The 144,179-nt window shown below is 38.2% G+C and overlaps 1 protein-coding gene and 1 pseudogene across 3 annotated transcripts; both read left to right on the plus strand.

The window, feature by feature from the left end:
* Positions 1-40,177: 40,177 nt before the first annotated feature.
* On the plus strand, positions 40,178-112,033 carry LYPD6B (LY6/PLAUR domain containing 6B). Of its 3 annotated transcripts, none has more exons than XM_039855347.1 (7): positions 40,178-40,248; positions 58,628-58,705; positions 99,221-99,325; positions 100,724-100,875; positions 103,782-103,880; positions 109,145-109,275; positions 110,791-111,590. In XM_039855347.1, exons 4-7 carry the CDS (start codon positions 100,728-100,730, stop codon positions 110,953-110,955), a joined length of 543 nt encoding a protein of 180 aa, XP_039711281.1. In that variant the 5' UTR covers positions 40,178-40,248; positions 58,628-58,705; positions 99,221-99,325; positions 100,724-100,727; the 3' UTR covers positions 110,956-111,590. The 3 variants fall into 3 exon arrangements, with proteins under 3 accessions (XP_039711281.1, XP_039711280.1, XP_039711279.1); XM_039855346.1 differs by lacking the exon at positions 40,178-40,248 and adding an exon at positions 48,572-48,586 and having other exon boundaries at positions 109,145-109,290; positions 110,791-112,033; XM_039855345.1 differs by lacking the exon at positions 40,178-40,248 and having other exon boundaries at positions 58,071-58,705; positions 109,145-109,290; positions 110,791-112,033.
* LOC120597274 (uncharacterized) lies at positions 83,050-83,168 on the plus strand (annotated as a pseudogene).
* Positions 112,034-144,179: the final 32,146 nt, after the last annotated feature.

Genomic DNA, 144,179 nt, shown 5'->3' on the forward strand with positions numbered 1-144,179 from the left:
GTAGAGCCTGGGCTAGTTGTCTTGGAAAATGTCCCATGTTATGAGTTTCTTGATGATTTTCTCATGAGTCATTTACTTATTCCCCTTCATGTGCGTTTCCTGTAAACCGGGAGTTAGGTTTAGAAGTGTGAGTGGTTTCAGGTTGAACATTATCTTGGTCCGTTCAGGCTGCTATGACAAAGTACCATAGACTAAGTGGCTTATAAACAACAGAAATTTATTTCTCACAATTCTGGAGGCTGGAAGTCAGAGATCAGGGTGCAAGCATGGTTGGGTGAGCACCCTCTTCTGGGCTGCAGACTTCTCCTTGTAGCCTCAAATACAGAAGGGGCTAGGGAGCCCTGTGGAGTCTCTTATAAAGGCACTGGTCCCCTTCATGAGGGCTCCACTCTCATGACCTACTCACCACTCGAAGGCCTCACCTCCTAATACCTGATTCCTAATACCTTGGGGGTTAGGATTTCAATATATGAATTTTGGGGGGACACAAACATTCAAACCATAGCAAACATTTTTGTTCAAATTACTTCATAGGTGATGCTGTGAATTTCATATTGCATAGTATCCTGCTGTCTCAGTATTACTGATGCAGAGCTGATGACTGTCAGATCTTCCCATTGTAAAAGTACAGTTTTCCTTTACAGTTACTAAGAATTTGTGGGGTGATTTTTGGCAAAGTACACATATCCTCTTTCCTGACAACTATTCAACCAGATTTTTGGCTTCTTTCATCCTTGCCTAAATCAGGTATTATATTGGAGTTGCAAAATGGAGATTTTAAAATTCTTTCTGATGCATGGATGCGCCTTACGTGAAGTGTTTTGACCAGAGTGGAAGGTAGCCCATTTTTTCCTCTTCCAAAATGAAATGTTTGCAGACTACACTCCCTACCCCCATATGGATAAACACTTCTCCAAAGTAAAATAGCCTACCCATATTTGCATATATTTAATAATAATAAAAAACCAAAAGAGGCTACATCTAGAAAATATTAAGGGGCCATCCGTTCTCTCCTTGATAAGAAAGGCAGGGAGAAAGCCAGTCGGTTTTGGGCTTGTGAATATTGGACTTCTTCCTCTGCAGCCCTCACATCCCCAGTCTCCACTCAACTCCTGGACCCAGGAGGGGAAAGGGAGCCACAGAATGGAGCGGTAGTGGTTCCATGAGCTTCACGGGATCACAAGGTGATAAGCTTAAAATCTGGTGCTTTGTTCTCCCCGTTGTTTTTCTCAGTCTTAGTCCAGAATGTCAGCTCGGAATAAGGCTGACCTTTCAGAACTAGGACAAGGCACGCTGTCTTAGGAAGGTATTGGATGAAATAGGATTGCTTTGCTTTTTATATGAGGACGTGCATTAGTTTGTCAAGGCCATTATAACAAAGTACCACAGACTGGGTGGATTAAACAATAGAAATTTATTTTCTCACCGTTTTGGAAGCTAGAAGTCTATGATCAAGGTGATATCAGGGTTGTTTATTCCTGAGACCTTTGTTCTTGGCTGATGGAGGCCACCTTCTCCCTGTCTTCACATCATCTTTCCTATGTCCAGATTTCCTCTTCTTATAAGAACACCAGTCATACTGGATTAAGGCTTACCATAATGACTTCATTTTAACTTCATTACCTCTTTAGAGACCCTATTTCCAAATACAGTCACATTCTGAGGTATTGGGGATTTGGACTTCACACAAATATGTATATGAATTTTATATCCTATATAAACAGGACATGTAGAAACATATCCTAGTATTTGATTTTAATATTAAAAATCATTAATATATTTGTAACTTAGTCTCTTAAAAGCAAGCTTCCTGAATGCTGCTCCAGTGTGTGATTTACCCTTCTCTCATCTCCTGACAAAAAAATACCAGAAATAAGGACAAGAGCACATTAAGGCATCATCTATAATAATTGAGTTTAGTCAGAAAAAAATTCTTAAGTAATGCTTTCCTTTTTTTTTATATTTGATTTTTGGGTGTATAAAGAAAGGAGAAATCTGTTATGATTTGGTAGTTATATTTCTCTGACAAACAGATCATGGATTTGTTGTGTAAGCCCTTCATACCCGCAGAGAGCCTTGCCAGGATCTTGCTCATCCACTCAGAGATACTCACAGTTTCTTGGTGGCAGTTGTCAGAATTGGGATGTAACGCCCAAAGGAATTCTGTAGCCTCTCAATCTAGTACCACCTGTATCAGAATCACATATGGTGATTTTTAAAATGCTTACCTATGAACATTACACCATATCTACTGGATCAGCATCTTTGGAAATAGGACTCAAGAATGTTAATTTTAAACATGTGCATTAGGAGGTTCTCAGGCAAGTAGAATTTGGGAACTACTGAACTATGTCGGGACTAGCAATTCTGCACCACCATGAGGTGGTGACAGTCATCTCACTTCTTATAAATCACTGTTTGTAGGTAATTAACTTAATGCTTTGATTTCTGGTCCCTCTGACATCCCCTCCACATTTGGCCTTCATTAGAACAGGGTTGCTATCATCTTGCTGTCACATTTCTCACACTTTGTCTTTGGAACTGTTGTATTTTTGTGAGTGTCCAGTGTCTCCTGGGTTCATGCTTCTCTGGAATGGTTGGTAGCTTCTAGAACCTTCTAAGGCACCTAGGAAACAGACTAATCGTATATCTTTCAGAGGTTTTCTTTGAGACACATAGGACCAAGCTTATTTGGGACATTTTTCTAATTACTTGTGGTCTATGTTCAGTGTAAGCTACATGATAACATACAAGAGTATGGTTATCTTGGCAAGGGGAGTAAAATATGAACTAATAAATGTTCTTTTGTCTAAAGTTGATCTTTTAGTTTCAAAATTTAATTATGCGAGCTTGTTGTCTTTTTGTTTTGGTAGTTTCTTTTTTGGACCATTAATTACTTGGAAATTTTGGATATCGAGGAGCAAATCTGAGATTCCTAGTCTTCCCTCCTATGTCTCAGTGGTAGTCTGCATCCCACTGTTAACAGCCTAAGAATATGATGCTGTGTACAGCTCTACCACATTGACGTCCCTCTTAAAAGTTTATCTGCTGGGTGGAGGAATTCTTAGCAGTATTCCAATTGGGGTAGTACACACAATAATATTAATAAGATTTAAAGGGAACATTCAACATCTAGCATTAGGACCATGTGCCATGGAGTCAAGAGTTTGGGGGATTTCCACTTTGTTAGAGCCAAGAGACTAGGACAAAGAGTGTGAAATTCTCCGTTAAACTTAAGTAGTTGTATCAAATAGACAATTTGAATCTTCGAGAAGAAAAGGGGATATAATACAGCATGGTGGCTAAGAGCACAGTTTTAGGAATGAGAACTGAACAGAGACCTGTCACTTACTTTCTGGTTATCTTTAGAGAAGCTGTTTAACCTCCCAAAGGCTCGGTTTCCTCTCCTTATAGTGGGTGATAATAGTACCTAACATAGTGAGGATCAAAAGATATGTGTAAAGCATGTAGGATAGTGCCTGGCATGTTATAAGTGCATTTGTGTGCATGTTCAAGATTCTATGAATGTTATTTTTTTTAATATTGAGATAATTATTTGTCATGTAGCATAAGGAACGTGGATAGAGAGCATTCTAGGTAATTAGTTCACCCTCAGTTGTATATAAATCCACTATGAATTGACCTCGGACTTGGTTAATACATTTTATTTCAGATTGAAAGAGGCTGATTGTCAAGCTGGGTTGGGGTGGTGAGGCTATGTCTGGATACCATGAGAACTGCTAGGATTAAATGTATCTCTATAGGTTCTAGACGGAATATTAGTGATGAGAATGCCACGCATTTGCCAGTCCTTTAGTCTAACTCATAGCTAAACTCTTTGATCCTGTAATGTTGTCTTCTATTTTTTATACCTTGGTTTAAACAAATGATTCTATAAAATAGTTAAAATACTTAAATCTGATGTTAATGTTTTTCCTTGATGATCATCCATACTGTATGTATTTGTAGTTTAGGTATATTATGCTTCAATGAATATGCTAGAAAATTTAAGGAAAGCATCATTTTGAATAGATAGAGGAAATAATTACTGACTCTTGCTGTCTGTTAACAACTCCTGTTTTGTTTTTGTTTTAATTGTTAATGTGCAGTCTTGCCCATCCTGTAGCTTGTGAGACTTTTAAAATATGTATTTCAAGATATTTAAGTGTTTCAGTAAAAAAGCAATAAAAGAATAAATCCATTTTAAAATTCAAAATTGCTTCATTGTGCAGAGGCTGGATATGTGAGTGTTTAGAACACTGTTGCTGCAATCAACCAACCATGTTTATTTTTCATAGCTGTGGTAAAAAATCCTGGCCCTTCATGCTCATATCCTACCTCATTTCTTCCTGTATTATGTGCACCTAATAGTGTGTGATGGGAATGGAGACAACCTATTTTGGGAACCCCAAATCTGTGACTTTGTATTGATTGTGTATTAGAGGGATCAGGGAATTTGGTGTTTCTCTCTGCATGCATTCCCATTGTTCCAGTGTGATGAGGATGTTGTGTCATCACAAGATGTTAAATTAATGATAACAGGTGGTATCCTGAAAAAAGACAGAGATATATGAATTCACCTATCAAAGGGCATAAATCCAGCCTAAGGCATTAACATAACACAGACTCACATGTAATTATATAGACTTTTTAGGAAATGAACTTATTTTCCTAGAATGGTTCAGATATAATTTTCAATTGACTAGTGAGTGGATCAGAATGACTTACATAGAAAAATGAAATCAACATGCACTTAAGTAATACTGATAAATCAGTCTTTCTGGATGATTCCTTTCAATTTTAGACTTGTTTTCTTTTGGCTCAAGCCAGAGATCAGAGGCATTCACAGAAAGTTAGATGTGGAAGTGATCTTTATTGATATTGTCAGTACTCCTAGCTTCTTCAATTAGGATTGTTCTTATTAAACCAGACTTTAACAAAATTCTACATATAAGACATAAATGGACATACTACAAAAACCTTTTAGTTATTTTGAGAGAATACCCTATTTGCTAAAAAACTAATCTCAAACCATTAGAGGAGATAACACAGATAGAGGACCTAATGACATTGGTTACATAAAGCAAATGAAGGGCTCTCGAATCTATAAAACTTGATACAAAAGCATTAAGAATTTGTCTTTATTCATTTAATTATTTAACTGATTTTTGCTAAGTGCTTATTAGATAACAGCATTGATTATTTTGAAATACTGTAGGCTGTAATACTATAGCATTGGGCAACATCAGTGTGCTAAGCCTGGGAACAGATACATGATACTAAGATGCAGACCTTTCCCATGAGTTTTGTGAGGTTACTTTTCTTTGAATTTGTTCTGGTTGGTGCAGATTAATCTGAAAATATCTGGGTGCCTTGCATTAACACAAAGCTTGAAGTGAGATTACACACCATAAATTGGGACTCAGTTCTTGATGCCTTATGTCTATAAGGTAGAATGAAGTAGCATTAGCTTTGGCAAAGCTTTTTATTCAAACTGAGCTATGGAATAGACTAAAGCCTTGTATATATATTTATTTTTACAATTTTGTCTATTCTATTATTATCTCTGCATCTGTGAAGTTGGGGTTTTGGATCTAAATAAAGGACCTAAATGAAATGAAGGGCTTACATTTGTCCTTATTTAAACAAACAGATATAGAACGTGTGTGTGTGTGTGTGTATAATAAATAGATTGATTTGACCCATCATTCTTAGCCTGTTGAGAGCTTTTGGATCTTGTTTCTGGCATACTACATTCATTTTACTCTTTTGGTTTCAAGTCTTTAGTGTTTTTAATAATCATGCCAACTATGTCCTCATTGACATTGAGCAGAACAAGTTCAAGGATACAGTTTTGAGCTGTGCCTTTCATGAACTTCCCTTGGGCTTATATTCATCATAATTGGCATTCTTTGTTTCTTTAAGTAGCTGCAGATCTACAAATCTACCTGTTTACTGCAGTCCAGTATATACTTTTATTGTCATCAAGTCATTTATCTGTCCATCATTCTACCCATAAACCAATTACCATTTACTTCGTCACCCCTGTGGATCACATACTGTGCCACTTCTGCAATTAAAATATAGAGAAGACAGGCCGTGATCTAGTAGAGGAGAAAATGGTATAAAAGGACAATTTTAAGCCAATTTTGACTATCACTGCTTTAGAAACAATTGGTTTAGTATAGAGGTTTGCTGGGAAGGTAGGCTTATAGTTTATATGAGCAACTGTGGTGTCCAGATTGGTTAAGGGAGAGAAGGGAAGTATGATTCGGAGGGAAGAAGGTGGTGAGGGAGAGAGAGAAAGAGAGAGATTGATTGAGAGAGCTAGAGAAAGCCTGACAGACTGGGGAAAATGCAGCTCTCAGGGGACTCGCAGTCTTAATGTGTGACAAAGTAGAAAAATAAGAAAGCTGGAAGGATTGGAAGTTGGAGTTGATGTGGGGGTTGAACTTTTAGATGTCAAAGATGACCACAAGATCTAATATGTGGATAAGAGAGGGTCTAGTAGAGCTGGAGAGAAGGTAAAAGTGTTGGCATTGAGGAAGTCGAATAATTATGATAGTAGGGTGCTGAGTAAGCTATCTGCATGTACATAAAAGTTATCTTACATGACAGTAGAACTTGAGATGTCATGAATGCTGTGAGGCAGGTGTCATTGAGAATGTGGAAGTGGCTAGGCAATCTCTATAAACCAGGACAGGCATACAGTTCTGGAAGTGACCCTGGAATCAAAGATTCATATCTGAAGTAGAGATTGTGAGTTGACCCCCCATATTTGTTCTTCCTTGACAATGTGATCAAGATTTTTATCTAAACTCGTGGACATGGGGTGTAAGACTACATTTCCCAGCCTGCCTTGCAGTGAGGTGTAGCCATGTGACCAAAGTCTGCCCAATAGAGTATAAGTGGAAGTGTTGCTTAAAACTGACATAAAACTTCCTTAGGAAAAAGGCTTCTCTCCTCTGTCTTACTGCAGTATGCATGTGCTCTCTAGTGAAATGACAGCCTTCTTATACTATGAGGCAAAAGATACTGCTGAGGGCGATGGCACAGTAAGATAAGAAATAACCTTGATTTTTCCTGACTTTGTAAAGCTCACCTCTAGGTATTTCTTATGTGTGAGGGAATACAATGTCTTATCTTCTAAAGCCATTGCTTTCTTGTGGTTCTGTCACTCATAGCCAAGTGAATCCTCCTTATAGTCCAGGATTGGTAAGAGAGAGAAGTTGTCAGGGGAAGAAGCACTATCTCTTAGAGCCTCATTTCAATTTAAGTCAGAAGGTGGAAATAGTATTGAGAAGAGCTGAAAGAAACAAAGTTGCCAGAAGGTACAGTGGAAAGCTTTGATGGTCAGGAAGCAGAGGGATATGGCTGACAAGGAGAGAGCAAGGATGTGGAAGAGAATTTGAGAATGCCTAGATAGGAATTTACATTTTAGTGGAGATCAAAGAAGTCAGAGATATGAGGCATAGTCATAGAAGTTGACCTCTAAGATTCCAGCAGATGTTTGTGTCATCGGTATTGGTCCACATATAACAGGTTGGTCCAGATGCAACCAACCCAAACAGGTAGGAGGCCTGATGAACATAACAATGTGGTGTAAGGTCTGTTGATGCTGAGGCCTGGGTCACTAATCTAATGGGATCTCAGCATAGACTGTCATGATGCCCTATCAACATTTCCATCAATAAGACTGAGAACAGTATTTGAAAGGAAGTAAGAGTAGTCTATTGCCTGTTATTCTGGGACAGTCCCTGGTGGTTCCTGATGATGTCAACTCTTTAAGTGCTCATGAGTCTTTAAAGATCAAGTTCAGATATTTTCCCCTTGGATTTGATATTTTGAGGTGTACATGGTTTACTGTTCATTATCTAGACAGGACTGGATGTCTTTATTCTCTCTTTCCACATGTATGTTCTAATATCACATTTTCTTTATTACCTATGACTTTTACAATTTGTAATCTTCTCTTTCCCCAATTATTTTCTTTAACATTTCTTGCATATAATAGGAATTATGCTTTTTTTTTTGTTTTACTTCTTCAGCTCTTGGCAGTGAATAATTTGGTTTTTCATGATTTATGTTAGTCACTTTATTTCCTCACACTTCCAGCTCTACTAATTTGGTAATGTCTTTTCTCTTTCATCTGTGATTCTTCTCAATCACTTTGAGGCTCTTCTATATCACCTTTGTCTTTCTAATAATATTGGAACAAATGTTTTCTTGACTTTTTTGTTTCTGATATATTGTAATGGAATATTACTTTGGTGTTGTGGAGTTGATATAAATGGTGGAGCAATAAATGGGTAAAATAAACATGTATAATGAATGAGAAAATTTCTTCCTGCAAATAAGAAAATAATTATCTACTTAATTTTTGGTACTGATTTAATTATTTTTGGTTCCTGTGTGTGAATGAATAGACATAATAAATAGTACAGAGAGTAAAAATCTTTTTTCCCCCCTTTTTAAATGTTCAAGCAAAGATTTGAATATCAGTATGCAATTTCACTAAATAAATGTGAATTAACTTTTGACGTAGGAATGATTGGACTTTGACTCCCATAAAGAAAATTGAATAAAGCCTGTAACTTTACTTCCAGAATTTCAGGGACATGATATAATCTTGGGGACATATTTTGCACGTGAAGATCATAATTAGATTTGCTGAACCAAACATTCAAAGGATTGTCTGGAAAATGCTACTGAACCCTGTAGGTGAAAACGAATAGTTAGGAGATTGTTACCCTGAGGTTAACCACTTGGGGATTAAGTTTTGGATATGGTGCCTTATTGGGGAAAAGAGTAATTATGCATTTCCCATAAGGCTGGAATTCTTGAGAATCTTCATTCTTAGATGGATTCTTTTTTTGTGAAGAAGAATGAGAAAATTAGATTTTACTTTAAACTGAAATTATTTAAAACAAAACAACATAGACAATAAGAATATAAGCATAATTTGCAATCCCTATTTTTATGTTTGATTGTTATCAATAGATAACAGCTAACTTGTTAGTCATGATGAGGGGCTTCAAACCACCATATTGCTGCTTGGTTTGCTCGGTATTGCTTAGGCTCTTGTCAAAGGATTTTTAAGGAGGATGGGCATGTATCAAGTAGTAACTCCAAAAATAGCTATCAAAACAATAAAAAATTATTAACATCTTATGTCAGTCACTATTCTGGCTTATATGACTTTTAATGTTTAAGAATTTTTATTTTAAAAGATTATAGCATGGACACCATAGTTGATGTACTAAGACAAAGACAAAAGTTGAAAGGGCATTTCTCTTTTTAAAAGGCTGGTACGCTGTCCCTTGTGATACATGCTCCCAGTTGAAGACATTTCATTCTCATAGTGAAAATTAACGCGCCCCTCCCCCTCCGCACACACATACAATGGGAGTTTGGTTAAGCATAGTAGTGCTTAGTGATTTGTATGCACTCGGGTTGAACAATAAAAATTTTTACTTTTAGCTAATCTGGTTAATTATTGCTCGTTGATGTCAAGAAAGTGAAAGGGAGAGAGGGCCAGTGCGACAGTGAGAGGGTGACAAAGTGATCAATAGAGAGTGCCAGAAGGACAGAGATCAGAGAGAGACAGACAGGTGGAGAGAGAAGAAGAGGGAAGGGAGGAAGGAAGAGGGAGAGAGAATATGCAAAAATACACACAAGCAGAGGAGGGAGGACAGGGAGAGAAAAATGGAAGGCAGAGAGTCAGTAGTCTGCAGAAGGCTTGTGTTTGTTGTAGCCCCTTGGTAACTGGCTGAATTCCCTCTTGGTGAGTTATCATGGAGCAAATGTAAGTTTATTGTATGCTGGTTAATGAGTGGAAAATCATTTGAGAGACAAGTAGCAAATTTACCCCTATAAGTTAAATTTCTTTATTTCCGCTTAGTCCATGCTTTCAGATCCTGAACTTGGGTCCTGAGCTGTGTTAATCATTACTTAATATTAATATGGAAATGAGTTTACCCTGTTGCAAGTCCCAGTTTCAATCAGTGAGTAATTATGAAAATTAGTCTTAAAGATGCTGTGAAAGAGTGTTGCTTTCCAGGCAATAATTAAACCTCTCAGCCATCTCTGAGTGGTTGATTTTTTTCTTCTTAAGTTGTTTATTTTCCTAAAGTTACTTTCTGCAGGTGAGAAAAGATGGCAAGTTACAGCTAGCTGAGGGATTCATTAGTTGGGGTGCGTAAGAATGCGTAAGGTTCCAATGAGAGAAGAGGGAGTGAATGGAATGTTTAGAACTGAAGACAAAAAGATGAGTTGTTTTTTTCTGGTCCAAAGCAAAGAATTATTGTGTTTCTAAGTGTGAGTAGAAACTTTAAAACTCCAATTATTTTCACAGGGGTATTTTTGAGCCAGACCTCAAACTGTAGAGCTAAATCTTCATCCTCAATGGGAGCCAGCCAAACATACTTGCCAATTTCAGTTTCTGGCAATTAGTAAACAGGTGCTCAAAAATAGCAACACATAATAATAATAATTATTATTATCCTCATCTATAAAGTGCCATGGAAGCTATGCATTACTAAGGAAGTAGAGCCTGAAAGGCTTGTAGGCATGCTGCTCTGGTGGCACCATGCACCATTATCCTTCTGCTCCCCCTGCCTCCCTCCCAAAAGAGAGCCTCTCCTACTAGAAGAGCAAGGCAAAGCCACTTTGGAAGTCCTTAAAATATGAAGCCTTCAAGGACATGGTGTAGATGTAAGCACTGTTCTTCAACTTTATATCTGCAAAAATTGCAGTCCCAACAGGACGTTAGAAAAAAAAAGTCTCCTTTTGTGTACACCATCCACAGGAACTCACTGTGGAGGGAGGTAGGGTTGCCAGATGAAATACAGGACACCCAGTCACACTTGCATTTCAGCTAAATGACGAATAAAACATTATTTGTCCTTTATCTGAAATTCAGATTGAACTGAGCATCCTGTGTTTGTATTTGCTAAACTGGCAACCCAGTTTGCATCACTCACCCGTTGGGGAGTGCCAGACCCTAACAATCTCAGCTGGGCAGTGATTGAACCTGTCATTCCCAGAGCTGTGATGTGTCCATCTGTTCTGGGTTCCTTGTACCTTCTTCCAGAAGATAGTGTCGATGTAACTGAGAATAATTGTAAAAAGGAAGAAGGCAGAGTTTTTAGATTTGCTATCATCAGAGATTTATGCAAGTTAAAGTAGGCAATAAAACATGCCTCTTAAATAAATTAGGTTGTTTTACTGACTTTGGAAAAAGTCAGTGGCTGTTGATCCATCAGTGAGAAATACAAATGTGCTTGAATCTAAACATCAGCAGTTTTCTTAGGCTATTTGGTCATTCCATCATGTACCCTACATGACTTTTAATTCACAGACACAAGTTTATATAATGAGGAAATAGAAGGGAGTATAATTTTTAAAAGTCATTGAGTCAAATACTGCATTTTTTATTACTTTGAGGCAGTATCTTTTAAAGTTCTTGCAAATAAAAATTATAAATAATTGCTTCCTTGCTGTAACATCACCTTTCGTTTGCTTATTGGAGTTGGCATAGAGTAGTAGAAAATCCTAGGAGTTCAGAGACCCAGCCCCAGAGCTCTCTCCAAATTATTTCCTTTGTGAATGGGTACCAAAGTGGGTGCATCATGAATTTCATTGTGAAGTCCTGAGACTTAAGTTTTCTGGGGCTACTTTAACTTCTGTGTGCTCAAACTGATTTGGATCCATGTGGTGAAAATCTGTTCTCCCTGTGTGGGTTGTAGAGGACAGGACCAAGGAGACTTAAAAATGAGTTTGATTTCTTGCATTGCTTAAGTTAAGCTTATCTACTATAGCTTAACTTGAGTACATTGGAATTTCGAGATTCTCTCTCTCTCTCTCTCTCATATATATATGTTTATCATACTGCTTTAACCGTGGAAATTTTAAGACAAATGCGAGATGATAGGACTTTGAGGCACTGCCATATCCTGCACTTTTACATGGCTCCCGAATACCTTTCCCATGTATTGAACTGTCACAGCAATGATCAGTGGTTCAGAATGCCTCCTGAATTTCTGACCAGCTGCCAAAACAATTGCTTAAGTAAATGTTTCCTGATGTCCAATAACTATTAATGTCCCGCATATATAACTGGTTACAAGCTCAAATTTTGAAGGCGTACTGCCTATACTTTAGGGACATCTGTAAAAAAAAAAAAGCTATGCTATTATGGTCCACTGGACTAGGGAGGGCAGGTAAAGCCCTTCAGAGGGACAGAAGCACTTTTCTTCTTACATCTGTTTCTTCAGAGAGCAGAGTGGGTCTCTGAGCTGCCTGATGACTCTCTCATGGAGGGATCACATGAATGCCAGCAGGAGGCAATCCATGTTCCAAGATCCTCCTCAGCCCCCAACCTTGGAACTGAGTAGAACTTGAAGAGTGTTGAATTCCATAGCTCTGAACAATGAAGCGATTCCTGGTAACCAGGATGTAGCTAGGCCCGTCCCAGGCTTCCCAGAGTTCTCCAAAGCTGTGTGTGTGGCAGGGGTGATGCCTAGTCCAGGATTGAGTGCTTCCTTTTATGGCGGCTGATCTTCAGGAATGCAAGTCTTAAACCCAGGAACTTTCAAAACCTTATTTCCCTAAAGGCTGAAAGGAGAGCTAGTCCTTGAGATGAGACCACCCCTGATTGCCCAGCCTTAGGGTCAGACCACTTCAAGTCTGTTGGGACAACAGCATGATATTTAATAAATAGGTGGCCATGGGCTTTAGTCAGAACTTACTTCCTAAATTCATGCAGGCTGCATAGGCCTGTTCTCAGCAGGAGTGGTTTCTCCCTTGCTTCAGTTTGTCCTCATTATGGTCAGTTTCTCTAGAACTGTTCTAAAGATACCCGTTTATACCAACTTATTTCCTGTTAGGAAAAGACTGATGATTGATGTCTGCCAGGGCTTGCTGGGGAGGAAGGGAGTGTGGCAGAGTATGTAATAGTTTAAACAGTATTGTACTATATTTTAAAGCCATCATAAAGTTATAGTCCCTTTTCCTTTTGGCCCAAGTGTGACCCCAGAATGCTTCCCAGCTCAGCGTTCCAAGCAATCATTGCTAATCAGTTGGCCAACTTGCCACTTCTAGTTTGGATGGATTCTTTTCTGTGCTTCTTTCTTGAGAAGTTTGTATTCAAAAGCAGCTCTGTGGGTCTTCCTCTGGGTCCCCCTGCCCTGTCACGGATGGGCAGTGGGTACTTGGACTGTACTAGAGGACCTTGTAGAGGCTTGCTTACCTTCAAAGAGAGCTAACTGGCCAAGATATCTTCTTCTTGGACAAGTTTAGTTCCTCCTCACTACTCTCTCCCACAGCTTTATGAACCAAATCTGTCTTATTTCTGTTGATTTTTAAAATGATGGCTTTGTGTAGAATGAATTTATATTTGAACTTACTAACATTTTAGAATCCTCCTTTCAAAATTACCATGCAGGCTGTGAGTTACTTGGAATTTGGAGTACCAAAAGCAAAATAAATAAAAATCTGTGTCCTGTCTGTGCTAATACTAACCGAGTCCCCTGCTGCCGCCTAGCTGTTTGTGGCATTTTTCATTGACACACTCGTTGCTTGAACCAACCCTTGTCAGAGTTCTACTCGTGCAGGACAGAGCCGTGTCTTCAGACAGAACTCAGTTACTTAAACCATAGGTCCTCTTGCTGTCAGTTCTGCTGCTTTCAGCGGGTTACCTTGACTTGCTGTTCATCAGTGTATGCATTTGGCAAAAGAGACGTACCTCCAAACCTGGCTTATTACTCAGCTATTCAGTATCAGCAAGACTGACAGGAAACTAGCCATCTCCGCAAAGGGCTGCTTCTCTGCCAGATCCTGCCTCTAATGTAGCAGTGACAGCGACAGGGCTAGCAGTGATGAACCAAAACCAGAGGAAATCTGGAACCTTCAAAGGAACTGCTAGTGCTTCCCTTTTCTCTAGTATATATCCCCATGGAAGCACTTGTGAGCCACTGCACATCCCAAAGGCTACAAGTTAAAAGGAACTGGAATTGGGTGGAGAGACACCGCAGATAGCCCTAGAAAGTCAGCCATTGAATTATGAATTTAGTAGTAACTGGTGGGTGTGCTGAGGCTTGGGTAATGCTTGGCAAACCATCAAGTATGGTTGTGTCTATTGCTTGTTGCACAAGGGCATCAAGCCAAGGGGTTGAGTGGGGCCAAAATCCAAACTGTGCTCTGTCTGGCAGAAGGCTACATTGGCCTGGAGAAAGGTAGGCCTTTTTCAAATGCTCACACAGACATCCTCCTCTCACCAAGCCACGCACTTACATAGCACTGCTAATTTGCCCATGGGGGCGCCTTTTTCTGATTTTCACAAAGGTAAATTTGTGGGCTAGTAGGGGTCCTAAGGCTTCTCCCAGGTCCCCAGAGTAAGTAAGTCTTTTATGTGGACTTAGAATCTATCTTAGCCTGATGGCTGAGGAGACAGGCTCACAGAGACCCCGGAGGGCAGGGACTCCCATGGCACGAGGTGATTTCTGGGCACCTATAACAACACATGCAAGAAGTTATTCCCTTTCAACTCTCTTCTTTCTGTCCTACTCGTTAGTCAAGAAGAAAGTATCAGCTTGTTAAAAAGAGATATCAGCAAGTGCTAGAGATGCCTTTTAGCCATACAAGCCCCAAAGAAAGCCAAACTTAGACCAGAGGCTTCTGCAGGAAATGCTTGTAGGCATTTACTGACATATTTAATGTTCAGTATATTTACATTTAGAATTATCTTCTGTCTTTGCCAAGGGATACTGGTTTTCTATTCAAAGACGTGAATTAACATTTAAAATATAACGAAATATATAAAATAGGTGAATTCATTTCTTCATCGTTTTAGTCAAATCCAACGTGTCACTTGGACTGCATTCCAGAAACACTGATTTAGTATAAAAGGACCAAATGTGAGATGGAATTATGGAATTATTTGAGGAGGAGATGCCTTTACAGTAATACAGGTCTTTGGTAACTTCTGCTAAGAAGAGAACAAAAGGAAACAGTTGCACTATTGTTGGAGGGATTTGGGTTCAAATGTGCAAGTATGCACGCGTGTCTCTATGTTTGTGTGTACTTGTTCCATAAACGAAAGCTGAGAAATTATGTACTCTATGAATTCTTGAGGGTGGGACTAGAAAATGTAAGAGAGATTGGAGCTATTTAGAAGTCAAGCAATTGACCCCACATTTTTCTGTAGGTGAGAAATGTCTGGATTAATGCCAGAAAGTTCCAGAAGGGGAACACATCTGTTAATATATACTTGATTCAAGGTTTCCCTTCATGTCTCTCTGCGTCTCCTTCATTCTTTATCTTTTACTCTTTCTTACACACGAGCACACACACACACACGTCTCCCAATTCACCAATGATTCAAATCTGCTGTCTTCTTTGTAGGAGAATTCCCTGTAGAAGCCGCCATCTAAAGTAACCAGCCTGGTACAGAGAACTAAGGGCATTGTTCTCAGATCTCTTCAGGTGAAATCACACATTTAGCTGTTGTTATGAACGGCATTGAGATTACTGCAGTACAAGTATTGTTTGGTACCCAGTGGCAACATTAGTTTATGTTTACAAAAAGAAAAAAGTGCCCTTCGATATAATCTCAGAAATTGCTGCCACAGACTTTTGAAACAATTAAGACTATTTCACAGAGCATTAAGCTTAACAATGTCAGTCTGTTCCTAAATGTTCCTTCAAGAAAATTTTTGCAATGAGGCCAAAATTTAGGTTGGCAAAGGGCAACCTCAAATAGGCAAGCTCATCTTATTATTTTTAAACAGCTTTTTTGAGATATAATTGACCTAAAATAAACCACATATTTAAAGTGTATAATTTGTTAAGTTTGATGTGTTATATATCTGTGAAACTATCACCATAATCGAGATAATGAACATATTCATCACCCCTGGGTAATCCCTACCTCCCACCCCTCTCTGTGAACCAGGCAGGCAAATGCCTTCTGTCACTGTAGATTGCTTTGCACTTTCTAGAGTTTTATGTTAAGAGTACAGTACATACTCATTTTGTCTGGATTTTTTTTCATTCAGCATAATTATTTTGAGATTGTTTACTATTGTGTGTACCATTAGTTCATTTCCATTTTACTGCTGAATAACATTCCACTATATGTTTATGCCACAATCTGTGTTTTCATTCACCTGTTGATGGACATTTGGGTTATTTGCGGTTCTGGGCTATTACAAATAAAGCTACATTTGTATACTAGTCTTTGTATGGTATGGATGTATATTTTCTCTTCTCTTGGTTAAACACCTAGGAGTGCAATGGCTGGATCATATGGTAGTTGGTTGTTTAATAAACCATCACACTGTTTTCCAAAAAGTTGTTCCATTTCACGTCCCCACGAGCAGTGTATGGGAATTTCATTTCCTCCACATCCTTACCAATACTTGGTATGTAAGCCATTTAATCTCATTGTGGTTTAAATTAGCATTTCCTGAGTAATAATGTTGAACATCTTTTATATACTATTTACTATCTGTATATCTTCTTTGATGAGTCTCATTTAAAAAATCAGACTGTTTTGTCATTCATTTTTGAGCATTCTTATATATTCTGGATGCAGGTCCTTTATCATACATATACTTTGCAAATATTTTCTCCTAGTCTGTGGTTTGATTTTTTATTCTAACAGTGTCTTTCAAAGAACTGAAGTTTTAATCTTAATGAGATAAACTTTATTAATTTTTTTCTTTTATAATAATGAAAGGGAGGGAGCAGGGAGAATGAAATTAAGAAGGTTTTGTTTTTGTGTTAGTTTCTGCTCCCTCCCCCAACAACAAGAAAAATAGTTTCTATTTACTGGGATGGAGAAGTCTGGAGGAGGAGAATCAAGAGTTTAGTTTTGACCTGTCGAGTTAGAGTCCCTAGAAGCTGCCAAGGAGGCAGTTGGACATATGAGGCAGTTGGGCCAAGAGTCATCAACGTATAGAAGCATTTAAAGCTAGGCCTGGATTAGATCACCCAAGGGAGTAAGTATAGATTGAGAATGAAAGAAAGAAGAGGTTTGAGATTGCCCAACATTTAGAGGTCAGGCAGATGGGGAAGAGCCATCAAAGGAGACCAAGAAATGGCCAAAGAGGAAGGATGATGTTCAGAGAGTGACATCCTAGGAGCCAAGAGAAGAAAGCGTTTCAGGAAAGAAGATGCAATATACAATTTGAGTTGCTCTTTAAAGCTGAGGAAAATGAGGTCTTGGAATTGACTTTGGGATTTAGCAATGTGGAGGACATTGGTGACCTTGACAAGTGCAGTCTTGCTGAAGTGGTAGGAAAGAAAGTCTGATCGGAGTGAGCTTAAGATAGAATGTAGGAGAAGAAGTGGTGACAGTGAGCATGGATGGTTTTGGAATTGTGTTGTAAAGGCGAACACAGGAAAAGAGTGTAAGCAGATACGTACACCTGACATGCTTAGATGTCGTCAAGGAGACACAAAGAAAGGGCTACCTCTGAGAGAGATTAGGTGGACTTGGATATAGAGGAGATTGAGGAAGATTTATTTTTCCCATTGAGTTTGCATTGCTCGTGATGAGAAGTAATCCTTACAAGGTTTATGTGAATATGTGAAAACACATATAAAGATAGAATATGATATACATTATATGATTAGGTTAAACAAAACTATGCAGAGAAAAGATAAGAAAATGAATAAAGTATTAAAAATAATATTGTGTGGTATAAATTGAATGAACTTTGGAATCTGTAAGTACTTGGGCCTGAAATATGGCTCCCATACAAATCATTTAATGTCTCTTAGCCTGACTTTCCTTATTCATAATATGCATGTGAAAATACTACGAAGGGTCTGTATGAAACTTAAATGGAATAATGTATGTTAAGTGCCTGGAAATTAATAGGTTTTGAGCCATTATTATTATTCCTTCTAATTTTTCATATTTTCCAATGTTTTAAAGAGATAAAATATTCATATGTATTCATACATCATTAGTGTAATTAAAAGTTAGGAACGTTGAAAACAGACTGGAACAACAGTTGCTGAAATGTTAGCGTTTGGTTCTAGGCAATTTTCCGTTCGGTATAGTTTCTGTGTTTTTAAAACCAACAAATAAACAGCTTTCCTTTAAATAGAAACATCAAGTGATCTGTGTTTTCCTGTCCAGACCACTGACTCATTTATTGAACAAAAGACAAGGATGTATAGGAAGGGGTGGTGGTAGAGGAACTGAAAGCTCAGGTGGTATCTACCACCTGAAAAATCAGCTGGAGGAAACTTAATGCATCAGAAAAATAGGGTAATGAAAATGTGATTTCATTTATAGATGGCCGTCAAGGCTTAAATCTCCTGGCTAACTTGAGGTCTACTTCTGAGGTGTGTAAAGAGAGTGGCTTGTAAGGACAGTTCCAGTTTAACTGTTATCCTAGCATCATTATTTAAAGAGTTCCTTTTCACTTTCAGAAGTGTCCCAATTTAGAGGATATATTATGTGATTCCCCTACTTAAGGAATATAGAACCCTTAAAAGTTTTCACAGGACTTAGTAACACCCTTGGATGTTTTTGTTCAAAGATTTCTATATTAGGAAGGAGAATAGGATTTAGTCTCATGGGCCAATGACATTAAAAGGGCATCAAGGTCAACTACCACATTTAAATTCTGTGATGAAGTTGAGAAAGATAAATAGCATTCGGAATGGGAAGATAGACTCTACAGTGACGTTTTCTGTCCTTGCAAGTTGGGCCTTGTAAGTATGGATTCTTAATATAGGCCAGGGGGAGCAATATTAAGTAAAATGTGTTACAAACCATAAGGCTTTATTCAAATGTAAAGTGTTTTCATGTGTATCATTCCATTTGAGACTCACCATATCCTCTAGGGTTTTTTTTTTGGTAGTAGATATGGGCATAGTTAGTAATTGATTGGTCTGGGAATAAAACCCATATATCCTCATGCTCTTTCCATTATCACACATATGTGGGAGCCTTTTCCGTACTTTCTGGGTAGGGCTTTTTCTGACTGGGACAAAAAGTGAGTTTTTAAGTGGCTTCCACATGGAAGTAAACCGCATGGTTACTTTTTCAGGAGACCAAGTATCATTGTATAAGGTGCCATTGCTACATAAGGTATTGAGAAGGTATTGAGAAGGTATAGAGTTTTGGACGGAAAAATCCTTGTCCACTTGCAAGGTAGAATATTAGCTGGTTGGCTCCTGTCAGATTTGTATATGTGCCATTGAAAATTTCAACATTGAAAATTTCCTTTCTCTTTCTCTCTGAAAGCCCACTAAAGCAAAGGAAAGTAAAGCTGTGGCCAGACTAGTTAAAAGCTTCAAGTGGTTGACCTGGCACCATTTGAGGCTTTTACTTAGTAATTTACTCACATACCAACTTCTAAATTAAGGGTTACTGTATGGAATTTAAAGAGTGAAAGAAAAAATAAGAGCTTATAGCTAATTGCTCTTTTAACTTTCTGAATACGCAGTCTTTGGAGAAAAGTCTTATCACTGTAAGTAATGCTTTTATCTCAATGCCAGGTGATACTTCATTTTGATCTAGGAATCCAGGGTTTGGGTATATATTTCCTTTTGAAAAATGTTAGTGTTTTGCACTACTAAAGCAAGTAACTACTAATACATAAAAACCTTAATACAGCTCTTCTCTGATGTCCTAAAACCATTTCAAGACCCCACATATCTGAGGGAAGGAAATTGTACCTTAAGGGTTAATACAGAAGTCATAAAGGCTGGTCTTCATTAAAGCTGGACTGTCAGCAGCCTGCAGAACTGTGGGGAGTTTTGAAACTTCAAGCTCATCTTTAGCATAAAGAGAGTTCACACATTGCTATTCTAGAGTTGATCCTTAGTGACATACAGAGAAAGAAGCCTCAAGCGTTTGTAGGAAAACCCAATCTTTCTATTTGAAGCCCTTTTGGCTTTCATTTTTAGCATCATTGTCAGGAATATGTCTGAAGGGCCTGATCCTATCTATTTCAAAGGGCCTTCTTTTGTATGAAATACATGGAGAATCATGCAGTATTCTACTCTATGGTGTATTTTATACCGTAATGACCACAGATATTAGTGATCCTAATGATTTTTTCCAAGTTAATGACAGCATGGACTGTGGAAAAAAAAAAAGCTCATAGAGCTGGGAGGCAATACTTACTACAATGATTTAAATTGGATATTACCACTAATTAGATAAGTCGTTTAAGTTTTTGTTGCTTCAATTTTCACATTTGTGAATGGAGATTCTGATAACTTCTTTACTTATCTCATTGGGATGTTTTTATAGTCAAATGGATGATTAGGTGTCAGATCCTATGAGAAAAATAGCACCTGATTGTGGTAGGGACTTACGGTGTTCAGCAATATCTAGTTCATCTTCATGGGTAAATTTCTCTTCCTGGCTCCCCTTGCAATTAGGCAAATCACGTGACTTTGCCCAATGGGTGTGGTTGAACATGAGTCACTTCTGGGCCAGATTATTTAATTGCTGGTGTTGCAGCCCTTTAGGGCTCTCTTCTCCTCCTGTGGTGACTGTGAAAATGTGTTTCCACATTTAGCGTTGTCTGGAATGCTTAATCATGGAAGACAGTTATTGGGGAGAGGTGCCTGGAACCAATATGGGCTTTAAGTTAGCAAGACATAGACTTACTTGTACTGTGTCAGATCACTGAGATTTAGGGGTTGTTTGTTTTGGCAGCATAACCTAGCCTGTTCAGACTGTTCTACGTGTAAAGAAATCATAAAATTATGCTGTGATTAATAGTTAGAAGTCTTCCAAATCCCTCATAATATTTACCACTTATTTGCTGGTATGCCATTTTCTGACACCCAATGGATTTGAATCTGATTATTTTGACTTTCTTCCCATCCTTCTACTCCCAAGAATCTATAATGTCCTTGTGAATGCGAACTGAAAGAACAAACTGTTGTTGGCAGTCGTGACCTACTGGCAGTTACAACATAAAAGGAGCTAAGGTGAAGAAGTACTGTATTTGGCATATAATGGGTACTCAACAAAAATTTATTGACAGTAGGAAGAGAAATTGGATGATGTGGCTGTTACCAGTGATTCCATGTGGCAAAACCTAGTAGTCAACTTTCAGTTCTCATCTTACTTGACCTCGCAAGCAGAGTTTGGCACATTTTATCACTCCTTCTTTCCTGAAACCCTCTTGTGATCTTTGGTTTCCTGGACCTCAGACTCTTCTAGTTTTCCTCCTGTCCTAGTGGCCATTCCTTGGTCTCCTTTACTGAAACCTCTTCTTCCTGATACCTAAATGCTAGAGTGCCCTAGAGCTGTCTTTATTTGCACCTCTGTAATTTGAATCTCTCAGTCATATCTGCTTTTTGTTTTACTATTGAGTGGTTTCTTTTTAATTTATACATTTTCTTTTATAGAGAGAATATTAACACTGTCCTACATTGCTGACAGTTTTCCTCATTTGTGATTAGATTTTTACTTTATAGTTTTTCCATATAGACACTTTACATTCTTATATAATCAAGTATGTCATTTTTAAAAGGCTTTTGGAATTAGTGGAGGATTTGAGGGATCAGTTAATGTGTGATGTGATGATGCTTAAAATATGAAAGTGATCTCTATATTAAAGCCATTTTTCTCTGTACAGCAGAGACATGTTCTTCAACTATTATCGTTTGGATATCTCCTTTGGGTTATGTAGCTGCATGGTGAAGGGTCATGTCATTCCAATCTACATTCTTGCTAAATTACCTTTGTCACTGTAATAAAAATCTATTGATGTGTAACAAAGCATTCCAAAATTTGTTGCTTAAAGCATCAGTAATCATTTATAATCTCTCACGCTTTCTCTGGAACAGGAATTCAGAAGTGGCTTGGCTGGACGATTGTGGATCAGGGTCGTAGTCAGATGTTGGTCAGGGCTACAGCCATCTGAAGGCTTGTGTGGGGCTGGAGGATTTATGTCTAAGGTGACTCACATGACTGGCAGTTGGTGCTGGCAATTTGGTCCCTCTTTTTATGGGCCTCTTCATGGGACTGCCTGAATGTCCTCATGACATGATACATGGCTTTCCCCAGAGCAAATGATCTCAGAGACCAAGGCAGAAACTCCAGTGTCTTTTATGGCAGTCTCAGAAGTCATACATTTCCGCCTAATTCTATTGATTATGTTATAGACTAGCCCTGCTTCAGTGTGTGTGTTGGGGTAGGGGAGGGCACTACCAAGGGTGCTTCTACCAGGAGACAAGATCACCAGGGGCCATCGTGGAGGCTGGCTACCATAGCAACCAAAGAGCATTATTTGTTTGAGACATTTTTTGGGTTTGATATGTATTTTTCATCTCAGAATACAGCAATGCCTACTGATGGGTAATGGGGTTTATCCAAAGCACTGTTACCCTTACACTCTACTCAAGTAGGAAAGAGATGGATGAATTTTGGCTTGAGTGGGGCCCTAAGAACAGGAGGTGTCTGGGATTGCATTGATGTTGTACCACTGGTACTTTTTCTGGGGCCATTGTTGTAATTCTTGATTTTCTGCTTCCTCTCTACCTCTCTGAATCCAAATATTTTGAAGAAAATAAATCAGGGGCAAGAAAATTTTTTAAGACAGTAAAATAGCTGCTAATAATAGCAGTAACTTTTATTTATTGAGTTTCCGCTATGTGCCAGATATGTAACAGACCCTTTTCATAAGATACGTCTTATTTAGTTCTTCCATAGCCATTGATGGAAGGTGATGTTATCCCTATTTTAAATATGGCAGTATGCTCATAGTAATTCATCCACGGTTTTGCAGTAAGTGGTTGAGCTGAGACTTGAACCCAGGTCTGTCTCCAAAGACCATGGTTATTCTGCTACCTCTGACCATATCCTATTGATATAAAACATATGCACATAACACATTTGGGCATCATAAAGTTGAAAACTGTAGAGTTCCAAGTCATCTGGAAGGCTCTGTCAAAGGTAAAAGATCCAGGAAATATAATCCCAGACACAAAAGCACTTTGAAAACAAAAAGTGCTTTATGAATGTAAGGTGGCAGTGTTATTAATATTATTCGACTCAGAGAAGTAATAAATGAATCATGTATAATCCCTCTATTTCTTCTTCAGTCAGATTATAGCAGAACACCTGCCCATTAATCCTTACCCTGTTAAAACATAAAGTGCTTATCCAGGTAATATATTGAAGTTAACGTGTAATTAAAGAAAATGATCATCCATTCGACTATGAAATAGGGATGGCAATATTTCAAGTTAATATATATTCTAGACCAGTACATGTTTTAGATTAGGAAACTCTGCTGAAATGTATAATTTAGGAAGATAGCAAATCATCAGTTTAAAATTAAAGCATAAAGAGCTTTATGTCTAGAAAAGCATTTTGTCGTAATGTTGATACAGTGTCATATTTGTCTTCAGTACGAAGACATTGTCTTTTTGACAACTCCTGTTTACAGAAAATAAGCCTTGGGGATGGAGAAAGCATTTTTCTCTTGGATTCCTTCTCTTTTGACATGATTGTTGGTGGCATTAACACATTAACAGTGAGCGGAGATGATGGTCTTGAGGGTGGGGGATGATATGTAATCCTCATTACAGCACCTTGGCACCCGGCCCACAGACACCAGCAGCAAGAGCCTTAATTTCATTTTAGGAGTTAGAAGAATGTGCAGAAGGTCATGGCCATCAATCTCTTATCAATCTGCAGGGTAAGATCTCTTTAAGGAGGAGCAAGAAACGTTTTAAAATCTCCAGTGAAGGCTCACAAATGACACTGTTCATCTTACCACTTCTAATGAAAGTGCTCAGTCTCTGAAAGAGCACACAAACACTGCACCACAAAATTTGTCTCAGAATATGCTTTTGTTTTTCATTGTCCCAGCTAGAGTCTGCATATTCAGTCAGTATACACATACAGTGAACAGGTGTATAAAAGCAAAAAAAAAAAAAAAAAAAAATACAGTCCTGTTAGATTTCACTTACTTTACATTCTTATGAGTAGGTCAGTACCATTCTACTGCAGAGGAAAGGAATGGAGACTGAAGCTTAATGTCCTGCTGAGGGAAGCTTTTTGAATGGCAGGTAGGACATAGTCTGGAGGAGCCTTAATCTCTCATAATGCACCTCTCCTATCACCAGCTATAGTCATGTGGTCTCTGAATATTGCACCCTTTGTTTTATTTTAAAACATATTTTAGAAAAGAAATACACTTAGAATTTGAGTCCTACAACATGATATTTAGTTTTGTGACATTTTATCTAACGTTTAGGTGCATGCATATTTATTTTTACATAATTAAAATTCTAATGTATGTTCAACTATATGTTCAAAATATCTGTTCAAATATCCATTTCATTTACCATTATTATTATAAATATTATTTGCTGCTACAAAGCCTTACTAATATTTCATGGTAGCATCACAGTCCATCAAGTTGATGTGTCATAATTATTCCCTTACTCGTGGACATCTAGGTTGTCTCCAAAATGACAAAAAGACTAGCACCATGATGATAAGTTTGTTTCAAGGGCAGTACAGGCCTATTTTGTATAATCTCAAATTTGGATCATAGTTCATATCTCTCTGGACTGTAGTCTCTGAGAAAGGCCTCCGATGCTATGTACCCTTTATTATGAAAAACAGGTGGCTGTGAGAGAGCAGGGGATTCAGGAAGAGCACTCAGCACTGACAGAACAAGTCGCATATCTGCTGGGCTCTGCGTTTGCTTCTGGGCAGTCTTCGCAGTTATCTTATGTCAGCTCTGATTTTATGGCTTATGCTAATTGTTATACATCTCCTCCAGTTCCTGAACTCACCCCTCAAGGTTTTGATCCAAGTATGTTTCTAGTTTTCAGGACACACAAAGGGCAGGTTATCTGTAAGAACCTGGTCACAGACAGCATTCCACAGGACATTTTATCACATTGGGGGCTGAGGGCCTCTGAGCATTTGTGGACTTCAGGGGTTTGTGAGTCTTCTATAAGATTTTTAAAATGTTGCTTTCACTGAATGGCAATAAAAATTTAATTTAGACATATTCAGTTATAAGACTGTCGAGTAACTGTCTTATAACCGAGCACTGCGACATGATTTCACTGTCTGCACCTGCATTTAGATTTGTGTTCAAGTGAGTGAGTGTCAAGGAGAACCAGTTTAAACGTGGAGGGTGCTTAAGAAAAATCAGGGTAAAATTAATTTGATGCCAAACACTATTTATATTTAAAGACTAAATGCCCACAAAGCAGGCTGATGAAGACAGGATTCGTAGTAGTTCCAGTAGAGAAAGTGGTGGGAGAATCTAGTCATCACACAGAATGTGGAAGTAGATGCTTGCTGAGCTCAAAAGGACCCAGGCCATGGCAAATGGTGTCCGGTATCACATACATCCGCATTTGGGCAACGACATGGTTTCAGCAGAACATCATCCAGCATGTTATATTAATGTTATTGGTTTGAATGCTATTGGTTTTATAGTATTTATTTCTACATATGCTGTGGTTTGTGTAAATTAAGGGCTCTACATCTAAGGATTTTGTACCTGGTTTTATGTTGGTTTTCTAAGAAACACACTAAAAACAATAAAGTTAATACTGAGGGATTTGAGGGAACATTTTTCTTTAAAAAAGTCTCTAATTCAAGTTGAACTGTTATTGTGTGGAGTTAAGAACACTAGGCTGGTAATCTTGGCCTCTGTGAACTGATTAGGGAGGGAGGAAGGAGGGAAGAAAGGAGAAAGGGAGAAATTTTTAAAAACATTTTTTAGCTCTAAAAAGACTATGAATCTTCCTGAGCTTTTTGGATGATTTAGTAGCACATATTTAGGAAATAGTCGTGGTAATAGCTAACAGTGTTGCTCCTTGCTTTTCTAGTTTGAGACTCTCTCCTATTGAATCCAAGTGTGGTGCTTCCTATTTCTGCCATAACCAAGTATCATTAACCAAGTATTATAAAGAAATCTCCTCCATATTTGCTGACCGATTTTCTGAAGTATTCATTTCATTGGATGAAAATATTTAAAAATGTGTCTTTTTAATTCTTCACTGCGCTGCCCCTCTAATAATGTGGCTTTTGAATGCAACTTCTGGGGCATATCAATAGATAGTCCTCTCTGGGACTGGGAAAAGCTACTTTGTAATCATCAGTGACACTTTTTCCGCTGGGTATTGTCTTTTCTGTGCATATAGCAGATAATTTATATCAACACTCAAGGCAACTACATGCATGTGGGAAAGCCAAGTAATGATGTGTTTGGTATTAAATGCACGGGTCTGTTCTGTAGGCAGGAGTTATGAAACACGTTATGTAACTGAGGGATCATATGATACAGTGAACAGGTGTGCATGCCAGAGTAACCCATTATTATCATCTAGGCAACACCTTTTGTCCTTAGCAACTCTCAAGAGTAGAACCACTTCTAATGTTTCTGAAGTTGCGGGAACAGTGCAGTTATTAACTGTTGTCACTGCTCACTAATTCTTCTAATTGAGTTCATCACGGGGATAGAGAATCCAAATAATAGACAGTTCATAAATAATTTGTCTCTGGCTTTGAAATGTGTCTTGCAGTTTCTCTCTTGCCAACTGACCTTTCTGCTGTTTGCTTTAGGATTATGTGTAAAGGAGCCTGCATTCCACAGGTTAGAGTTCCATTTACAGTGCAGCTCCTCCTCAGCTCTCTTCCTACCTCCTTCTCTCCATACCAACCCCATTGTCCAAGTTATGAAAAGTGATGAATCAATATTCGCAGGAAGCTTCTTTGGGGAATTTTCCTGGTGGCCAACCCCAGTAGTCAAGAAGACCCAGACTCAGTAACGACGTTGCAACAAAGTCTTTGAAGAAGGAAGATCTTGGCTGTGATTTTTATTTTCCTAAGAAGAAAGTTGATGCAGGTTGGTGAGGTGAGATTTCCTCTAACAGAAAAATTCCAGGAGGAAATTGGGCTTCCCCGGTCAAACGCAAGCCTTTCACGTCCTTCTCCTCCACCCCAGACCTCTCAATTGGCAAAACCCAGGAACTCAAACACACCCTTATTTACCAGTTCATGCAGTGACTTTACAAATCACTAATCTCCAAGTCTTTTTACTGAAGTCAAACAATGCCAACCCCAGCAAAGCCTTCCACAAGCAAAGCCATGCCTGGCCTGTGAGTTAGGATAAGTAGACTACTTTCTAGATGCAGCTGAAAGTTTGGCTGCCAAAATTGTGCCTTTCTTCCTCCTCCAGGATTTTGCTTTGCTCAGAGCTCATCCTCCCTTATGGAAGCCACTCGGCCTCCAGGGATCAGGGAACCTACCAAGGAATCTGTGATCTCCCCCGACTCCTTCTGGCCTTTTTTACAACTGAGGAGGGGCAGGCCTATGGTGGGAAGTGAAGTGGTGAGTCTTGGTATAGTCCAGGTGGAGTAGGGCCATGATGCTATTTTCCCCCATGGTGAATGAAGTTAATCAGATATATTTTCAGCTAACATATGTCATTTAAGCGATTTCTTTACTTAAAAGAAAAAAACCATAACTTGTATTCAAGTGGCTCTTTCCACTTGGATGTGATATTGCCATCATATGCTTCTTGAAAATCAGGTTTGTGTCTTATTTTTCTTTTTATCACCTACTGTGTGATAAGTTTTTCTGGAATCAAATTATGTTTTTCCAGGTGGCTTGACAGATCTGGGTATGGCATTTGGGGATGTCCATTCAGATAGCATTGGAAATCTCCTGATAGGCCAGTCATAGTTAGTAGAGTAAGTAGTATGGTTCAGGTTATAGATCCAAACCAGGGATATTTTCTGAAAATGGATTCCTTGTCCTGGTTCTAATCATTGGTACTGCATCTCTTTTCCCATTCCTTATGAGCAGCTGCTGGAAGTACGAGAGAGAGGGTCTTTCAAGGATGGAAAGTAGAGATAGAAATGTTTTTTTTTTTTTTTGGTGTTAATCAAGGCAGTGTTTAGTGTTGTTGCCTCATCTAGGTAGAGACTATTGAAAGCAATGTGCAAGGTACTAAGAGCTCCCAATGAATACAGGGAAGAGTGTCTTTGAATGTGGAACATTTCTTAAATTTTCTCTTTTCAAAAATAACTTTTCAAAACAAGCCGGAATTTCTTAGGGCAATTATAGAGCCATTTGTATCAACAAAATAACAGCAGAATGTGCTGTAGATGATTATGTATCTGTTCATGGCTCAGATGCTTAAGGGTATGCCAATGAAGAACATATCACCTTGCCTTGTATTCTCTCTTGAGAGACTGCTCTATTTTTAATCTTGCCTAGTGTTCTCATCCCCTTGATTGTACACCAGAAGAAAATCTGATGAGAATTATGTACACCACCTGCTTTAACCTCACAGATGAGAGGAAGGGAGAACTCGCCTGGGGAATCTCAACTCTTACCTGATGAAAAATGGTGAATAATTCCTGTTTGGTTGAAATGTACTAGCAAAGGACATATGGGGTTTTGGGGTCCATTGCATGCTTCCCAAAACTCAGCATATAGGGGATGTCCTTCAAACACAAAGAGGTTCTCTACTGGTTATCTGATGGGGAATGAAAGACAAGAATCAAAATCTGTATGTTTAGGAAGGTTCGTGAAAGGGCTATCTCCTCCAAGTCCCTAATAAAAGAAAAAAAAAATATCTAAGAGTTATAGCACATGAGGTTACTTAGAGCATGAATGATTTCCAAGTTTGAGAATATACAAAATATAGCAAGCAGGCGGGATGTTTCTTGGCAATGTGGCCCAAAGAATTAGGGCAAATGCCAGGCCTGGGCTGCCTTCTGCATATACTTCCTACTCTGTACTGCTCTCAAGGAATCAGTCTTCTAGCTCTCTGTATGAAAATCTTCTCTTTGGGAAGGATGTAGTTAACTCCTTCATATAGAGCTATAAATTACTAAAGAGCTTCATGGATTTCCTCCTCCTGGTTTTTAACCGGAGATAATCTTTCAGTCAAGGAAATGCAGCTCTAGTTGTGTAATAGGAAGTATATGTGCTGGGTAGGGGAAGTTACCTTTTGAAGAAAGGGGTGGGGAGTGCTAAGTACTTTTTAGAGCCACAGGGCATTTTCTGTGATGTGGGCAGTATCCACAGCTTGTGGTGCTCATGATGAAATAGACATGACTCATAGTGGACTTTATCCAGCTTTCCTGATGGGGCTTTGTATCTTCAGAGCAGGGACTCTATAGAATTCATCTCTGCATCCTTCATTTCTAACTTAATACCTAATGCAAGGCAGGAGCTCTATAAATATGGCTGCTGAATGGATGTCAGCTCAGGACCTGCCAATGGGGCTAGGGTATCTGGATATGAGAAAGAAAGAGGCAGACAGACAGGTCCCCACACGAAGGGCTGAACACCAACATTGTCTTATTTTTTTTCTTGCCATGGTCTTAGTCCTTCTTGCTACTGTTTTTCCTTTTGTGAAAAAGTGGCTTCCCAGACTTCTGCTTCTGCTCCATCCCAGACCTCGACCTTTGGTCCAGGATCCTGGGTACTGTTGGCCTGTGCTCTAGTGACTGCATTCTCCTCTTCCCTGTATGGCCTTGAGAGGCCTGTTTGGCCAGGACTCTGAACAGCAGCTCTTCTCCCTCCACATTTTATGATAAGCCTTGCCTTCCTCTGCTTTGGATTTACCCAAGACACAGCCATGGAGCTTTGTTCCATCCATGGAGCTCTTGCTAAGGACATAGTTTGTGCCACTCTCTTGATCTGTCCTCCAGCCCCTGCTATGAAAATGGCAAATTTCCAGATGTATTGCATTTGTATTGTTTTAGGAAAAAAAACTTTAAATGCCTTTTGAAGGGGAGGAGAAGGGGGAAAAATTAACTATTTTAATTTGGTCGCCAGAGTGGTTTGGCTTGTGTCCTGCAGCCATTTCATAACGAGTCTTTCTTTAGGCACACATCCATGGAGTGATTAATCAAGGAGGGGCAAAAGTTAGCCATCCATCTTAGGTACCTAGAAAATTGTGTTTTACACCTGGAGGAAAAGTTCAAGGTGCTTGCTCAAATGTTAGAGCTTTTCCCTTTGAAAGAGGAAGGTGGGCCTAGTCCCACTGAGTTATAGCAGGGCAGGATTAAGTGATTGTCATGACTGGGGAGAGGAGCGTTGACCCTATTCCCGATGCCACTGAAAATTTGTATCCCCGCCATCTACCTCTGCCAGATCTTTCTACCTGGGGACAAGAGGACACAGTGTGAAGTCTTGGTCTTTCTCGTATCTGGTTTGTGCCTGGGAAAGACTATTGAGCCTAAGGATCTCTTTAAGACTTGTCCCCTGCCTAAAACCTCCTACTTACTTTCAAAGCCTTTTATCTTGAACATCTACCACCTCAGTCATAATGATACCGTTCCATGTTCATTTGTTTAGATGTGCCACACTTCTGTGTACTGTTGGCAACCCTCCTGGATGAGGCTGCTTTTGTTAATCACATGAATGTTGAGTGTATTATGTTCACAAGTGAATGCAGAGGAGATATTTTGATTGAACTACAAATCCTCACCGCACGAGCTCCTCATGCTTAGCAAAAACGTGTTAGACAGTTGTGATCTGAAGTTTCCTTAATCTCAAGGATTACGCCGCTTGCACATCGGTTAAATGCTGTGGTTTCCATATCTTCCCCTGATCATATTGACTTTTTACGAAAAACTTTTGACGCACAGCTGTGTCTTAGAATGTTTCCACATAAAGTTATTGATCTTAATTTGCGATTGTGAATTCATTTCATCTCGTATACTTTTTTTATGTTATAGCTTTCTTAATGCTGTCAATGTGAATGTGCTTCAAATAGCTCTCAGTCCTAATCTTGTGGGTTCTGTTCACTGGAGATAAGCAGCAATTTCTTGTTTTATTTTATTTTCCTATGGGTTACTGATGGGTCTAAATGACCCCCTTTGTGTGCTGACAGGACCAATTTAGAAGAGATGCAAAAAGGGGAGAAAAAAAGGAAAAGCAAGAAAGTATAAGAAAGATAAAGGAAAGGGAGAAAAGAAAATGAGAAGCATTTTGGGAGGGTGATATAAGCCACTAATTCCTCCAAGGGCTGCAAGTCTCCTGCATGATAACTTATAAGCCAACAGTTAGAAAGGGTCCATCCTGAAGAAAGGACCTATGTGGGCCTGTGTAGCCAGTCTGTGCCACTTCTTGCCTCCCTGTTTGATGATGAAAGGGGTGGGAGAATTGTCAGGGGAGAGCAGGAAATTTCTGAGCCTTAAGTTAGTCTCTAAAGTGATTTGAAGAGTCACACAGAAAATTCTCCAGCAGAGGATTATCCCCAGACTTTTCTGGGTAGAGGACATCTAACCAGAAAAGTCTGGGGATAAATAAGAGCTAAAAACAAATAAGAGGCCAGAATTGATGATGGAAATACTTCTTTCAAAGAGAGATACATTTCAGAAAATCCACAGAACCAGAGGCTTTTAGTGTAGACAGATAACATTTTAGGCTCATCTTTGTGGTTTATGGATGAGGAAACCGAGACCAAGAGAAGGGAAGTGATGTGCCTAAAGCTGTGCAGTAAGTGGCTGAGCAAAGCTGTGTATCACGTGTCCTTTCCTTACTGTCATGCTGCCTTTTCTAGAAATGGAATTCTAGGCAAGTCAGAGCTGTGTTGCAAAGAATAAAACAAAACAGAGCAGACAAGAGGTTGACTCATTACTTCAAAAGAAGAGCAATGCCTAGAATGGAGTTCACCTTTTTGTGGTGTTGAACAGTTATCTTTTCCCTGGCTAACCCAGACTCCCTGTGTGCAGCAGACTGAAGCATTCTAGATGGAGCCCAGGCTGCCTGGTATAGAACACTCAAAAGGTTGGTGTGGAAATGAACTTACCTTCCATGTATCATGATTTTATTTGCATTTGGGGAAGGGGGAAGGGACTTAGAAAAGGTACTTAGGTTAATAACCAGTAGAACATGATTCCATGTGTTTTTTCTCTAGAAAGGGTCAGATACAGCTCAAGTTTCTCCATCCGTGGCAGCTCCAGTGGGTGCTGGACAAAGCTCCACATTTTGGCAGCTTCTTGTTTTCTGCACGTAGAAATTAACTTATTGGCAGAAGGAGAAAGGCTTCAAAACTCTTTTAGAGCTACTTAGTGAGGAGAGTTACTGCTAAAGATGAGGATACCTTATATCCATCTTACAGATGTGCAGTTTGTTAAGTGCACTTGGCCCTGCCCCATTCAATTAGCCTTCCACTTTTGGTAGCTTGTTGAAAGATTTGCTAGGACTCTGTCTCATTGCTCCTTGGCAGGCAGTTTAGTAGAACACTTTGGTTGCCAACATCAAGACAATATTCTGAGACTTAGAATTATGGTCTGCTCAAAGCCCCTTAGCTTCTGTGGCCCGGTGCTTTTATTTATTTACTCATTCTTAAAGGTTTTTTTCTAAGATATGTTCCCTTGTAGTGACAGAATCAAGAGCAATTATGGATCAGACACTTTACTTCTTATTTAATTATAGTTTATGGTTCTTGTTTTACTGGGTTCTAGATCTCTTATAATTTAAGTGACTCACGGCCTGTCATATCTTTGCATATCTGGGTTGCTTCCTCTTTAGTTAAACTTAATAAGATCTAAAGGATCTTACAGACTCGTATTCGGGAAGGTGAATGTTTTTGGATAGAGAGATGCTGAATGCAAAGTAGCCTTGGTAAACTGGGGCTGTGTAGTTAATTTAATGAGGTTTATGAATGTCCAGTATCATCGAGAATCACTGGTCTTAGTCCCTCCACCCCGCCCCAACACTTTTAACTTTAGATGCTGGAAAGTGAGTCCATATAACCAATATATATCTATTTCATTCCAAAGTCATAACTAGACATTCTGCTTGATTTTTCCACCCTTTGAGAAGCAATCAGGGAACATTTTTTGGAACCACACAGAGCAGGCAGATTTCAAGAGTGTCAGAACCACTATGTCAAAATGCATTCAATTGTTGGGCTACATTCAACTTCTGGGGGCATTTGTTCCGATCATCTTTGGCTTTTTGTAGGGTACTGCATTTTGTGAGGATAAGGGAGAAGTGGAGGCTGGGCAAATGTCCATTCCACCTTCACTGTGCCTTGGTTTCAGTATCGAGATGCATGGATTTCAGAATATGAGTGAGTTAAAAGGGTAAAATAAAAAAAAATTCTTTAAACAAATACTTATTGAATGCCTGCTTAGTGCAGATGTTGGAAATACAGCAATGAACAAACCACAGCCCTTGATCTCTAGGGCATATGTTATATTGAGGGAAGAGGGAAAACAAAAATGTGTTCTGTGGCGATAAGTGCTATGCAACAATAGGTAGGTAGGCAAGCAGACAGACAGACAGAACCAAAAAGAAGCAAGCAAGGAGGGAAGGGGGCTAGGGAATGCTGGGGGGTGCTGTTTTAAAGAAGTGTGGTCAGGAAAGGCCTTTCTGACAAAGGGACATTGAGCAGAGAGCTAAGCAAGGGAGGGAGGGAGGGAGAAAGCCATGTGGATTTCAGCTAGAGAATGATCTGGGCAGAGGGAACCATGAGAATGGAGTCCCCTTCTCCATGCAGCTCTTTCCTGAAGGCACAAAAACTTACTTTCCTTGATGATTCTGGTTTATAAGCTGTATATTATTATTTTTATCATAAGTTTATGAAGGAGTTACTATTAAATGAGCATTATTCACATAATGTCCTTTATTACAGTAGCTGTCATTATTAAACATCAAATTCATCGTATTTCTACTGCATAGAATTCTGATTTTTTAGAAAGCCACAGAAAAGACTCTAATCCACCAAACTCTTATTGCTTTTAAGGTATTTGTAGGCATAGAAAACTATTCCTTTGGGGTTGAGAGTGCTACATAAATGTAGAATTGTTTCACTGCCCCTGCAGTTCAGATCACTGGAGAGTGTTCTTCTGAAGTAAAAGCAGGTTTGCTTGGGGATAGATTGGAATCAATGACATAACTTGAAATAGTGCCAGCAACCCCATTCTCTCACAGTGTATGATGTGGTGGAGGGTAAAGTTGGTATAGGAGGAGGCAAAGGAGTGCACTGGCTTTGCATTAGCCAAGTCTGGAAGTAAGCCAGGATTCATCAAGAAACCATGTAGTTGATCTGTGTGGTTAATCACTACCTACCAGCCCAGAGCTACCGGATCAAGATCCTCGGACTGGCATGCTAGAATAAACAGTTGTGAAGCAGAAAAGATTAAAAATATGCTAAATTAATAAGAGGATACCTTAATGTTTTTAAGCCAAAGTTATTTTGGAATCGCAGAAAATATTCATGGCAAGAATCAGCTCTTCAAAGCAGATTAGTTCTAGTTCTGTCTGATTTTCACAGGGTCCCTTAAAATACCCATTGTACGCTATATTTTGTAAATTTTGAGCGTTCCTTTAGGCTAAAAGTATATCGATTAGTCACTTTTGTGTGTATTCAAATGTGCACATTATGGATACATGTACGTGTATTTTTTCTAATCTATTTCTATGAAAGTCTGAAACATATTTACAGAAAGAATCACAAACATCAGAAATCAAATGTGAGATAATTTATGAAGACCCGGAGCTGCTATCATAGCATTTTTAGAGAAATCCTTGATTCTCCCTGCCATCTCCCATCACCTTTCCTTCCCCTCATCCCGGCTGAGTGAGATACCCTTCTTCTGAGCTCTCAGAATATCTTGTGCATACCTTAGTCATAGTAATGGCCCCTTGTTAATTCAGTATTGTCCATGGCTTTCTGGAGTGCTGACTCTGTCCTTGAGCTCAGAATCACCAGCACTTTTCATAGTGCCTGATATGTAATAGAGGCTCCATGTATGTCTATGGAATAGATAAATGAATGAGTTATTAAGGTTTATATCTGGTTCTGAACTTCCCGGCAACCAAAGCAAATATATATATATTTTGTGTAATATATATATATATATATATATATATTACACAATTCTCATATGAATATAGGATTAAACAGAGCATTACTTTAGAAGATCCAATTTTTTTTCCTTGGTGCTAAGTTTTGAAAAGTATCTGATGAAACATGATATAAAGACTGTGAGTTTTAAGAAATGTTGTTTCCAATACTTAATAAGCTCCTCTTGCCCTGGATTAAATGAAAGAATTAATATAGCTTTTGGTAGCGCCTTGTAGCTAGAGGCAACTCCAGCACCTGGAGAATCTGGGTTCTTGTTAGCTTCTTAGCAGATTTGCTGTTAGAACATCACTTTTCCAGATGGCATGGGTCCATGAGGCAGCTTATTTTCTGCCACTGGATTTTATTTTCATGATTGCAACTATCTAGTAGATATTCTACTGAAAGATTTTACTATGCTCTTAGGCGGCGGCATTAAGTAAAGTGTGTGAATTAAGGGAAAACATCTGATAGAAAACGACTTGTGAGGATGCTGCCGTTGATTTAGGATTTCAGCATTTCCTAGCAGGGTGTGGGTCCTCCAAATTCTGCAGAGAAATTTGCCCTTGTTGACATGTGAAGGCTTTCTGAGAAAAGAATTATTTGTGGAAACAAACGTGGATATAAGAATACAGGTGAGAATAAGCTAATAGATATCTGTTTAATTAAAAATATTTTTAAACCAGCTTCTTCTATGAAGGGGGAACAGTGCTAAGAAGTACAAAGATGTAGTTACTGAAGGAAAGAAGATTGAATTTTGCTGTCTATGTGAGAGCTGAAAGAGGACAATTAAAAATCTTTTGATCTAGCAACAATAATTATTATTGAAATGTATGTAAAGGATGTATTTTGTTTTAAGTTGATTGATCAGTTAGTAGAGAAAGGCATTGCATGGTTGCGTTTTGAATTCCAGGACAGTCTAAAGAGAAAGGGAAGGAAACATTTATTGAGCATCTGCTACTTCTAGGCATCTTGTAAAGAGATTTAGATATTTTAGATATTTTCCTGTGAACTCGTAAGGAAATTCTGTGAGTGATAAAAGGGAAACTGGGTTAGCGGAGTTAAATAAATTGTTGAGATCATGTAGTTAGTGTATATTTCAAAGCCAGTAAGTGTGTTCCAAAGCTCAAGGTTGTGTTATTTTTTTTATTTTAAAAGAATTTCAGTGACTTCTCATTTGCACGTAAGGGATCCTCTGGAGCTTTAAGAGCACATCTAGCATTATCTGTATATACAAAAATAAGTCTTATACATATGTAACCATTATATTTCAAAAATATGTAACCATTTTGGGAATATGAACTCAACAAGACCTGGGAATTTTTATATAATTTGTATGATGTAACTCAAGCAGCTAAAACCAAGCTCATCATAACAGACACTCAATAAATATTTGTATATGCAAGAATGAAATAATCATCATAGTTCTTTCAATATGCCATGCTTTATTTAATCAACTTTCTATTAATTGACAATTTAGATTGTTTCTACTTTTTTCTTTCATAAATAATACAGGTTATGATACAGGTAAGATGTTATACATATGTCTTTGCACTTTATAAAAGAATATTCTATTATTTAATTATAATAGATTCCTGGAAGTGGAATTGCTGGGTCAAAGGAATACATATTTTAGATTTTTATGCAGCTTTTCTGTGGGCACTTTGGCACATATATCAATGACAGTATCTCTAGTAGCAGGTAAGATTATCTTTTTCATATCAACCTGGCTGACATAGGACTTATCAGACTTTTTGTACTTTTAAAGTATCATTAAATTACAAAATTTGTAAAATTTATTGCTTTCTTTAGCTTCTAGTTATTCTGCTTAGAAGCTAGGACAATATAGTAAGCCTTCTTTCCTGGGTTAAGAGAGTATGTATAATATTATTTAATGAAATTAGGTTTTTTTTAAACCCAAATTATATTCTCTTTGCTACTCTCTGCACTCCTTTCTCTTGCCATTGGTAACTATGTGCCTAGAGAGGAAAATATGTCTAGAATTGTACATCATTAGCAAGTAGAATCTGACTATTTGCTTGGAAACCATGGATGTGTTTCTAAACCACATTTAATTGCTGTGAGAATGATCTACAATGGGAACCCGTGGTCTCTTGTTCCAGGCCCAGCAACCAGTGTGAATGAATGAGACTGCATAGTGTGTTCATGTTGGCTGTTAAGGATGCGGAGAAGAAGCTACTGACCTTGATCTTTGCCCCATAAACAGGCATGGATGGGAAAATCAACAGATCTTTCCGCCTAGTCCATATCATAAAGAGCACTGCCTATTGCTGGCCTTTTGTGTGGATTTTCAGCAGAGGATTCTAAAAACTCACAGAAGCAAGTGTTAAACATTCTCTAAAACAATATTACAAGCAATATTGTATCTTCTGAAGTAGTATTCTTTCTTATTCACACAGGAACACTGTGTAAACCAGTATATTCCTCTTTTTGGTTTGGTTACCAGGAAGTTCAGAACCAAGTGTAAATCTTAGCTCATTCATTCTCGTATTTAGTAAACATACATGGAGCCCCTATCATATGTGAAGCACTGTGAAAAGCATGGTGATTCTGAGCTCCAGGACACTGTGTCAGCCTTCCAGCAAAGTAGCTGGAGTTCCAACTCGAGAAGGAATGGTTTCTGGCCTCCCTGAACCTCTTGCTCACTTTGGATGCTTGCCCCAGAAAAGGAGAGCCCAGCCTTTCCCATGGAACATTACCCGTCACCACTTAACTTATTTGCACTAGAAAGGAGGCAGCTCATTTTCCTCTCAGGTGTAGACAAAGGCTTCTGTTGTCCCAGGGTGAAGGGCCTTTGGTGACTTGATTAGCAGACAGCCTGGCCTGCCCTGATTTTCAGATGGAGACCATCAGATATAATCCCCTGCCTCATTAGGTTGACACTGTTCCTGCCCTCTCTTGTAATAATGTCATTGGAGCACTTAATAATCTTAGGTAAATGCCGTACGTATACTCTGCAGAGGTAACCGAGGATCAGCGGCGACAGATGCTCGAACAAGCAATTGTTTTCTCATTGCCTCCTCTGCTTAAAATACAAGAAGCAAAGAGGTATAATAATTGTGCAGGTTTAAATATTAGAGGAGCAGAACTTACAGCAATTTAGATATTTTCATCTCTGATTTGAACTTGCAGTTTTTAAAGATCAAAGGGACAATGAAATAAATTTGATGATTGCAGTGGATTTACAGAAGAGAGCTCACTTATTCTGGAGAAGAGAAGGTAGAGAGAGGCCCATAAAAATTTGAAGATATGTAAGATGGACAGTATTTATGAATTTTTCTCCCTTTCCAGTGGAAGCAGGCGAAATATGCCATATTGATTGCAGGAGAAATTAGGTTAGACTACAAGAAGAACTTTCTGACTAGATACTGAAAAAGCTAATGGGTGAGAATGGAGTAGGCTCTTACATGTACAATGTGTGCAGAAATATACATTAATCTTTTAATAGTGAGAGGTTATTTTCTTTACCAGAATTGGATTTCAGAAGCTGTTTATTGGGCTGATATGAGGCGATGTGCTAATTCACACAAATATATAACCTGCCCTCAAGGAACCATGTGGATGTGGCAGGAATCGGGTGGTTTTATAGTTAGTGGATTATGGGGCTCCCGGGGGTCGGGGGGCGGAGTAAAGACCGTGGAGCATTTGGCTCGGTGCCATAGAGCTAACACCGTCTTCTCTTTTTGAGTCAGAGCTAGGGTGATGGGTGAGCTTGTGACTCAGAGCTTAACAGGTTGTAGGGCTCCCTTAAAGAACCCAAGCTGGGGTGTCTTCAGAGCAGAACTGTCTGGGGGCGGCCTGGTGGAGAGATTTCTCTCTACCCTCTGTGATTTCTCTGATGTATGTTAGCAGCATTCTCTGATAAGTGAGGCCCCAAGAAAGTAAGTGGGAGAAGTCTAATAGAAAGCTGCATTTGTTAGGGATCAGGAGTGTCTCTCCAAGGGATGGGCAGCTGAATCCTTGACCCTCAGAGACTTAAGTAGATTCGGCTACACCTGCTGGGCCTTGAGGGCCAAGGTCTCTACCACACGCTTACATTCAATTAGCTTCTGTAAGCTCATCTTGCTTTTAGAGCACTTGTGTAAGCACTGGATTTTTATTCTTCATATTGTCTGAAAATAAGGTTTTCCCTAACTTTTAGATTGGCTGACCAAGAAATTAAATGCTGATTCTGCACATATAACATGTTAGCCTGGTGAATTTCAAGAAATCCAGCATCATGGTGTGCAAATTTTTTCTCCATTCTTGAGCCTGCTTTCTCCAGAGAGCTTTTCTCCATTCACAGAAATAAACTTATGTTAGAAAGGGTTTGGACAAGACATAAAGAGAACTATGCTATAGATGTCTCATCTATAAATTTTATTTATGTGACATTATTTAGTGCCTGCTGTGAGCTACTAGGTACTGGTGGGGCTTACCTTCTAGTGTGGGAAGCAAACAAATAAGCAAGAAAAATCATGTCAGGTAGTGGTAGGTAATAGAAAAAAAATAAACCAGGGTAAGGAGATAGAGAGACACTGGGAGGGTAATAATGTTTTAGATAAGCTGATCAGGGGAGGCCTTTCTGAATAAGTGACATTTGGGCAGATATCCGAGTGAATCCAGGGAAGAAGCCATGTGATGGGGGATGTAGAGGAAGGATACTGGAGTGGTGGGGGTAGGAGCATTCTAGGAAACAATAATAGCACACGCAAAGGCCTTGAGGCGGGGCTAGAATGTGCTTAGTGTGTCCTTTGGGAACAGGGAATAGGGCGGGGAGAGGGATCAGAGAGGTAACCAAAATTCATCAAGTTGGTTTGCCATGAAAGGAAGCAGTCTTCCTTTTGTTTTGTTCTGCCTGCAGTTTTTGACCGATCACCTTTGCATGTACCAGTCAGGTAATGAACCTCTTGAAAATCTTGTTGAGCATGTTTGCTGGTTTAATTGCACAGACATGTTAGCCCTGACAGTTCATCAATAAAGGATTTTAAAGGGAATGTGCAACGGATTTGGAATTTCTGCAGTTAGTTAGGCTTATCACTGGAGACTTTATTTTATTTAGATGCTGCATTTAAAATGAATAAATAAAATGATTTTTATTATAGAGGCTTGTTGCTTATTTATTATTTAAATAGTAATACATGAACATGGTAAAAATACAGATATTTACAAAAAGATATTTACCGAAAGCAAGTCTTCCCCATCTCCCAGTTCTTCTTCCCAGACGCAACTGCTGTTAGCAAATTCTTGGGTATGTATGTTTCTGGAATGTACATACTTCTCTTCAATAAAAAAAATAAAGATTGTGACTATGCACATTGCTTCATATCTTGCAGGTCTTCATTTGATCTTAGCCAAAAGGCCGAGAAGCGATGTATCTTGCAGATCTTCAAGCTCTTCCATATCAGTAAATATAATGTTGCCTCATTCTTGTTAATATTCAGTTATCTGAGAAGGCCACATTTTAGTCATTCTTACCTTGGTAAACTTTAAGATTTTTGAATCTTTTGCTCTAACGATCAATACTGTGATGAAAATTCTTGTCTCCTTTTTTACACATTCATACACGTATCTATAGGGAAAGTTCCTAGCAATGAATTTTTCATTGGTGGACAAAGGGGAAATATGTATTTTAAATTTTGATAGATATTATCAAATTATATCAATTTACACCCCCACTATGCCCGAGAGTCCTTGTTTTCTCACATCTTAACCAGTATTTTGTGTGACCTTTGTTTGCACAACAAATATATTTGCAGTGTAAGTGAAAAAATTCTGTTTGTCATTGTTTTATTTGAACTTCCCTTAGAGTGAAGTTGGATTCACAGATAAACAATATTGTATTTTGGTTGAAGAATGCTGTTTGTATGACTGTGATTCTCTGAAACTTGTTGAGACTTCTTGAAACCTAGTATATCGATAATTTTATAAATGCTCTTGTGTGCTTAAAAAAAGAATGTGAATTCTGTGCTTTGGGAGTAGGGCGTTACACATATTTTTAGATTAGTCTTGCTGGTCAGGTTGTTCACATTATCTGTAGTCCTACTGGTTTGTATCTGCGTCTTTTCTCAGACCACTTCTTTCAGAAGAGAACATCTGTCACTCCGTGAGTTTTTCCATTTGTCCTTATCGTTGTCAGCTTTCATTTGACATTTTGTAGACTGTGTTGTTTAGAAATATTCTAGTTATTTCTCTTGGTGCATTGTAAGCATGGGTGGTTCTTTTTAATATTGCCACACCAGCTTTTTCTTTTTTCAAGTGGTATTTGGTTTATCTTTTTCATTTTCTTTATTCTTTATATATATAATCATTTTATTCTATTCTAGAAATTTTATTTGGAAACTATGTCACTAAAATCAGAATTGTAAACCCATTCAACATTTTTTATTCCAATAAATGAGTTTAATATGTCTATAGTTTTTGAATTATTGCTATATTTGAATTTATTTCCACCACGTTATTTTGTAATTTCATATTTGTTAAGTAAAATGTTTTTTTCTATTAAAAAAAATTCCTTCCTTCTGTTGGATTAATCAGTTTTTTTCTTTTTCTTCTTTTTTCCCTCTCCCTAATTGAAAGCTGATTTTGTTTTCTAGTACTGCCGTAGTAAAGTACGATCAACTGTGTGGCTCAAGACGATAGAAATTTATAGCCTCATTGTTCTGGAGTCTAAAATTGAGGTGTTGGCAGGACAAAGCTTTCTCTGAAATCTGTAGGGGAATCCTAACTTGCGTCTGAGCTTCTGGTGGTTTGCTGGCAAGCTTTGGCCTTCCTTGGTTTGGAGCTGCATCACTCCAATCCCCGCCTTTGTGGTCACGTGATGGTCTCCCATGGGTTTCTGTGTGTCTGCTCTTAGCTTTATTATCTTCTTCCTTTTGCTTGCTTTCCATTTATATTCTTCTTTTTCTAAAATCTTGAGGTAGGAGCTTAGATTATTGATTTGAGATTTCTTCCTTTCTAATGTTTGCATTTAGTGCTATAAATTTCACTCAGCACTGCTTTATCTGTGTTCTACATATATGGTATATTGTATTTTCATTTTCATTTAGTTAAACATATTTTAAAATTTTCTTTAAAACTTTGTCTTTGATCCATAGGTTATTTAGATATGTATTGTTTAGTTTCCAAGTGTTTGGAAAATTTCCTGTTATCTTTATGTTACTGATTTCTAGTTTGATTTGTTGTGGTTGGAGAATGTATTCTGACTGATGCAAATTCTTATAAATTTGTAGAGGTTTGTTATATAGCCCATGGTATGGTCTCTCTTGGTCTTCACTTCATGGGCAATCAAAAAGAATTTGTATTCTGCTGTTTTGGGGTGGAGCGTTCTATAAATGCCTATTAGAATCTATTGATTGATGGTATTGTTCTTTTATATTCTTCTGTATTTTTGCTGATATTCTGTCTAGTTCTATAAATTGTTGAGAGAGAAGGTCCACACATTTTTAAAAGTTCTTTGTCCCCAGAATGCATCCTTCTACTCTGAGGCCTAAAATAGTCTCCAAACTCATAAGGAGCATTTCTTATTTACCGTGTAGTAGATCATGGTGGTTACATAACTTCACTGTTCCCTCCGTACATTCTTAACTCTTAAAAGCAGACTATACACATTCCAGCTAGAGATAAGCAGAGTGAATTAGTAGTTGCTGGAGAGAAAATAGTAATGATTTGAAATTTTCCCCACTTGTACTGTAATAGTTAATTGATTCCCTAATAACAAGTCTTGGTCTGCTCCAGTTCCTTTTATAGACTCATCCTATATTCTCAACTCTGCTATGTGTTAAAACCTCCTGGGAATCTTTTTTTTTTAATACTGGTTTTTTGGCTCCCACCCAAAATGAATTAAATTAGAATCTCCATTGGTGTGGCTCTGAGCATTGGTCTTTGTTAAGAGCTCCCCAAGTGAGTTCATTGCCTGGCCAGGGCTCTGCCCAGATAATCTCCGCAAATGTTTATTAAGCACCTGCAGTCTGCAGATCCTATATGACATCTGGGGAGGCATAGTGAGAAACGTCTTTGTGTTTTCTAGGAATGTGGTCCCATAGTATTTACTGAGGGTCTTTTTACTAGGCTCAGTTAATATTTCTTTAATTGGTTGATTGAATCACAGATCACTGATAAGCTGCCTGGGATGAGTAAAAAAAGTTAGGAGTGAAGGGAGTTGGAGGGTGGCAGCCCAATATTTACTTAGGGAAATAAGAGTTACTGCATCCTTAAAACTCAACTCTTATTTTTGTCAATTTTATGTTTGTTATGTACTGCGATTACCAATCCTTACTACCTACAGACACTTCTGATTTCCTGCATTCTTTTGAACTAAAATTTTTAAAAATTTACCTTTTCCTTCTCCATCTGATTATAAGCTACGTATCTTAATAAAATTCTTTAGGGACTACCCCTATTTTTAAAAATTAATAAACTTTTTACTTTAGTTCTAGATGTTTAGAAAAATTGCAGAGATAGATAGTGGATTCCCATATACCCTATACTCAGTTTCCACTATTAACATCTTACATCAATATGGCACATATGTCACCATTAGCCAGTGATATATCGGTATTAACTGAACTCTGTATTTATTCAGATTTTCTTAGTTTTTGTCTATTGTTTTTTATCTGTCCCAGGATCCTACCTAGGATACCATATTACATTTATGGACTACCCCTTTTTAAAAAATTATAAATGCACTTATTTTCCAGCAATTGATAGCTCTTTCCTGTACAAGACAAGAAGATTAACACACTTTAATTCTCATTTTTTTTTTCCTACACCAACTTCTTGGCTACTGGTATGTAAATTTTGATTCCAACTTACTCTGAGAAATATAAATGCCAAGAACATTCAATGGGCAAGAACATTCAATGGGAAATGGCTATTCTCTTGCTCTTCCTGTGCTGAGGACATGAAAGAAAACCACATCTATACTAGCAAGTTTTGGCTATATCATTTAATAATTTTAGAAATATATCTTCTGAAGTTGCAAATGATGTTTTCTTAAGTCACCTCATTTTTACTCCAAAAGAATAGCAAGGAAAATCAACTGTGAATGACAAAAACTTGCTTCAATCTCAGTAGTTTCTAAACCCAGATACCTCCATTCAATTGTCTGTCTTTGGAGGAGCATAAAGAAAGAATCATCACAAGATGCAGTAAATAACACCCACAGAGTTTAATTGTTTTTTTCAATTGCAATTATAACTAATTAAATACTAAGATGTGAACAGCTGCACGAGAATATTTAACAGATTTCTTGGAGCCATCCCCACTCTTGATAGGACTTTTAAAAGGGTAGCTTATGAAAATCTATGCTGAATGGTTCTAAGAAAGTGAAAAACCAACCAGAAAATTGGCAAGAAATGAGTTCTCTAGATTTTCTGTCTAAGCTTCTTATTGTAGGTCGCCTCAGCTGGTGGACAACCACAATACATGGCATAACTTGATGCTTAAGGGTAGTCAGTGGACATCACAAGATGAGTTGAGATCAGTTCAGAATGGGGGATGAGGGAAGTCTTTTTGGAGATGTCACCTGAGCTCAGTCCCGGAAGATGAGCAGGATTCATTTATGCATATATTAAGCTTTGACTGTGTACCCAGCTCTGTGTTAGAATTGGGACTTGAGCTCACAGTACAGTGAGGGAAATGGACTGATCAGTGGTTGCAATCCAGTGCAAGGGATGGCAAACTATGGCCTCTGGTTCAAATCCAGAAAACCATCTGTTTTTATATGGCTCATGAGCTGAGAATGATTTTTACAAAGCAAGGAGGGATGGGTATGGGGTCTCCCACCAATGCTTTTTGTGTCATTTCAAGCCATATTTGGGGCCCCTATCTGGCCCTTTAGATAAAGATATAGTATTTTATGGGTTCAAGTGGCAGCATACTCATGGAGAACACAGGAGGGACACAGAGGAGAAACAGTTAAATCTGCCCAGGAAGATCAGAGAAATCACCCCCAGAAGGGGAAATACTACATGAACAAACATCTAGTTCCTTTCCCACTTGATATAAAACATGGCGTCCATTGCTCTGTTTGTGCAGTCAGTCCCTAACCCATTGATTGTGTTCCTCTTTGTGACTGTTTCTCTAAAGTCAGGTTTCTTAATGTGAAATCAATGGATAGGGCTTCAGAGTTCTGAGAACACCTAAACTAAGAGCAAACTGATACACATTTTTCTGTGAGGGTTCAGGGCTTTCATTGGATTCTTTAAGAGGTCCATCATTCAGCACTTTTGAGAAACACAGTTTTAAAGCGAATATCTCAAAACTAAAATTAGTACTGCTGGTGGTGGGGTCTGAACAACACAGAATTAAGTAGAAGGACTGTGAATTCCCTTCTGTTAGTCCAGGCCAAGATATTCCAATGGCTTCATTTACTCATTTGACATTTAGTGAGAAGCTCCTCTCAAAGTATTATTTGGGCTGTAGGTGCAGTTTCTTGCTTCAGGTGATAGCACAAGATGTCAACCTGGATGCTCAAGACAGTGGGGTCTGAGAGAAGGGTTATTTGGAAGGTGCAAGCCCAGGACGGTGAGGGCGAGGAAGAAAAGTGGGACAAGGGAAGATATGCTGCTTTACTGTCCTGGCCGATGCCTTTCTCAAGCTGTGAGGAACCACATCTGTCTCAGCAGCTTTTTCACTTGGCTCAGTACTTCTCCAGGAGCCAAGGAGAGGCCACATCTTGAAACGGTTCCTAGGAGAGAGGAAAGGAGGCTGGATTTATCTGCTGGCCTCACTCCCATCTCCTTTTTACCTTGGTAAAACTATATATCATGAGGTGCCAAATTCTACCTCACTTCAAGATGGCATCTTCCACCCCTAAGGAACTGCTCAGGAAGCTAGGCCCGTGCTTCAGACAGAGGACCTGCTTGGCGGAGGAGACATGTGACTGAAGGTGAAAATGAGAGAGAACAGAGTGAGGAAAAACATGGACCTCCTGAGATTGTGTGTTCATTTTTTTCATCTATGCATCCACCTGATATTTATTAAGCCTCTAGTCCAGGGGTCCCCAAACCCCAGGTCATGGATTGGTACCAGTCTGTAGCCTGTTAAGAACCAGGCCTCACAGCAAGAGGTGAGCGGGGGGCAAGCGAGCAAAGCTTCATCTGTATTTGGAGCCTCTCCCCAGCACTGGCATCACTGCCTCAGCTCCAACTCAGATCATCATGCATTAGATTCTCATAGGAGCACCAGTCTCTGGTACCAAAAAGGTTGGGGACTGCTGCTCTAGTCTGTGCCGAAGGTAATAGTGTGTTTGAACAAATACAGACATGGTCTCTTCTCTCACACTGCATAAAAGCCAGTATGGGAGATATATATTAACCACATAATCATACTAGCAAACATACAGTTGCAACTATGTTCAGCACTCCTAGGAGAACGAAAAGTAGACTGCTCTGAGAGCCTTTATTAGGTGGCGTTAAACTAGTGAGACAGATTAGAGAAGGCTTTAGAGGCAAAGTGGCTCCACGAACTGAAATAGAAAGGACAGTGAAGAAGTAAGCGCAAGAGGAAGAGATGGGAGGGCTTTCTGCTTGGAGACACCATGTCCAAAGGCTCTATGGTAGGTATGGCCAGTATGAATGCCAGGAAAAAAACCCATGTGACCTGAACAGATAGAGCTTGTGGGAGGGGAGGTGAGGATATGGGGCCAGGCCATGCCAGACAGTTAAAGGAGTTTCACCTTTCTTTGAGGTGCAATAGAAAATTGTAGGGGGGCAGGGGGCGGAATTTAAGTAAAGAAGTGTTATAATATTGTTAGAGGTATTTTGGAAGGCCCAGGACCTCCAAATATTGAAGATGCTCTCAGCTTCAGACTGTCATGCCAGAACTATGGTTGTAGGAGCCATTCCTGGGAAACCCCGAATATTCATAACTCCAAGGGTATGTGAAGGAAAAGCAACTCCAGGAAAATGCCTGAAGTAGCAACAATAAGCATTAGAGACTTTTGGGCTGGTAGTCATGGGAGACTCGCCCCCTGCTGGCCCTAGGAACATTTTTCAAATGCTGCAGATCTTTTTCTAGACTATTAGCTCTTAAGATTTCCTAGCAAATTTGTCAGGTAGGGCAAGAAACTCAGGGTGCCCACATGGAAAGTTCTAGAACTGAATCTAGACTACAAGCCTCCTTCTGAGGTCCCATCCCACAAATGTGAAGGGCTCCTCCCACACAGTCCTAGGCCAGGGTCTCTACACCAGAGGATGCCAATCGCAAGTTCTCAGTGTTTCTGGTGATAACTGACTCAAATTTTCTTTGAGACTTACTGTGCCCAAAGTAGCAACACCTACTTTGCTTTCAAGAGCTTTGGAGATAGTTGTGTGACCAAAAACTGCATGTTTAAAATGAAACACATCACAAAGGAGAAACTCCACAGTGAAGCAGTTCAAGAAAGAACTTTTATCAGTCCAACTACTAAGTTACCTTCGGCTTGTTTGATAAACGGAGTAACCCAGCTCATTAACCCAGAAAGTATCTCTGAAAGGCAGGCTTTCCTGTCTCTTGAAAACCTGAGAGGAGTTTAAATTTATTCTCATTTGGCAGGAATTTATTTATGTATTGTGATTACCTCCAGTCAGGGCAAATTGTTAGATGATTTAGTATGACTGCAAGAAGCCTTTGGATTGGGCAGAGCAGGCTTGGCTGATTATAAATTTATGCATAGAACCAGTGTGTGTGTGTGTGTGTGTGTGTGTGTTTATTTTTTTCTAATCAAGGCAGAGATGGTAGTAGTCATGTGTTCAGAACTATGAATAGTTTTGCTGCTTCTTTTCTTCAGGATGTTTCGAGATGGCTCCAAGAGCAGACCTTTCTTGACCCACTGTTCCATGCACAAGAAATGATAGGGAATACCATTTGCAAGATTTCAATTCCACACATTCTTTGGGTGCTCTGCATTTTTCCTTTCTGAACTGGGCAGCTGAGTATGAGAAGTTGATTTAACATGTCAAATCATGGCTATTTCTTCTAAAAGCTTTCACGGGCACTCTTGCTTTGTAATTCTAAAGTGTATTACATCTTCCCAGGACAGAGAAATGCAAGACTTCACAGTTAGATTTGGACAAATTGAAGGATTTAGAAAAGAGTCATAAAGGTGATTAAGGGCTGGAGGGAGTGACTGAAAAGAGATTAAAGGAGTAAATTGCGGATCTTGGCCAAATTACAGATGTGGGAGGAGCAGAAGGCAAAACACTTAGAGGATGATAAAATGCTGGGAAAGGAAGAGGGGCTGTTTCAAGGCTCTTAAGCCATTGTGTGGATTCAGTAAAAGCTCTGAACCCTCTCCTCAGAATGTCCCAGCTCACACACTCTTGGCTCATCTATTTCTTGCTCTTGCTCCAGACATATGATTACTGTATGAGTCTGGAATTGCCAGATCTTTTGATTTTTTTCAAGACAAGTTAAAAACAGAGATTTTTGTGTAATTTTTAAAATTAAACTGTGCTGGACAAATTAACTCTCTGGGCTGTAGTAGACCCTAGATTGCCACAAAATCTTCATCTTATTGCCTCTCTTAGTTCTTTATCTGTTTGTTTGGTTTGGTTCCACATTTTTTTTTATGTGAGAAACTTTCCTCAAATGTCTGACCCTTGGTGTACTTGACGCAGATTCAGTGAAAATAGGTGGGGCTTGCCTGTGCAGGATGGATGATGGGTGTTTCTCTGGGACACTTAGTTTTTCTAGAGAATTGTCTACTTCCCCAGGGGAGGGAGGAGTGAGGCGGGTGTGAAGGAGGATAGAGGATGGAAAAGGTATGTGGTTCTATAGCTGGATGCTGCTGTTAGGGATAGGCCAGTTCAGTGTGCAGATTATCGCTAGTCTGCCAGTATTTAGTTTTACAATTTATCCTAGTGCTTGATGCCTCTGAATCCAGAGAATCCTCTTGTTAAATTTTTCCACAAAATGAAGGCCCTAGTCTTTTGCAGAGTTAGATGCTTTGCTATGCAGGGCTGGGGAGAGGCTCTGGGTCTAAATTGCCCTGTTTGCTTTAAAATAATCTTTTTGTTGTCAAGATCCACCCCTGACCTCTTGCTGCCTGGTGCCTTCAGGTGCTTAGCCCCTCAGGGCTGCTACAGAACAGGTCAGCTTGCTTCTTGGGATCCAACTCTGCAAGCTGTTGGTAGGGCAAAGAGCATCATAAGCCAAGTTACCATTTGTCCTGCTTTCTATTTTCCAAAACCTCTCTTCTGTAGTTATCTCCTGCTAGTTCTCTTCATCATAGTAAAGAAAAATTTTATAGTTTTAACTATTTTTTAGTTTTAACAGTCTTTTTAGCGGAGATTTGGGAAGGGAAGGACAGAGAAATGTATTATTGGTCTGTCATTTTTAACAGGACATCTTCCTATTTCTTAATCCAATTTTCTCTTATTTCTTCAGAAATAATTTTCTCTTATTTCTTAATTCATCTATTTTTCTTTTCTCATCTTTTCCCAGTCTCTCTACTACTAGTTCCTTTCTCACATTGTACATATTCGAATCTTATGTTCTAAACCCTAAAATAATTATTCTTCAACTATTCTTTTCAACTTTAAGTTTTAACACTACAGAGTAGCTTTGTGTTGCTGCTTCTGGTATTTTTAACCCCTGTCACGCTTTTACTTCTCCCCCACAATTGCTGGTACTCCTAGAAAGGTCACGGATTCTCCAGTTTAATGATCCTTCTCAGTCCTCCTCTTCATTCTTACTGGTCACTGTGGACTCCTGACCCTCGATCCTTCTGGTGGCTTCGTGATCCCAGCAGCCCTTCTTCTACTTCTGGCCACTCCTCAGTCTCCTGAGCTTGCCCTTCATCTGCATATATCTAACCCCCTACATATATCCAACCCCCAAGGACCGGCCCATAGCCCTCTTCTCTTCTGAAACAAACACCTGTTTCCATGTGCATGGCTGTTCCCTTTATGTATGGAATCCTGTATCTGCATCATGAACTGTGACCTTCTACCTTGATCTAGTCCAGCATGTATAAATGCCTGTTGGAGATACGCAAAGGTCCTGATGAAACCGCAAATTTACACACCTAAAACCAAATCAGTTCTATTTCTCAGAGCCTATTCTTCCTCTTGTGTTTTTGTTAATGGTGTCACTGTCCTCCAGTTCACTCAAGTTAACATCTTTAGGGCCATTTCTTAGCCACTACTTTTTCTCACTCCAGAATCTATGTAGCTACAAAGCCCTATTGCTTTTGTCCTTAGAAGGACAGAATCTGTTGCCCATCTTTTATTGTCCTTACCACTGTCCTCGTTAGGACTGCATCACCTCTTGCTTGAGTTATCGTTAAAAAAAAAGTTTTTACTGCTTGCTCTTCCTACCTCTACTTTATCTTCTCTCCAGTCCATCTTCTACACCTGTGACTCCCAAATGCCTATCTAGTGATATCAAAATGGACTAGGATTTTTAAAAACGCAGATTTCTAGGCAACTCCATATACTGATTGTGATTAATTAAATCTGGGTGGATATAGGAATCTGAGTTTTTAAAGATGCTTCACAGTGAGTAAAGCAAATTTAGAACAATATTTACTAAGTGTATCATTTATATGATTTTAACACAAAAAAAGTCATGCTATGTAGTTTTGGATCTATACATATACCTATATGTTCCTTTTTCTGTATAAACATAAATTGGAAGGTTACTCATCAAAAGGAAGTGTTTATTTCTGAGGAAGAGAACAAAGGAGAGGTCAAGGACAGGTATGGTTTATGTCTCTCAAAAAATCCAAAGCCAAAATGGTAGAATATCAACATGATTTTATTATGAATGGAGAACTCGTTACTTGTACTTTTCTCTCCATATTTAGCAAGTTTGACTCTCTCCAGATTCTGATTCATATCCAGGTTTAGGTTCTGTGATACCATAGAAGTAATCATCTGAAAATGCAGATGTGACTGCATCACACCTGTTTGAAAGCCTTCCATGACTCCCATCTCCTACAGAGTCATTTTCGAATTCCTTGGCATGGCATTTGAGATTCTGACCTACCATTTTAGCCTTGCCTTCCATTACTTGCCATTCACTCAGTCAGTGGGCTGGAAAACTCTGCTCTTTGTGAAACATGAAAAATGCCATTTGCTTTCACTTGGCTCTGTGTCTTTTGCAGATGCTCTCTCCTCTGTATTTAATTCTCTTTCCGGACTCCCCACCTTTTGCTCATTAAAATATTGTTTATCCCTCAAGATCTAAAGTTATACTTCCTCTAGGAAACTTTCAGCCTTTTCAAAAACTTCCTTTTCTGTGCTTCCCACAAAATTCCACTTACATTTCTCTTGAGATACTTAGAGTATTATGGTATGGGTCATTGTCATTCACCTTTGTGCTTATTTTATCTTCCCCTGACCTCAAATGTAAGTTGCGTGCAGGCAAGGACTGTATTATTCATTTACTCACTGTATCTTTTATTGAATCAGCTATTTTAGAGCACATGTTATATGCAAGGTACTGTGTTAGATTATGGGAGACAGGTACATGATTTAAGCAGAGTTCTGTCATAAGGTTGATGACAAGTGCTCTTTAAGGAGAGGAGAGAAAAAGAATACCTTACCTGTCTGGCAGGCTGTTAAATTTTAAAAGAAGGAAGAATTCAATGTGGTTGATGAAACTGGACAAAGACTTGCAGATGAGTTGTCTTTTGAGCTGAGCTGTTCTTTGTGAGATAGTGACAAGGAGACATAGTCAAAATATAAACTTGTTGAATTAATGAATAAATCCCAGACAGAGGGATCTCAAAGTCTTAGAGGCATGTGAGGAGCTATTTAAGAATGGTTAGTAATTTATTTTGACTAACTCCTGCACCAAATGGAGGGAAGCAGTGGAAAATAAGGCTGGGAGAGAGGTCTGTGGACCCAAATATTAGACTATAAAATGATTGGATTTCATTTGCCACTGAAAGTTTGTGGACAGGCTTATGACACGATCGGGCTCTGTTTAAGGCAGCAACAGGTAGTATGGTCAGTAAAGGATACTGGGAGAGCAGGTAGAAAGAAGTCATGACTCGGTCCAAGACAGATGATCCAGCTGGGGCCAGGGTGTCATGCAGCATGCATTGAAGAGAGGGCATAAGTAGTTTTTGTGTGGTAAAACTGATCCACCTGTACTTCATTTACTGTGGATTAAGTATCTGATTGGAATTGGAGAGCAAGGGAGCGAGAGCCCTTGATGTTGAGTCAAAGAGTTGAGCCTGGGTCCTGACTAGGAAATGAGTCTATTAATATGAATGAGAGCATTGGGAAGAGAAGGTGTTTTTGTGGTAAAGATGATGTGTTCCAATTTTGGATATTGTAGTGAAATAGTATCTCCTAAACTAGATATATATAAGTCCTAACCCTCAGTACCTGTGTATGTGACCTGATTTGGAAACACGGTCTTTGCAGATGTTAAATTAAGGATCTCAGGATGAGCTCGTCTTGGATTTAGGATGATCCCTAGATCTGATGACCAGTGTCCTTATACAAGAAAGGAGAGGGTGATTTGACACAGAGACACAGGGGAAGGGCATGTAAAGACAAAGGCAGAGATTGGAGTTATGTAGCTACAAGCCAAAGAATGCCAAGGATTGCTAGCAGCCACCAGAAACAAGGCGGTGACAGGCGTGGAACAGATTCTTCCTCAGAGCCTCCGGAAGGCATCACCCCTGCTGACCCTTGATTTTGGATGTCTGGCCTTCAGAACTGTGAGAGAATGAACTTCTGTTGTTTTAATCCACTAAATTTGTGGTAGTTTGTTATGGCAGTTTTAGGAAACATGCAGATATGCTCAGATTTTAAAACGGAGGACGAGAATTTACCAACGTTTACACTACATCTGTAATGTTGTTGTTTTGCATGATTCACTGGACTCACCCACAATGGCCATTCATTTGAAGGACCCCATTGTAGATGTTAGCTTGGTGAGGGGGCGGGAGTGAGAGTGAGGAGGGAGTTGTGTTGTTGGTTAAATGAAGCAGATAGAGTGGATTTGCTTCCCTACAGGGAAAACTATTTCAAAGGCAAGAAGCAATCAGTAATTGAGCCTTCACTGAGTTTCTATTTTGTGTCCGACACTACGCTAGGCACCTAAAGAGAAGTAAGAATAAGATTCCACATGGACTCTTGAGATGCTTGCAACTCAATAATTGAAACAAATTAGCAAGGCTAATATGTAATCAATTGTTAAGTGGTATAAAGAAAATTGAATTAGATAAGGAACCTTATTTTAATTTTTTTATTAATTGGATACTTGAATTTTTTCATAATTCATCACTGAGTTTCAGTTTCTGTGACAAAGTCACTCAACGGGGTGTGTCCCTTGATTCCTTAAGTCAGATTACCCCTTGGCATGATATATGATGTGTGCTGATTTAACAGCAGAGCCCTGGAATTTATAGGCTGAGAAATTATCCTTTTTTTTTTTTAACGCTTTAGAAAAGATTCTTGTTACAGTCTCAGCGGCAGGGGGTGGAAGTGCAATCACCCTCCGGTAATGGGAACTGAATAAATTCAAGTACAGTGTTATCTAAATGGTTTGAGAAGTTCCCATTTGTCTGGCTAATTGCATCAGTCTCCTCTCTTTTTTTCTTCCATGGACTGGGACCTGATAGGCATGGCTATTAGCTTGAGTGTTAGTGGTCCCCTGCTGCTGGAATATGCCCTGGACCAGAACCCCCAGCCCATCACCGCAGGCTAGAGAGCACCCAGGGGCCTTGTTTGCTGGCTCCAAGACTGCTTGGGGGCATTATTTCTAATAATAGGAGATTTCACATTTGTTTCTAGATACTTCTAGGCAAAGCTGTGCCAAGATTGTGTTGGCTTTAGGGAGGTGGCCTGAGCAAGACTGAAGAGCTCAAGGAGACTAATGGAGCTGGGACACTAGGACAGGCTTGGTGACCCCTTGTGCTGCCACCGTCACTTGTGACTTACCTCCAACACTCAATCTTGTTATGGTCTCTCTCTGAATCCAGCATGGTCTCCTTTAAGTCATAGCCTCTGGAGCCAGACCTAAGGCCCACCTGTGCTATAGGCCAAACATTGTCTACGGAAAGTATGGAAATTAGACCACGGTGTTTGTGTCTCTCAGTACTAACGTCAGTCAGCTCTCATTACAGCTCTCGTACAAAAAGTACAAACTTTTCCAGTGAAGGAGAAAGTAATTACTTGTGACTCAAGTCTTGGAGCAACCAGGAATCCTTTTGTCCCCAATAAACTCTCATTCCAGACTCTTCTGTAATATGTGGGACACTTTGGCCCACAACTCTTCCTTTTCTTTTTAGGAAGAGAAGGAACTGAGGTTGGTTAAGGCATCTGAGCCAGCCCTGGGCATTGAGGCATGAAGAATGAGGACGCAGTTTCTGGGAATAGAATCCCAAAGATGCTGCTTGCAGGGTAACTTCTAGTTAGCACAGATCATTTGGGAAAGGCAGAGAAAGCTCCTATAATATGGAGGTCAGGGGACTTGGGGTGGTGGTTTCCTGTTTTGGAGTAAAGGTCTTCAGAGTATTTGTGAGGTATCCCCACTTGTCACTTTCTTTGGATTTAGAGATTGCCCTGGTTGGGGATAAGGAAATGAATGCCAGCAAGGCCCTTGGAGAAGGGTAGGAGACAGTATTCCTGCAACCTTTATAGACTCCTTCCTGGGAAATCGGGTATTCAGAGGACAAAAGAAAAAGGGAGAATATTAGTTATTTAGGGCTGCCATAACAAGTACCACAGACTTGGTGGCTTAAACAACAGAAATTTCTCTTCTCACAGTTCTGGAGGCTGGGAGTCTGAGCTCAAGATGTTGGCAGGGTTTTGGTGTTCTTCGTAGCTAAAGCTCAAGTGTCTTTGTTTCTTCTGAGGTGTATCTGCTTGGCATGCAGATGGCTGTTTTCTCCCTGGGTCTTCACACAGTGTTCTTTCTGTACATGTCTGTGTCCAAATTTTCTTTTAGAGGGTCAGCAGTCATATTGGATTAGAGCCCACCCTAAGGACCTCATTTTAATTTAATCACTTCTTTAAAGACCGTATTTCTAAATACAGTCACATTCTGGGTCACCGGGGATTAGGACTTTAACACATGAATTTTGAAATGAGGAGGACACAATTCAGCCCACAAGAGAAGGGAACTGGCATCCTACCAAGTTCAAGTTTAATTTTATAACTACTGATGAATCCTGATTGCCTTGTTGGGGTTCTTATTTTGAGAGTGGATCCAGGCCGTGGGAAATGTTTTCGAGGGTGTGTGTGCATCAGAAATGCTTGAATCAGTGTAACACAACTTGGAGGTTCATAATGATTGCCACAGATAAAATTTTAGTACTTAAGTTGTGCTTCTCATCCACTGCCAGAGTGTATGTCCGATTCTCTGAGAAGAGGGGCTGAGTAATTGCTTGGGATGGAGAACTGAGTGCCATCTTATTGGGGGGTTTCCTGAGTGGGCTAATTTGAGATCCTTTGTATTAGCATCCTAGTTTCAGCCTGTTGGGGCCAGCTTCTACAACCCATAACATGGTCTCCTTTTTAGAAGTGATGGATTCTTTATCTATACACTAAAAAGAACAATTTTAACAGTGTTCATTTTGTTTTTAATCTAAAAAATATACTTTTGTTATTGAAGTCAGGCTTAAAAAACATAGGAGGAAAACACAGCTAAATTCTCTATAATTTCCTAAAACAGATTTTGTTGTTTAAATGACATGTTTCCAGCTAACTGAACACCGAAGCAGTGAATGAACTTCAACTCAGCTGTGTGCTGACAATCTTGGGTGACAGCAGATCCTCCTAGCTGAGAAGTTTATGCTGGACAAAGTGGCCTGAATCCTCTATGGCTCTTGAATTTGCTTGCAATTCCTTTGCAGCAAAAATGATTGTTTTTCAATAGCTTCCTGGGGACATATTTTGATGACTCATACTGGGCCCCGTTTGTGAATTCAGGTGAGCAGTGGCATCTCCTTTTTGTGCCCCCTGCTCTTTTATACACTGAAGATGAAAAACAGAGTGGAGTGCAGCTCCTTGCTTTTGTCTTTCAGCTATTCAGATGTCTGCGGAGGGAGTTGCTGCGTTTGTCTTAAGACCCATGTTTCCACACAGAAGGCTGGTTACCTTATTAATATGCCGTAGAAAGGAAAAGCTTATGGATGGCAAGCAGGTTGGGGAAGACATGCTTTTTTAGTTGATTTTGTCAGGGTCTTTTATCTACAGGGGTAGAAAGCAGTGTTTCATAGTAGTGCAGTTTCTCTGACTTCTCTACATCCGCTGTTTTGATAGAAGCCATTATCACTGGGTTGTGGGTCAAAAATGACATGTTATAAGCTTTAGGCACCATGATATGCAGAGTTCCAGTGTACACTGGCCACTCAGTGGGGATATTCTAATCTCACTTTGGCTTTAAACATGAAGAATGTTAATTAAGATTGTGGGGGAGATTTACCTAACCCTTAGGGAAGAAAAACTATTTAATAGACTTGTTTTCTTGCCGCTGCTACTCATTCTAAAACAAGGATTTATACAATTAATTGGTTCCTTGTGGAGCATCTCTTCTGCCTCTTATACACTGTTCTTAGAATAAAGTTAACATTTTAAAAATCACACTTTTACATTGTAAATATTTGATAATTACTTGTTGAATTAATTATATAAAAATGATTCCAGAATAAGCAAAATGTGATATGTACTTGCAATGGAATATTATTCAGGCATAGAAAGGAAAGGAATTCTGATACATTATGCTAAGTAAAATACAGATACAAGAGGGCAGGTATTACTTGGCTCCATTTATAGGAGGTACCTTGAGTTGGCAGAGTCATAGAGACAAAGTAGTATAGTGGTTACCAGGGGCGGGAAAGAGGTAATGACGGCTTACTGGGTAATAGCTACAGAGATTCTGTTTGAGGTGATGAAAAATTTCTGGAAATAGTGGTGATAGTTGCACAACATTGTGAATGTACTTAACGCCACTTAACTGTACACTTAAAATGTTAAATGGTAAATTTTATGTTATGTATATTTTACCATTTAAAAAATTGATTCCAATGCAGAAGGGTATATAAGACTTCTACAAATGCAAAAATATGAAAGTAAATCTTATATTTCTTAGTTATATATTGCCTGAGCTTATAAACCTTCCGAGGGTGTTTTTCGGTCAATCTGCCCCTAATCAGCAGTAGAGAAAACCTCTACTCTAGGCTGTTGCCTGAGACCACCGCCTCAGACAGTTGTAGCCCAATTCTCTCTTGGCTTTCTGCTGGGAGAAGTAGTAACATTTCTGGGAAATATCTCAAAGGATAGGGAGTCCATTAATTCTTCCAGGAATTCTAATTTGTATCCCCAGCTCAAGCCAGATGATCCGACCGCTGTATGTTTGGGCACCATTCTGCCTTGCTAAATCACTTCAGTGAGTTGTGCTTCGGCCTCTTATCTCATACTCAGGGAAGTGGTAGGAAATGTTATGGGAGATCCCTACTGTGTACACTTAGAGACACTATTAATTATTACTTTCCCTCCTGACCCCCATAATGAAGATTATAAAGATACTTTAAGAATTTACCCAAGGAAAGGAAGGTTAACACCTTGGGAGCAATTTCTCAACAACAAGAAAAAGCTAACACTCTTGAGAAATATATACATTTTATATTATCTTAGAGTCAATGCAATTGTCTTGCGTCTGTTTTCTTCTTTGCTTTGGCCACTGGAAAACCCAATTTATGAACCACGTCAAGTGATAACTTAATACTTTACAACATACATTTCTGTGGACTAACTTTTCCTCATGCTATTGTAGCCTCTTATGTTGTCTTCTTTGCATAATATACATATTTTAAAAGTCAACTCATCCTTTTTTTCGACATTGGATGGTGTATTAGTAAGGGTTTTCCAGAGAATCCTGATCAATAAGGGGTGTGTGTGTGTGTGTGTTTATGTGTATTGAGAGAGAGAGAGAGGGAATATTTAAGGAATTTACTCACATGAGTATGGAGGCTGGTATACTCAGGGCAGGCCACCAGGCCAGAGACCTGGGAGGAACCCCAGTCTTTTCTCTTATGGCCTCAACTGATCGGACGAGGCCCACCCACATTATGGAGGGTAATCTGCTTTACATGAAGTCTACAATTTAAGTGTTAATCACATTTAAACAATATCTTTACAGCAATATCTAGATATGTTTGATCAAACAATTGGGTACCATAGCCCAGCCAAGTTGATTAAACACATAAAATTAACCATCACAGATAGGGATAAAATATGTAATAGAATTTTTAAAAATTGGGCATAAGCGTTATTTGTCTTTTTTTAGTGACTTGAGTACACATGGAAAAAAGTTTCCAGTTCCCTCCTACCTCCTCATCTAGGTTCTAATCTCATGTTGTCATTATTTCGTCAGCTGGGGCTGTCTTCCAAAGCAGGGTTGGTTAAATGGCATAGAGTCTGCATTGTGTGTGGATGTGTTGAATGTGTGAATGCACTGACCTGCCAACATACCCTGATACATGTCAGTGTTATACAAAGTTCTGCCAGTGCCTTGGTAAACAGCCATTTTTGTGGACAAACATGGTGAGGTGTATATGATTTCACCAATTATTACCATTCCCAATTAGACAGGGCCCAGGTGTGTGTTAATAAAACATTAGCTCACTCTCTCTGTAACCTTAACAGCCCTACCTGACGTGATTCTAGGGATTTCATGCGTTTGATATTGTTCAATTGGTTATATTGCTGCTGTTCTATTCTGAAACGTCTTCAAACATCCGGAGACCTACCTGCCTTTTCTGAGGAAACACTCCAGTTGTTCACGAATGTAACTCATTGTCACCAGTGGCTCTTACCTTATCTTTTTATCTTTGGTAGGCTGGCGGTTACTTTGGATGCAGACCCCTTCGCTATTGGAGAAAGAAGCCTGACAACTGCACTCTCTCTTATCTCAAGGTAAGAATCAAGCAATTACAGACAACCCTCAGCTTTTCATTTGGAAGCTCTGGGTTAGGTCATCACTCTCTAACATCTTGGGACTCTATCTTTAGTCCATCTCCTTGGTGGTGTGCTAGGGTTTCCATCCCATCCTAACCCTTTGCTGCTCAGTGCAGTCCTAGCATTTCGAGCCTGGCTTCTCCCTCAGTTATGTTTCCATTGCATTCAGAAGGGAGTCCCCATGCCAGGGACTCTGCTTCCCACATATTACACTAATTTAGCCAGTTAAAAGAGGACCTTCTAGAGTAATTGTCCTGGTCATGGGGGTGGGATATGTGGGGAGTGGGAAGCAATGCTCAAAAGTGCCTATATCAACTGAAATATGTTGCTAATTTGACTTAGTGGAGGTGATGATTATTGACATTTGTAATTACAGGACATTTAAGTGTTAAGGATTCGAAAATATTTCCTGATCCAAAATAGGATGAGAGTGTTACTCTAACAGAGGAAAGGCAACAGCATCGGTGTGGGCCCCTTTAAAGTTGTGTTTTACTGATGACTGCTTTTTACTTCATTTTGCCGTTTTCATTTAGATGTGATGCTTAATACCCACGCTGACTAGGTTCAGTTGTTAGGCCCCTTTTCGTTTTCCCAGGGAAAAAGCTGAATCTGAGGTCTGGTTTTCTGAGATCAGGCTGCCAAAGCCACGAATGTCTTTTTGAGGCTTCAGGGACCTGAGCTTGGACTGCTGAGTAATCTCCCTGGCGTGGGCTCTCAGCTTCCAGCCCAGAGGCTCTCTTCCTTGCAAACAGACCTCCCACCTTGAAACTGACAGATAAGGGAGGCAGCCTCCAAAGGAAGTCATCTGAGATTGTGAGGTGATGGGACCAGGGCCATGTTTACCTTTCTGTTTCTTGTCCAAAGAGCAGATTGAATTATTAGCCTCATGTTTATTAATGTTAATTATATGTTTCAAGTACAAAGCAGAATTCTGTAGACTATATACTGAGATGCTTTACCATTTTTTTTTTTTAATTGACATGCTGGTATGTTTGTTCCAGATATTTTTCTAGGTATATTTGTTTTTATACCGTTGTGCCCAGATGTGTACATATATAATTGTGGATCCTGTTATTTAATTGACCATTGTAATATCTAAGTTATTAACAACTCTGAATTTAATCTTGAAATTAAGCAAAAGTAGAGACAGTGACTCATCAGTGATTTAACACACACACACACAAAGCTCAGAGATACATTTCCATCATTAACATTTCTTCACAGTGTGCTCATAAGTACTTTTTAACCTGTGGGATCTAGTATAATTAAATTTTTTAAAATGCGTTCATTTTAATTGGTTTCAAGTATACAGTACATTGGTTAGACATTTATATAATTTATAAAAACAATCCTCCTTATTGCTCCTTCTCTTCTCTGGTTTTTCACCTAGCCAATGTATTAATGCTAACTGCCTTACCTATGCCATGCTTCCCATCCCTGTGATCATCTATCAACTACTAATTTGCACTTCTTTAACCCTTCACCCCATTCTCACAGCCCCTCAACCTCCTTTCCCTCTGTCCATCACCAAATTGTCTACTATATTTGTGAGTCTGCTTTTAATTCGTCTGTTCTTTTTGTTCCTTAGATTCTGCAGATAAGTGAAATCATATGATATTTATCTTTCTCTGTCTGACTTATTTCACTCAGCATAATAACATCGAGGTCCATCTATGTCATTGTAAAGCTTTACCTTTTTTAAAGGATGATATCATACTATCCTAATTAGGCCCAAGAAAACAGGTTGGAATCTGTATATTATCATCACTGTTCTCCCCCAGATGATATTGGGTGGTGTGCAAGCTGTTACTTCAACTTAAGAGTCTGCTATTAAGAAACTCGAAGAATATGGAGATTAGAGAAGCAACAGTCCAGCAATGAGACATATAGAGAACAGTGAGTGATCTTCCAGAGCAAGGAAACTTAATGCCTTTGTAGATATAGTTTTAACCATAGCATTAGGAACATCATCATCATCATCATCATAATCATAATAATAATGATAACAATGGTAATGAAAAATAATAACTAATTCTTACCATCTTTGTCACTACCATCATGACAGCTAACATTTATTGGCTCCTATTTTCTGCCAGGCACTAGACTAAGCATTTTATTTGCATAATTCTCTCTTATTAATGAGGAAGGTCCTATTAATATCCACCTTTTACAGTTGAGGAAACTGAGGTTTAAAGAGATTGGGTAAGTTGCCTAAAATTAGATGACCAAGCTAAAAAGTCGCAGAATGGAGTTATAACTGACTGAGCAGCACAAAACAGGGTTTGACCGTGCTGCAGTTTTGACCCACATGTAGGCATTTATGCCTGGCATTCCACTCGACTTTCACACTTGTCCCTGCTCACATGCCCTTTGCCCTCTAATCACCTATCATTGACATTTTGTCTTTTCTGCACTGATGTACTCAAAACATTAAAAAATATATAAGTAGTTCAAGATCATGAAAGCATGTTTGGCTTATAGAGAATATAGAGAAAATAACGAAGACTGAAAATCACTTAGTTTTAAAACATGACTACTCTACAGTCATGAGCATACAGTGTGTTTTGCGATTGTTTGTTCCCTTGTGTATAGTTTGTTCACATAGTTACTATGTATTTATGTTTTGAATTTTAAATTTAACATGTACTTTCTTGTTCCTTTGCTGTCATAAGCCAGTTTTAATGGCTGCTGTATGTGGTTAGAGGGCTCTTAAGTTTATTCCACAGAGGTTGTATCCTTGAGTTGCTCCCATGTGACAAGTGCAGAGCTTCTGCTCACCGTATTGAATAGCCAAGTTCTGTCTGCTGACAGATTGGAATTGTGGGATCTCTCTGCCCCCTCTCATTGTAAATACCTTGTATCTTGAGTGGGGTCTCTATGGGGTTTGGCAGTTCTGCTGGCCTGGAGCCAAGTAGACCCAAATTTGGCTCTGCACTAAAACTAGCTGCAAGTCTTTGGATAAATTACTTAATTTTAGTATCTTAATCTATGGACCACTTACATCTAGTCAGCTCTGTAATTCCAGGAGTTTTCTGAACTTTCTTGATTTATAACTTTATCAGTTCCGATTGATGCAACAACTTTGGCAGGGCTCAGTTGGGTTACTCTGGGTTGCTTCAAGCAGAAAATTTTGTCTTTCAAGATGACCAGACCTGTAAACTCTTAGAAGGTGAAGTATGTCAACTACTTTTATATAACTTTTGCCATTTCCACTCTGTGCACCCCACCAACTTTCTCCACATGCTTACCCACAGAATAGACAGTACAATGTATGTGCTCAACAAACATGAGATGAACAAATATATTCATGGCAAACGCTACTGGCTTTTGTAAGAACCTTTAGCACTATGGCTGATCCAACTTATCAAATTAATAAGATTGTTTCATTTCGATGTGGTCACCACAGACAAGGACTTAGGCCTCCAAAATCTTTCATAATATATTTCAGAGTGATTTTCCTATCAATTTTCCCAATTGTTTACCAATTCTTCCGGCATGTTACGGATGAAAGAACACTGATCTGTGGAATTTGGTATTTTTTCCCCCTGTATTGTGTGTAGTATGGGGTTTTGCTTAGGTCACAGCAAAATCAAAGCTTTCAATGTAATCGTTCTCTTGCTGTGACCAGCAGAAAAAATGAAGGTGTTTGGGGCTTTCTGCATTCTTGGAGCCAAATATCTGAACCTTGGAGATTACATGGTTTGTTCTGACTGGCTCCTCTGATTCTCACCTTGTGATGCTGACCTTGAATTGATTTGCTCATGCCTTGAAGGTGCCTACCCACTTCATTATGTGTTCATTCATCCAACACCATGATATGAAGCTACTTCTGAGGAGGCCAAATTGTGCCATTTTTGGCCCCTATATAGTCTATCACAGACTGAAAGGAATAAAATCCTGAGTTCCCACATCAACCCCCTCTGCAAAGACCTAATTTGGCACTTATCTTGGCATAGAAAGCTTGCCTCCACCTCCCTAGATTTGATCATTAATTAGTCTTAGCTTTTCCAAAGTTAACATGCGGACTGTGGTGGCCTCACTGGGTGGCCACTAGGTGGGTGAGATGAGAGCTTGAAAGCACCATGAGGTGGTTGGTAAACCTGCTGGCAAAGAGACAAGTGGCCTGGTTTCTTGCGTGTGTGTGTGTGTGTGTGTGTGTGCGCGCGCGCGCGCGCGTATGTGTTTGAAATGCTATTGATAATAGCCTCATTTGTTTAGGGCTCTATATTATCTATTCAATAATAATAAACAACCCCAAACTTGGTGGCTTAAAACAGCAACCATTTTATTTGCTCCTGGATCTGTGGATCAGCAATTGGACTAGACTCTGCTAGTCTCACCTGGGGTCACTCATTCTATAGTACTCAACCTGGAAGGTGGTTGATATAAAGGACCTCAACAGAGATAACTCATCTCTGTCATGTGGTCTCATCCTCTAATAGGCTAGCCCAGCCTTCCTGACATGACAGAGCTGTCCAGCAAGAGTACAAGAGAGGAAGCCGCATAGTCCATTGGTCAAAAACGTCATGCGGCTAGCCCATGGGGTAGGGCGGGGGGTTGGTGTTGAAAATAGACTCCATCTGTTAATGGAATTGCTGCAGAGAATTCATGGCCATTGAAAATTTATCATAAGCTCTAAACTTTGATATGAAAGCAATCTGAGATTACTTTATTTAAAAATTATTTTATTTTGCCTTTAAACCATCCTGGAGTAGGAATGGTGGTGTCAGCCCATCTGAGAGAAGTCTGGAAAACAGAGGTCTTCCATAACATACCCAGGAGTATTATAATAAAGATAGTAAAAATGACAGCAAATATTAATATTGTTCTGACTATATGCCAAGCACTGTTTTAAGTTCTTTACATATCAGAATGCGTTTGGTCATTACAAAATCTTATGAGCAGGTACTATTTTATCCCCATTTTATAGATGAGAAAACCAAGGAACAGAGTGGTTAAGTAACTTCTCCCAATATCATAATGGTACTAAATGCCAGAATTGGAATTCTTCCCAGGCAGACTGACTCCACAGTTTGTGCATTAACCTCAAATGCCTCTCAAGTTAATGGAAAGAACATCTTCCTGACTCTTAGCAGAGTTCTCTCTGCTGGGAGGTTTTGCCACAACTTCTGCATCCATAAGAACCTGCATGTTCACCCTAATGTGGTCTCCAGTTAGGAAGAGCTGAGAGTTTAAATGTAGGAGGTCGAGGATGTCAGAAGGATGTTAGTTGGCTAGTTGTGGTGTCAATCTGGACATGTACGGGCCCTACCAGCAAGGGCAGAACATGAGATTAGAGAGACCCGTGCTGCTGGCTGCCCCTCCCATTCCATCACTTCTCACCCTCCCACACCAGAAACTTACCCAGAAAGCCAGATTTCTTGATTATCAAGCAAGAAATCCTAGAGACGCTTTCCTCATACTAGTAGAAACTGTTTTCCTTCAGCTAATCTTGAGGAGTTTATAATCCTGTCCTACCTACATTAAGTGCTTTTTCTTTTTTGGATGCTTGCTTCCTTTTCTTCTTATTCAAACCAGCTGCTACAGTTTATTCTCTAGCATAGACCTGAAAACCTGACAGGGAGGTCTCTATAGCAGAGATTCTCCAAATAGTGCTTTACGGAAAAGCTCAGCCTGCCTTTGCAACAGAATGAAAGAAGAGAGCACAGGCAGGAAGCTGCTTTTATTTCTGAGGCCTTGGGGCTGTTCTTGCCTGGTTATAAATGTAATTGCTTCCTGTGATGTGTCTGGTCAACAGGCCAGTACCCCTTTAGCTCCCTCCTGCTTGGTCAACCAGGACTATTAAAGCCTGCACTTTTGTTTTTCAATAGACTTGGTTAATCAACATTAGCTTTCCTTTGGCTGTGGCTATTTGGGAGTGGGGGTGGGGCTGGCCATGCCCAAGAGAAGGACATGAGACATTGTGTGGAGGAGGAAAGCCAACTGAGAGGCAGCTGGACCTCTGGGACAGTGGCGAGCCGGATGATTTTATAAGTTTAGAAAACAGGGTTCCAGAGTGCACGCAATGGTCCTCATGCTTCCTGAAGAGGGTGTTTGTTTACATTATCCTCATAGAAGATGGTTCAAACATGGTTATTTCCTTGAATTTTGCTGCAGTTTAGACTCATCCTACGTTGTTGGGTTTCACTGTTTCCCTTTCTTGCTGGTTTTATGACGAATGTTGTAGTAAGACAATAACCAAAAGTTTATGTAAGCATCTCCTTTTATTTTTTTCCTAGCATTGAAGAGATTGCTTAACAATAAACACAAAAAAGGAGTTAAAAAAAAAAGAGAATTCTGCTCTAGGCTGACTGTTGGCAAGAAAGGTTGAGCTGGGGAAGGCATATTAAATGGTTAGAATGCATATTTACACATCTGCACATGCAGCCATCAGCTTTTAATCCCCCAGCAATGGGTACTTTTGCAACTTTCTTATAATCCTCAGTGGCATTTCCTTGAAAGGTTGTTTTCAAAAGTCCAACCAAAGCACAGCATTTCAAATTTAACCTTAGATGCTCTTGAAATTTTATCTTCAGTTCTTTCTAGAATAGAGATGAAAACTTCTGTGTCTAAACACAACAAGCCCATGCACAATTCAGCTGTTCACACCACGATCACTTTCCATGTTTAACCTATGCACATTTGAGTCCTGTCTACTTATTAGCTGTGTTTCCGCCCTGTTCTCTAAGTGTGGGTCTGTGCTAGGATAAAAAGGGCAAAGGTGGTTACTCTAGGATGTTAGATCTGTGTTGGCCACGCACTGCGACACCACCAGATGAGCAGCGAATAAATGCGCTCGGACAGTAATATCACCTGCAGCACACACTCTGATCATAGGGGTCTATCTTCTCTTTTTAAATTTTAGGCATACTTTGATCAGGTGTGTGGGCAAGGCTTTTTACTCATGTTTACTTTGGAACCTCAGCAATTTATCCAATCAGATTATTGCCAAAATCATACATGGTGTAAACTCATTTAGCTGTCATCTAACAGAACTGTAATATGAGGCAATAATATAGGATGATTATTTGCTATCTATTAAATCAGTTTGTTTTCTATATTTTTAGTAGCACTGCATTTGTAATTAAACAATATTTTTGATTTTTTATTGAAATATATATTTGACGTGTAACAGCATAAAATTGAGGTATGCAATGTGTTGATTTGATACATTTATGTATTGTAATTTAATTACCATTTTAGAGATAGCACCTCTATCACATTATATAATTATCATTTCTTTTTTGTGGTGGGAATAAAGATCTAGTCCCTCAACAAGTTTGATGATGATAATATAGTAGTGTCATCTATATTCATTATACTGCTCTAGATCTCCAGAACTTATTTGTCTGCTAGTTGCAGGGAAACGGTATTTTAATATATCTCCACCAAAAGTTTAAATTAGAGTGATGTCAAATAGTGGGAGATTCATATTAATTAGGAAATGAGAATCTCTAATGCATTCATATGACTCTGAAAGAGAGAGACTGGTTATGACCCTCCGAAAGAGAAAAATTTTCAAATTTCAAGTCTTTAAAATCAACCGCCATAGTCTTTAACTTTCACTTGTTGACATGTGTGCTTACCCTTTTAGAATAAGACATTGTATTAGTTTTATAGAATTCCTAAAATAACCTAGGCAGAGGCCAAGAGCGGAGAACCAGGCGGTGTTCCTATAGGATTTCTCTCCACCAAATTAACAAATGTCCCCTCTCAACCACTTCTCCTTTATCTCGTAGATCCCTGTTATCACCAGAGGCTGAATGGATAGTTCTGTCTTTAGCTTTCCTTGAACTGTGAGCCGAAATGAAGATTTTAAATATAGAATTTTAAAATCTTAGGGGAGAAAGTGACATTGATTTATTTGTTTTGTTCTCGGCCCACCTGAGGAACCTGTCCTGTCAGGTAATGAACAACTGCTTTTATCCTAACTAGTGACTTCAAGAGAATAATTACTCATCTCATCATTACCGTTTCCCCTGAGTCATCCAGGCTGGCTCAGATTGGTTTCAACTGAATAGGCAATGGACTCTAGGGCCAAGGTTCCTGTATAGTAATGTGAATTATATAAACATGTCTTGGACATGGAGCCATGGCTCATCCTGGAAAGATATTTCATAGGTCCAGATTTTCAGCCATGTGTATTCAGTGGGGACCTTTGTAAAGCCCCTTTAAGGCCCTGTTCTTGTGACGGTGTGGAAAGCCTTGATATTAAAACATGTGCCGGTCATAGGTGATTACTATAGAAAGGCAACTAGGGTTGCTTTCATTTACGAATGCTACTTGTTCTCTATCATGTCACTGTCCTCAGTAAGACTCTTGGGTCCTATTGCATATGATTTGGATCACAAATATGAGACCGAATTGTCCTGCATCAAAATTGAATGTATGAGTAGTGGTAGAGATCGGTGTTGACTGGCACGTGTGTTTAGTTCTAGTTCATTCCAAAGTTCAATTTATTTCCAAGTTCTTTATGTTTTTATTTATTTCAGATTTAGAGAAACTTAGATTTGGGTGGGAGCTGTCTTTTGAGATTTAGTTGAGCCATCACATCTTCATGGGAGAGCTTGACATGTAGAAAATAAAAAGAAAATATTCAAAGCAAAATGCTGGATGCAAGTTTGTGGGTTAGTTGAAAATCCTCCCTCTTTTACAAATTCTTAACTAATCCTTCCTGGGTTTAAATAGAATAAACAGTTGCTTTCATAACAGCTACTCTATCACCTTTCTCTATCTTCAGGCACTTGAAATACATCATTAAACAACATCGGCATTAATCCAAGGCCCTTTAGACTGTAGACTGAGCTCCTTGGGGCAGGAAACTGGCTTTCTTCATCTTGAATTCAGAAGACTAAGAAAAATAAGAACAAAAACATACACACATAAAATCTATTTTCTAGGCAGGTATGTATGAAATAACCAGTAACCATGAAAATAAAACAAGTTGTGATCCTGAAGCGTGGGCACTTTGATGGCACGTCCTGAAGGACCCGTGCTAGATGGAAACCTGGATATTGGGAGAGCTGCTCTGGGAGTCCTGGATGGGGGCTGCCTGGGCAGGTAATACTGTGTGCCCTGTGGACAGCTGACTTTACCATTGCCCGTGATTCCTGTGTTGAAATAGGAAGGCTCAGCCCAGACAAATGCTAAGGAAACAAAACCAACTCTTTTATTACTGTCTACAACATTTATAGCCAGGTCCTACTCAATGCCCTTATCCTTGAGGCATTCTGACAGTCATTTTAATGATTTATTTTCTTTTTCACAACCCAAAACAAATAAAATATTTTATCGCCTTTTGGGTAGACTCAATGTCTTTCTCTTCGTTTCATCACTTTCTGGGTCTATAAAATTCCCCTTACCTTTCAGTTTTTATAACTCAAAGATAGGAATTTTGTTTTTCTCATTCTTTATGTGAAGGTGTTTTTTTTGTTTTTTTTTTTTGTTTTTTTTTCTTAGTCTGTGATTTTTTTGTCCTGTACCCCAGCCTTTTTGTGTTGTGGTGGTGGTGGTGGTAGCGGGAAGACAGTGGGAGAGGGAAAAGGGGACTCAAGAAAGGCCACATGTTTGCAGTAACACAGATCATAGGGAAAGATTTTAAATAAGGAAAATATTTTTTCAATGCTGTTTCCACTATTTAGAGCTATGAGAACATCGGAGCCACTGAGAGTGAAGAAGAAGTGGTTGTGCTGTATTCTGTATTGAAATTTGCTCCATAGTTTCCTTCCCGGGATCCGCACTAAAAACCAATGACCTGTGTGAGAACCCACAGCGTTGTGATTACTCCTCTCCATTCTGACTTGTATGTCTTTGCCCCAAGCTCCTTGTTTTATAGCTCACAGGCTCATTTTTTTCCTACTCGTTGCTCTTTTTGCTTATATTTGCTTCATTTTCAATATGCCGGCTTATGTTGAAGTGTCAACAGCATGCCACTAACTCAGACATGTCGTCATGAGCCACAAAAGCTCCTCACCACATGTGTGGCTTTGTCAGGGCAAAACTCTTCCGAGATAGGCGACTTCAAGTCTGAATTGATGCAGCATGCAACTGTGTCAAGTTCAGTGGTGCAACTGAATGATTTGAGATGTCTACTTCCTGCCCCTCTGGTCCTTCCACCATCAGCTCCAATGAAGAGCATAGAATTGAAAGGGGCTTCAGGGTCCTTTCCTTCAAGGATCCTGGTCTCCAAGTGTAGAAATCCATTTGATGGGTTGCTCACCCATCCTCTACTTAACTAATTTCATCACTCTCAGGCAGCCCATTCTCTGCCTAGGCATTTCAAAATGACCCCAAATGGATCACTCTGCAACTTTTCTGAATTCATCTTCTAAAGTAACTTTTTCCTCTCCAACTATTTGAAAAGTTATCACTCAAAGTTTAACTCTCAGTTTTCTTCCTTTTTCCACCAGTTTTCATTTCTCTGGGCAAACAAGTATAGATTTCACAAATATTATAATTAAGGCCAAGTTTTTAAACCTCTCACTATCCTGGAGAGATGGTTCTGTAGGCTTCCTAATTATAAGTGAATGCTAAATTTCAATGGTGATCAGATTTGTGAAGAGGAATTTTGTTTGATCCAGATGTTGTAATCTAAAGATGAGGCTCTGTTGTGCATTAGCTTCTTTAAGCAGCAGACCTGTGGCTCGCATTTGTCATGTTAACCACAGTTGACCCTCAAACAAAGCAGGGGTTGGGGATGGTGACCCCCTGTGCAGTTGAGAATCTGTGAATAACTTTTGATTTCCCCCAAACAACTTGATAATAGCCTATTTTGACCATAAATCTTAGCAATAACATAAATGTCAATCAACACATATTTTGCATATTATCTGTACTATATACTGTATTTTACAATAAAGCAAGCTAGAGAAAACATTATTAAAATCATAAGGAAGAGAAAATATATTAACAGTATTCCTTGAAAAAAATTTGTGTATAAGTGGATCCATGTCATTCAAACCCGTGTTATTCGAGGGCCAACTACTGACATTTTTGCTCTCACCTTAACCGTTGACTCACAGGCTGCCAAACTATGTCTACATTTTGGCTTTGGTGGGGGCATTCAGGTTAATCAGGTAACTATAGGCAGTTGGCAGGACTTGTCTGTTAGCCACCTATATGCTAGCATGACAGCTACCCCATAGATTCTACAGAAAGCAGGCAGTGGTACTACGACCGTGAGAGATGTCACATGCATCCACATAGGATGGATATCTGACAGACTTTAAAATTAGGGTAGCACCTATGCTTTCAACCAATAACAACTCTACTAAAAAGAGACCTTCCCCATGCACACGCCCACTATCCCCATGCCCTAAAACGTCCAAGCATTCTTACTTTGAAATGTCTCATCTGCTTTCATCCTTAGTTGAATTGTTTGGGGATATTTGAAGTAGATCAATTCAGCTGTGTTTGCATTTTCTAGAACATGAAAAATGATGTTTCAGTTATTACATGTGGAGAGATGAGGAACCAGATGTACAGCCCGGATTTTTAGACTGCAGGTGGAACTGGCAGCATCAGTAGCCAGAGAAACGGCCTCCAAGCATGTGAGCTGAGTCAATTTGATCCGTGCCACATGGACAGTATAAATCTGGAACACCACAACAACAGATTTCTTCAAATGCATTTCCAACCACTCATTTGGTGGAAAAACTTTATTTTTCCACTGTTGGACCTCTCTTTCCATCTAATGTGTAGCCAATTGGCTAAGAGAGTAACACAAAGCTGGCCAGGATTCTGTTTTTAGTGTTTTGGCAGGAAAGAGAGGTTTGTTATAATTGGTAACTTCGCAGTTCTTCCATCTGGCCCTTTCCTCCTATCCCTTATTTCCCTTCACCTTATTTCTTTGGGGGGCAGTTATGTTGCTTTTTATTTAGAAAGTGGATGTAAATGGCCAATGGTGACAAAAGAGCTCACGCATTGCTTTTTGGTTTAGAGGGTGGACTTTTGGGGAGTCGCCAGTAGGAGGCTTTGCAAGGGAGTGGGAGAGATGGCTGATGCTCTGTGAACAAATCTCATACCTGCTGGGCAGTTCATTGTGCATTTCCTGCAATGAGCAGCTTCAGCAAGCTGTACAGAGAGCCTGTTCATAGAGCTGAGGGCGGTTTAGCTAAATCTTCCCCAACCTCCTGCCCCCCTGAACAAGAAAGCTCAGTGTCAGCTTTTTATATTACATGGCCCTATCTCCTTCCTCCACAGGTTTCTTTGCCACAATTGAAAGTGAAAAAAACTGGAAGGGAGCGAACATTTATTGAGTGCTTCCTGTAGGCTAGGGGTTAGGGAACATAGTTTATACTTAATTCATTTAATCCTCACTGTTTCTTTTCATTCACTTCTTACCACAGCCCTGAACTTTAAGTTTTCTTGTTCTGATTTATAGATGAGGAAACTGAGACTCTAAGAAGTTAAGCAACTTAGGCTAACCAGTTCCCAACAGGGACGATCAGAGCTTAAGTTCAGGATCTGAACAAGGTTTTCTTGACTCCGGTTAAATCCAGGATACACTAAACCTTGAGAATAACCTGTGTTCCACTGGGGGCTGGAGCTTTAACTACTCAGGCTGAGAAGCAATTAGGCTTCTTGCAGCACAGCCTTTTTATGTGGAATGCAACATGTAGACAGACAATGGTTCATTGTTCTTTCCTTTATTGCCGTCAAATGATGTCAGAGCTGTATTGAAATTTTAAAATATTATAAAGTCAGCATCTTTTCACCACTGTGATCTAGAAGTCAGTGCAAAATTAACTCAAAGTCAGTTTTCTATCATTTTACCCTCTCCTGCCCCTCCCAAATGAGACTAACCAGTGCTACTGATATGCCCTGTCCTTTTAGTACATGGCAGACAACTAAAGTGAGTAAAATTTGAGCAGAGTCTGTCAAATTTAAAGAACTCTGCATTTTTAGCAACTTCAGACAGACACTGGCAGCTAACTTACCTTGCTTTTGAAATTTTATTTTCCTTTAAACTTGAGAAATGCCTTTAATACTTTCCTCCTGATACTAATGCATTACAGCCATGGTCTTCTAAGCCAAACCTCTGTTTTATGAGGTCCTGATTCATCGGGCAATGCAGTAGCAGGTACCGACATTATATGCTGTTATATAAGTGAAACCAGTGGATTTCATGGTTCTCTGCTTCTGGGTCATAATTCTTTGGTAACAGTGAGAATTCCAAACCTGGTGGTATACATTCTTTTCTTTCTTAACAAATAGTGTATCCCTGCACTTAAGCTAGCCAGTAGGTCTTGTCAATAAATCCATCAAAGGTGAGGCCAGTCTGCACAAAGCACACTTTACATCTCCCCCAGTGGAATGAAAGGCAGCGCTTTAGACCCTGGTGGGACGGAAATTACTTTTCTTATCCAGCTCAAGGATAAAAGTGTACATCTATCGGATTTTATTCTTGTCTGGCTACTACAGTGGCCAAGGGATTACTTGTTTCTTCATTAGCCACTTTGTAAATATCCAAGTTTGGGGGAGAGGAAAGAAACTTCCAGCTACACCCACTGATTTCAGAATCACTGACCAGTGGCAGGCTAGAGAGCAGTGTATGCTGGGAGGCCTGATTTCCTTTCCCACAGTGATGTTAAGGGCTGTCGTTCCAGAAGAATCGAAGGGGAAGTTTGTGCATCTAGTTACCAGACCAGGGACCAATTTCTCCTGGTGTAATTATGGGTCTTCAATGGGGATTAAAAAGTGCTGCAATTATGCAGATGACTTTCAAAGGCAACACGAGATATTTTACCTCTCAAACCAATCTCAGTAACTCGGAGCAGCTAGCTGACAGTGCCAATAACTATTGTAAAATCTAGAGCTTTGCTATTGGTGAATTGCTCATGAAGCACAGAAAGCTGCATAACTTACTATAAGGAGATTTTATATTTCTGACGGGGTGATTTAGGAAAAAAAAAAAAAGGCTCTATTGCTCAGATCAGCACATATGCCACAGACATAATTTTTTCTCCCAGATTTCTAACTGGGATATATTACTGTCTGCAGTATTGGTGAATGCTGGAAAGGTCATTCTGGTTTGTTATTTTTTAAACGAGGCATTCTGAAGATGGGGGAGTTAATCAGTTCACAGAGAGCTGTTGATAATTCATAACTTACAGCCCCTTTTGGAAAGGTCTCTTGCCACTAATGTCACCGTAAGCAAAGTCACAATCTTCTTAGAATTCTCCATCTTGAAATGGTCACATGCAGTCCTGTTGTACTGTTGGTTTATATATCATCTGTATTCACTCCAGTTTTCCTAAATTTATAACCAGTAGCATACTTAGTTTAGGAGTTCTTATGGTTAGATTGGATAATTCCCAAAACTGGTAAGAAATCTCTCAACCTCAGTTAAAATGGAAGCAGCTGTATCTTCAGTAGAAGTTTTCTACGAAATTCTATCACTTTTGTTTGTTTTTCTTAACAATAAGAAATAGAAAGGAAATATTAGAATTGGAAAGTCTGTCCCTTTGTAACTAGCAGGAAGGTGGGTTCTGGTCTGGGAAGATTTAGTCAGTTTTGCTGTCAAAGAAGAAAAATGCTCTAGCTTCGAGAAAGACACTTTGTTCGATAAACACGGTTAAGGTGATGGTAGGCCCTGTGTGAAAAAGTGAAGGGAATACTTTTTTATGATTGGAATACAAAAAGATAGATTTACTAGGTGCTCTGCTGGGCTTTCTCCCACTAAAATTCCAGATTCAGCGGACACTGCAATAGCAGGTACAATGTTATATGCTGTTATATAAGTGAAACCAGCAGATTTAATGATTCTCTGCTTCTGGATCATAATTCTTTGGTAACAGTAAGAATTCCAAAGCTGTAGCACTTCTTTATCTTCCTCAAGGCACCACACATCCTTTTCTTAAGATGTGTTTTGTTTGTTTGTTTTGTTGTGGTGGTGGGTTGGTGGCTTTTTGTTTTTGGTTTTATTTTGGCCTTTGTGTTAGTCTCTGAAATGAGACTAAAGTGAGAAAAAAAAAGAAGGGTCAAAATATGAGCAAGTTAGAGAAAAGTATTAACTAGGTCCTTTTCTTATTAGAAGCACTGTAAGTTTCATTTGTTGGCAGGTGGCTTAACACTGAAACTTGGCTACCTGGGCATGTACTGCTCCTGCTGCTCTGAGGCCCAGCCAGGCTGCATGTGTGTGGGGCCTGCATCCCTAGCCCATCCCTGCCTCCTGTGCTGATCTGCTTAGGGCACCAGGACCGGCTCTGCCACAGGCGAATAAAGAGCCTACAGGGAATCCTGGCCTGGGAACTTCAAAGGACATTAAATGATTTTTGTTTTTTAGATCTCATTTGCCCAAATTTCACTCCCCCCAACTTTATCGAGGTAAAATTGATTTAAAAGTTGACAAAATTGTATTAATGTGTACAACGTAATGATTTGATATATGTATATATTGTAAAATGATTACCACAATGAAGTTAATTAACATCTCTATCACCTCACATACTTACCTTTTTCTTGTGATGAGAACTCTTAAAAATCTGTTTTTTTTTTTTTAGCAAATTTCAAGTCTATAATACAGTGTTTTTGATTATAGTTACCATGCTGTACATCAGATCCTCAGAACTTATAACCAAAAATTTGTGTGCTTTAACCAGCATCACATCATTCTCCCTACTCCCCAATCCCTGGCAACCACTCTCTGGTTCTATGATTTTGACTTTTTTTAGATTCTATATATAAGTGAGATTGTGCTATGTTTGCCTTCCTCTGTGTGGCTTATTTCACTTATCGTAACATCCTCAAGATCTGTCCGTGTCACAAATGGCAAGATTTCTGTTATTTTTATGACTGAATAATATTCTACATGTATCTATCAAGAAATTATATACCACATTTTAAAAATTCATTCATCCATTCATGGACACTTAGGTCATTTCCATATCTTGGCTATTGTGAATGATGCTACAATGAACATGGGGGTGTAGATAGCTCTTGGAGATAATGATTTCATTTCCTTAAAATTTATACCTAGAAGTAAAGCTACTGGATCATATGGGAATTCTATTATTATTATTATTATTTTTTTGAGGAACCTCTATACTATTGTATTACATAGTGGCTGCACCAATTTACATTCCCACCAACAGTTTTTCTCCATATCCTCGCCACCATACATCTTTTGTGTTTTTGATGACAATCATTCTGAAGGTGTGAAGTGATAGCTCATTGTGTTTTGATTTGAAATTTCCTGATGATTCATGATGTAGAGGACTTTTTCATGTATCCATTGGCCATCTGTATGTCTTCTTTGGTAAAATGTTTACTTAAGTCCTTTGTCCATTTTTTATCATATTTTTATTTATTTATTTTTGCTATTGAGTTGTATGAGTTCCTTATATACTTTGGATATTAACTTATTAGATATTGATTTGCAGATATTTTCTCCCATTCCATAGGTTGCCTTTTCATTTTGTTGATTATTTTTGCTGTGAAAAAGCTTTTCCAGTTCCTAATTTCCAGTTCCCAATTTCCAGTTCCCAGAAGCAGTTGAAAATGCATCTCAAGTGGCCTCAACCCCCTGCCCTCCCCGTGACCTTGAACCAGGCACTGCACCTCTGTCTCTCTTACTTCCTCATTTGTCTGGGATTGGACTAGATCAGTGGCTTTTCAGATGTTTTAAACTATGGAACCCTTTACCCAAGTGAAATTTTATAAAATACCTCAATAAAAGTAATTTTACAAAATTAGACCTATTCTCATTTAAATATGGATGAAGGACCCTGACCCTACTCAAATCTTCTTCATCTGTTCAAACTCCAACAGGCCTGTGGAGCCACTTCCTGCCTCAGCCTGATAACAGGCTGGCTGAGGTAGGAAGTCACCCTAAACCAAGGCCTAAAAATGAACGTAACATTACCTTTGTCAATCCCGAATTCTGGACATAGCATATCTCACAAATTTTAAGTCAACCAACCTAAAATGGCTTAATTCATAATAAATTTTGAGACCAATCTCTTATACGCCCTGTTCCTTGTAACCAGAGTATTTTTAGTTTTGCTGTTGTTCAGTGATGTACAAATGAATGTGGGTGATGAATTCTGTAAAGCATGCCTACCTAAATATCTCAGAATTATTCCAGACCCTCCACCATCCCCTCCTGGATTTCAGAAACCAAGACTCTTTGCCCCCCAACTCCCACCCTTCTAACCCCTCTACTACATGAACACCATACCAATTTTCTTAATCTCTGTATTGATCACGTCAGTCTCCTTCAAAAAATAGTCTCATTGTTTGAAAGACCGAAATTCAACTCTGGACTCCAACTTTCTGAAAGTTCATTGATTATTTAATTTTCCTATCAGATTCCATTTCCCACTACTTTCTAATAGTCATCCCATTTCAGTAAGTTATTCTCTCTCAATGTTCTGCTTCCAAGTCTGTGATCATGCTCTTTGCCCATGTCTCTATTTTCCTTTCCTCATGAAGACCTTATATCCTTTATAGCTCACCCTTCAAGTCCTTCCACACACCTGCTTCTCCCTTCCCAGGTACTTAGCCAGGAGGCAGCATGATGTGGCAGCAAAATTACAGGACAGGGAGACAATTCTAGGACTACTATCTTGGAATTCTGTTTATTTGCAAGGTGCCCTTGGCCAAGCCCCTTTACTTCTTTGGGTCACAGTTTCCTTATTTGTAAAATGGGATTAATAATACAATATCTCCCTTGCCTGTGTGGTTATAAGAATCAAAAGAGGTATTGTATGAGAATGTACTTTATTTAATTTAAGCACTCTTCATTTTTCAGGTTTTGTTCTTAGATAGTAGGATATCATTATGAGTTATTATCATATATTAAAAACTATAGCACTCATTTTAATGATTAATTGTACTCTGCCCGGTGCTCACTGTGGTCATCTCATGCATTATATGTAGTCTCACCAGATCTTTAGGTCAGAGATTCTTCTTATATTTAAAATATAACTTCAGTAGAACTCCACAGTTGTTATCACAGTGCTGACCATAGTAGCTACTTCGGGTGGATTTGTTTAATAGGATTTTGATCTCTGATATTTCCCAAGAACCTACTATTTTTAGTGTGTTGGAAGTAGAGGTCATTTAATTAAGAAGGATACTTGAAATTCTGGCATCCTCCTAAAGCAAGATTGAAATTTTAAATGGACGTGGAAGACTTCGGAAGCAGGGAAAATAAATTGAGTGAGATACTCTCGGAAATTAACCCAAGGTGCAACTCAGATCTAGGACCAGTTGTGATGAGTTTGGCAGTCAGTCCTCTGTCAGCGTAGCCTTTTAAAAACCCTGTAGGTACTTCCATGAACAGGAAGAAAATCCCAGTGGGTGAGGATGCCACCCGGACAATCAGAACTATACTGGAATTCACCAAGGTAGCTGCTTCAGTTCAAAATAGCAAAAGAGCCCTTTGCTGGCTTCAGGAGATTACATATTTTAACAGTCCACATGACTTTGCATTCAACTTTTATCTAGTCAAATATGTTCTCAGAAAATAGGTCCTTGTATTAAGTTATGTCCATTGTAAGAGTGAATGCTCTTAGCGCTTCAGTATGTGAATGGCAAATACTTCATGTATGTGAAAATTATTTTATTTTCAATCACAGGGAAATATATCTTTTTTTTTTTTGATAACTAAAATGCCTTCAGGAAAGAAAGGTATGTTGCGATAAACTCTCATGAGATGGGGCAAGGTCATGCGGGGTACGTCTTACTACACTGGAGATTTAATTTGCAATCGTTAAGCTGGTGATCAGTACAACTGGTCCCCCCCACTCCTTGAAGCTTGATACTTCTAGTGTATCTTATGCTTCTGGAATAACTGAACTTTGTTGGAAAGGTGAAAGTTCTCAACCAAGAATTGGGGACTTGGGAGCTATGGCGTTTGCTGAAAATTCTCAAAGTACCAGCATACCCAGGTCCTAGTTTAGGATATGGAAACGGAGCCTCAACATGAGAGCTAATCAGCGCTGCAAATCTAAATCAAATTATCTGCACCTGCTAATTTATTTTGGAAAGTCTCAGCCAACATGCTTCCTTTTTTTTTTTTTAAGAAACAAACAAACACTTTTTTTTTCTTGAGGCATTTCCTCTACTTGGCCAAACTAAAAGTTTATAGATTTGTTCTTTGAAGATTTGCTTATTTCTGGGAGCTTCCTGCGTGGTTTCAGCATAAATACCGTTTCCCTACAACTGCCAGCCACAGGAATCACTAGCATTTTTAGAAAAGTAAATGTAGCAGAGTTAGTAACATTCCATAGCCCATTGTCCCTATAGCAACTGCCATGTGCTTGCTATTATACTTGGACTGCCTTCATCGCTATATTCAAATCACTTTAGGGCATGGACTATGTGTTAAGTTTTTATTTCTAGTTTTTCATATAATGCATAGTAAGTATTCAAAGATGCTTATTAAATGAATAAAATAGATATGTATATTTTGTTTAAAAAGTTTATTTAATATTTTCTCAGCTAAGAAAAACCCCAAAGATAAAGTTGGATTGATGATGCCAAAACGTGACACTTGTAATCCAAAGCTCAGCATAATTACTTACACAAAAACAAGCCAAATACATGGACTGCATTGTGTGGCCGTGCCATAGCTGCAGGATATCACCAAGTTTTCTTGGACATGTCCTGCAGGGTCTGGTGACCGCTCTCCCACCTCACCTTTACGAGCTACCATTGCCAAAGAATATAGAGTTAACTAAAGCCTAAGCAGAGGTGACAGTTTTAATATACAACCACCTAGTAGGCCACATTAAGGCATTAAATTCCCGAGGTTCTGGAATTTTCCTTGAAGGATTTCGTAATCAAATCAAGCTTGTTAGAATATTGATTATTGCTGCTGCTACTGTGTTTTCCTGGTGGAAACTCTTGATTTCACGTCACTTTGACACTTCTGTATTTCAACTTCTATTTCTCTTGCTTTCTCATACAGACTTGCAACCTTTAACTGTTTAAGTCAATGGTGAGAAATCAGATAAACTTTGCTGTAAAATATGGCCAGTGTGCTAGCACTGGCCATGTCTTTTCAGTGTTCTCATTTAAGCATAGTATGAGATATGTCCATCTCCTATACAAGTATTTTTTCTTATTATTAAATCCATTGTCCCAAAAAGTGCTTGTTAAAAGAAAACATGACCTTACGTTCATACTTCCTTTCTTCATTCCGCAGTATTCAGCAAACATTTGGGCCCCTGCTCTGTGCCAAGCCCATTGCCAGAGATGAAAGACTACTCCTGCCTTCAGGGAGCTTGGGTGAGAGATGGAGACAGATCCCTCCCTTTGCACACATGGTCCTCTTTCCATTGAATAATCTGATGTCCTGGTCTGAATGGTAACATGGGCTCCTGGGGCACTCAGGGATTACAGACAAGGTTTTTTCAGTGGACCGGTTAAAGAAATCTTCGAGGAGAATCATAAGGGTCTGAAGTCTCAGACTTGAACCTGGAAACATAGCAGCAGTGGTTACAATCTGCTGACACACTGTCCTGGGACAGGGAAGGAGTGTTTTGGGACAGGGAAGGAGTGTTTTAGGCCAGCCTGCCCTCCCACCAGCAGTGCCGGAAAATATCCTTGATTAGAGCAATTAGATTTACTCCCTGAGCCAGTTCATAATTTGCTTAATCATAGTCACTTCACTGAACTGTGGTTTTGGTTTTAGGGCTTTTAGAGAAAAAAAATGCAAAGTTTGGTGAAAGGAAAGGCAGCAATTAGAGAGAGAGAGAGGGAATTCAGATGGATACTCTTCACTGACTAGTTTGCTGTTGGCAGAAAAGAAGGCAAATGATATCTATGACCAGGTGTAAATATAAGGAAGCTGATTTGGAAAATGGGTCCTTTGAGTCTTATTTGGGTGAGAATCATTGAGATCACAAAAGGAAGCAGCTGGTAAGTTCCGGAAACCTTTTTGTGTTAGCCCAGAATTTGAATAATGCACTAAATGGAGTGTAGTGCATATATTTAAATATTTATGTACAAATGGTTGGCATTTCTTAGCCTGCTCTGCCATGGTCCCATGACTTGACACAAATGCTTTTAAATGATCATTTTCTAGATGCTAGAAAGGCATCCTACAGAAGAAGATGAGAATCACAGCAAATCAAACAAAGAAAATGAAGAAGAGACTATTATAAAGAAAATATGTCCATTATAGCAAACTATATTTAGGAAGTTTTAAGGCACTATTGTATAAGAATTAAGATGAAGGAGTTTGGAATTGGGCGAATTTAAATTCTATGTATGATTTACTAGCCTTGTAGCCTTGGATAAGTTACTTATCCTCTCTTTAAACTTCAATTCTTTATCTGTAAAATGAGGATAATAATAGTACCCATCTCGTAGGGGTGTTGTGAGAATTAAATGGATTAATGGTGCTAGGTGCCTGACACCAATAAGCCCTCAATAAAATGTTAGCTTAAAAAGGAGGTTATTCTGCACAAGGGCATGTGGAGGAAATCATTAGCAAATCGTTGGAAAGAGAAGGAACTTTTTTTTTTAGGGACCGAGACTATGGCTGTGAGCAAAGAGATGCCTGGCACATAGTAGGTACTCCATAAATATTGATTGGAAACTGAATAAATGTGTTTAGTCCATTTAGAGTATATAAATTGGGTAATTTTTTGAAATAAATTTTAAATGTACATTTTAAATGAGGGAAGTATAGGGGAAGAAATACTGGGTGAAAATTTTGAGTGTGGCAAAGGTGTATTTTTCAAATAATTAGCCAGGAAAATGTTTGTCCTCTTATTTCCCATTAAGCGCACAGAGTTTGATTCCATTTGCTTCTCTAAGATCAAATAATTCGAGGGACATTTTTGTAATGTTCTAGATGATCTCCCCCTGGGTGCAGCGTTCTCGCTTCCTTTGCTCTCCTGTTTGCATAGTGTTAAAAAGACACACCGTAGAAGAGAGACAAGCACACATTTAAACTTCTGATTATAAAACATTGTTTTCTCTTATTTACGTCCAGATCATGACAGTTTAATATTCCCCTTATGATGGAAAATAGAGGCTCAGAGGTTCTAGATCCTGGAATTTCACTGCATCCCTTATTTGTTCTTTTATTTGTAAATAGGCCCTGCCCAGGGTCTCTTCTAAACCATCTTGTCAAAACGTGGGCTGGTCGGTTCCATCCTTGGCTATGTGCAGTGTCTTCCTCTGTTCCCCAGTATTTCAAGTCCTGGCATAGAGGAGGAAAGGGATTGATGTTCTCTGCCTAACCCTAGGCTGAAGTCGTTTCTCAGACATGGAACAAAACACTGCCTTTGGAGGAAGATGTACAAATTTGCTGAGGAAAGGAATGAAGTTCAGGGACCTCCTTTATGTAAATCATTCTACACTAGTGAAGTCAAAGTTATGAAAATAAATTATTTCCATTTGTACCACAGTTAGTCTAAGGAAAATGGTGACAGGATGTATTCTGTAACTTCTCCGGAGGTAGCCCTGGAAGGCTGGCTCCAACGGGAGAGTTTTAAACATATCTCTGAGGTGTTACATGCAGGTAGCTAATATTTCTTGAGCTTGTCCTATCTTTGTGATATTATTCTAAATATTTGAGACATATTAACTCACTCACTTGAAGTCATTATTTTTTTTATCATCTTTTTTTTGCAATGAGGAAACTGAAGCAAAGGGAGGTTAAGTAAGTTGCTCAGTGTTGGCCCTAACTTTTAACTCAGCGATTCTACATGTAAGGAAACTGAAATGCTGAGAAATAGTCCAGGATGGCAAATATTTAGCTCGTTCACTCAGGTAACTAGCAGAATTTCCCCCCTTGCTATATGTGCACAAGTAACCATTGCATCATTTCCTAAGGGTTGTAGCCCCTTCTCACAGATGAAGCCTTCATGCTAAGGGCTAAGGGAGAGGCTTCCCAGGCCACTGCCCCTTGTCAACTTGAAAGCTTGAAATTTGGAATCTCAGAACCTCAAGTGGAGTCACAGGAGATGTTGACTTCTCACATTTCAAAGAGCCTAACAGAAACTGTTTATTTAGGGTTAATAAAACTGTGGCTAATGAGTATATAAAAACTTTTTTTGCATTTGTCAAAATTGTATATATCATGTTAACGTAATAACTAATACTAATAATGTAAGTTATTTCATGTGGATCAGACACTTCATGGCAACTATGCATTTTTAATCATAAAAATAGGTAATTATCTTCTCCATACAGTTTAGATAAATCCTTCTAAACATGGAGTCTGGGTCTCAAGTGGGAGCAAGATAGAAATGGACCTTGTGGATGAAAAACTTAGCATCTGTTAGTCTATGGTGTAAGAGAGATGTGTTGCTTGCTAATGGTCAATGATTATAATATACTTGAATGAATATGACACTTCTACTCTGCAAGAAGGCAGTGTTTCCTGGCTGTTTACCTTCCTTACCTACATTCTGAATCTGCTGTTATTTCAGACGACTGTAACTGTGTGCTTACTAATATCTCAAGGAACTTTACCAATTGAACTTGCAAAACGTAATTAGGATGGTGAATTGTCTCATATTCTCATCCCTACCACCAAATGATACATTGCAAAGAGAAATAAAAATGCTATTTTGTATCACGTGCTCTTTGGATTTTCCAAGCCCTTGATCTATTAGAGGGAACTATTGAGTTTTAACTATATAGTAAGTCAATTAACAATAAACTATAGAACCAATCGAATGCTTTGTTTTAATTTTTGAACGTTATGCATTCATATGTGTCAAAAATCAAAACAATGCAATGAGGTATATTCTGAGAAGCCTCCTTCACCCTCTGTCCCTTTACGCTATATTTTTGTGGCTGCCCCTCCACCTCTAGGTCATCATTTTCATTAGTTTCCTGTATATTGTGTATTTATGTACATATAAGTAAATACTTATAGTATTTTTAATTTCATTACCTCTCTAACACACAGAAAAGACCTATGACATTCATATATATATATATATATATATATATATATATATATATATATATATGAACTTTTTCACAGCAGCATATAGGGAACATCCTCATTTTTAATAGCTATACCATATTCCATTGTGTATATGTATATATGTGGATATATGTTGATACATTTATATACATGCATATGTTTTTTTGAAGGACATTTGAATTTCTTCTAATCATCTGCTCTTATAAACAGTGCTGCAGTGACTATCATGGCAATATATCATTGTGCATGCGTGCAAGCTCTCTGTAGAGAGTCAAGGGTAAATGCATTTAATATTTTAATAATGTTACCGAATTGCTCCTTAGAAGTCACATTCACATTAGCAATATATGAAAATGACTGATTTCACATGACTCCTCAAAAGAGAGTGTTAGAAAACATTTTAGTCTATGGCGATGCCACTCTGAATAAGCCCGATCCCATCTGATCTCGGAAGCTAAGCAGGATTGGGCCTGGTTACTACTTGGATGGGAGACCACCTAGGAAGACCAGGTATTATAGGTGTAAAAATTAAAAAATAAAGGATTGTAAACTGACAAGGTCATTGCAATCTGTGAGGTCAACCAAGGGTTGCCTCGCCTAAAAAAAAAAATAATAATAATAATAGAAATCATTTTAACCTACAGACTAGTCAAAATCTGGAATTTATAAAGTACATTTTTAATTTGCATTTCTCCTATTTGAAAAGATGCTCACTTTTCTCATGATGTTTAAAGGCTATTTTATTTATTTTCCTATGAAATGTCTATTAATGTTTTTTGCTAATTTTTCTGTTGGGTTGCTATTAATTTTCTTGATTTCTAGCAACTCTTTCCATATTAGTGAACAATTATTCATTGTTCTGTGCCATAAATTGAAAATATTTTCTCCAGATTATTTGTTTTTAACTTTGCTTATGGCTTTTTTTGGGGTGTCATACAGAAGTTATTGTCATTTAAAGTTATTGAATTTATCAAACTTTAATTTTATACTTTCTGGGTTTTGAATCATAGTTAGAAAAGACTTTCCCAACTCCAAGGAAAACTCTCATGTTTTCTCTTGGTACTTTTAAAAAAAACATTTTATTATGGAAAATTTTAAGAATACACAAACTAGAGAAAATAGTATGAGAAACCCCACTACCCATCATCCAGCGTCAATAATTAGGAATTTTTGCCAATCTTGTTTTACCTTTTTTCCCACTCATTCTGAGACTATTTGAAGCAAACCCAAGACATCGTAGTATTTTTTAATAAGTACATCAATATGTATCAATAACATGTAAGGATTTTTTAGAACATAGCTTCTATATCATTGTTATACCAATAATTTCTTAAGATGAACACTATTCGGAGTTCATATTTTCTTTTCCGGGACTTTATGGCTTTGTTGTATGAACAATATGAGGTATGTATCTAACCTTATTTTTTTCCTGACCAACTAGTTGTGCCAACTCAACTTCTGAAAGTGTATCCTTACCTTACTGGTCTGAGAAGCCACCTTTACCATATAACAAATTACCATGTGTATTTGAGTCTATTTGAGTGTATTTGGACTTTCTATTCTGTTCCATTTTTCTGTCTACTCATGCTAATATTATACTGTTTTAATTATTGGAGCATTAGGAAATATTTTAATGTCTTTCAGGATTAGTTATTCCCCAAATGGAATAGTAAATCATCTAATTGAACTCACACAATATGGAAATGGTAGAAAATTAGAGTTTACGATCCAGCCACTCCAGGTGAGAGATAGGCCTGGTGAATTAGAAATTGACCAAGAATGGAAGTTAGTTTTAAGTATGAAAGTGAATAAAGTCCCGAAGGGAAGTAATAGTAATAACACACTATAAGAAAGTAAATGATAATAACATAGAACCCTGGAACCTGGGGCAGGTCTCATCTAGGAGGTTAGAGTAGGAACCAGCAAAAGAAAAAGGACATGGTCGTGGTGGGTGAAGCTTGCTTCTCCCTTGGAAATAGCCAATCCTGGTTCTGTTTGGCAAAGTCAGAAGGTTAAAATATTTGCTGTATGCATGCCATAGGGATCCATCAGAGACGTGAGGTGAAGTTTGTGAAGTGTGTTGAGTAGTCTGTGTGTTATTCTGCTCTGGGCAGTCTGCAGGCCTGGACAGGCAGTAACCTTGAACTCCAAGGCTGCCTATGCACCGGCTTATGCCTCTGAAGATGTGAGAGTGAACCTTGCTGTGCATTTCCAAGAAAGATGGATGGAGATGTATTAGTCTCAGCCTCTTTTCCTGGAGACAGTACCAAATCTATCTAACAAGATATCTTTACTAGAAAAAGTCTGGGAGAGACAACTTCTAATACAGGTTATTGTGGGAAAGACATATTAAGGTGCGTAGCAGGGGCAAATCATAATAATTTTTCTTTTCTTTGAGATACACATATTTGCTGGACTCTGTCTACCCCTTCACAGAAGCCCAGAGAATGATAAGGTGGTGAGAGCATGGGGAATGGCCTGGACTCCAGTATAGATGGAGAGGCTGAACCTGGGTCACTGCATTATGACCTCATTCCCTGACAGACGCCCTTAATAACCTTTGGCACAGCCTGTAACCTCCTCATTTCCAATTTCTCCCTTGTAACCTGCAGATGAGCACACCATACTTACCTCACAGGGATGTGGGGAAGATTTATTAATTTCAGATGGGAAAGTTCTTTCAAGATGAGTCATGTGGTATAATGAGTCTGCTAATTTGAGGCTGCACAGCCATAAGCTGGGGTAACCACCTGCTGCCCAAACTCAGACACCAAAGAGTGAATGGAAATTGGTCTGTCTCCAAGCCAGGGGAATGGACTTTATGAACTGAATGAATAGGTGAAGTCAACCTTAATTAAGCATTTATTCAATGATTACTTGCCAAGTGTCTGTGCTGTGCAAAAGGTAACAGGGGGTTAACGAGCAGCAATAGGCCCTGGAGTACAGGTCCTCCTAACTGCCGAAGTAATTATTATCCACAGTGGAAGACAGCCCAGAATTGTGACTCCATGGACCAGAAGTTATCTTTGCCATCAAAGATGTGAGCTGGGCATCAATTACAGTGGACTCCATATTTTGGCATGTTCTGACTAATAAGTAGTCAGTAATTTGTGTTTCCTCAGTCCCCTTGCTTTCCAGAGCCACCCTCACCAAATCCTTAGGCTAGTCTTCTCTCTCTCAGGTGCTTTCAGTGAAGAGAATCTTTTAGTCCATTAACAAAAAGGGAATAGGAAAGAGAAGAATTCCTCTTTTGGCCTCTTTGACTTTTGTCACATGCCCCTATTTTAAAAAGTACATTCAAGGTGTGCTTTATTTTAAGCACAAGGTAAAGGGGACTATTTTAGACATTATTATAGAACACTTTCTCTGCCAATAAGAAATTTTATGGTCTGGAAATTGGTACAGAATATGGATGAGATCTCAATGTACATTTCGAGCTGAACTTTTCTTTTTCAGGTGTCCTTGAGTGATAGTAGCAGGAATTTGGAAGGGAAGGAGGAGGAAAGAAAATTGATTAACAAAGATGGGTCCAAGTAACCTTAGAAGGTGAAGTAAAGGACTTCTCTGGGCAAATGAGGCTACTAAGAACAGTATCCCGATAGGAAGGTTTGGAACTGCAGAAGATGAGAGGTAGCTAGAGAATAACTAGCGGGCAGTTCAGAAGTGTCATGTAAAAATCTAGTGTGGTTTCTTGGAATACAAGATTTTAGGAAGGAGATTATAGGGCAAAGCACCATTGTCTTATGGGATTCCACATTAACGATATTCATATTAATGGTTAATATTCAGTTTTCAGTGACTTTATTACATTAAAACAAACTTATGTCTCTGTGCAGATATTTATAGGTACTATAATGCAGTAAGGAGGTACAGCCTTGACTGCATGAAAGCTTCAGTGGGCTTTAGTGCTGTGTTTGTAACAATATATGTTCTTTTGTTCTCAGCACTTTTATAGAAGTTCAAGAATCTTGCCTACCTCTACTTACTTAGTGATGTTCTTTAATGACAGTAGGAGCAGAAAAAGCTGAATTTTGGTGGGCTTGTGATGTTTGCATTTGATTATAAAATATTCTTTAGCTAAATTTATTTTCTGGTTAATATTCTCATTTTCTTTCTAAAGCCTTCATTCTTACCCTGATTGGTTTGTAGCATAGATCCAATCATTGGTTTCCTATAAACCTGGAAGTGACACTTGCTCTTACTCTTTTCCAGTAAAGAGGTACTGCTTATTCACTACCGCTGTTCCTACAATGGCCTGCTGTAACAACAAGCTGTGACGTTTGAGTCCAGAGTCGCTCTTTTCATGGTAGCTCTTTCTGAGACTGGAGTCGAGGCTCAATCAGTGCCCTGGCAGGAACCAGATAGCATATTCAGACTGACATTATTTGTGAGAATTAGTAAGGGGCTGTTTAAAATGGTGTGGGCTAGGTTTAGGGAACCAGTAAGGTAGAGTACTGGACTCCCGAGTTACAACTGAAAAGAGCCATTTCTGTCCTGTAGGCCTAAAGGACAAGGGTAAAAAAAATGATAACTAGAACCCAGGAGATAGTAGCTATGGAGTCAGCCACCTTTCAGGAACTGAAAGATGTGATGGCAACCTGGCAGGGACTGAGACAGAGAATAAGTACGGCAGTCTCACTCTCTCCCCACCCTCAGATCTGCCACTTCCTGCCAATGGCCAAACCAAACCAGAAGCCAGTGGAAAAGGGAACCGTGTCAGTGGTCTTCATAGCCCGGCTTCCGAGGGCACAGAGCAGGGTGTAGAAGGACGGGAGGTGAAACTCGAGGGGCAAAAGGTGAAAGTACAAGAGAGCACACTTCCCACTTGCTTTGCTAGGATAGTTTGGGAAGATCATGTGGTTGTAGCATATTTAAAACTCAACGTAATATGTGTTGAGAACATGTGAATGCATTAGGCCATCATCAGGCAGACTGGTGAAAACTGAGTTCTCACAATCTCCATACAGTTAACCTAAAACCTAAATGAACAGTCAAAATAGAAGTGGAAATTCTGTTGGTAGAGAAGCCGAAAAAACTTTTTTTCCCCTAAATTTTTTATTGGTAATGCCTGCAAGTGTGTGAGACCTTTAGAGACTTTCAGCTCATCTCCAAGCAAGGGCTAGAACTTGCTGAACCCAAACCAATGCTAAGCAAGGAAGGACAGCCTTAGGTCCCCAAACAACTCCCAAGTTTTTTTCAGGGTAGAGACCAGCCCATGGGCTGGAGTAGACACCGAAAGATTTAGTGTATGAGAAATATTGGAGCTGGGCCTTCAAAGAAGAGTAGAAAATACAAGATAATGACACATGTGAGAGCACAGAGCCTGTTGTTTTTAAGGCAAACTTTATAAGAATTACCGCATAATATTTATGATTATAGACACAGAATGTAGATTTATCAGAAAGTAAGTAAATGAGAATGCTTTGCTGAGGACTAAATTTTGTTCCTACATATATTCTAAAATAGTTTACCTAAAATTGATCTTCAGAGGAGTTTTATATCTTTCTTTCATGTATACTCAGATAATCATAGACTTTGAGAGCTGAAAATATGTATATTGAATCAGTGCAGCCACTATGGAAAACAGTTTGGAGGTTCCTCAAAAAATTGAAAATCGAACTACCTTATGACCAGCAATTGTACTTTTGGGTATTTATCCAAAGAAAACCAAACACTAATTCAAAAAGATATATGCAACCCTATGTTCACTGCAGCGCTGTTTACAATAGACAAGATATGGAAGTAACCTAAGTGCCCATCAAGAGACGGTTAGATAAAGAAGATACACACACACACACACGCATACACATTCACATTCATACATACATACATACATACATACATACAGTGGAATATTACTCAGCCATAAAAAAAATGAAATCTTACCATTTGCAATAACATAGATGGACCTAGAGTGTATTATGCTAAGTGAGATAAGTCAGACAAAGACAAATACCCTATGATTTCACTTATATGTGGAATCTAAGGAACAAAATAAGTGAACAAACAAAACAAAAACAGACTCATAGATATAGAGAACAAACTGGTGATTGCCAGATGGGAGGAGGATTGGGGGACTGGCTGAAAAAGGTTAAAGGATTTAGAAGTGCAAATTGGTAGTTACAAAATAGTCATGGGGATGTGAAGTACAGCGTAAGGAATATAGTCAATAATATTGTAATAACTATGTATAGTTCCAGATGGGTACTAGGTTAATTGCGGAGGGCGGGGGAGAATCACTTTGGAAATTATATAAATGTCTAACTACTATGCTGTACACCTGAAACTAATATAAAGTAATATTGACTGTCAACTCTAATTGAAAAATAAAAATTTAAAAAATAAAAAGTATGTATATTGAATTTCAATCTTAAATCTAGTCAGATTTGCATGATCTTAATGATGTTTGTAGATATGTAATCCATAGATGAACCATAAATTTCTATATTTAACTTTCTAATTGATTTGATAATTTGACAATAAAAACAGCAGTGGGTAGGGACTTAGTATTCATTTTCCCTTTATTTCCACAACAACTCTTTGCAGAATAGATATTTAATATCTCTATTTTGCTGATAGGGAAACTGAGCCTCAGAGTAATAGAAGGATCGAGTTGAGGTAGTAGATCCAACAAGTGACAGTCAGAATTCACACCCAGGCCTGGGTGCCTCCTAAGACATTCTTCCCCTATTACACCAGGCAGCATTTACACTTGACTTTAACTTTGTGGAATTATGAACCATTGCTTAAGTGTCATTTCTTATGTTGCAATTAACAACTTAGTGCACATAATTTTGCAGTTTCCTCAGGGAATATGAAATGATGCACATATATATCTTTATGTATATTTCCTTCTGCTCCAAGTGGTAATAGTGACAATTTATAGAGCAAATGACACACTGTAACTTTGTTATATGTGCCGAATGCAGAAATTTTTTTTATTAGGATTGCTTTTATAAGTTTGTCAGCTTCCAGAGAGTTCTTTGAGTAGTCTGTTCTGGATTTTGTGACAATGCGAAAGTCAGTATGATATTCTTTTGCCATAGCGTGCAGTTTGTTGTTGGCTTTAAAGTGCCCTTCTCTTTCAGAATGATACCCACAAATTTGTTTTTTACTTGTGTAATGTATTTTTTGATTCAGAATCAAGGATAAAGTTGAGCTAGTAAAGACTCTACAAACAATAGTCAGTGACACAAAATCCTAGGATGGGAGGAAGATGACAGAACAAATGCATAAGAACAATTCTGCCATCTAAACCTCTCCCAATAGAAAGATAACCATGTGGGTGCTAAAAGCAGCTGATATGATTAGTAATACAGTCTCTTAAACAGAGTGCTAGTGACATAACTAGGCACATAGCATTTAAGTAATTCATTCATTAAAATATAAGTGTGTGTATGTGCAGATATACACATATATGTCTGTGGGTATGCATATACATACACATATACACACATATATCCAAATGAACTTATTGCATAAGACTTCTGCTTTAGTACAAACATTCTCTCATATTGGAACACATACAGAGAGATTCACATGAGAAACACATTGTGTATACACTTTGTTTTTATGGTCATTTTTCTATGTCAGCTGAGACCAGATGAAGTCAAAAGTGCTAGCCATCACCTACACATTTTGTAACTCTGGAAGCTATATTTTCTCAGCTGAGTTCTGTGTGCAGTGTGCTAGAGAATGCATCCTGGGGGTGATACATGCACTCCTCCGCTCAACAAATGTCGAATAACAGGTCCTTAGCCAGCTGTCAGGCTCAGCCTAGATTTCTATTATGAGAGCTTTGATTGGTTATTAAAAGAAATGAGTTCGATAAAGCAGGCAAGGATATGGAACATAAAAACGATGTCTTCCATGGCCAGCCTCTGTTGCTACTTGGTTTATATCCATGCGGTTCGGCCCCTGGAATCGCTCACTAACAGCACCATGCACCTGTGTGCCGGCAGCTCTCCTGCAGAACGTCTGTCCAGTTATTGTTTTTTTCTCTCAAATTTAAAAACACCCATCTCCCATGGAAAAGAAAATAATATCTCATTTGCCTACCTGACAGCAGGAATATCTCCTTTTAATTACCTTTTAAAATTATGCTCTTGGCATTTTTTAAAGAAATGACCAAATGAAAGGTGCGTCTGGAGCTCTTCAAAACAAATTTCAGGCATTAATCTAAATGCCGTTTGGTGCTCTCTGTATGATAAGGCATTGGGCCCAAGTGTCAGGAAGTTTCCTTTTAGTAAATAATAATATGTGTCCTACGTGTGTCTCCCTTGGCTGCTAGGAAGCACAGAGCAAAAGGGTAGCACATAGCATAGGAACACCATTCACAGAAGGGATTAGAAATTTTATTCTTCTCTCGTTTAATGCGGTTTATACTCCATGTTTTGAGAGCCTTAATGCATATGTGACTTGGCATAAGCCTCCTAAAACTCATTTATGGATACGAACTAGGTAGAAATTATTCCACCTGTCTGAAGGATACTCTCAAATTTAATTAATCAACATTTTTATCAGGTTCCTACCATTTATCCAAATAGTTCAATAAAACTTGACAAGCCAATCTTGCTTCTTTTTAAAAGGAGTACAATTCCCAATTCTTAAACATCTAAGCTTTTAAATTTTGTTCACATGGAGTTCTTACTATATTACTCCTTTGGTATCATGAAAACCTTCTCAAAAAAGATGTAAAGTCATATATTTGACAAAAATGCAGCTGAAAAGCTATTACTTTCAAAGTGTCTTTTAGCTTTTTCTTAAAAATTGAATCACATTTAAAAAGATGTCCTTAAAATTGATTAGACTATTTTTCCACTCAAATTACACACTTATGGACCCTATATTAATTTATGATTAGATTTAAAATCAATTTGCATAATGAAATTATTTCAATATTAGCACTGTTTTAGACATTATCTTTTATCAGACTGCACATAGTAGAAAAAACTTCTGTCTTTAGCACTACAAAATGAACAGCTTTATGTTTAGAAATGAAATACTCATTTCTGTGAGGTTTTGATCCTGTGCTTTTTAAAAGTTTGTATTTAAAACAGTATAGCAGGAATCTGAAATATGAGAATACTGTATTAAATGTATGACTTTTTATGGCATAACTGGAATTCTTCATTACTATCCTTCCATAAAAATCATAGAATATTAAAAGTGAAAGGAACTTTGGCAGTCATCCATTCCAACTTTCCACTTGGTTTCAATAGAATTTCTGAATCCTTTTAAGAAATGAGTGCGTAGAACTCAACACTGTTTACGAGATTTGGTCCAACTAGTAAGGAATGGAGTTGGACAATTATATTACTTGATCTAATATCTATTCTCCTGCTAATGATGTCCGAAGAAGCAGGAGAGAGGGAAGGATAAGGGGAGGAGGCACCTAATATCTCTTGAACACCATCAAAGTAAAAAGTGCTTTAAATATTTAATTGCACTCAATCCACACAACAGCTTAGAAAACTTAATTATATGGATCTAAGCCTCGTTTTGTTATTGGCAAATGGGGACAATACTTCTTAACTCTATGATCACCTAATTAGTAAATGTAGAACCAGAATTTTATTCTAAATCTTCCCGAATCTAAAGACTTTTGTTCTTCTTCTCTTCAAAGATGATTATATTAACTCTTGGCCATCACATGCCACCAGTGGCTCACATTGACTTGGCTCCAGTAATGTATGAGAGCACAAGGGACTGTGTTTCTCTTATACACTATTGTATACAAAGTGCTTACCATGGTGCCTGCTATAAATGCATGACTTACAATTATGCTCCTTGCAAGATCTGGACAATCTCTAATGAGAGGTTGTATTGTGATTCTGTTTTCCCTACTGAATTTTGTATTCAAAAGTAAAATACATGATACTCTGGAAATTTTGTATTTTCAGATGGAAATGATAGATTGAGCATAAACTAAACTTCTGTCTTGTATTTTGCTTCGGGCACATATAAATGCTAGATTAAATATCTTAAAGAAATTTATACTTAAACTTATAGAGGAAAAATAATTTTTCATGTACCAGAAATAGAGAGAGAACCTGTGAGACCCTTCTCCAGAAGCTGAAGCTTTAGGAGATGAGCTCTCATTTCCCAGGCAAGATTAGCAACTGAGATCTCAGTACCCCTGCAAGTAAAGGAGCTAGAACAGTCTTCCTGAACTTAATAGGAACAGAATATGCCCATTGGCCAACCTCTCCAAACAGCCAGAAGCAAGTAGTACCATCCTTGTTGTGGAATGTAAAATTCTCTGGCAGATCTCTCCTTTAGAGAAGAGTATTTTCATCTATTAAAATTTTCTGAGTAAAATCTCAATACTTAGTTTGAATTTCCTCTTTGCCTTCTATTCTTTTTACAAGGGAAGCCAGACCTATTAAAGTTTGTCATTAAAGTGTCTTACCGTGAGATAAGTGATGCTCGCAGGAAGGTGTGAATGCGAGTGTTGATAGGCATATTAGACTTAGCAGAGCTGCTTCCTTTAAATTACCTATTTCATTTGTTTTATTGGCAGTTGAAGTTGGCCTTGTGCTTGCTCATTCATTTTTAGCAATGTGCAAGAATTGCCAGTATTTACCACCTACGTTTGGTCTCTTCTTTCTCACATCTCCTTTTGAGTCCATTTCTTTATCATCTTTGGACACCCTGCTGGCTTCTTACTGTGCATAGCCTTTGTCTTACTTGCTAAGAAAGGCATTCCTTATAAGTCATAGCTAATGATGTTGTTCGTATTCCAAAAAATTATTTATTGAGTATCTACCATGCACTGTGTGTGGGCCTAGGGGATATAAAAATAATGTAGGTCATTTTCCTGCCCCTAAAGAATCAATGACGTCAAGGATGTGCCACTTCCCGAGGCCCCCATCAATATTTTCCATGGAAATGTAAAGTGCCACATATGGGTGAGATGATTATCATGGCTCAAACCTGGGAAATAGCCTTGCTTCTGGACCAAGTGCCACACAGGTCCTTTACTCAGGGCAGTCAGTAGTGGGCCAAAGTCTCAGGTGGGGTTTGCTAAATTTACAATTCGGCTACTACTATTCCCTGGAGTGCTTAAGAGTTGCCCATTCTTGTTGTATCCCTGCAAAGGTGCCTTGCAGAAATCCCTTTCCCTTTGTGTCAAAGAAGCACAGTGCATTCTGGAACAAGAATGAATATACTTTCTAAAGCAAGGACTCAAAATAAAGGGAAGGCCAGCACTGTAGACCAGGCCTACTTTCTGGGAAAGGTGGATGACGGTAATGAGCTCTTTCTGGGGAGGAATGTTTTGAGATACCTTTGAGTATGAGGACCTGATACCTAATGTATATGTGGAACTTTCTTAGTCTTAAAATATGAAAACATCTAAGTTACAGGAAGTTGAATCATGGCGTCTGTATTATGAAACAGCAAGCAACTGTTCTTAAGTATTATGTGGGTCTCAGATTCCTTTGAGATACTCAACCCAGGGGGAAAATAGGTATGGCCACAAAATTTTGCAAACAGCCTTAAGAAGCTCACAGGCTGCCCCTCCCCCACACGAAGAACTCTGCTCTATGTTGATCCAGGAGAAAGTACCAGAACGCTTTAGTCTAACTTGTATTAAAGATTTTTTTCCTTCTAGAGCAAAATAAAAGCTCTATTGTAACTTTGCTCTGCAGCAAAGACTGCAGTGAGAGCCTACTCAGCAGTCTCAGCAGATAATTTTCAGTTCAGAGTCTTCGTGAAATGATTCTAAATGTAAAGCAACTTTCGGATACTAGAGTTAGTCATTTGCTTTTTCATGACCCTAATGTCTTTTGGTTGTGAAAATAAAACAGTCATGTTAACACAAGCCTACACACTGAAAAATAGATAGAGATAGATATAGGTGCTTGGGGAAAGCAGGATATGGTAACAGACTATAAAACATGCTCTGGAAAATATGAGACATTTTTATTTAATGCTTTTTTCGTTTGACTGCTAAAACCTTTGCAGTTTTGGAGAATTTTCATAGAATAAGGTTATGCTGTTTTAGTTAAAAATGGAAATGAAAATACACTTATTCTCTACGGGAGCAATAGTCTTTTGATTTACCATTAACTAGTTTTCAAGTCTAGTAGGCTAGAATGAGCTAAGTAGAAATGTTTTGAGGGCCTGCTATGTTCCAGTGTACTAGGACCTTTGCACATATTGTCCCTGAATTTCACTTTGCTCAGTTGTACAGTGGTAATGATACTCTATTTCTTCCAGTGCTGGTTTGAGGAATAGAGGAACCAAAAACAAATTTAATCCTTGGGTTTGTTCGTTATTTAGTTTGTTTTCAAGTTGTCTATCCTCCATTCACTTATGCATTCAGAGAAACCTTTGTAGTGTATTTGAATTCTATATTCCTCTATATTCAGTATTTTTTGTCTGTCTTTATTCCAGGAGCTAGAAATAAGGCTAGAAGTTTGGGACTAATTAGTCTACAGAGACAAAGCATTCTTGGTATTTTTCAGAACTAGATAATCTAAAATTAAACAATTTCTTGAATTGGCCAGATCTGAAATCCGTGCCATGGCTCATAGGTGCCTGTGTGACCTGACCCCACCACTCTCTGACTTTGTTTGTTCCCCACCTCTGCATGCTCCAGTCACTCTGGCTGCTTTCCGAATCCCCTCCCCTCCCCCACCCCACCCCTCCCAAAAAGGCACACTTCTTTCCATCTTAGGACCTTGGTTTCTTTACCCTTGATTCTTTGTTTGGACAGTTTCTTTTCATCATTTAATTCACCTGTTCAAATGTCACCTATGCAAAGATGTACTGGACCCACCAAGTATGTAAAATAGCTCATTCTCTTCACTAACATATCTCCTTATTGTGTTTTATTCATAGAATTTATGACTGCGAAATTATTTTCTTCCATATTTATTTCTGTCTTTTCCCTCTAAAATACATACTGTGTAAGAGCAAAGACCTTGCTGGCGATCCAGTGATGAAAATGTCAGTTATACATGAGGTGTCAATAACATCATGTTGAATGAATGAATGAATGAATGAATGAATGGGCTTTTGTCTCACATTGAGATTATATGAGGAGAACCATGGGTTCTGACTTGTGATTACAAACAGTTTGGATATTTGTTCATTACTAGTTCCTTACTAGTAAATGCTTACTTAGTAAGGAACAGCAAATGCTTAGCACACAGCTAATTAGATAGTTCATATGCTTTACATATATTAACTAATTTAATTCCTACAACCCTATGAGGTAGGTATTATTAATATTATTATTTCCACTTTATAGATTCAGAAATGGTGGTACAGGGAGGTTAAGGAACTTGCCTGAGGTTACACAGATAGTAGGCTTGGAAGCAGATATCTGAGCCAGTGCTCTTTACTGCCTAATAGAATGTTCTCTATAAATACAGCTTTAACCATGTGCCCAGCACCCGGCTGAGTGCTTTGTGCACATGGTGTCATTCAGGCCTTCCTTCTGCACTGAGGTAGATACTGTCCTTATGCCTGTTCTACGGATGGGAAAGTTGAGGTTTTGAAAGCTTAAACAATTTGTCCAAAGTCCCAGAGTTGCTTTGTGATGCAAAAGGGACTTGAATGTAGACAGTATGAAATCTATGCTCTTAGGCATCATCTCCATGTTATAAGAATGCTTTGGATTGTCTTGGAACACAGCCATTTTAAGGTTTGTGAAGGAGGAATTAGTCCCCCTCCCTCGACTCATAGTGTTCACTGGTATGAAGAAAAGGTACCCATTACTTAGCCACAGGTTCTAAATGAATTTGGGACAATCTAACTCAGAGAAATGAATATGAGAAGTAGAATTTCTATCAGTATAACCACTTGCCTGTAAGGTATAATACAGTTGGCTAAATGTCTATTTCTTCAGAAAGAGCATAAGAACAGGATTTAGAAATCTGATAACTATGAAAGGTCAGTTTTGGTTTCTAAAATGAACCAAGGCAGAATTATATATATATTTATATATACTAAGTCTGAGTCTATACTGAGTTGAAATGCAGTGTGTAAAGTTTAGCATTTTGTAAAACTTACCAGGTTTTTTAAAAAAATTTATTTATTTGCTTTTTAATGGTGACATTGATTAACAAAATCCAATAAGTTTCAGCTGTACACTTTAACAGTAAGGCATATATATATTTACACTGTATGTTCGCCTCCTATAGTTAGATTTCTTTCTGTCACCACATATTTGTCCTCATTTACCCCATCTACCTCCTCCCTCTCCTCTACCTTCTGATAACTACTAGTCTATAGTCCATGTCCATGAGTCTCTGTTTGTTTGTCCAGCTTATTTGTTGCTTTTAGGTTTATATCCCACATATAAGTGATATCATGTGATTTCCAACTTTTTCTGTCTGGCTTATTTCGCTTAGCATGATTATCTCCAGGTCCATCCATGTTGTTGCAAATGACAGTATTTCATCTTTTCTTATGGCTGACTAACATTCCACTGTATATATGTACCACAGCTTCTTTAGCCAGTCATCTATCGTAGGACACTTCAGTTGCTTCCATGTCCTGGCCACTGTGAATAATGTTGCTATGAACGTTGGTGTGCAAATATCTTTTTGGATATGGGTTTTCAAGTGTTCAGGGTAAATACCCAGTAGAGAGATTGCTGGATCATATGGTAGATCAATTCCTAGTTTTTTGAGGAACCTCCATTTTGTTTTCCATAGTGGCTGTACTAATGTGCAGTCCCACCAGCAGTGCATGAGGGTTACTTTTGCTCTGCATCTTCTCCAATATTTGTTATTACTTGTCCTGTTGATTATAGCTATTCTAACAGGTGTCAGATGGTATCTCATTGTGGTTTTAATTTGCATTTCCCTAATAACTAGCGATGTTGAGCATCTTTTCATATGTTTGTTGACCATTTGTATGTCCTCTAGGGAGAAGTGTCTGTTCAGGTCCTCTGCCCATTTTTCGAGTGGATCTTTTGGTTTTTTTGTTGTTATTGAGTCGTATGAGTTCTTTGTATATTTTGGATATTAGGCCCTTATCGGAGGCTTTGCTCGCAAATATATTTTCCCATTTGAATGGTTGTCTCTTTACCTTGTTGATGGTTTCTTTTGCTGAGCAGAAGCATTTTATTTTGATATAGTCCCATTCAATTATTTTAGCTTTTATTTCCCTTGCCTTTGAGGTCAAATTCATAAAATCCTCTTTAAGTCCAATGTCCCTGAGTTAGTTCCTGTTTTCTTCTATGCATTTTATTATTTCAGGTCTTATATTCAGGTCCTTAATCCATTTTGAGTTAATTTTGGTGTGTGGTGATAGACAACCATCTAGGTTCATTCTTTTGCAGGTGGCTTTCCAGTTTTCCCAGCACCATTTATTGAAGAGGCTTTCCTTTCTCCACTCTATGTTTTTGACTTTTTTGTCAAAAACTATTTTCTCATATAATTATGAGTTTACTTCTGGACTCTCAATTCTATTCTACTGGTCCATGTGTCTGTTTTGCTGCCAATACCATGCCGTTTTGATCACTGTCACTTTGTAGTATAATTTGAAGTCAGGCAGAGAGATGCCTCTGGCCTCATTCTTTTTTCTCAGGATGGCTTTGGCAATTCAGGGTCTTTTGTGCTTCCATACAAATCTGATGATTTTGTTCTATTTCTTTAAAAAATGCCAGTGGGATTTTGGTGGGGATTGCATTAAATTTATATAATGCTTTAGATAATAAGGTCATTTTAACTATGTTGATTCTTCCAATCCAAGAACACGGAATATCTTTCCTTTTCTTTGTATCTTCTTCGATTTCTTTTAATAAGATCTTATAGTTTTCATTATATAGGTTCTTAACTTGTTTCATTAAATTTATTCCTAGGTATTTTATTCTTTTGGTTGCAATTGCAAAAGGAATTATTTTTTACACTACTCTTTCTGGCACTTCATTATTAGAGTATAGGAATGCTATGGATTTTTGAACGTTGATTTTGTATTCAGAAATTTATTTGCTTATTGTTTCTAGTAGTATTCTTGTGGAGTCGTTAGGGTTTTCTATATAGAGAAAATCATGTCATCCACAAATGGTGACAATGTGACTTCTTCGTTTCCTATTTGGATGCCTTTTATATCTTTCTCTTGTCTGATTGCACTTGCTAGTACCTCCAATGTTATATTGAATAACAGTGGTGATAGTGGACAGCCTTGCCTTGTTCCTGATCTTAGAGAAAAAGTTTTTAGTTTTTCACCATTTGGCATAATGTTGGCTTAGGGTTTGTCATATATGGCCTTTATTATGTTAAAGTACTTTCCTTCTATACCAATTTTATTAAGTGTTTTGATCATAAATGGATGTTGTATCTTGTCGAAGGCTTTTTCTGCATCTATTAATATGATCATATGATTCTAATTTTTTAATTTGTTGATGTGGTGTATCACATTCATCGATTTGTGTATGTTGAACCATCCCTGTGCCTCTGGGATGAAGCCCATTTGATCGTAGTGTATATTCTTTTTAATACGTTGTTGTATTCGGTTTGCTAATATCTCATTTAGGATTTTTGCATCTGTGTTCATGAGAGATAGTGGTCTGGAGTTTTCTTTTTTTGTGTTATACCAGGTTTTTTTTTTTACAGTGAATACTTCTGAGGGACTCAGTTCTATCAGTGACAAAAGCCATCTGTAGCAATGAGATGATGTCGTGGCTACATTTCATCTAATACTCAGTTCCACCTCCACAGGTAGGCGTTATTAGCCACACATGCAAAACCGATATTCTCACAACACAAGAAAAGGGGAGTAAAACCCTAGAACTCACGCATTCTTACCCCGGGAAGGGTTATGTTCGTATATATGGAGGTCAAACTTTTTTCTTTGACAAACTCCCTAAACCTCCTGAGGCCACTTGATTCAACAAGAAGAATATGAGTTCAGCCAATATTATTGAACTATTTAAGATTCCAGCATTTTCACAGAACTTGTACTACAAATGCTCTTACAATGTACAAGCCTATGTTACTAGAGCCTGCATTTGATGCTTAGAATTACTTAAACGTTTGGGGAGGATGGGTATTATTAAGCCACTTTGCAGATGAGGAATTTGAGGTTAAATGAGTTTAAAGAGCTTGTCCAAGGTCAGGCAGCTAAAAAATAGCAGATCCAGCACCTGAACCAAAGTCTTTAAACTCCAAGTTACACGCTTTTTCTGTTGTCCACATCTCCCCCTCATTAAAGAGAATCTGTTGGTGGTGAGATTCTAGCATCTCAGCATCTTTCCTGAAGATTTGCTTACTACCAGGTCTGCTTCTAGAGGGTAGAACCTATGAGGCTTAAGATATAATATATTTTCCTCAGGGCTTTGTGCATGTCTGTTGTTTCATTGTGTTTCAGCCCCACCTACTTTATGTCTATGAAAACAGTGGGCAATATTTGTGGGCTAGGGCTAACATTATATGGTTTTCAGCTTTCCAAGCAACTTTTATTCTGTTTCCTCTAGAATATTCTGGTAGCTTCTCTTTGCACCCAATGTGACAGAAATAGGCAGGGATGGCATTTCACAGTGACTCTTGTTTCTCTTCTCAGTGTCTGTGTACTCTGGGATCCCGCAGAAACTTTATTTCTCAAACTCACTGTCTTTTACCTACAGTCCTTCCGACTGCTCCAACTTTTATTGTTTCCTCCAGGTTTTGAAAAAGTTGCAAAATTTATCGAACATAAGTGTTTATTCAGGAAATAGAATTGACAGATAGGTGGTTAAGTAACTTCAGTTGAACATGCCTCTGAACCGTGGTTGTTAAGAGATCAGGTGATTCAGCACAAAGAAAAGTGACTAGCCTGAAGCAGCTAAGGAATGGGGTGCAGCCAGGCTACTACTGGCTGCTTGTTCTGGGACCTGAAAGGCCACTGGTATCCTGTTAAAACTTAGGTGGCTGGTGCAGAGGCCTGACTAGTAGAAGGCAGTAATTGCTTAACTTTCATTTGATCAAAAAGAATGTAGTTTACACACAGGTACTGGCCCTACAGAACAAGTAGATGGTTGAATGTATTTGAATCATCAAGCTTTCCAAGTGGAAGCAAAACGTATTCCTATTGACTTGTGCAATGCAAATAAACTCGACCAGTCTCTCTTTTCATCGTAGGTAAATGAGTTTGGACTTTCCCATACCGAAGGTCAGAATGCTGCCTCTCTGTCATGCTTTAGCTATAACTGTGGTCCAGATCTTTATCCTCTCAGAAAACCAGGCATTTGCCAAGAATATCAACTTCTATAATGTGAGGCCTCTTCTCGACCGTAAGTAGAGGTTGTCCTTGTAGTTCATGACTGTGGGGTGGGGGTATCCATTTGAAGTCCCTGTTTTTACCTATAGTAACTGTGTCTTTTCTAGAACATTTGATTTATACCTAGAATAAATCAGAAAGTCTTCACTACTTCTGAAATTTTCTTCATTTTTTAAAAAATGGCCTGACTTCCTGTTAAAGTCTTAAAAAGGTTCTTGTTTAAAATAATCTTTGAACACTGTCCCTAAGAATGGCTTAGCAGAGGAAATTCAGTGTTCTTTGTTCATCACTTCATTGTAGAAGAATATTGGCTGTAGTAAGTTTCTGCATCAATGATGCATTCTTTCAAATGGCCATTAACAATTTTGAAAACAGATTATTACGTGTGAAATTTGGAAGGAACTACTACTTAGATTTTTCATTAATATTATGCACAGTTAGAAAAGGCTTCATAAAACCTGGACTTCCATTAATAATTTAAAAATAAGTAAATAGAATATATTACCTATAGGATTATATATATATATGTATGTGTGTATATATACACACACATGCATATATATGTGTATTTATGCTTGTATACATTTAGCATTTCCCCTCCTTGATCTCTCTTCAGACAAGTAAAGCTCCTCTGATATACTTTATTAGAGAGAGGTTGTTATAGGTAAAACCTGTTCACTAGAAATGTGAATGACTATGGTTCTCACATGTGGGAGAGTATGAGAATCACAATAAAGCCTTTAAAGCTACATATTCCCAGGTCCATTTTCTAGAGATTCAGTAGTCAGGAGGGTGATATACAGATTCCTTTTTTCTCTCTGCCCTCACTTGGTAAAAAAACTCTTCTGATCCTATTGATGCACAGCCGAGTTTTGGAACTGTTGTCTTTCTACTACTCCTAAATGAGGTCTGCGTCATTATTGTTCTTCATTGTACTTGCTTTATTATTTGGGACATTCAGTCATCTGTGTGTGTACATATGTATACTACACACACACATATGTATATGTATGTAGACCATACATAAACACTTTAAACTGTCATTTATTATACATTTCTTAATTGGTAAGAATTGTATACTGATAGCTAAATGACATGGCACTGACATACTTTTCATAAAATCTAAATTATTGACAAATTTTGAACTTTTTAAACCTAATACAATTTTATGATGAGAAAAACAATTTTTTTAAAGAGAAAAAGTAATATTTGTTCATTGTAGAAAGTTCCAAAGATACGGGAAATGTATAGAAGAAAATTAAATTTTTTCATAATCCCAGGATTCAGAGTGAGCTCTTTTTTACATTTTGGGATATTTCCTTCCACTGTTTTACCTATATATGTGTATTTAAATACATGACATACTGAGATTACACAAATTTAATTTTGCAGCAATTTTTCTCCCATTAAATTATATTTTAAATACTTTTTCATGTCTTTGAAAGTATTTTAATGCCTTTTACTTTCAAATTTTTAAAAAATCATATTTCTAGTTGATAGCTTATTTAACCAATTCCCCATACCTCATATAATACACACATGCACATACACACACAGTCACAAGCAAGCTAAACATTAATGCTTCACTGAAAATCTTTTTAAATGCATTTTTCTCTTCATTTGGCTAATGACCTGACAATAGATTCTTGAAATTAGAATTATTAAATCAAAAAGGTTGTGTCAATTTATACTTTAACTATTCATCTACCAGCATTGAGTATTAGTATTTTTTAAACTGTACTGATTTAATAGGTAAAAATGGATTTTTTCATTTCATTATTTATTTATTTATCTACTTAATTCACTTAGGCAAAACTGAACTATATTTGCAATACTTAGTTTTATGTCCTCTGATCTTTTGATATATTGTTCCTTTTTTATGCATTAATATATAGCCTTCCCTGTATCTGAAATACTCAGTGCTTTCAAATTGTTATCCCAACTTGTGATCAGGTTACCAGGATGGTTTGGGGTTCACTTTGATCTTTGCCTGCTTCATTCTCCAAAAATGGAAGAATTGAAAGTTTTATTCAGGGCTTTATACCCTGGCCTATAGAAAAATCTCAAATCTATTGTATTTTTGACTTTTTTCTCATTAAAACAAGATACAAGGTAGAAAGAAAAGCATAAGGACAAAAAGAACATATTAGTTGCTCTCAGTCCAGACTGCCAGCAGCTCCTAATTCCTCTTTTTCCATAACACTGTCCTGAGTGTAAGGGCCTGAGAATTACCATCACCCTTATATTAATGTTACATTCCTGGTTGAGGTCTAACTGACATACATTAAATAAGATTACTTGCTCGAGGTTAAATATAGCCATAATATAAGTGCATAGGGATGGAAACCAGCCTGATTTGATATGCCAGGGACTCTATCACATATTTTTATTGCAACCTCCTGTTTAACCTTTGCTGGCCTCTGCAAGTCATGAGGCTCCTCGTGGTTGCTATTGCTATACATACGAGTATTTCTTTGATGTCCAAAATGACACCACTAATTAGTGGGAAGGGCAGAATTCAAGTTCAGGTTAATTTGACTTCAGCTCTTTTTGGGGATGATACCATATCAAATTATTGGTTCCAATGATGCCACTATCCTTACCTATCCTCTCAACCCCCACCTATTCCCAAGTTATAAATTATAATAAAACAATACCATGGATATGTCAAAGTGGCTTGAGATATTTATTTCATTACTCTAGAGTAGATATTTACAGATTAAATATTTAATGAGAAGGGAATAAAGAAAATACCCACAAAGTCTAACAGTTAAGTTCAGCTCCTTAAAAACAGAAATTCTAAGGATGATGGCTTGTAAATTTTGTTTGACCTAATAAACATTGTTAATTTTGTGCCATATTTGATGTTTAAAATTTTTGTCTTTTTTAACCTGTTTCACTGTGCATTTTTCTTTAAAGCCACACCATTTCCAAACAGCTTCAAGTGTTTTACCTGTGAAAATGCAGGGGATAATTATAACTGCAATAGATGGGCAGAAGACAAATGGTGTCCACAAAGTAAGTGTGTTGAGTTTAGAAGACTCCTTCGGAATCACACCTCATTTACACCTCATGTCTCTTGACTGGCCCTTAGCAGAGGCATCTTACTTAATGGGATTAGCAAACCCACAGACTGATCATGTTCTGTAGAGATTTCTTTTAAGAGACTATCCAGACATCAGACTTTTCAGAGAGTACTCGGAAACTGATGGCATAGCCTCAATTTGTAATTGTGTGTGCCTTGAGGAAAAGTTTCTTAAATGGTGTTTACTAGGGAGAAGTAATAGATCACAATGTTGATTAAGGCATTCTAAGAATTTCAGAAATGTTCTATGATATCTCTAGAAAAGTTGTACTTACTGACTTAAAGCAAAGGAAGAGTTCTGTACTCTTGAGAGACATTGATTCTTGGAAAACTCATTCATTCATTGACAAATATTTGGGTATATTTTTAGTTGGTTTAGTTCACTAATGTATCCCCAGTGTTTAATCTAGTGCCTGGCCCATATTAGGCATTCAGTAAGTATTTGTTGACAGTATGAATGCATGCCTTTGATTAAGTAGTCAGGGAAATCTTCTCTGAGGAACATACATTTGAAATAAGATCTCAATGACCAAAATAAGCTAGCTAGGTTGAGATTTGTAGAAATAGCATGCCAGGAAGAGGCAGCAAATGCAAAGGCTACTTACGTGAACAGGGAGAAGGCTGGCTAGTGAGGCTCGTTGGGAGAGGGAGAAAGAATATCATGGAGGTAAGGACCAGGACACACAGGATCTTCTTTTTTAGTAAAGAGTTCGAATTTTATTGTAAATATAATGGGAAGGCAGTAAGGGTATTTTAAACTAGGGAGTACAAGATGGTAGTTGTGTTCTAAAATATTGCTCTGACTGCCGTGTGGAGAAAGGATGGTTGGGAACAAGTAAAAGGGGACACCAAATAGGGTCTTTTATTGTCTTCAGGTGGAGAAGATGGCCACTTGGAATAGGGAGGTAGGAGTAGAGGGGATGAGAAGTTGAATAATTTAATATATACAAACATGGAGGTAAGGCAGACAGGATGTGCTGATGGATGATTTGGAATTGAAAAACTACTTACAGCTATAAGGAGATCAGGCTATTCAGATTTTAGAATATACCCTTTTTTAGGTTTTCAGAAGTAAAATGTCAAGAAAAATAAACAAACTCTCCCAGTATTAGAGATTACTAGTTTTGATCTATTACTATCTCGAATCTTTTGGAAATTTCTGTACTTCATTATATATAGCAGTGAAGTAACCTTACATCTTTGAGATAAAGGCAATGTGTGTAGCCAGTAAATAGTCCACACTGGAGATCTTTACGGGCCTGGGAATCTTATGCTATAAATTAGCACAAATGGTTTTGACATCTACTCAGACAGTATTTTTCATTATTTCTTTTCAAGAATAATTAATTACCAAAATATTTTTCTTGGGGTTCTTTTATATTTCTGTAGAGTAATCAACCTTAAATTTTGTGAGGGCATGCGAGTGTGTACATTTTGAGATTTGTTTCCACATTTCCACAGAAATTTATCTTAGTTTTTTCAAAGTTTTTAAAGTTAACTGATGCCTCTTTTTACTAACTTATTTGAGAGGGTGGGTATCATTCTTTAAGTATTTGCTTTAAGTTCCCCAGAAAACTGGACAGTAAGGGTTAGAATAGTTGTAAATTTGGGCATTGATTCTCTTGTGCTTTATCTTCATGGGCCATACTATTCTTTTGGATTGTAGCAAAACACTGTTCCTGCTCAGTCTGTACATAATGCTCCAATTTGTCATTCATTAATCAAAGCCATTTTTAGTGAGAACGTGCATGCACATTTCTGGGTTTTAGAATTTCATCTGTTGAAATGTGTGAACAAAAGAGAGAAGCTGTAGCTTTTCACCACCAAGAAAACATCAGCGATAGGAGGGTAAAGAAAGTCAGCTCTTCCAAGTCCGCCTTGAAAACCTAACTCTTAAAGAGATTGACATGGAATGACCCTACATTCCAACACACACGACAGTACATTCTTGACTATACACCGGTCAAGCCCCCAAGATACTAACCATCTGGAATTCTTACTGAAGGTATAATTTCTTACTTTTCAGTTTGTCAGCCATTTCTTGGGGCCAACAGGCCTGCAGCTATTGTTCTTTGTCATCTCAGGTTTCCTTTTCATCTTATAGCTTTACTTCTGTGGCCTATCGGTGTTGTTAAAAGAGGTTCTCTGTGTAACAGGATATGACAAGAATGACATTTCTTATTTTATTTACCCTGGCTTTTATTCTGACTTTCTAGGGCTGCTTTAGCGTGTGTGATATTATATATGAACACATGCAGCCACCAATTTTCAATTCTTCTTTGTTTGCAGTATAAATTGAAATGCCTTTCCAAACATTTAATGCATTTCTTCTGAATCCAGACGTCAGCTGCTCTTGTAGAGCATGTTGCAGTACCATGTAGTTTAATATTAAATATACTGAGAGGCAGAATAGTGCTCTGATCAAGAACACAAACTCTGGAAAACAGCCTAGGTTAGAATTCTACCTTCTACCACTTTCTACTTATGTGACCTCAGTTTCTTTTTCTGTAACGTGAGGATAGTAATATGTCTTATCTTAAGGCATGTTGTAAGGATTGAATGAGCAAATACACATTAGATGATTTACATGGCTGGTGATACCCACTCAATATGTGTTAACTATTGTTAGTTAAAGCCTACAACAACCCTATTAAAATGCCAGGGCACTTAATATCATCATTTTACTAAAAAGAAAATCAACCTAAAGCAATCTATATATTCAGTGCAATCTCTATTAAAATCTTAATGGCATTTTCACAGAAATAGAACAAAAAAATCCTCAAATTTATATGAAACCACAAAAGACTTTGAACAGTCAAAGCATTCCTGAGAAAGACAAAGCCAGAGGTATCATACTCCCCAAACTATACTACGAAACTATACCAATCAAAATGATATGGTATTGATAGAAGAACAGACACACAGAGCAATGGAACAAGATTGAGAGCCCAGAAGTAAACCACACATATATGGACAACTAATTTATAACAGAGGAGCCAAGGATATACAACATAGAAAGGAAAGTGTCTTCATTAAATGATTTTGGGAGAACTGGACAGCCATATGCAAAAGAATGAAACTGGTGAACCCTATCTTATATCACATATAAAAATTAAAATGCATTAAAGGCTTGAATACATGAGCTGAAACAAAATACATAGAAGAAAACATAGACACTAAGCTTCTGGACATTGGTCTCATTGGTGTTTTGTGAATTTGACCCCAAAGGTAGGGAAAACAAAAACAAAAATAAATAAATAGGACTACATCAAACTTTTAAAAGCTTTGCACAACAAAAGAAACCATCAACAAAACAAAAGCCAACAAACCAAATGGGAAAAGATACTTCTGATACAACAACAACAGCAAAACAAACCAATTGAAAAATGGACAGAGGATTTGAATAGACATTTTTCCGAGGAAGACATGCAGATGGTCAACAGACATATGAAAAGATGGTCATTTTGGGGGGAAAATACAAATCAAAACCACAATAAGATATCACTTCACACCTGTCAAAATAGTGATTATCAAAAAGATAAAGAATAACAAGTGTTGATGAGAATGTGGAGAAAAGGAAACCCTTGTACACTGTTGGTGGGATTGTACGTTGGTGAAGCTACTGTAGAAAACAGTATAGAGGTTTCTTAAGAAATTAGGAATAGAACTACCGTATGATCCATCAATTCCTCTTCTGGGTATTTATCTGTAGAATATGAAAACACTAATTTGTGAAGATATATGTACCCCTGAGTTAATTACAGCATATTTATAGTAGCCAAGATATGAAAACAACCTAAATTTCCACTGACAGATGAATGGAAAAGATGATGTGGCACACACACACACACACACACACACACGACGCCGCATGAATACTACTCAGCCATAAAAAAGATGAAATATTGCCATTTGTGACAACATGGATGGCTCTTGAAGATATTATGCTAAGTGAAATAAATCAGATGGAAAAGGACAAAAAAACCATGTGATTCCATTCATATACGAGATATAAAACCAAAAAGTAACAAATGAACTAACAAAACAAAACAAAGATAAAGTCATAGATACAACAGACTGGTGGTTGCCAGAGGGAAAGGAGGAGGGGAGAGGTTGAATTGGTAAAGGGGGTCAAATATATGGTAATAGAAGGAAACTAGACTTTTGATGGTGAGCACCCAGTAGAGTATACAGACATCAAATTATAATGCTGTACACCTGAAATTTATATAGTGTTATTAACCAATGTTACCACAGTACATGTTTTAAAATAACAGTAAAAATAAATAAAAAATGTCCTTAAAGGATATAATGTGGCTTGCTCGCTTGTGACAAAGGCAATTTTGTAAGTCCAGTATTCTCAGCTTTAGTTGAATTTTTTTTCCCATCCCATGACACAGCTGCTGTAGTTCCTTCTCAATAAACTCGGCCTGAGATAACTATAATAGAGATGTAGAACTGAAGTGGAAGTTTCTAGGGTATTAAATGAAATTACTTTCTTTAAAGAGTCCTAAGTAATAAAATGTGAGCTGTAAAGATAACACCATGTAGAAATGAGCTAGCTATACAGAGGGTGGAGGGGACAGACAGAGTAAGAGTTAATTAAAGAAGAGGAGAAAACCAGAAATACTTCAAGGAAAAGTCAAACACACTGGGAGGATTAGAGCGTGAGCTGGTTGAAAGAGGAAGGTGCTCTCAGTGTGTACTTTGAAGCACCTGCTTTTCATTCCAGTTCACCACATAGCCTATTAATATATAAGAAACACATGATGAATAATGCAACAAGAAATGTCCTGACCCGTTGCATTTTACATTAACAATTTTCATTTTGTTTTATGGTTACAGAACACATACTTCAGAGGGAGAGAGATGAGACAGAGACAGAGATACTGACATTTTCACATGAAATGGGCAAACCTATGGTTTTAATGAAAACCTTGTCCAATTTTTTCCTCAGCTTTAACTGACACCTAAAGGTAGTTGTCCAGTTATATTCATTTTCAAAATACACATGTGCTTCAGAAGCTTATGCCTTTTAAAAAAATACCACCTAGAAACTCGAGAGTTCTCTGCCATATTTGTTGCCTAGAATCCTAAGGGTTATCCTGAATTTTAGTTATTTCTGAAGTGATTGTTGAGAGCTTCTCTTTTGCAATGTAAAAAAAATGAAGTTGCCTTTTTTTTTCTCCCTACCTAGATACACAGTACTGTTTGACAGTTCATCACTTTACCAGTCGTGGAAGAAGTACATCAATCACCAAAAAGTGTGCCTCTAGAAGTGAATGTCATTTTGTTGGCTGCCACCACAGCCGAGATTCTGAACATACAGTAAGGAAAGAAAAAGTGTGTGTGTGTGTGTGTGTAAAGTTACTGTCCTAAGGTTTCTTGCTGGTGATGGTTAGTTATACATCATGGAGAGGCAAGAAGGATAAGTAATAAGTTGAACATATTTATACTTGGAGGAAAAACTCCTTTACAGTGACGCAGTGGAGACCAAAGAAAAGTTGAAGACTTTCCATTCTTCAACAAAATGTTGCTAAAAACAAATGATAGTTCCCAGACTCCAGAGCTAAATCCTAGACCTTGGACTTTGGGCAAATTGTCTGAAGTCAGCTCTGGAAGCCCAAGAGCAAACCATCCATGAGAAAATGTCCAGTAATGTCAAGTACTACAGAGCCCAGCTCACCTATTTTGTTTGTGACCAGAAATCACCAAGAACACTGCACAGTGGAGCTGGAAGGTGGAAAGAGAAAAATGGTGGCAACTTTTACTAAGAAAACCCTGTCTCACCCACTACCTGAGCTTGGATGAGGAAGTAAGGGTCTGAAAGATTAACCAAGGTTTAATATGATGAACTATGGATATATTTTAGATCAATGGATATTTTTAATTTTCTCATTCTATCATTCTAAATGAGCATTTTACTCTTATATGCTTGGAATGCTGAAATGTTTGAGAAAAAATTACTTGAAACTATGTTAATTTCATGAGGTTTTAGAATTTGATTTAGCCTAGATGTACAGAATATTGTTCTGAAGCCATGGCTTTTAGCTCCGGCTACACAGAAGAATCTCCTAGGGAGTTTTTATAAGCTGTGTCGGTGGTGGCAGAGGGCATCCCAGACCAACTGGACCAACTTCAGATTGGGCTCTTGGGCAATGGATTTTTTTAAAGTTCCCCAAGGAGATTCTGATGTGCAGTCTGTGTCGAAAACCACTGATAAAAAAACTTAAGAATCGCTGCCTTTATCTTACCTAGTCATCCTGGAAGCCTCTATGAATGGCAAGGATTATCAGGTTGAGGCATTGTACCAGAAATTATGACAGGAGATGGTTTCCCCTGAAAACATCTTGTGCTGTGAAGGAGCAAGTGTTTCTCATCAGCCATATTAGCAAGCCATTGCTGCTGTGATGATAGGAATCGGGTGTTAGTATACACAATAGAGAGTCATTATTATCCCCCAACTAGTAGTACTGAGAAAGAAAATCAATGACCAATCCAACATGTTCCTAGTTTTCATTTTTGTTTCAGTGTTTTTCCTTAGAAGTCTTTAGAAGATTTGTTGACTCAATCAAACAGTCATATTCAGTTTCTTTTCCTTGCTTGTGCTTGGGTTGATAGAGATAAATCATTAAAATGAAAAGACTCTCCAGATGGTCCTGACTTTCAGGTCAGTGCGGGGGAGGGTACCCAAGGATCTGAGTGACTCATAGACTGGATAACCATCTCTAATTCTGTATGTCCTCATAGAGCTCAAGAAACCTTTATTTTCTTTGTTTCACTCTTTCCTCTTCTTCCTATTATTCACTTGCTATTTCCCCTCTCCTCTTCCTTCTGTAACAGGAGTGTAGGTCTTGCTGTGAAGGAATGATCTGCAATGTAGAATTACCCACCAACCACACTAACGCGGTCTTCGCCATAATGCACGCTCAGAGAACGTCTGGCAGCGCTGCCCCCATGCTCTACCTGCCAGTGCTTGCCTGGGTCTTCATGTTTCCATTGATATGATGCCATCATTCCTAGGAGAGGCAGAGACGAGCCCTCTGAAGCACCAGCTAAAAACTGTGTAAGCAGTGAACTTTTGAATGAAGACCAATCTGGCAAAGAGTACACATTGGACCCCAAAGGAGGAGGCAGTTGTTTTTTAGCTAAAATGCTCCTGCATGCGGCCATGGGTCAGACGAAGGGGATTTGGCCAGGACTGAGGATATTATCTGGCTTCCAGGCTTCCTGATCAAAAAGGCTGCATTTTGTCACTTCTCCAGGAAGGATCCTGCCAGCATCTACAACGGGCAGGTTGTAGTAGCCTATATTGTCCATGCCTAACCGGGCCTTTAGCTGAAAGGACTTGTCAATCTCATTGACTCTTTCAGAGGCTGCTGAGTTGGACCCTCTCATTTCTGTGACTAGCTCAGAGCATCTCTATGAAATCTAACTCTTCCCCTGATGAGAAAGTAATTTCCCTGACAACCGTATAGTCAATGACAAAGGCAACTCTAGGAGGAAAACTTCCATTTGAACTAATATGAAACCCATTTGCTAATTGTGGGGGGAAATAAAGCTTTTAAATTATATAATATAAAACGCATGCTTGTGTGTTTTTGCCTCAGATGGAACACATTTACCATGGTCATAAAGGAGGTCACTGAAGTTATGTTTCCATGGTACATGGGTGATATTTCTCTGGCTAAAAGTATAAAATTTTATGCCAAAGTGACTTAGTTGTTTTTTTGTTTTTTTGTTTTTCCTTTTGGGGGAAGGACACTGAGGATGCTAAGTGCAAAAATTAGGGAATTGAGAAAGTCAGGAAACCTCCCTGATCAAGGAAGTTAACACCTTATCATATGATGTACCCTCCACAGTAGCAGATTAAAATCAAAGAAATTGGCAAGAGAGTTCCTCTCCCCCATACAGTCAACTTGTCTCTGAATGTCAGGGCCACCAAGAGAACTTTTTAAAAAACATCTTAAAACATTTGGTTCCCTTATCTCCTTCTCTCTCCCTTTTATAGCAGTCTCAGAATTTCTAATGAGCAACTTCTTTCTGTTTCTAGAATCCTAATTTCCTGCCTTTACACTTTGGAGTGATCTTTAAACACTCTGCCCTTGTATATATAGTGATGAGTTAATGGAGTCTTTTTTTTTTTTCTTTAATTGAGCATCCACCAGACACTGAGTACTCCATAGAATCCATTAATGATGCTATGCTTGCCACATTCACCTGTGATGGGGGTTAGCAAATTATGACTCAGGGGCCAAATATGTCCCAACTGTTCTTAGTCTCCTAGACTGCTGTAACAGATATACTATTGATTGGGTGACTTATACTAAAACATTTAATCCTCAGCAGTCTGTGTGCTGGGAAGTTCAAGATCAAGATGCTGGAGGATTGGTGTCTGGTGAGGGCCCTCATCGTGGTTCGCAGAACACCTTCTGTTTGTATCCTCACAGGGTGGAGCAGAAAGAGAGCTCCTTTCCCTTCATTCTCTTATAAGGGCACTAATCTCATTAGTGAGGGCTCTACCTTCATGACCTAATTACCTCCCAAAGGCCCCACATCCAAATATCATTGTATTAGGAATTTATACTTCAACATACAACTTTGAAGGGGGGAGCATAAATACTCAGTCAATAGCAACTACCTATTTTTGTGAATAAAGTTTTATTGGAAAACAGCCATGTCTGTTCGTTTACATATTGTCTATGGCTGCTTTCAAGCCATATCAGCAAGGATAAGTAGATACAGCAGAGAGCATATGGCTTACAACACCTAAAAGATTTACTGTCTTGTCCTTTACAGTAAAAGTGCTGGCCCCTAACCTAGGAAATGGTAAAATTGCATCAGGAGAAAGCTGCTTGCTTTGCAGGGACCATGGTGCTAATGGTGGTTACTCGGCTTGTACAATGGTTTGCCAGATCTCTTCCCTTATTTTCTTTGTCTTCTGCATCAGTGGATTTTTCTTCTCTGTCTTATTTGTTCCACTCATTCAGTTCAGTCTCTTCGTAGTTATGTGCTAATACCAGGTGCTGAGCTATGTGTTTTTTTCTTTTCGTCTTTGACGCACTCGGAGCATTTTAATTTAAGGCTCTATAGTTTCCAATAAAACAGGGAAAAGGCAGACATCATTATCTCCCTGTTTCTGGTTGAACCGTAGACTCACCTGGAAGCATCAGTTTTGAAGGCTGATGTAGATTTATCTCGCCTTCACTCAGCACCTTGAAGTATTTGAGTTTTCATAGCTATGCTGTTTGAAATTAATTATATACGGCTTCACTTGAAACATTTTAATAGCATCTTCGGTGTCTTTTTATTCCTCGGGGGTTTTTTTCTTTTTTTTGACTGTGTAATTGACAAATTGGCAAAAAACCATTAGCAGACAGTTTTTCTATTTTGTTTCTGCTGTCTAGATTAATGAATTTTCCTGTGTGTGTGTATGAGTATGCATATGTGTATGTTTTCTTTCCTGAGGAAACTTCTTAATTTTCTCTTCACCCCACACATCATGTTCGCATGCATTTCACTCTCTACCATCACTCCCTTACGCATTTGAAATTGAGCTATGTTGAGTAAAGGAGGAAACAAAGGAACGAACAGAGGAAAGAAAACTTCTGGCAAAGACAGAAGTGAATATGGGTGCCAGATTTCCAAATAAAATATGGGATGCCCCAATAAATCTGAATTTCAGAGAAACAACAAATAATATTTTAGCATAAGTTCTTCATGAAGTCTGGCTCATCTAAGACAATATTTTCAAATCCTTATTGTAATAAATCTTCTGGGTTCTTCAGAACAATACAATTCCCAGGGCATCCTGGAGCTGTTGATTCAGTAGATCTGGGATGAAGTGCAAGCCTAACCCCAGTAATTGAATGTTAAATTAAAAAGTTTAAAAAGCTCTCAGGTGATTGTGATGCTCAGCCAGGTGTATTACCCTTGAAGTGAGAGGATTATTCCTTCCTCTGAAGCCCAGTCCTTGTATAATAGAAATGTTAATGAATAATAAACATGTACGCAAGTAACCTGGGTTAGAGCCAGTGGTTCTCAAAAGTGTGGTCCCCAGACCAATAGCATCAGCATCACTTAGAAACTTGTTAGAAATGCAAATTCTTCATTTTAGACATATTGAATCAGAAACTCTGTGGGTTCAATCTGTGTTTTAATAAGGCCTCCAGGTGCTTCTGATGCTCACATAAGCTCAAGAACCGCTGGACCAGAGAAGTGCTTCCCAAATGTCTTCAGTAAATGGGTCCCTGGTGTCTGCAGGAGACTCACTCAGGAAGCATGTAAAAAAAAGAAGAAGAAGAGGAGGAGGAGGAGGAGGAGGAAGAGGAGGAGGAGAAGAAGAAATCAGACTTCAGAAAGTCAGATTCGTTATGTCTGAGTTGCATCAGAAAATTTGTATTTTTAATAAATTCCTCAATTGATTCTGATACATAGCCACTTTGGGAGCCACTAAACTAGAGATTATAAGATGGGGGTAATGTTGGTGACCAGAAGTCCCAAACTTCAACACTTGACCTTTGAGTTCTAACGTGAACATCCTATGCATAATAAGTGGACTCTGTGTATTGTCTCTAATTTAAAAACTAGAATACAAAAACAAATTCCATTAGAGTCCATTACATGGATATTTTTCATCCCTTGCATAGAGACCTGGAATGGCCAAGTATCCCAGACCGCAGACTAATTTAATTTGCCCCTAGCAAGCAAGAAAATGAAAGGTACTTTGTAGTCACAATGTCCAATGACAACTAGAATAGTGGGGGCAGGAGAGGAGAGGAATGTGTAGATTTGTTGTTATAAAAGAGACAAAGGGATTAGCTGTGAATATGAGGAGGGTCTGAGAGAATGGCCTGTCAAAAGTCCATGTTGAATAGATCTTCATTCTAGGATAAACTTTGAATTCCCATTCGTCAGTCATTTTCTGAAAAAGAAAAAAATGGTACCGAACATATTTTTTTTCCTGGCTGTCTAAACCCTCAAACCCAACTCTGAGTGAAGTTAGCAGTCAGAAATTACAGGCATCATTTTCCATACAATCTGCATTCCGTCATGTCAGTCACTGTGTAAAATACATTTCATAAGAAGAGGGAAGGAGATTGGTCGGTTTCTCTTTCTCACTGGGAACGAACTTATAAAGCCCTGCAAAGCGTGAACTGAGCAATGTGAACTGGCAGGACTTGGGAGGTGAGGTGAGATATGGAATCAGATGTGGAATATATATTCGTGAAATTGCTAGCTCTTATGCAAAATTCTTTTGTGACTGTAGATTGCCATCTTATAAAACTTTGCCCTGACCTTTGGATCTTGGATATTTTATTTTTCGCCTAGTTCTTTGTCAATGACACTGTGATTTGTGGATGGGTCCACTGTGATGCTGGATATGTCTGGGTACAAATTATGCCAGAAGACAAAGGCTAGTAGTGGATGCACAAAGGTGAAAGTTGTAGAAACTGGAAAACAAATGGCTGTCATAATTTGAGTCTGCCTGTGGGCATAGTTCCACTTCTGTGCACCTGGTACAGTCCAGCATCTTTCTATCACACTGTCCACTTTTCACTTGGCCCTCATAATTCTGTCTTCTTCCCAGTCCCCCTCCCTCATGGTCTTGGCCTCTGTTTCATCAGTTGCGGAGGCTGGAAGCGACTTCAACTACAAATGACAGCACCAAATTGGTTTGTATATGAATTTATTGGCTCACATAACTGGAAGTCCTGAGGGAGAGCGTGTTCCAGGGTGGACTTAATCCAGTGGTTTTAGCTCCATTTTCCACTATTCTTTTGGGTCTCAGCTCCTCCGTGCCCTCTGGTAAGGAGATGGCCACAGCTGTTCTATACTGCCCACTCAGTGTCCAGGGGAATGGATGGAAGGATACCACTGGACACTCACCAAGAAGAGATGAAGGTTTCTACTCAAGCTCCCAGAGAATCACAAGCGAGATATGGTTGCACTTGGCTTAGTACAGCTAAAGGGATCTCAGTGTCCCCAGAGGTATGTGAGGAGCATAGCAGCAGTTAGACATCTGAACAAAATAGAAATTAAAAAAAGGAGGAAGGAAGAAATGAATCTGGGTGGGCAGCCAGAAATGTCTGCTCCAGTTTCCCACATTTTGAGGCTGTGTTGCCACATTTTGAGGCAGTCGTTAAGGTAGCTGGGAAAATGCTATCATGTTTGAGAGAAGCAAGCCAAATCTTCTGGAGCTGTACAGACTTGTTCTAACCTCGCAGCTAGCTAGAAGCAGACCCAGTCAGAAAAGCTCCCCTGCCTTCTGCAATTCCTACCACACTTTCTTTTGTTTAATGTGCATTGTAAACCCACAAGTAGAGTATTCAGCACTTCCCTAACTATTCCATGAGAGAGCATTAAGCATCTGGGTTCCACAGAACACAATGTGTTTAGCCAACACCACTTTGCAAATGTGGAGAAATATGAAGGGAAAAGCTACAGAACACAGGCGTGGGTAAGATACTGACCCTGGAAATAAGTAGTATACCCTAGGTACGTGATGAATATACACTGAGTACGTGAACCTTGAACCCTTCAGAAATGCATGGTTCTCCAAAATCTTGGGCTCTGTCTTGTACAGACCTGTTTTCATTATTCTTAGGTAAACAGAGGCAGAAAAATGAGCAACTGCCTTAAAAGGGGACAGCTTCAAATGCTTTTCGTTGTTGTTCATATAGTTGTTAACCTATTCAGTGTCCTGAACTGATTTTAATCTCAGTCATGGCATTTTCCTTTAGGTCTGAAGGGTTCATCACTCCTTAGGATTCAACTATGAAACAATTAGGAAAGCTGTGTTTTCTCAGCATGTTTTCTTGTTGTTTCCCCTCTCTCAATATGCCCTCTGAAGAACTACCTGAAGTTGTCAGTCATTTGTTACTTCTAAATATTTTTACATTTATTATAAGTTTGATCTAGAGTCAGAGATGGGTCCTGACTATTAAGTATTTATCTTCATTTTAACTAATAAATTTAGGTCAGAATTCATTAATGCACCGAAGGTGTCTTTTTGCCAGAGATGTGGAAAGATTCTCAAGGGAAGTCCTTCGATGATAGCTCATCCAACAAAGGAAAATGAAAATATAACTAAGTTGAAAAGTAAAGGAACAACATAGTATTTTACCTGTCTTAGGTCAACCCACATTTCTTTTGGTGGATCTTTTCTTGTAGCTAATCAGAAATTTAAATGTCTAACATTGATTTTGGAAGATATTTTCTCAGCAATATTCAGGATCTCTCTTTTATACTTACCAGGCCTTAAAAATTCTGGAATTTGAAGAAAGACAAACAGAAGATTTTCGATCATAGTTTCAACAGTCTCATCTTTAACTGCCTGGGGGCAGGGAGCAATTATTTGACTGATATAATAGATTAGTGAAATAATTCTACATGACATCTGTATTTTTCTTTTTAATGCAATGTTTCACAGTGAAAAGTGAGTTTAATTAAGTAGAAAGATAATCCATGATTAAATAAGATAATGAAGCACATATTGCAGACAAAGGAACATGGTAAAAGCTTAGAGTTTATGGTTAGGGAAAAAACAGTTAAGCAGTTTGAGGCAAAACTTGATTATTAAAAAAAAGCAAGAATGCTAGATCTTCTCTACTTTTGAGCATGTAAGAGGCAAAGCCAAATCTTCCCCATTTCAGTATCAACTGCTCTGGAAATGTAATTACCTGAAGAGGTTTGAAGTCCCTTGTCAGATGTGGATAAGTGTTTGTGCTAACAACGCAAGGACACTACTGAGGTATGTGGGGTGCAGTTAGTTCTCAGGACGTGCATGCAGAATCCTAATAACTATTTAATTCTTTTATTCAGAGAAGCCTGCAGTCCCTGGAGGGGATGTGTAATCTGAGATTTGCACAGACAAGTAGAAAACCACATGTGTGGAGGGGCTTTGCAGTGCTTGCTCTCCTCGAATCTCTGCTGGGTTCGGCAGTACTACCTTAAATCTAGGGGTCAAGCCTCGTCTAATAGATTACCTTTAGGGAGCTTCAGCCACTGTAGCTCTGTTCTGACAGTTTAGCTTTAGAAGCAGCCAGAGTTTGAATGACATACGCCCTAACATCCTAAACACTTAGTACCGGATTATTGAATGAGGATGGCTTTTACTCCTGTGGTTCTCTTGGATGGAAGATGCATGGATGATGGTGTAAAGTCAGTAGGTATGAAAGTCAGAAGATAGAAGTAGGAAATGGCTTTGCAATCCAATATATTATCCTGTTTGAGATTCTCGTTCTTCTTACCCCTTGTTTTGATTCATGTAACTAAATTCTTGATTTTTATGTTTCCAAGACTGAAATTGTAGCCGAATTTTGAAGTAGTCATCCATTGTAGGTAGCAATTAGAGACCAACCTCTGGTAGAATCTTTAATAAAAATAAACAGTCAAGAAGGGAGGAAGAATGGAGAAATAAGCCTAGAGCCTTACAGTCCTCAAAGTGTATAACTTAGCCCTTGAAGAACTGATTATGTCTTGGGCCAAAGAGATATGATTATAAAACCGAAACTAAAACCAAAAAACAACAAAAACAAAAACAACCCCCCAAAATAGCATAAGGAGTCCTCAAGTCCCTGACCCCATCATCTCCCACCACACCCAAGACTGATTCTTACAACAGGGCCAGTGGCAGGCAAACCATGGCTTCACCCAACAATAAATACCTGTTGAAATGAATCATGATATACTTTTCACTAAATCTTTAACCTCACCAGTACTTGATGTCCCATTTGTGCCTATTATTTATTCCCCATCTACTTCCTAGACATTGAGGAAGAATCAAGTAATGACTCATTTAATAAGTATCACAGTTGGCAAGTGCTGCAAACAAATAAGAGCTTATATTATCTCTATTTTATTTTGACAATCTGTTATATTTTATGTACTACACTTTATATTTTCTGTAGCTTTGAAGTCATTAAGATGCCTCTTCTGCTTCATTTTATTGACTAACAGAAGGATTCTCATTTCGTTTTCATTAACTGGTCAGATTTCTTCAAACTTCAAATGCCTCATTTTTGAAACCAAGGAAGTGTAAACTTTATGTTGCGAAATGTGCAGGGCTTCCATTAATGCATTGTTTAGCTGTTTTTTTTTTTTGTAGGCAAATAAACAAATTAATTTATATAAGCTATTAATACCAATTATTAATGCTTTACATTTTGTTGGCTTCAGCAATCTCTGCATGACAAATACTGCAACAAAACAAATTGATTTCACCAGGTTTGGCAATATTGAAGTGTTTTGTAACCTTTGCAACCATGCTTATTTGAGAAGGCTGGGTTTAATTATCCTTTTCTTTTCTTTTTTTTTTTTTTTTTTTGCCTACTTCTCAAAAGGCTGATGGTAACAGTTCTATTGCACTTGACAGTTAAAAGTAAATTCATCTCGCGTGTTCCTACACTGCCCTTGATGCTTGTCACATAAGGAGACGTATGCCCACTAGAAGAGCATTAGCCTAGCTTATCTACATCTTAGTTTTCACATATGGAGAAACATAGCGGGTCTCTCAGCTGCAAGGCAGTACAGGAAGCAGGCCTCTGGGCAGAACACAACCTTATTTGGTCAGTTCTCTCTGATACTAAGGCCCACTGAGACTCAAGACCCTTAGAAAGCAGAAGAGTTTGAATCTTCTCTCTACTGCTATATCTTTAAAGCGACTTCTTAGTTACACTTCTTTTTGGTGTCTTCTCATTTTATCCCTCTTCCTGAGAACTGGCTCCCTGGCCACTCTGTTGCGTAGCTTCTGCATACTCATGTCAGAATCCTTCGTGACGCTGGCTGTCCGAGCCCTTGTCCTTTTTCTGCCTCATGATTTTCTTGCATTTACTCCTACTGTACAGTCTGAGTTGCTCAGCACTTTTTTGAAAGACATTTCCACACCAGGCTCCCACACAGGCCCTGTTCAGCTTAGAGTTTAGTTACCCCTGGTCAAGGGGACTGTGGTCCAATATGGGGATGGGGAGTATGGCTCACAGATGAGGAAGCATGGGGCCTGATACTCTCCAAGCCCAGCAGTCTCCCTTGTAGGTGGTGATAGGTGGACTAGGTGCTATGATTGGTCAGGACCTCAAATGATATGTGAAGACTCACCTTTGAAGGTCTTTTTAAGGTTATGGCGACAATATAGGACTATCTTTTTCTCTTGGTCTCTCTTCTCACTTCTGCATCCCAACCTTCCCCTATGTCAAATTTATTCCATCAGCATTTGAATGTGAATTAATAATACCATGACTCACCAGCTACCACATTTTCAGTAGCTTAAAATTTTGAAGATAAGTAGTGTGAGAAACATTCTGTATACCAATGTTCTGGACAGTGAGAGCTATGTTCATAAAAGGATAGAATCCACAGAGACACAAAGAAGGTGACAGAGGTGACAACCCCGAATGCTTTTTTTTGCTTTGGGCCTGACCCTTTTATTAGTTGTGTTTAGTTTTCAAATCAACACCTTATCATGCAGTAGAGCAAGAGGCTGCAAGTCCAGGATTACTCTAACTGGAACAGGGAATTAGAACATGTGAGATTATTTATATGTGGAGCATTTAATTACATCTCACAGAGGTGAAGTCCATCTTGAATGTGTTCAAGCTGCAACTCATTGCATGTTTGCTGTTGTGATAATATAACATTCATCAGTCTCTCCAAGTCTGCATACTAAACCAGGACACAGATGTGGTTCTACTTTTAGAAATTTATAATCTAAATATCTTAATGTAGCATTTCCAATTTCCTGCTGATCTTGCTGGTAGGCCTAATAGAACAGAGGTGAGACTGATAAGGTGTGCTTTCAGAAAGAATATTAACGTAAGAAATAAACAAGATAGCTTTCTTTGGTCAATATTCAATTAGACCTTTTTATCTTTATTCTGAATTTTTAGGTGGTAGGGTTGCATTTCTTATGCTCAGGTAAGATTTTGCTTTCCTGGGGAAAATTTCTGAGAAATATCTGACATTGAAAGATAACCAGATTTTTAAAAAGCAAGCCGTAGGGATAAAGGCGTTTAGTAAAATGATAGAAATAACGAAAACAAAAACCTGATTGAAAATGTAAATTCTTGCCTGTGCTTGAAGCTGTGGCTTATGCTTCAGTAAAGCTTCAGGGCAAAGTCCTGAGGATCAGCCTGGATTCCAGAAGCCAAGTTTGCATCAGGAACGATCTCAGCAGCATTTTTTTGTTTTTGGGGACGTGGTCTCTTTCTTCCCCCACCATGACATTACAAGGTCTCTGTGTCACTAAAACTGAGCATGCCTGGATGGTTCTCTCCCTTGTTCTGCGGGCCCTCCTCCCCCTTGTTATGGATGAGGGTCCTCCCTGCCCTTTGGATTTGCCAGTGGTTATAGGAGAGGTGGCAGTTCAAGTGGAGGTCTCACATAATTTCAGTTTTCTGGATCATTTGATTTATTTAAGTACCTACAATGCCAAGGCCCCTGGGCATTCATCCAACCAACTGCTTATGTTTCCATAAATAATGTCAGCTCTGGAATGCAACTGAATTAGGCCAAAGGCTGGCTAGAGGATTGTCTCTCCTGCTCCCTGAAGGTCAAGAGATTTGGACCATCAGTGTATAAGAGGTTTTTCAGAAAAGTACTCCAAGATCAGAATTTCAGAAACATAGCCTCACTCAGTATTCAAATCTCAATGCATTTCAACAGTCTATGTGTGGGTTTTGTTTTGCTTAGTGCAGAGGAAGGGGCTCTAGAAATTGATGTGGAGAATTAGAATTTAATACTCGTTGATTAACCCTAACAGGTTTGCATTAAAAAGGTGAAGTCCAACAAGCTAATGTCCAAATGGCAGTTAAGAATTCATAGATTGATGAATTACATGTTTAAATGCCAAGGCCAAGGAGAAATTCAACTAGATGTCTGAAAATTCAAATTCCTTGTTATTTGTTCCTGGACCCTAAAAATTAACATAAATACATCATTTTAGTAAAAAGGAATAAATCATTAACGTTAGTCCTTGCTGTGAACCAGCACTATAATCTATAAATGGTATTTGTTCTTTCCTTCCAAACAGTTGGGGGATAAGTGTCTGGACAATACTTGCAATGGATATTCAAGGGAAGGAGTAGTCGCTTCTAGCTGGCCTGCTAAAGAGAGATTCTTTTGGGTACCATGATGCCCACATCACCATGTAGGACAAATGGATGCAACCAAGACATCCATGAAATTGCTCAGTCTAGCTGTAACATTTCTGGAGGCAAAATCTGCATGTTGTCCTTTAAGGTTTCTGCTACCATGATTTATATATATCAAAGATATTGCCAATTCACATTTTTTCTTTTTAAAGTATATAGTTATATGCCAAATTTCTCCTCTTTGAACTGAAGTGCCATTTATTCTATTTTGTTTTCTATTGAAGTAACTGGAAAAGCTGTTCATACATATGACCATACCAAATAGCAGCCATGAAGAAAGGACTGTACCAGAAACTCCTAATGGTGCACCAACTGTGATGTCCCTGTTTTATTAGTCACCCTAGAGTGATTCTCTACAATATGCCAAACTTGCTATGCTCAGTTTAGTGTCATTAGAGGCTGATATGGACGGAATGATGGTTCTCCCCTCTTTCAATTCATATGCTGAAATTGCAACCTCCAATGTGATGATATTAGGAGGTGTGGCCTTGGGAAATGATGAGGTCATGTGAGTGGAATCTTTGTGAATGAGATTAGTGCCCTTGTAAAAAAGACCTCAGAGAACTTACTCTTGTTCTGCCATGTGAGGATACAATAAGAAGTTGGCAATCTGAAACCCATAAGAGGATCATCACCAGTGCTTGATCACTGCGGCACCCTGCTCTCAGACCTCCAGTCTCCAGAACCATAAGGAATACATTTCTATTTTTTGTAAGCCACCCAGCGTATGGCATTTTGTTATAGCAGTGCAAACTGACTAAGACAGAGACAAACGATTGAATACCTTCATGTTTCTACAAATGCTTCAAGAACTTTTACAACCTTATGATCTAGTCAACTCCTTAGCCCATTTTAGTGAGCCAGTAAATCGTCTTCATTTTCTTTGTCCAGGAAGCATCAAGACTCTTCTTTTCAGGGCAATGCTATTCAAAATGTAGTTTTAAGAGTGAATCTGATTATTTTTCTTACATTATTTTAACTCTTACTTTTCATGAGAAACAGATGGAGAAGATGAACTGTTATTCTAGATTGAAGAAGTTACAGCTTTAATTTCCTTACCAGACTACATTAATTGTCTTCTTTACCTGCCTAAATCCATTCACTCGACAAATCCATTTGCGTATTTGCTATATGACAGACATTGAGGGCAAAACAAGGTTTTATTGGTCTTTGTGACAGCAGGTCCTACCCTAAGAGCAGCGGGGAAGAATGAAAAGAATACAGACATCAAAATACAAATTGTCAAAAAAGAGTACATGGAAGAGACACCTATCATATTATAAATGCAACTGGCTTCAAGTTCAGTTCTTTTTGGACGAATGTATATGAGGTGATTGTTTTATTGTGCTACCTTTGTGTAATGAAGAGATTTTTCTTTAAAACTACACTGTAGTTTGCTTGTTTAGCTTGCAAACATGAAGGAGGCTGGGCTGTTTGCTTAAGGAGCTATGGTGGACATGTTGAGTTCAAATTCTAACAGGTATGCACCTCTTCAGTATTACTTCATTTAGTCCAAAATATCAAGAGTACAGAAAGTTTCTCTAGACTATATTTGTAAATCTCATCTGAGTGTGATAATCCCATTGTAAAAGCCTCTGGGCACATGCTGCTGCTTTGTTCCTGAACAAACTCAGATGCATGCTGATTGATAAAAATAGTTCTAAGACTATTTTTTCCTTTAAATTGAAAAAAATCTTTATCTGTACATTTATGGAAGTTATTATGTTGACTTTATTTAGGGATACTTGGGGAACTTCAAAGCTAGATATATGACATGAATTTAAAAAAAATCTTTTGACAGATTACATATTGCCATTGGGGTAGAGTTTATCATCAGCCTATCCAAGCTTATGTCAGGGACCTTCAGAAGAATTGTTCTTAGTTTTCAAAAATCATTTTGCAGCCATAATGCTTTTGAGCTAGAAAGAGCTATATATTCAGGTACATAACTCTAGAAGTAAGCTCTCACCCTCTAAAAGGCCTTCAAAATTTGTTTCATCATGTTTTATCATTGTTTATTTTAGTTCCTTCCAAAAATCCCACTCACTTTCCCAAATATCTATCATCACAAGGACTCTTTTATACATACTTCGTGGTACATTTAATTTCTCTCCTCTCTCCGAAGTCCTTCCTCTTACCCAGTTTACTTTTGGGCTCATAGCTTTCTCACCTCCCCAAGCTCCATTATCCATTTGACATCCTGCTATCTCAGTTCCTTGACCTCCTCAACAACAAACTCCTCTCATGTTCACAGCCTAAATGTTTCTTCACTAGAAACTGCACCAAATTTATAGTCTCAGTTTTGAACATTCTATCCTTTGATTGCTCTCAACGTACATAAGGTTTACTGGTGCCTCCACCCTCACTGCCACAGATCTTCAAACTCATCATGACCTTCACTTCAGTGATCCCAACACTTCTCCCAAGTAGTCAGTTCTTTTATGTCTCCACTTTGCTCTCTATGCATCTTTTAGTTTATCCCTACAGTGAGTATCAAATGCACTCATGCCCTTTTGCTACTATCTATTTCTGTCATGCCTGTCTGCAAAACTTCCAATTATCTCCATCCATGTAGCCCAATATTGTGAGAAAATCACGAAAACAATAAACCTTGCTCATTTCCCTAATAAAGAAACTTTCCTACTTTTGAAGATAACAATTCATTACCATCTTATGTCTCCTTAAGCCTCTCCCTTACTTTTGAGTTAACAACATACTTCATATTTCACTGAGAAATCAGAAGCTGTTGAACAGAGTTCTGAAATCTCCTTATTATAGAATCTAAAAGTTGATCTTCATCTACATCTATCATCTCTTCTTCCTCCCTTTCACTATGGAATTGCTAAAGGTGACTCCATTTTTTTTTTAATAGATCTTATTTCCCTTCTCCACCTTTCGTCTCTCCTATACTATATAATTTTTGAAGATCTAGAAAGAAAAATTGCAATAACTGAAATCAAAAATCACTGCGTGCGTGGACTTAATAGCAAGTTGAAGATGGCAGAATAGAGTCATTAGAAGTTAAAACAGATCAATGAAAAGTATTTAATCTGGAGAACACAGAGAAAAAAGATTGAATAAAAATGAACACAGCCTTGGGGGCCTATAGAACATACCAAATGGTCTAATATATGTGTAACTGGAGTCCAAGAAAGGAGATACTATGTGGTAGAAAAAATTTGAAGAAGAATTTATCTAAATTTCTCAAATTGGATGAAAAACATCAACTTATATATTCATGAAACCCAGTGATCTCAAAGCAGACAATACAAAGAAAATCACACCTAGGCACAACATGGTCAAACTGCTGAAATCCAAAGATGAAAGCGGCTGGAGAAAAGTGTCACAGAGGAGAGCAATGAGATGAATGATGGCTGAACTCTCTATCTAAAGCATTGGAGACCAAAAGACAATGAAATGACATCTAGAAAGTGCTTAAAGTGAGAAAAAAAAAATGTTCTACTCTGTATTCTATATCTAGTGGATGTATTTTTTTAAATTGTGAGTGGAATAAAGACAATTTCAGATTAATGAAAGCTGAGAGAATAAGTAGCCAGCAAAATTGTACCATAAGAAAAGCTAAATGCTTCAGGTTGAAGAGGGATGAAACCATATAAAAACTTGGATCTATAGAAAGAAATGACAAGCACAGAAAATGATAAATGTATATTAAAGAATATGATTTTTCCCTTCTATTTTTTCTTAAAAGACATTGACTTTTCAAAGCAAAAATAATAACATTTTAAGGTAGAGTTTATGATGAATGTAGAAGTGGCATAAAGGATAAGGGGGCAGGAAAATAGAATTATACCATTATAAAGTTATACATTTGTGAGTGTGAAATAGGAAGTGTGAAGTAGGAAATATGAAGAAAAAGTGTGATGTATCAGAGGTGAAATGGGAACAGTTACAATATTAACTCTAATGAGCAGTTAAAGTTGAAAATCACTGTTCTAAAGTTTCTCCGAGATGGTTTGATCTATTTGCAAAGCTTTGAAAGTCATCTCTATGTTGCTATATCTCACATTTCTAACTCTACTTCAGATCTCTCTTCTAAAATCTAAACTCATATTTCCAGCTGTCTGCGTAATAAAGTATATGGCTCAATGGCATTTCAAACATGAACAAACCAAAATAAAATTCTCGATTTACACCCTTTGCTCCAATCTACTCCTTCAGGCTTTTCTATCTCACTAAGTCACACCACCATCCACCCAGCTCACACCAGAAATGAGAAGTCATTGTGGTTTTCTCTATTTCCGTCATCTTCTCCAATCTATTACATCACTAAGATTTGTTTTTAACTCCAAAATATATTTTTACCACACATATCTAGGGTAATCCCCATTTTAAGTTCCTCCCTAGTCACCCTACTTCTGCTCTTGCACCCATAGTGTGAATGATCTTTCTAAAATGCCAACAGAAGCTTGACATACCATCGCTCAAATCACCTCAATGACTCCCATGGCCCCAGGAATAAAGTCAATACTTCTACAATGGCCTGAATGATTCAGTCTCTGATTCCCTCTCCTACCCTTCTCCTCTCACTTACTGCACTCCAGCCTCCCTGCCTTGCTTTTGTTTCTCACTCCCAGGGTTGGGACTAGTGTGAGATGAATGGCTCACAAAATATAAAATATTAAAGTTAGGATCAGTACCAGCTATATTGGAGCTTAAGGCAAAAGGAAAAGTCAGTAATACTGAATCTATCCTTATTGAAAATATTGATATTTTGTTCATCATGGATTTTGTGCATTAAATTTGATTTTGACAATATTATCTTGATTACTGAGGTTTTTTGGCACTCCCCTTGAATTCTGCGACCACAGTGAGGCGGGTACCTCACCCTAGTCCCAGCCCCGCTCAAACCACCAAGTTCATTCTTGCTTCACGATCTTTTCTCATTCTTTTCCCTCTGCCTGGAATCTGCCTTCTACCAGATCACTGCATGGGTGGTTCCTTCCTATCCTTCAGGTTTCAGCCTAGGTGACGCCTCCTTAGGGAAAGTGATCATCCTATCTTAACACTAATCCCACCCTGTCCTGTTTACTCCTAGATAGATAGCACTCATAGATAGCACTCTATGTTTTTTCCTTAAAAGGGGCTTTCACAAGCTATAATTATTTGGTTAGCTTATCTGTTTAGCTGTCTAATATTTCTCTCCCCCACTAACATATATTCCATAGTAGGTAAGAGTCTAGCATTATGCTTAGATAATAGGAGCCATTCAATACATACTTTTAAATACATACTTAATTTTAAAGTGAATTAATGAATAGACTGAGCCCAAATAGACTAATTTTCTACCCTTCTCTTCCTGGCCATTGATTTTCCTCTCTATTATGATCTCACTCTCTAGCCTATGAGGGAATGAGATCTTTCTAAAACAAATACCCTTGGAGTTTTCTCTAAAGACAAAACAAAACACGAAAAAGTTTACACGGATACCAAACCAACTTACAAGAGGCAGAGGTGGATGATGATCCTCTTAGGTCTGCCTCAGATTTTTATTTGTTCAGGATTTATGAATTAGTAATTATTTCCATGACTGCACAAAGGCTTATAGTTATAACCATTGAATCCAATTAACTGCTGAGACTATTTGGTACATTCAATGATTTTTTAAAAATTTAATCCATAGAAAGAAACTCGTATTAAAATTTCAATATATAGAACCTGGTTTCTAGGTTTTCTCTTTACGTTTCTAAAATTATAAATCTAGTAATGGTTTATTCATTCAATAAATATTTATTGAATGCCTACTATATTCCAGGCAGTGCTCTCAGGTGCTGGGCATACAGCAATGAACAAGTCAAAGTCTTTGCTTTACGGAATTTATCTTCTAGTACAGGGAGACGGTAAGCAAGCAAACAATCCAGGAAGAGATATTGCTAGGAAGAAAACTAAAGCAACATAAAAAGAATGAAGAGCAGTGAGAGGATGTGTTGATGAAGGGTAACTATTTTAGGGATAGAGGGTCAGCAAAAACTTTTCTGAGGAGTGACATTTGCAGAGAGGCCATTAAAGTATTTTACCTGGAAGCCTGATCTGTTTTATATTTTATTTTCAGGCAGTCCTGGGTTGGATTCTCTGTAAGCAGATGCTGATTCAGACTTTGGGGTGCATGCTGTTAATTTTGATCAACACCTGTGAAAGGAAGGGAGGGGAAACATATTTGGGCAAAGGGAGATTTTAAGTGTCATCTTTGGCTAACCTGTGCCTATCACAAAGCCTTCTTAAAAGTATTTTCTTGTTAGGGCTTGTTCATCCAAAAGTTAAAATGACCGATACACTGTTATGTGAGTCATGGAATACATGTTTAATAAATATCAGCTGTGTACTATGCGCTCTGAGAGAGACTGCGCGGGAAAAAGAAGCAAGTGTTCTGCCCTCACGTCCATCTGGAGTGATAGACGTGAATGTGAATAATTTCAATTCGAGGTGGAAATTGTATTTAAAAGGAGCTTTTGGAGTGCATTGGAAGGCATGGTTAAACACCTTACCCGCAAGAACGTTTCGTAGCTAACTGACCTGTCAGGCTCATTGCTATGCGGCCTTCCTCAAAATCAAGTGTTCTACTGGAGCACTATTAAAATTATATTTTGGAAGAGGCAGAAAGTTGATAGACCCTGCCCTCAGAATCTCCTGGATCTAGAACAGTTCTTCCATACTTTATTGTTTAGAACTTTGGAGCTTCAGCTGATTAGTTTTTGGAACATTTGAACAGATAATGAATAAATAAAATTTTCTTTCAGGTAAGAGAATAGGTCCTGTATTATTTTTCCACTTAAGCCCTCATAGTTACAGCTGCACAATGCATAGATAAATAATTTCCTACACTCGAGATATTTCTCTATAAAGGAGCAACACATAGATGCTTGGAAGATATTTATATGTTACAATATAGTACATATAATCTATCTGTATTCAACTACTGCCTGAACGTTCTGTTAAAAGAGGACTAAGGAGACAGCCCTTTCCAATCTAAAATAAGTCCAGAGATTCTAAAGAAGTGAAATTGAAATAAGAAGTTGAATAGAAAATAAACCTACTGAAAGGAACTGCATAAAATTTGCATTTAGAAAACTCCAGGAGCTTTATTTTAGGAAGAGAATATTTCAACAATATAATTCTTATGACTATTCATTTTCTCTGCATTTTTTTCTTTATGCAAATAACATACTCATTGAAGAACTCTAGGAATATTTGAAAAACAGAAATATAAATATTACCCAGAGTTTTACAACCAAGAATAACTACTCTTGTCTTACAGTCTTATTCCTATGTATCATATTTTTCTATTGAATTTTTAAAAAATCTAACATCTTTTTATGTCACTATGTAATACAGAGATGAAAGGGGAACTCGAGTTCTATGAAAGAGTCGCATAGCAGCAGAGAGGTTTTGTTTTGATACCTCTGAGTTTCAAGGGTGACCTAGCTCTGAAGGTCTTAAATTTTGGCATCGCTACCTTGAGGCACCCCAATCTATGTTTAGCCTTTAGCACTATAGGAGAGACTCGATTTATATCCAGAAAAGGACAGAGCGAACTTGTGTACTGAGAACTACTGAATTTAGGGATTTTAGTTTTCAGTACAAGAGAGTGGAAGCAGTTAGGGAACAAAAATCCTGTTATTGGAGTTGTTTTATCTTCTAATCCCTTCCTCCTCTAGTGCCCTGCTGAGTCAGGCATGCCTTTATGGAGAACCCCATTGAACTAACTACTGCCAGGGAAGCTTGCAGCAAACCCTCCATTGTCTGTTGTAATTTGTCCTCAGACTAAAATAATATGCCCATTTGCCAACCAATACAGTAAGTCCTCATTTAACATCATAGGTGGGTTCTTGAAAACTGTGACTTTAAGTGAGGCAAAGTATGACAAAACCAATTTTATCAAAGTTTAATTGACATAAACAAGAAGAGGTTAAGTTCTTATGGCAAACTAAAACATCACTAAACTTCTAAGTAAGGACCTAAAACATGTCTGATATTTAACATTGAAATAAATGTGAGCCATATATACATTTAAGAAAGATTAATGAAAACAAGTAAGATAATAATTTTTCAATCTACTTATTCCAGTCCAGGGGTATGGGCGGCTAGAGCTCGTCTTGGCTGCTCAGGGCACAAGGAAGGATCTACCCTGGGCATGACACCCTTCCATCGCAGAGTACACTTACTCGCACCCACACTCACTTAGACTGGGTCAATTTAGACGCACCAATTACTTCACGCGCACAGCTGTGGGATGTGGGAGGAAACCAGTGTACCCAGAGAAAACCCACACAAAGATGGAGAGAACATGCAAACTCCACACAGATGGTGCCTCCAGTTGAAAAATGTTTTTCTCATCGATGTTACAACGAAACAACATTGAACAAAAAGATGTCAAGGACCTGCTTATATACCATTTTAGGCTAGATAAATAGGGCATGTTAAATGCACACATGCAGAACATGTTCCTGTGGCTTTTGGAGATCATTATTGATAAAAGACTTTACCTAGAAGTATGTTTGACTGTTTGTCAACCCTCTAGTATGCTTGGACAGAATCTTAAGACTGCTATTCACTTCTTTGCATTTCCTGGGATAACATGTTTGACATGTGATCTTTGCATGGGGAACTGCAAGCATAGAAATCAGCAAGGTTTTCCAAGGTGGAAAGTGAACTTTATGTGGTGACATTAAGTTTCAATCTGAGCCCTTAGCTAGAGACTATAACAAAGTTACTTTGTAATGTGCCAAAATGAAAATCCTTTTATCTGACAGGTACAAAGCTGCTTCCCCTGCCCCCCACTGGCAATGATTTAAGTCCAGAAAAATCACCGTTCTTGGAAAACATTCTCCTAATTAATATTTTTCCCTATGACATCATTTCTTCGTTGTTGCATGAAAAAAGTCAGACATAAAAGGGACCATTATAAAATCAGTGCTGCCTCATTACACGAGGAATAGAATGTTATTTAACGTTTGAGTTCATTTTTTGTTGTTTTTGAACAATGCGATGTAGATCAAAATAATAATGAAATACTAAAGATTTGGTTAAAATAGATTAGGTTGATCAGAGTACATACACTATTGTTTGGGAAGGACATTTATGAGAGCACCAGTCCTCCTTGGTAAATAGTCATGGGAGTCAAAGTCTAAAATATAGTAAGGTCTCTCTATTGCTTGGGCATGTAATATATTCATGGAAAAGTGGGTGCTTCTCTCATACACACTAAAAACAGAGTAGAAGTCATGACTTTAGAGTAATGAGATTATAGTTATGCAAAAAGCCAAGAAACTTGTCTGATTTCTATTGCCTTCTACTTAATTAAGGATTTTCAGTATTTCACAAGCTGAGAGAGCCAATAGTTGACAGATAGGCTAATTTCCTGTCCTCAGGCATTTCGGAAATGATGCTCTTAGAGGTGTGAGGATTAGGTCTAATTCCTTCTGAGTGCCCAGCGTCATCCCCGCAATATCTGCACATGTAAGCACACGCTTCCTACATCAGTCTCCACAAGACCAATGGCCCCAGTGGTTTAAGTCAGCCACCAGACTCAAGTGAATATAAAAGTTTCTCTTCATCTCTCCTCTTCGTTTTCAGTTATTTCAGATAGAAATTAAGATTTAATATTGGAAATACAATTAGAGCTTAAAAGTGTTTTTTGGACCTTAACTATCACACTGTATAAGCATAAAGAGAAGTCGAAATCTTAAAGTGAATATTTCTCCTTTGGTTGTGAACGTACTGAACTTGAACTAGGTCAGCGCCCCCAATATTTAGTTTTAAGGCATGTAACATATGTGTTCCCACTATAAAAAACAAAGTCTTGGAACAGAATGGAGATTTTATGTTTTCAGATGTGTCGAAAAAGGATAACAAAGATTTTAATTGCATATGTTTGACTGTTTGCCAGCTTTCTGAATAACCTCAGGACTGTGAGGCGTTTGGTTTAAAGGTGCATCAAATGATTTTAAAAATGGAATGGATGGTTAGAGATTAAACAAGAGGCAATACTTCATTCTTACGACTTGAAGAGTGAAACTCGAATAAAGTCTCAAGGTATTTATTCTGTAATTCTCAACTTTGAGAATATAAATGCCATTCAGCCTGACACTCAGGTTGAAATACATCTCCCAGTATGAGCATCATCGCCTGAATGTAGATGATTTTGCTTTGGACTAAGGAATGCCCACTCACTGAAAAACCAATTTCAGGCTTGTGTCAAGTATAGGGCCCTGCTCAATGCACTTTGAGAATATTAGCTCAATGCACTTTGAGAATATTAACTCAATGGAACGGTAGAGAATTTTGTGTCTAATAATGGGATTTGTGAGGATTTAAGTTTGGAAGAAGGACGGTTACCATCATCACAGCTCGATCTCTTGCTGCAGCTTTGTTCTCAGAAAAGCAGACCCCGTCTCTATTTCTAAGACCTGAAGAGGAAATTCGGTTATTGTCACAGACTGGATTGAGGGCTGGGATTATGGCAGATACAGTGTGTTGCTTACTCAACTGCTAACCCACCTTCTTCCTTGCTAACCGAAGCCTGCGTGAGTGGCAACATGCTCAGGGAAGGGGAGCCCCTTCTAAACTCCCAAGGCTTATGGGAAGATTTTCATCTCTAATAAGGAGGGCCAGCATATATTTCAGTCTTCCCAAGATAGTGCTGGTTTATGTATATTGTCCTGGTAAAATTATTAATAGTGCCCTCTTTCACTTTTTTAAAAGAAATTGTAGTTCAAATGATGTTGAAGTACAATCAACATGAGTAATTCTCCTGTGAATATGAGATAAATTACTGCTCTATCTTCTTTCTGTCTCTGGCAATGTAAACGAGGGTATGATACTTGGAGCTGAGGCAGCCATTTTATGCCTATGAGGATAAGACCTAAGAGAGAATCAGAGATTCAGATCCAGAACCAACTGACTCTGGACCTACCATGTCTCTGGATTTGACAGTGAAAGTGAAGGTTTGTTTTTCCTACTTAAGATACGTAGGGGAACAGCCTGTTACTTGCAAAGAAGAGTACAGAGGAAAGGAGAAACAAAGATGGGGTCTTGCCATGGAAGGGATTTTGAATCATTTTGGGTAAGATTTCTGAGTTATATTTAGTAAAACTAAAACAGTGGTCCTAAATTGGGCTTAGGCTTCGGGGAGTGATGTCAGCATCACCCACTTCTATGCTTGACAGGGAAAAGGAAGCCCAGATAATATTTTGAAGAAGTGAAATATTCTGATACCCCAGCTAGTTAATTATCTAATCAATCAATTTATTCATTTGTCAGTTCACAAATATATTTCGAATGCCTACTGTTCTAGCATCATTCCAGGAGCTGGAGGTACAGCTGCAGTAAGATGACACCCCTGCTTGCCTGGAGCTTACATTGCAGTGGAGAAAATATATGACAACTAGCAAATAGATAAATGACATATGCTAATTTCCACTATTGATAAGCACTATGAAGAAAAATATAGCAGGCTGAAAGGATAAAATGTGACAGCGATAGGGGTATTTTAGGTACCACACTCTCAGCCTCACCGTAAATATTATACTGCCCTTTGGACAAAGAAAGAAGAGTTGTCATTCCTTTTCCCCCTCCTTTCCTCTCTTCCTCCTTCCTTCCTTTGTGCCTTCCTTCTTTCCCTCCTCTTTTTGCAACTGCAGTTAGTACAGATAAAACAGACTCAGTAGGAAAACCTAGGGTTATTATTTTCTTTTTCTTCTCGGAAAAGCTTATTCCCACTGAGTATTTTATCGCTTCCAAGGAGATAGTTCAACCTTGGCGAAATTGGCTTATACTTGCAACGAATAAATATCTTTCAGGTCCCATTAGCCCTCTTTCTTCATTGCCCAATTCCCAAAGGTGACTGAGGTTTGCACAGAGTATTACGTGACCTCACAGCTTTTGTATCAACAAACTCAGCTAATGAGCCTTTTCTTGGCCTGTGTATATTGGTTCGTCTCCATTTTTCATTAGAGATATAGTTAATTTTCAAGTATTCTTCTCGATTCAGTCGTAGAGGTAATGATGTTGAGGATAAAAATATTTCTTCTAAAATGGAATTCATGCCAGTTCACTTCTGTCCATTGGTTCTTCACTATCAGACTTCTTGCAGCTCATTTCCAACTCGGTTGTTTAAAATATCTCTGTCCTCATTTGAGCCTGTTTTAAAATAATGCTCTTAGAGGCACACTTTGATAGTGACCCTAACTTATTTACTTGTTAAGTTCGAAGCTTCCAATTTAGTGGACTCTGTTTATATGTATTTATATTCATTAGCATACTGTTTTCAGTGACTCTTTCCTTGGCCCTTAACTTTGTTGAGCTTAAACAAATAGACAGCCAGATATTTCTCCAGCAAAATGAACAAAGGAGAATTGCAATCCTGGACATGTGGTCTAAGGGAAACCACATGTAAGTCCAGAGAAACAAAGGAGAGGACCACTTTTTTATGGATTTGGGAGGGGCTGTTGTAAACAACGAGTCCATTAGAAGGGACTGAAAGTTCAAAGTATAGTGACTTCTCATTGGCTGAGCTGTTACTGGGCAAGGAGCCATCTTTTCTCTCTCCTACTGAGGTAGTAAAGTTATGTCACTTCCTGTCAGAGATGCAAGTATGTCTCTTCCTGTTGGGGTCAGTAGTGTGTATTGAGTGACAAGTGCATGAGAGATTTCTCTTTTGGCCTCCCAACTCCATTTTAAAGGAGGTTTCTGTTTATTAATTTTACAACTTTTTCCCCTGAAAATTTAAGGACTGCTTTCTTGACATTACTACAAATGGTATCTGGGCATTTATCATACTCCTTTAAAATTAAAGTACGATTCATACTATTAACATTAAAAATGTGCCTGGCACACTAATCCTGTTACCTTCTTCCTTGAATATAGAGGATAATTGGAAAAAAATTAAGTAGCAAACATAATTAAAGATATCTAATACTCCTGTCTACATATTTGTTTACTAGCGGTGCCTCCAGAGTAATGTTAGCCTGCAGCAGTGAAGTCAGACAAAAAGAGTCCTTTCTTTGTACCAAACTTTTGACTCAAGTATTTTTCCCAGTGACTCTTTAACTCATTTCCCATTTAGACAAAAAGAGAGCAGCTCACTGCCAGTGTTAATTTAATTTTACATAAACATGCTCTTTGAGGCTGAAGCAAATCTGACTGGTTTTCAATGTAAAAATAAAATATAAAAACTGTTCTTGGAGTTATTTCTAAACAGAACTTGTCTCTAGTCCTAATTAAAAGCAATGTATACATAAATTGGATTCATCAAATGAATCTTTGGCTAACAACTGTTTGAAAACAGTATTAACATCATGCATAGGAATGCTACATTTTCTAGGATATGACATTTTCAGTGATCGAGAATTACTATATTTCGTAAATGGAATTAACACTACTAAAAACAGAATGCTATAAATAGAATGATGTCATTTGTTTCCAAAGACTATCAAGATGCTAGAGCAATGAGAAAATAATAATAAAAGCGAGATATTTCGTGGCAAACTCTGGGGGTAAACACTGCAGCCTCAAGCACTACCAGCAAGTATTCTCAGAGGGAATGGGATATAGGTTAAGTTGTTAAAACTTATATTCAAACCTCAATTACCAATGCTTGTGGTGGCAGATACTTTAAGAGAGCTTCTAATCCAAAAATAACTTAAATTTAGCTTTAAAATACATTTTGGTGCTTAATTTTAGTGGGATAATTAAGATTCATACTATTTCACACAACATGATGTATCTAGTTCTATTATTTAAGGAAGTTAAATAAGCTGAAGGCATGTAGTAATGTGTTAAAGAGTGTGGACAGCATCATGCACACCTGAATTCACATCAAGGCTCTGCTACTGGAGAGGTTGGTAATCTCAGCCAGTTGTTGAACTTGGAGTGGTGATAGTACTTACCTCACAGGATATTTGAAAGGATTAAAAAAAATAAAAGCAATTAATCACTTATCATGGGCCGCAGTAGATAGTAAGCTCCCAATAAAGTTCTTCTTATTGTTGTCACTTTTTGAGTATCAACTATTGGATGTATGTATTGGATTTTCAAAAGGTCATAGACTAGGTTTCATGTCAAAATCTTTTTAAAACATATCATTATGACGTTTGAAAATATGTTATCAAGGATGAGAAACCAGACTAATGCCAAGAAACATAAACTAAGAATTATATATGTAATTCTCTGGATCAGCAAGGATAAATGTAGGGTCACATAGGAGTTGATACTGGGCACATGCATTTTTATGTATTTTATAATTGTTTTGAAGACAGGAATACACTTTGATGTCAATTTTGCAATGAGAATCAAGAAACTCTAGGAATCTCTAGTACCATTTATTTTAGAAAGCTAATAGAAGGCTCTGTGAATATTCCAAAATTGAGGTAGATAGACCCGTTTCAATGTGGTAAATACAAATAATGCATTTCTCAATAACATATGAAAGGTGACCTAGCAACTTTGATCCAGACTAGCCAGGCTGGCAGTTATCTTTTTTTAAAACTGCCCTCAAACCCCAAGAAGCTGGGCATCAGAGAGAGGGATGCTCAGGCAATGCAGAGCTCACCTACTTCTCCCACTGTATATTGAAACCTTAAGAAAGACATAATGAATGCAGACCAGGTCCAAAGAGAGCAACGGAATTACTCCAGCAGCCAGGTGGACATGTATAAAAAGAAACTTCAAATCTGAGGTTTATCAACAGAGACTAAAACCTTAGAATTGTTCAATCTGGAAATATGAATGTGGAAGGAATTTACCAAACACATTGACAAAATTATGAACTATAAATGTGGACTTACTGATGAAATTTTGGTCCACTAGGATGGGTGGGATACCCACCGAGGTTTAAAAGAGATCATTTAATACATAGAAGAAAATATTTTTCATAGCAATAATGAATATATAAAAGTTGTTAAATCAAATAAATAAAAATAATGTAACTTTAAGAAGGTAATAATGGATTACTAGATTAGTGCTTCAGAATAGGTTATTTGTATAGAAGAAGGGAGTTTAACTTAAATGATAACACTGTAGTTAGCAACTCCAACCCACATATCTTGTCTTCATTATAAGAAAGTTAGTTTGAATTGTCCAGTCTGATCCAGTAACGCAATTTCTCCATTTTTTTTATATTAGTCAATTTGGTAAAAATATTTTAATATATTTTTAATTAAAGTACACTATGCATATAGAAAAATGCACAAATCAAAGTAACCATTCAATGAATCAGCACAAAGTTAACACACTCACAAAACTACCTTCTAGGTCAAGATATAGAACCTAAATAGCATTCCAGAAGCCCCAGTGGGCACTTTCCCAATCAATATGCCCTTCCCCACCACGAGAAGGTGATCTCTCTCATAACCTCCAATGTCATCAATTAGGCTCGCCTGTTTTTGAGGTTTTAATAAAAGCAATCATATGGTATATATTCTTTTCTGTCTGACTTCTCGACTTAAAAGTATGTTTATGAAATTCATTCACATTGTTGCATGCTGTGGTAGTTTATGCATTTTCATTGCTGAATATTATTCTCTTATATGAATATACACTGTAATTTATTTATCTATTCTAATTATGGGCACTTGAATTGATTCCACTTTGAGGTTGTTATGAATGAAGCTGCTGTCGTTATCTTGTACATGTTTTTGTTACACATATAAATGACTGTTGAGTATGTACATAGGAGTAGAATTGCTGGGCCATAGGTTATACCTATGTGATGGAAACAGTAACTTTCTGCCAAATGAAGCAAGGCCCCAACTGCTGCTCCTGGGTCAACACCAAGAAGAGAATAGGTGTTTTGAAGCTGTTTGGAATTGTGACTTGTTGAGCTGTTTCAGTATCTTAGAATTTAGTAACTCTGTGGATCTCTCGCTTTCATGCTACTTGCTTTCCTCAGACCATAAGATTTGCTTTTATACTTGAATAAACCTATTTCTCATTAGCAGCTTTGGAAATATTTTCCATTTGCCTGGAATTTGTTATATCTAGAAATGGACTTCAATATATTCCTTTGACGATAGATATAATCTAATGAAGGATGAATTTCAAATATCTGAGACTTGAGATAGGGTAGGCTGCTACGCTGCTTTATTAATGCTATATGATCAGACTTTCGGAAATAGTAGATACTTTTTACTGCACCCAGGAGGCAGCAGGGTTTAGAGTAGGAGGTAAGTTACTGATTGAATGCAACTGAAGTGTCGTTTTTAAGAAAACAGTTAACATTCTTAAAAAGAGATCGAGTTGGCACCTCCTGGTTGGGGATGTCTGACTCCCACAAGACTTAGTGTGTCTTGAATACTGCAGAGAGCTCACTTAGCCTCAACATTGAATTTAAGATGTTGAAACATGTTATCAAATTCAATTCTGATTTTTGAGCACATGCTAAGTGCTTTACATGTATTATCTCATTCCATTTTCTAAGCAACCCTATGATTTAGATACTATTATTATCTCTTCTTATAGAGGGGACAATGGAGACTTATAGAGGTTAAGTATCCTTCTCAATGAGAAGTAAGTGGTACCAGTTGGTGGTAGAATCAGAACTCAAACCCAAGTTTCACAGACTGCTACTGAAATCGTGAAGCACTTTGTATATATACTCTCTCCCTGCTCTTGGTTCCCTACTCTACTGTTTTGGTCCTTTGCTCATGCTTAATGTAGTTTTGCTTCTTAGTTAATAGCTTGGCAGCATTTAGATCTCTCCTGCAGGACTGTCATTTACCACATTCATCATTTCTGTCTTCCTTAGGATATTGCCTCAGAATTCTCTCAGCCAAGAAGGTTGAGGCTGTCTCTGTGCCCAATTCCATCAGATTGTAGTCTGGCACTTTCGTGCAAGGGCATATGTAGTACATAGGTTCATCTCTAAAGGTTTCTGTTTATTGGTCGATATTTTAAGACTAGGGCCCATTCAGGAATGATGCCATACACTACAGCACGTTAATGGTTTGTAATAACAGAGTATTTTACATGGCATATGCAGTATATGATGTTAAGAGAAAAAACAAAACCAAACGTAAAGTGTTATGCAACAGCTAATTCCAGTGTAGAGTTGTGTGCCTGCTCATTAATAACGATTGGAAGATAATTTGCACAGGGTTGGTATTGTTTATTTTAGTCTTTGTTGTGCTAAGTTGCTTAAGTTAATAGATAACAGGTTGACTTGGAAAAATGATTTAAGAAAATTAAAGGAAAACATAAACCAAGGATCTTAAGTGGGAGTTACACTAAATACCTTTTGGATCACAGTTTATAGTTTATAAAGTGTGCTTGCATATATTTTCTTATTTGAGATTCGTAGCAACACAAGGAAATAGGGAATAGGTATTATTTGCCCCATTTTATAGATGGAGAATGTAAGGCCCAGAGAAGTTGTTTGACTTGCCTTAAGTCACCAGTGTTGGGAGAAAGATTCACACCCCTTTTCTTGACTACAGGTTTAATGGTCCTCTCATGATACCACATTGTTTTCCTTTCATAAGAGAGTAGAGCTACTGGCATTTGCAACACAGTAATAAGCCCACTTGCCATATGATGTGCACTAAAATCTAAAACCAAATCAATGTTTCCAAACCACAGCTCCAAAGCCATCTGCATCTAAAAATTTCTGGTCAGTTACACACCTCTAAACTAAGTAAACAAAATCCCAAAGCAATGAATTACTGAGGTTGTAGAGAAAATAAAGATGTAATATGACCTGAATCCAATTTTCCTTAATTCATCTTTTTGGGCTCTAAAATAGGTTCTTGAGGGTATGGTATGTTTCACTTTTTTTTTTTAATCGTTTTTTAGATTTTTAATTGTGGTAAAGTACACACAATGTAACATTTACCATCTTAACAATTTTTAAGTACACAGTTCAGCAGTGTTAAGTACATTCCCATTGTCATTCAATCAATCTCCAGAACTCTTTCATTTGCAAAAATGAAACTCTATACGCATTAAACAATAACTCCTCATTCTCCCTTCCCCCAGCCTGCGGAAACTACCTTTGTATTTTCTGTCTATATAAATTTGCTACTCTAGGTACCTCATATAAGTGATATCACACAGTGTTTGTCTTTTTATGATTATTTTACTTAGAATAACATCCTCAAAGTTCATCCATTGTAACAAGTGTCAGAATTTCCTTGCTTTTTAAGGCTGAATAGTATTCTATTATATATGTATACCACATTTTGCTTATATATTCTTATATTGATGAACATTTGGCTATTGTGAATAATGCTGCTATGAACATAGGTGTACAAATATCTATTTGAAACCTTGCTTTCAATTTTTTGGGCTATATACCCAGAAGTGGAATTGTTGGATCATATAGTAATTCTATTTTTAATTTTTTGAGAAACCACCATATACTTTTCTATAGCAGCTGTATCATTTTGTATTCCCACTAACAGTGCATAAGTGTTCCAATTTCTCTACATCCTTACCAATATTTGTTTTTTGTTTATTTCTTTTTTCTTAATAGCAATCATCCTAATGGGGGTGAAGTGGTATCTCATTGTGATTTGATTTGCTTTTCCCGAATCATTAGTGACATTGAGCATCTTTTCATATGTGTGTTGGCATTTGTATATCTCCTTTGGAGAAATGTCTACTCAAGGTCTTTGCCCATTTTTAATTGGTTTATTTGTTGTTATTGTTGTTATTGAGTTATAGGAGTTTTTTAAAGTATATTTTAGATATTAATCCTTTATCAGATATATGATTTTTAAACATTTTCTCCCATTCCATGCGTTGCCTTTTCACTCTATTGATTGTGTCCTTTGATGCACAAAAGTTTCCAATTTTGATGTAGTCACCTTCTTCTTAACCAGTTTGGCTTGTGTTCCCTTTGAGAAATCAAACAGACCATCTCCCAAGAAAAATGAAAACATACATGCATTCAAGTAAAATCTCACCTGCCATCACATGAAGTTTTCTGGTTCCATGGCATCCATCTGGAGAACTTCAGGGAAATGTTTGTTTTTTGACTGCTCAGTTTATGATGACATAGCTAGGGCTAGCAACAGATGTTAGGTGCTGGGGAGATGTCTCTCTGATCCTTTGGTGATCTGAATCCCCATTTACTAGTCTTCAGCTCTTGTATTTCCTCTAGTAGAGGAAAATTAGATCAGCAGTTCTTGGCAGTGACAGCAATTTAACTAGAATGGCAAAAAAAAAAAAAAAAAAAAAGGTGCAGATTTATATAGATGATGGCCGAAATGGGTGTGTGGGTGTGGAGTGGGGATTTAGAAGGGAGGACAGGCTGGAGTAATGTTGTTTTTTAGAAAGGTGACTGTTCTTAAGGAGATGTATCAGTTAAGTTCCAACTAGAAAAATGAAAACCATTGTGAGCATTTAAAACAGAGGGAATGTAATTCAGGGAATTGGTTTCGCAGCAGATGGAAGAGTCTGAAAAACCAATCGGGAAACAGATTGTCAACCCAGAGTCCTGTGTGAAGCAGAGAAGTAGGAGGGAAATAGTCTAAAGCAAAAAGAAAAGAAAAGAAACACACTGGCTTCTTCCTTCCTCCAGCCAGTGTCTTCCAATGGCTGAATCCAGCCAGAAGCTTGGGTCCTGGAAAAAAGAGCAGAGTGGGGGAAGGGCAGGGAATAAATCTAAGACAAATCGTCCCAGGAAGGCAAGGTGTACTTGGGACAACTGGGCTGTATGGAATACTAACAATCTCTTTCTGCTTTATTTGGAGGATTTCAGCTACTTTTATGCATGTCATCTGCTGAGCTTGGCAGTGCCCCTTGAAATCTGCTGACTAAACTTCATGGATTAGGCTATTCACAGTTGCAGAAGATATGACTTATCTTAAGATTTGTCCAATGCTGTGAAAATTTGGGACTAGGGTAGATAGTGGGTGTAGATGAAAGACAAGGAACAAGCGAGGAGCCCAAGGTCAACCTCATGACCTTGACTGAACAATGCAGTCAGGTGATTTATGGAAACGAGCTTGGCTTGTTGGTTTAAGAAGGTCAAGAACAGGGTGCCTTCTGACAGTGCATCTAAGGAAGGCAAGATGGAGGATTTCAATATTAGTCATTTTGAAATGAATTTCTTCTGCACTCAATGGAAACAAGGTTTATTTTTCACTTTAAGTCTTTGTATGTATATTTCCTTATATATAGCCCTTAGAATGAGCTGTAATGACTTACGGAAAAACATTGCAAAAATCAACATTATACTTCCAGGACATTGTAGGGAGTAGGCAGAAATGAGAAGAGGGGAAGTGGGGAAAGGGGAAAGAGAAAACAGCAAGACAAAGAAAGAGCAAGAGGAGAGAGAAAGGTAATTTTAAAGAAAAGGGAAGAAGTAATGAGAGAGTCGAGGCATTAAGTAGAAGATAAATGATAGAGAAAATGAGATAGTTAAGAGAAAGGAGAAAGGGAGTTAAAAGCAGAGGAATTTTGAAGGGAGCTTTAGCTGAGGTCAGCTGTTAGGTGTGTTAAACTAGGCACTTAAAACTTTGATTCTCCACATCTTCAATTTCCATGAAAACTCTAGTCCCTCTAACCTGGAATCTGTGAGTCACTTCTTACATCCAGCCAGGATGAACTGGTACAGTGGTAGTAGCAATTAAAATATTGATTTAGCAAATGATCTCAGCTTTGAGGCAACCTTGCCCTACCCCCCACTCGCTCCCCTGAAGCCTCAGCCCCACCTTCAGGAGCCACACTGAACTCCACCATCCCACAACCAAAGATCCTCAGATCCCCGCTCCAGGGTTCCGTGTAGACTGGTTGGCAAACATTTTGAATATCACCTTATTTTACTGAGATTATCACCACACTCAGCAAAGAAGGATTATTCTCTGTGTTTCAGCACTTGTAATTAAAATATTGTCATTTCATAGGCAGGAGGAAACTAGAAGAAGGAACAGATGTGGTCTGAAGGCAGCCATTCCTGACTCTGGCCTACGTGAAAGAGAAAAATTTAGCCGATAATACAGATAATTCCCAGATATTAGCTTAACTTTGGTATTAGACTGATAGGCTCCTTGGGGACATCCTGCCTACTAGAGACCTGAGGTTAAAACAAATACTTCAAATGAGGATAGAATATGGACAGTGTTACATCTAAACAGCATCCTGATGCCACCTGATGATTTGTTCTCTTTAAAGAATTCAAGCTATCGATCAAATCTCTCAAACAGAAGTTTACTCAGCAGAGTTCCAGATCTGAGAAAAGCATATATAAATAGTTAGAGCATATGTTGGCTCTATACTTCAAAAACCTTGACCAAATTTAGACATCCCTTGATGTGCGTGCTTTTATTTTGACCAGTCACCCCTTCCCTCTGCTGCTAGCTGTGTATTATGAGTAAAAAATTATAGCGATCAGCATTTCAGTAGACTCAAAACTCATTTTGATATAGTGACGCCACCTAGCATTAAGATGATTGGGATCTTAGATTTAGACATTTAGTCCTTTTCTTTCCCCCAGGAAGTTATTCTTTTTACTTTAAATATTCACTTTAAATATTAAATTAATTAACTGCAAAAAATCTATCATTAGTTACATATTACCAGATTTTTAATTTTTTTTTACTACTTCCTTTTTCTCCAATATGACGTCATTAACTCTGGCTGGGCAGTTCTATTTTCTGTCTGCTGTGGTAATAGGAGAGAAATCTTGAATTACATTCTCTTGAATAGAAAAAGTGACTTCTATATTGGGCGTGAGCTGAAATTGGCCTTTCACCCCAGCATGGAAACACAGGCCATACCATAGCCCGCTCTCTCTGGTGTTAAACACTCTTTACGGGGAATCCTGGTGGGACTAGCAATTTAGGGCTATTTCCTACCCACTATTGTGTGTGTTACATTGGCACCAGAACAAAGAAATTCCAAGAACACAATTGACAGCAAGTGTGGCTGTTTCTATGCTATTTACTTGAAGGCCTTCTCTCTCAATCCCATTGCCCTCATTTATGAACATTCGCCCCACCTTCCTTTATAGAATGAGTTGATTGAAAAGGCACCTTGTTCTGTTCTCCTGCAAGGAGATTTCTGGAGAGACAAACTGAGGGACACTCAACCACAAATTTAACCTCTATACAACCCAAGCTTGACTCCTGC

Source organism: Pteropus medius, unplaced genomic scaffold, assembly GCF_902729225.1.
Source record: "Pteropus medius unplaced genomic scaffold, Ma_sr-lr_union100, whole genome shotgun sequence".
Lineage (NCBI taxonomy): Eukaryota > Metazoa > Chordata > Mammalia > Chiroptera > Pteropodidae > Pteropus > Pteropus medius.

What these genes read in the sequence shown, in the direction of transcription:
- LYPD6B (XM_039855346.1), top strand. Translation starts at nt 100,728, where the DNA reads ATGAGTTTGGACTTTCCCATACCGAAGGTCAGAATGCTGCCTCTCTGT. An exon ending in TGTGAGGCCTCTTCTCGACC is followed by an intron (nt 100,876 to 103,781) that starts GTAAGTAGAGGT and finishes TTTTCTTTAAAG; the next exon opens with CCACACCATTTCCAAACAGC. An exon ending in AGACAAATGGTGTCCACAAA is followed by an intron (nt 103,881 to 109,144) that starts GTAAGTGTGTTG and finishes CTCCCTACCTAG; the next exon opens with ATACACAGTACTGTTTGACA.